Source organism: Enhydra lutris, unplaced genomic scaffold (genome assembly GCF_002288905.1).
Source record: "Enhydra lutris kenyoni isolate GAN:26980312 unplaced genomic scaffold, ASM228890v2 scaffoldscaffold25, whole genome shotgun sequence".
Lineage (NCBI taxonomy): Eukaryota > Metazoa > Chordata > Mammalia > Carnivora > Mustelidae > Enhydra > Enhydra lutris.
In genome coordinates, this window is record NW_019154109.1 from 7,886,852 (window position 1) to 8,027,794 (window position 140,943).

At 53.7% G+C, this 140,943-nt stretch overlaps 2 protein-coding genes across 2 annotated transcripts in view; both read left to right on the plus strand.

The window, feature by feature from the left end:
• The first annotated feature begins 12,824 nt into the window (after nucleotides 1-12,824).
• On the plus strand, nucleotides 12,825-106,734 carry LOC111150999 (neurofascin). The gene is made up of 31 exons (XM_022508686.1): nucleotides 12,825-12,864; nucleotides 35,408-35,588; nucleotides 41,556-41,573; nucleotides 42,341-42,446; nucleotides 44,399-44,595; nucleotides 45,076-45,198; nucleotides 47,780-47,950; nucleotides 58,115-58,226; nucleotides 58,652-58,836; nucleotides 60,155-60,286; nucleotides 62,618-62,761; nucleotides 63,439-63,550; nucleotides 63,815-63,981; nucleotides 64,667-64,814; nucleotides 66,034-66,158; nucleotides 67,077-67,121; nucleotides 68,365-68,466; nucleotides 68,777-68,974; nucleotides 69,790-69,860; nucleotides 71,122-71,344; nucleotides 73,280-73,395; nucleotides 74,940-75,144; nucleotides 76,360-76,482; nucleotides 77,517-77,690; nucleotides 80,061-80,075; nucleotides 85,390-85,614; nucleotides 88,990-89,106; nucleotides 90,366-90,518; nucleotides 97,225-97,356; nucleotides 99,265-99,334; nucleotides 102,387-106,734. The coding sequence occupies exons 2-31, from the start codon at nucleotides 35,498-35,500 to the stop codon at nucleotides 102,616-102,618; spliced, it is 4,032 nt and encodes a 1,343-aa protein (XP_022364394.1). The 5' UTR covers nucleotides 12,825-12,864; nucleotides 35,408-35,497; the 3' UTR covers nucleotides 102,619-106,734.
• Nucleotides 106,735-136,213: 29,479 nt separating this feature from the next.
• Nucleotides 136,214-140,943, plus strand: part of LOC111151123 (contactin 2) — a 19,572-nt gene continuing 14,842 nt past the window's right edge. The window contains exons 1-3 of the mRNA XM_022508908.1: nucleotides 136,214-136,283; nucleotides 140,395-140,539; nucleotides 140,668-140,843. Coding sequence (XP_022364616.1) covers nucleotides 136,214-136,283; nucleotides 140,395-140,539; nucleotides 140,668-140,843 — 391 coding nt within the window. The remainder of the gene's footprint in view (nucleotides 136,284-140,394; nucleotides 140,540-140,667; nucleotides 140,844-140,943) is intronic.

Below are 140,943 nucleotides of genomic sequence, written 5' to 3' on the forward strand. Positions count from 1 at the left end.
TACAAATTCATGGTATATTTTAAAACCAAGATATATTGAATATAAAAACCAAGTATAGCTACTCTTCTTGTTTTCCCTTGGGAATAACAACAATTTTCTGAGATAATCAGAGAGGACTTTTTCAAGAAACCCCTTGTGTAGTTTGCATGTCTCTGTGTCTTCCACAGGACCGTTCACAAAGTAGTGGTTGACGTTTTGTTGCATTGCTATAAAGTGGATTTTGGCATAGCATCAAAAAGTGGAGGCTTTGGGGCCACCAACATGGGTTGGAGTTTGGCTCTGCCACTCACCAGCTGAGAACCCCTAGATGAGATGTTTCAACACATCGCTGGGCTTTGGGTTTCTAATGTATAAAGTCAGGGTAATAATGCCTTCCTTAGAGGAATGTTGTTAAGGACTAAAAGAGATGGTTGCTCTAGGAATGAATGTTCTTAACTTTCCCTCATTGCTGCTGCCTTTTTTGGCAAACATGACTGTGAAAGGATTAGGATGTCCATGTTTGTGTGACCTTAGAGAGATCACCAAACATCTTTGCGCTTCATTCATGTTTCTCATGTATCTCTGTATCACTTTTCTCATCACATCAAATGATGGACTTCAATTAGAGATTTCTGAGATCCCTTTCATTGCAGATGATCTAAGATTCCTTTGACCCATTGGAACAAACTTTTGTTTATTTTTGGACCTCAGGTGCACAGCTTTGAGTTAGCCTTTGGTTCATGATTCAGCCTTATCATCGGTCTTACATGCCCTTGCTATTTTTCTTTCTCTTTTATTCCTGTTCTTTTCCTCTCTTCCATCTCCATAACTTCTCTGGTTACTTCTTTCCCATTTCCATTTATCCATCCACCCATTTACTTATTTATATAGTAAGTACCTGCAAACCTACACGCACAACCAAAGATAGAACTTTGATAATTAGAAAATATCTTGTCTTAGGATTTCACTACCACCGCCACCAAGCCATCCTCTCTAGCTCCCTACTACCAGAAGTAATCATTAATTCAAAAATTTTTTTAAATTTTTAATTGCAATAAAATATGCATGACATAACACCATCTTAACCATTTTCAAGTGTACAGATCAGGAGGGTTGAGTACATTCACATCGTTACGAAACTGATCTCCAGAACTCCGTTCACTGAGTTCACTGAAACTCAGTGCCCATTAAACAACTACACCCCATTCCCTACTCCCCTCAGTCTCTAACCACCACACTTTCCCTTTCCATCTCTATGAATCTTACTACACGAGGCACCCAAATGAGTGGGAGCATACAGTAGCTGTCTTTTGGTGACTGGCTTATTTCACTTAGCATAATGTCCTCGAAGTTCATGCATGTTGTAGCACATGTTAGAATTTCCTTCCTTTCTGTGGCTGAGTAATATTCCCTTGTGTGTGTACCACACTTTGTTGATCCGTTTACCCATCCACGGACACTTGGATTACTTCCACCTTTTGGCTGCTGTGAATAATGCTGAGATGAACATGAACATACAAATACCTCTTTGAAGACTCTGCTTCTGATTCTTTTGGATATACACCCAGACGTGGGATTGCTGAATCATATGGTAATTCTATTTTTAATTTTTTGAGGAACTGCGTACTGTTTTTGGTAGAGGCTGCCCCATTTTACGTTCCCACCAGCAATGTAGGAGGGTTCCAATTTTCCACATCCTCACCAACTTGTTATTTTCTGGTTTTCTCAGTAATAGCTATCCTAATGTGTGTGAGGTAGTAACTCGTAGTTTTGATTTATATTTCCCTAATGATTAGTGATGTTGAACATCTTTTCATATGCTTGTTGGCCATTTGGATATCTTTGGTGAAATATCTACCCAAGCCCTTTGCCCATTTTTGAATCAGGTGTTTCATTTTGTTGTTGAGTTGTAGTAATCATTATCTTGGATCCTAGTTTCTCTTATTCCCTTCCTTTTCATATAGTTTTCTTGCATAGCACTCTAACGCACTTATCTCACTTGCTGTGTAATGTTTCATTGTTTGACTCTACCAGGGTTTAATTATCCGTTTCTCCCTTGATGAGCTTTTGGGCTCTTTCTAGGTTTCTGCTATGGTGAAGAGGGTTGCAAGGAACATTTTTGGGCAGGTACAAGAGTGTCTCATGGGTACATATCTAGGAGTAGATTTACTAAATCATAGTTTGTGATTGTTCAATTTTAGGAAGTAATGTAAACCCTTTTTCCAGAGTGCTTGTACCCTTAGCAATGTATAAGAAATCTTCAACCTCTTTATACACTTGATATGGTTAGACTTAGTAATTTTTGCTGGTTGAGTGAGTATAAATTGGTATCTCATTATAGTGATATATATATATGTGTGTGTGTATATATATAGATTATATATATATAGATTAGATAGATAATCTATTATATATTGATTATATATATATTGAATATATATATATAGATTGGCATTTCCCAGTCACCATTATGTTTATTAGCCACATATATTCCTGTGTGTCTCCTGCCTTTATTCAGTTGGTTTGTTATCTTCTTATTTGCTTATAGAAGCTCTTTGTATATTTCTTGACTGTGATCTTTTGTTAGGTGTGTGCATACCCAGTATCTTCTCCTAAGTCTTAACTGGTGTTTTCATGTACCATAAGATTTCTTTTCTCCAAGTCAGATTTATTAAGGTATAGCTTACATAGAATAAAATTCACCTGTGTCAGGTGTAGAGCCCTATGAATTTTACAAGCATATATAATTATGTAACCACTGCTATAACCAAGATACAGAACCTCTCCATCATTCCAAGAAGCTCTCATGTACCTCTTTTTGGTTAATCCTCTCCCCACTGACCCTAGCTCTTTTTGGTGTCTCGAGTTTCCATTTTCCAGAATGTCATATAAATCAAACCATACAGTATATAGCCTTTTGGGGACTGGCTTCTTTTACTTAACACAATGCCTTCACGATGCCTCTAACTTGCTACATGTATCAGTAGATCACTTCTTTTTATTGATAAGTACTATTCTATTATGGACCACAGTTCATTTGCCCACTCACTTGTTAACAGACATTTGGCTTGTGTCTAATTTTTGGCAATTATGAATAAACTTACTAAAAATCTCCACTGGACTTACTAAAAAAAATCCAGAATAGGATTACTAGGTCATATATTACTGCCAAACTGTTTTCCAAAGAGTTGTGCCGTTTTTTATTCCCATCAGCAATGTATACAAGTTCCATTTGCTTCACATGCTCACCAGGACCTGGTATCATGAGCTTTTCTGTTGTTGAGCTCTTCTAACAGGTATATAATCCCATCTCATTGTAGTTTTAGTTTGCATTCACCTGTTGACTAAAGATGATGAGTATCTCTTTGTGTGTTATTCGCCAAAAATATATCTTCTTTGGGAAAGAAGTGTCTGTTTACATCCTTTGCTTGTCTTTTATTAGGTTATTTGTTTTCTCCCATCCAAGTACTAACCCAGGCCAGATCCTGCTTCGCTTCCAAGATCAGATGAGATCAGGCACGTTCAGGCTGGTATGGCCATAGACTGGGTTATTTGTTTTCTTATTACCAGTTGAGAATTCTTGCTATATTTTCTGACTGGCCTTTTATCAGATTTGTATTTTTCAAACATTTCCCCCCAGTCTGTGGCTTGTCCTTTATTCTCTTAGCAGTGTCTTTCAAATGGCCATGCAGGGCCCCCTGGCCCATCCTGGTCATTCTCGCCACTGCCTAGGGAAGGCATAGCTGCAGAGGGGTGCTTGATGCTGGATTCCCCACTATCACCAGCAATCACCTGGGGCACCCTCTGAAGATACGATTCTTCTCCACATCGTTTGCTGTTCTGTTTGGACTGATCTAGTTTTGCTGGATCTGTGGGCGAGAGTACTCACACCCATCTTAAACTTTCCAGAGCAAATGCCTTTCTTCCTTATAGTTAGAGAATCTCTTTTGGCGTCACAACACAGTCCAGCTGTACTGAAATAACAGTGTCCGATTTTAGCTGGATTTTTTGCACCTTTGGAATGTGAGATCCCCTCAGTGAAGCAAGTTATCAAGGAAAGTTAATGAATCTCTTTCCTTAGAAATGTCATTATTGAACACTCTTGATGCTCAGCACTGGGCAATTTATTTTGAGGAGAAGTAGCTTTTTAATACATCTGAGAAAGTGTTTTTGTTTTTTGAAAATTTTGAAAATACTGTCAAAATTTTGTAATCCATGCTAGCCCATAATGAAAATATGTTTAAAAAAATATTTCCATCTAGTTTGTATTACTTTCTGTAGTAGCAGATTTTTCTTCCTAATTTGTTTTGCATTTGTTTTTGCATTTTAAGTTTAATCTGCTGAGAGAAAGAAATGAGGTATAAAGATTGGAAAGGAAGAGATGTTATATTTACATAGAATGCAAAGAGAAGCAACTGAAAACTATTTTTTTAAAGATTTTATTTATTTATTTATTTGACAGACAGAGATCACAAGTAGGCAGAGATGCAGGCAGAGAGAGAGAGAAGGAAGCAGGCCCCCCACTGAGCAGAGAGCCAGATGCAGGGCTCGATCCCAGAACCCTGGGATCATGACCTGAGCCAAAGGCAGAGGCTTTAACCCACTGAGCCACCCAGGTGCCCCATGAAAACTATTTTTAACCAAACTTTTTTATTTTGAAACAATTATAGATTCACTGGCAATTGTAGCAAATAATACAGATAGATCCCTTGTATACTTTGCCCAGCTTCCTCCAATAGTAGCTTGCAAAAGTATAGCACAACCTGGGGCCCCTGGATGGCTTGGTTGGTTAAGCATCTGACTTTTGATTATAGCTCAGGTTGTGGTCTCAGGTCATGAGCTCCAGACCCCCATCAGTCTCCACACTGGGCATGGAGCCTGCTTAAGATGCTCTCTCTCCGTCTTCCCCTCTAAACAAACAAACAAACAAATAATAGTACAATAGCCAAGATATTGACAATAGACTGTCAAGATGGAAACTATTTCCATCACAGCCAGGATCCCTCTTGTTGACATTTTTTTTCAAAAATTTTATTTATCATTCATTTGAGAGAGAGAGAGCAGGAGAGGGAGAGAGAATCAGAAGCAGACTACACACTGAGAGCAGAGCCTGACACAGGGCTGGGTCCTACCACCACGAGACCATGACCCCGAGCCTTAACTAGGAGTCAGATGCTTAACCTTCTGAGCCACCCAGATGCCCCTCCTCTTGTGGACATCTTAAAGCTGCACCCATCTTCTCCCAGCACAACCCACCTTCCTTTATCTATGGCAACCACTAATCTGTTCTCCATTTCTATAATTTTGTCATTTCCAGAATGTTATATAAATAGAATTACAATATATTAAGTTTAGAGGATTGGCTTCTTTCATTCACCATAAATCTCTGGAGATGTATTTAAATTGCCACATGTATCAGTAATTCTTCCCTTTTTATTGCTGCTGTAATGTTCCACTATACTATACCACAGTGTAACCATGCCCCCATGGAAGGATCCTTGGGTTGTTTGCATTTGGGGCTATTATGAATAAAACTGCTATAAACATTCCTGTGTAGGTTTTTGTGTGGACATAAGTCCTTGTTTTATTGGGATAAATGTACAGAAGTGCACTTGCTGGGTTATTTTATAGTTTATATGTTTAATTTCTTAAGAAACTGCCAAAGTGTATTGTAACCTGGCTGTACCAGTTTATGTTTCCACCAGCAATGTATGAGTGATTTAGTGTTTTCGCATCTTACCCGTGTTTGGTGTGGTCATTATTTTTTATTTTAGCCATTCTGATAGGTGTGTAATGATAGCTCATTATTGTCCTGTCTCTTTCCTTTTCATTGCACTTTTAATTTGCATTCCGCTAATGGCTGGTGACGTTGAACTGCTTTTCAAGTGCTTATTTGCCATCTGAATGTCTTCTTCAGTGAAATGTCTTTTGGCCGTGTTCCAGTTGGATCGTTTGTGTCTTTGGTGCTGAGTTTTGGAAATTCTTTATATATTCCAGAACTAGTTCTTTGTCATATGTGTGATTTCTCCCACTCGTCAACCTCTTTTGCAGAAGAGTGTTTTTAATTTTGATGAAATCCAGCTTATCAGTTTTTTTCTTTTATGCAGTGGTGCTTTTGGCATCAAACTAAAGAACTGTTTGCCTGCCCCTAGATCTCAAAGATTTTCTGTTTTAATTCTACAAGTTTTAAAAGTTTACATTTTACATTTAAGTCTTCCCTCCATTTCAATGGAGACTTATTTCTGTCTAGTCTGTATTACTTTTGTATTTCTGTATAAGGACTTAGGATGAATTTTGTGGTTTTGGGTTTTTATGGGTTTTTTGTTGTTGTTGTTGTTTTTATGGCTCATTAATGTCCAGTTGCGCCAGCACCATTTGCGGAAAAGGCTCTCTTTTCCTCCATTGCACCATCGCCTTTGCATCTTGGACAAAAATTAGTTCAGTATATTTGTGTGGATCTACTTCTGGATTCCCTGTTCTGTTGCATTGAAATATGTGGCTGTTCCTTTACCAGTACCATACATTCTTTTATTACTGGAGCTATCTAATGAGTCTTTCAGTTGGACAGACTGCTTCCTCCCGTGTTCTTCTTCTTTTTCAAGATCTTGTTAGCTATTCTAGTTCCTTTGTGTTTCCATTTAAATTTTAGAATAATCTGTCTGTGTCTACCGAAAGTCTTGCTGGGATTTTGATACAGATTGCACTGAGCAATTGTATCAGTTTGGGGAGACTTCACACCTTTGCTGTGTTGAGTCTTCCAATCCATGAACACGATGTGTCTCTCTGTCCATTTAGAGCTTTGATTTTTTTCCATAGGCACTGCATCATTTTCTACATATGAATCCTGTACACGTTTTGTTCATTTTATACCTAAGTATTTTGTTTTTTGGAGGGATTGTAAATGGCATTGTATTTTTAATTTTTCCATGTGTTCATTGCTTGTATATAGAAATACAGTTGGTTTTCAAATGCTTATCTTATATGCTAAAATCATGATGATTCCATTTATTATTTCTGAACAGGTTTTTTGTTTCTTATTTTATAGATTCCTTGAGATTTTCTACATAGACCATCATGTTATCTGCAAATAGAAACAGTTTTATTTCTTCTTCTCTGTCCTGTACACCCTTGACTTCCTTTCCTTGTTTTATTCCACTGGCTATAACTTCAAGCACTATGTTGAGTAAGATCAGTGAAAATGCACATCTTTGCCTTGTCTTCAATTTTAAGGGGAAAAATTTCAGTCTTTCACCGTTAAGTATAATGTTAGCTGGAGATGTTTTGTAGATTTTTAAAAATTGAACTGAGGAAGTTTCTCTTAAATTTTTTCCTGAAAGTTTTTTTTTTTTAAATCATGAATGGGTGTTGAATTTTATCAAATGCTTTTTCTGCCTTGATTGATAGGATCATGTGATTTTTCTTCCTTAGCTTGTGAATATGGTAGATTTCTTTGATGATTTTAGAATATTAAGCCAGCCTTTCTTCTGTGGAATGAACCTACTTGGTCATAGTGTACAATTCTTTTCATATATTGCTGAATTTTATTTGCTAATTTTTTAAAAAGATATTTGTATTTATGGTCATGAGAGGTATTATCGATCTTTAGTTTTCTTTTTCTTTTTTTTCTGTCTGTGTCTGATTTTGCTCTCAGAGTCACCTAGCTTCATAAAATAAATTGGCAAGTGTTCTCTTCTATAGTATGGAAGAGATTTTCTAAAATTGGTGTTGATTCTTCTTTAAAAGTTGCTAGAATTCTTCAGTGAAACAGTCTAGACCTGGAGATTTCTCCTTTGGGAGTTTTTAAATTATGAATTCAGCTTCTTTAACAATTACAAACCCATTTGAATTATCTATTTCATATTAGGAGTTGTTCCATTTTTGAGGAATTTGTCCATTCTGAGTAAGTTTTTAAATATATGTATATAGAGTTGTTTGTAGTGTCTTCTTATATCCTTTTGATGTCTGGAGGGTCTTTAATGACATCTCCTTTTTCATTCCTGATATTGGCAATTTTTTCCTTTTTCAGTTTTGCTAGAGATTTGTTGATTCTATTGATCTTTTCAAAGAACTAGCTCATGTTAGGAAAAAAAGAAAGAAAAAAGAACCAGCTCATTTCATTGATTTTCTATATTGGTTTTCCTTCCTAGTTCATTTATTTCTGCTGTTTCTTGTTTTCTTCCTTCTGCTTGCTTTGAGTTTATTTCATCCTCTTTACTTTCTTGAAGTGGGACCTCATATTATTGATTTGAGACTTTCTTCTTTTCTAATGTATGTATTTAGTGCACAAATAAAGTCAGGATAAAAATAATGATGTGGATAATTTTAAGCTCCTCTTATAGATAAAGAGGTAATTTTCCTAGTAAGTAACGAGTTTCTTCAAACTGATAAGAATAAGCCAACTAATAGAGAAATGAACAAAGAATAGGAACAATTTAAAGAAAGGAAATACTCAAATTCATTCATAATAGATGAACCACAAAAGGCAATTAGATTGTCAAAGACCAAAAAGAAACCAAACCAAACCAAAACAAAACAAAACAAAACCCAAACCAAACCAAACCAAAACAAAACTATTAATACAGCGTATTGGGGAAGTGGGAATCAGAAACTCAAATATGGCTGGTGGGAGTATAAACTGTCACAGCCTTCATGGAGAGCAATTTGGCCACATTCCCTTTGACCCAGAAATTCTGTATCCAAGAATTTATCCTATAAATAGTCTTGCAAGCGTGAGAGATTATATATATATCCAAGAATATGTATTGGAGCAATTTTCCACATCCAATGATTACAAACATCCTACATGTCTACGAGTAGAGGATTGAGCACATAAATATGATATGTTCATACAATGAAATACTATGCAGCTGCTAAAAGCAGCTTTACATAAGCTAATATAGAAAGATATCTAAGATGTTTGTTAACCAAGAACAGCAAGGTAGGTGAAAAATATGTATAGTATGTTGTCGTTTTCAAAAAATGTGTATCTATGTAGACACAGCCAGCCTCTGAAAGGATACACAACACACTGCTAACAGTGGCTGGCCAGGGAGAGGGGCTAAGTGGAACTGGGAAGGGGGGTACAGGATTGGGAGGGGAATTTACTCATATATACGTATACATATTATTCATATAAACTTCTTAATATATACTCTTGTTATACACTCCTTTGCATCTTTTGAATTTCATATTATGTGAAGGGACTACCTATCCAAAAAAAGTAAAATAAAAATTTTAAATGCTTAGCTTAAGTAAGAACCTCCAGAAAGAAATAGAGACAGAGACTAAAAAGTCTTCGTTCCCACTGCACAGATTAAATATCTGGGGGGAGGAGGGACATGAGCCAGGACTCAGGAGTACTTTGATTTTTTCTGTCTTCAGAAAATGCACTTATGGACTCATAGAATTCCAAGGCAAGAAAGTGTTGGAGATTCCCCAGTCCCACTTTTATTCTGTGGCCAGAGGCAGGACAATCTGAGAATAAGCATTTGCTGAGAAGAAATCTGTAAACACTCCCCACGCAGACACTGAGATAGGAAGGCCAAGAGATAGCATTTTGGGAGCCAATGAGCAACCCCAAACATTCCTTCTGGTCATCAGTATGACATGCTCTGCCTGCCCCTTATTACTGGGAAGCACATTCCATTGCCCACTGTTCCCCCTGTAACTTACGCCTCGTTCAGAGGTACCAGCAGGTGTCTGGCCTCTAGAAGTTGGAGGTAGTACCTCGGATGCCCAGCAACCTGGGAGTGGCCCCATCCATCTGTTACCGAGAGCCACTCTTCTTGCAGCCTGTGGGATATCAGGTATCGCTTGATCATGGTTCCTCCCCAGAGCACCAGGTGTCCTTCCTGAAACCATCTTACCCCTGGGTCAGGTGGAGAGTCTTTACCATGGATTCTAAGTCTCCCTTCTCACTTAACACTGAAGTGCTGTGAGCAATGATGATAAAAACATTGGGGGTAGTTATAACCTCCTCATCTTTAAGGTTCTCTGTCTGTCTTTATATTTGTTCATCTCTCTTTAAATCACAGCTCTCATTTGATATGGCAACCTGATAGGGCAGATATGATCCCCAGTTTTCAAATGACAGTAAAATATTTGTACAAGGATTTGTTTTCCAAGTGCTTTCCCACACGTTATCTCATTGTAGCCCTCCAATGCCCTCATATAGGCAAGGAAAGTTTTATTAACCCAGATATACAAATGGGGATATTAAAGAAGCAGCTGTGGAACAGTGGGTCTTGGGGATAAGAACATGTGGGTTTGAATACTTCGGGATAAGAACATGGGTTTATTCTACCTGTTTCCTCCAGTGTGAAAATGGGGATGATGATATCTGCATCCTTCATTATTAGACTGGATTACTGTTAAGATTAAATAACTGGTTTGAAAGGGTTTCAAGAATTAGCATTCTAATGATTTCTTGTCTCTCAGTCTGTTCTAGCATTCAAAATTTATTTGTATTTGGAAAATGTTTTGCAAAGGAGAGAATTATGTAACGAACCTGACATGCCCATCGTTGTCTGCAACAGTCATCAGTACAAGACCAGTCCTGTCTCAGCTATCCCCCCACCCACCTTTTCTTCTTTTGCTTTATTGACCTGTTTTCAAAATAATGAAGTATTTCCCTAATATCCTCAAAATGGGTTGTTTGGAGTTTTAAGAGATATTCTTAGGGGTTTGTAACATATTTGTTGTGTTTCAATCTATTGCAGTTATGATCCCTGTAGATGTCCAGGTTGACCAAGGAAACCTTATTCTGGATGGCTTTTGAGACCTTTTGGCATGACTCTTAGAAGATGTCTTTGATGCTGCATTTGATCTTTTGGTTTGATGAGGTGTTCTAGGCTTATCTTGTACAACTGCTGCCTCAGACATTTCCCCAAAGAATCCTGTTCCTTTGTGGGGGGTGGTTAGGTTTTAGAGTTCCTAAACTGATTGCCAGGGGTGCTCAGTCCTCCTGGGATGATCCTTGTTTCTTGGTTTTACAGTGGACAGGGCTAGGGAGTACGCTTTGTGTGTGCACGTGTGTGCATGCATGCAAGAATGTGTGCAAGATAAAACATAGGAAGTTCATACTGAGACTCCAGTTAACAATCAGGGCTACAGACTTTTTACCTGATCTCATCCATCTTGCATCTGTATCACCTTTCAAGAAGAAACTTTTTTTCAGCAACATTAGTAGTATTATTCCTTTGACTTATCTCATAATACATTACAAAAGTCCCAGAATAACAATAAGAAGAACAGAATAGTACCATCAATAATATGATTATTGAAAACAGTTTAGGGTTGGAGGGGCTCAGGGAATGGGGTAGTTCCTTTCATTCTTAGGTATATTCTTCCAAGGATATTCAAATTACTGTGTTTTAATTTTTCTATGTGTAGTGCCAGCCAACTGGACACATGAACTCACTTGTTGCATTTTATTTTTTGACATTTCTTTTAAAAAATATTAATTGTGCTTTTATAATTTTGTCAGATACTTACATAATCCAAAGCAAATTCACACAACAAGGTCTATTTAAAACCCAACTTTTATTCCTATCCCATCCACGTCATTCCTCCCCCTCTCTGTAGGTCTTTTAAATTGTAAATTTTTTAAAAGATTTATTTATTTGTGTGTGAGAGAGAGCGCATGTGAGGTGGAAGGACAGAGGGCAAGGGAGTCTCAGGCAGACTCCTCATTGAGTATGGAGCCTGATGTGGGGCTCGATCTCATGACCCTGAGCCAAAACCAAGAGTCTGATGCTTAACTGACAGTGCCACACAGGTGCCCCTTAAATTATATTTTATGCTTTATCCTCTTATTGTCTTTTAAAAAAAAATAAGCAGGTACATATTTATCTTCATGTCTCTCTCCCTTTCTTAAATAAATAATAGCACATTAAACACACTTTTCTCTATCATGTTTTTTCCACTTAACAGTAGAGATCACGACATAGGCATATAGGATATATTTCAAACAGATTCCTAGAACTGGGATTGCCAGTCAAAGAGTGAGTGCATGCGTATTTTGATACATGTTGCCACATTCCCTTTCACAAAGGTGGATTTTACCATTTCCTGCAGACACATTTTAATGTTAAAGCAAATGATTAAGTGAGATATGTTATCTGCACCAAGAAAGGTTAAATGGTTGCCCAGAAGGACTGACTGGCACTGGGCTTGAACCTATAAGTTCTAACTAGTAGTAACTTCTCCCCATTTTACAGATAAAGAAACTGTGAGACACATGCAGGGACGTGATCCACCCTAAATGACGTAACAAATTAGAACTTCAAATCCATGTGCCCTGACCCTAAATTTAGATCTCCTTTCAATGTTGTAGATGGATTTATGGTGAACTCAGTTTGATTATCTGTAGGTGGGGAAGAAAACCCCAATCTCTCTCCTAAGTTAAGACAATTAATGAGATAATTATGGGTTAATTCCCCCATGGGTATAGGAGAAATGCTCGAAGATAGGACTTAACTCCTTTAGGTGAACAGGGAATCAGCAGTTAGTTTATGATGTCAGGGCACTAATAATGATCTTATGGATGAGAGAGACCACCAAAGTCTGGCATGATTAGGCACCTTGCAGAATTGCTCTCCTCTCTTGCCCAGTGCCTTGAATTTCTTTAAACAAAGATGTCATTATGCTAAGCAAAACTTTCCAAATGGGTGTGGACAACGATGTAATTTCCCAGTGAATGAACAGACTGCAAACCACAAAGCCTTTTCTTTTCCTTTCCAAGAGTGACCCTGGGGCTCTTTGTGCTTGCTTTGTGACAGGTTGATTGACTTATGTGCAATTTGGGACCCTGGAGCTTTCCTTCCCGCTGCAAGCTGGAAGAGCGCCTCTGGTATCGCAAGAAGGAGGCTGAATGAGGCAGAGACGGTGAGTGGGGTGAGTGGGGTGAGGGGGGCTTGGCCCGGTGCATGCGGCTCAGAGACGGGGGTGGGGGGAGATTCTTGCCTCTCCTCTTCTCTTTGATGAGCCAAGGTTCTTTGGCTTCCCGAGTCCCATAAAAGGACATCTCCTTCCTTCTCCCGGGAGCTGGCTGGCCACAGAGCCAGACCTCCAGGCTCCGCTTTGCAAGGAGACTGGCACCGGGCAGCTTTCGCTCCTTTTCTCCAGCGATGCAGTCAGTGGCATTAGACTTGTCATTGTCCAACTGTCCACCGGAATTGAAAAATTGGGAAACAGATTGGTGATCCGTAGCCCCCTGCCCCGCCCCACATAGCCTGGCCTCCACAACCTGGGAGCCTCCTGAGTGACAGCCTCAGCATATGGGGGGCAGTCTGGAGAACCCCTCCTCTGGGCGGGGCATTGGGCCCCGGCAGATGGACCGCTGTCCATGGCCCAGTGAGCAACCCGAGGCCGCATCACTGAAGCAGACCCTGTGTGCACGTTGCATTGTTCCATTCTCAACTAGAATTGCCCTGCCCGCGGCTGCTGTTTGAATCTCAGGCTGGGGGGAGGCAGGGGAGGAAATGTGTGAAGTGAAGGTTGCAGTTTTCACGGAGGAGTCACTGGTGACAGATCACAAGCTAGTGGCCTGGAGGCCTGAACAGAGAAAGATTTCCTTATTCTTGACTCTTGGCACCTCTGCCTCATGGCATTTTGTCTTTCTCTCTCCAGCCCCCTTTCCAAATGTCTTCATTCTCCCAGGAGTTGGGAGATGGGGCTCGGGGTGGGGTGGGCAGGGCTGCAGGGAGGGGGTTGAAAGGTGGGAGCAGAGCTTGCTGATGACATGGATTTTGGATCTGGACAAAATCCAGCTTTACTTGCTTGGTGACTTTAGGAGTGTTTCTAACTGCTGTAGGCCTGAATTTCCTCGTTTATGCAATGGGGATAATAACGGACATCTTGTAAAGATCAAAGATGAAATGTACAAAGAGCGCTGCACAGTGCCTGACATGTAGCAGGTGTTTAGTAAAGGAAAGTTATTATTATCTAGCCTATCAACAGAGCTCAGATGTACTTGTCTTATCAAGGTGGTTTCTCTATGGACCCTTTTAGGGCTATGACTTGCCTTTAAAACACTGCCAGGTTTTCAGGGACTGCTCGGGAAATCCATCAGACCACAGGGCTTTTCACTGAATCATTGTTACTAAATACTGAACTTGAACATACCACCTGACCTTGGGGGTGGGAGGCACCATTCTTTTGTTCTGCTGTTTTTGGAGGACCCTGATTGTAAAAGTGGTATTCCTGCTGTTTTCATGGGCATATAGGGCTCTGAAAAACAGCATGGGAACAGACCTCTGGAGCTGGGGTGGAATCGGGAGGTAGGCAGTGTTGTGTGGCCATGCCCCCTCTCTGGGCGCTTTTTCAGATACCCTCCCTCCTGTCTGTCCCTGTGCCCGCCGGAGCCCCTCACTGCCCTCTCTGGACACCAGCACTGTAGGTTGCCTCCCGAGACCCCCACCTTGTCAGGTGATAGCAGCGCAAACTTGTGCTGGCTTGCCCCTCCGAACACTTCCAACCTAACCAGCAATCGCTAATATGGGTTCCGAGCTTAATTTTGATAGTGCATCCATTTAATTACATCATTTGACCTTCATGACCATTCTGTGGTGCGAGCAAGGCTGGGGTCTTTATCCCATTTGAGGAATACACTGCGGCTCAAGAAGTTATTTCTCCCAGGTCCACAAAATTCCTTAGTGGCGGAGCCCATCCTAGAAGTGAGGTGCCCTCAATGACCGCTGTTTTTCTTGCCGTGACCCCACACTGCCGGCTCCAGCCTCAGGCACCGGCACACCCTGAGGGGTCAGTAGGTCCAGGGACTTTCAGATGCACAGAGAACCCTTTAAAAAGAAAAGAAGAGTGCAGAGAGTACATGCAAACAGGCCCATATGGCTGTTGAGGGAACAGGAAGTTCTGAGAGAAGGGGAGCTGATCCAGGTTTCTTTCGAGGGCGATCACCGTCATCCTTACAGTAATCAACATCCTGAGTGCTCCCCGTATGCACCGGGCACTGTGCTCTGTGCTGACGTCGCTCTTCTGTGTCATCCTCGCAACAAACCTGTGAATTAGGGCCCGTTAATTGCTCACATGCTACTGGTGACACAGATGCAGCACGATTAAGGCTGGTGCCCAAAGCTGCACATCTGCGTAAGGGCCAGGCCATGAGTGTGAATCCCAGCAGTCCTGCCCTGGGACCCGCACAGTCGGGTTCGGGGTGGCCGCTTCCGAATCTTCTTGGAAATTCTGGGTCACCTTCGCTTGGCCCGCCTCCAGCCAGGTTCCAGGTGGGAATCTGATTTCAGAAGCCTGCAGGGGCCAGTCCTCTGTTTCTGGGTCCTTCTTCCCTCTGGCTCTTCCCCTTTTGTTCTGAGGCCACTGCCATCTGGAGCTACCCCAGGCATCTGCTCTCAGCACACTCCTCCCTCCCTGCGTGATGTCCCCACGCAGCCTAATCTCTCCCCCACCCCCGCTCTCCCCCACCCCAGTGCTACGGCTCTGGGTCCTCACTGGCTCTGGGTCCTCACTGGGCACTTGGAGCGGACACCCGCCCTCTGAAGCAAGGCAGAGAAACCTCCCAGTTCCCCAGGCTTTCCGCTTCCATTCGGTTAATCGCACTCACACTCCTAAGCTCTTCTGCCCGTTGCGGAGAAGCTGGGCCTCCTCCATGCAGCAGCATTCTAACAGGACAACGCAGGCTCAGGACGCAGGGCTGCAGGTTGATGGAAGAGCGGGGGATCTTTATTAGGAGCTGTTTTGTGTCTCCATCCCCTGCCCCAAGACTGATTCCCGGGCCCTGAGGTAGTACCTGTGCTTAGCCACCCTCTCCTGGGGCGCTGAGGTCTGTAGCCTGGGTGTGGGGACGTGACAACTATTCCCCAAACAGCTGTCTCCCTCGTTTCTCCTGAAGTGATGCCATCTCTTCTCCACCCCTTGGCCTTTGCTGCCACCCTGCTAAGCCCACCTTTTTAGCAGAGGCGGGACTGTTGAGTTTGAGACAGCAAGTCACCTCTGGGTTTTTATTTCTAATAAGAGGACCTCATCTCCAGCCAAGAGAGAGGCCGTTCTGCTTGCTGACAGATGCGCTTCTCAGGGCATAAGACTCAAAGCTTTCCCCAGCGCCGCCGGAGCCAGTCTTCAGCGTAAGCGCGTCGCCGCCTGCGCTTCGCACCAGACTCCCAGACACATGGCGCACCTTCTCACACAGGCCGCCACCTTCCCCGCCTGTGCCACATCCCCTCCTCCAGGCTCCCGTATCTTCACACACCCCAGCCTGCAGAAGCCTGCCGGGATGGCAGGGGATCGGGACTGATGCCTGTCTAGGATGTAAATGGAGGGGGCCGGAGAGAGGGAGGGGGGACAGAGGCCACTCCCTCCTGCTGTCTTAGTCTTCTCCTCCATGTGTCACTTTATCGGTCCAACAGGAATTTTTTTTAAATATTTTATTTATTTATTTAACACAGAGAGAGATCACAAGGCAGAGAGGCAGGCACTGAGACGGGGCTTGATCCCAGGACCCTGAGATCATGACCTGAGCTGAAGGCAGAGGTTTAACCCACTGAGCCACCAGGTGCCCCCAACAGGAATTTTTAAAAAAATGCAACTGGGGATGTGTTATCCTTGGAATATCAGTGGCTCCACCAGTAAGGAGAGCAGGATGGGAGTTACCTCCGAAGCACTGACGCGGCTCTCCCTCCCGGGTCTGAAGTGGTCAGTGCCTGGGCAGGTGACCTATGTTGGTTTTAATACTTGGCCACAGAGCCAGTATTTGGTTATTTGCACAGGCATTGGGCATTCTGAAGTTGTACAAAGCAGACTTGTAGATTCGAAAGCCCAGCTCATCCAAAGCCACGGAAGGATACCATACACCAGCTGTAACTTGGGGAATAGGAGGAAGGACCAGTGGTTTTTGAACGCCAAGTTTGTGCCAGGCCTTGGGTTAGATGCTATACATAGACATTACCCCACTAATTGATGAAATATGAATTGACTCAAAGCAGTCCATTTAATTCATAATCATCGCAACAACCTTTTAATAAGTGTCTTCATCCCACTCTTAAAGACAAGAAAACTGAGGCTCCAGGAGACAGTAAACACATTGTTGACCACGCAGCAGGTTGGTGGCTGAGGGGGCATTGAAGCCACGTCTCTGTGTCCATGTCTGGTGTGTTTCTCCTGGTCTGCGTGATGTCCTAGTGAGTTCATTGTTCACCTTTATTGATTACACCCAGACCTATTTGGCTTTGAACCGACAAGCCCTTATTCCCACGAAGGACACAGGAACAAGGTAGGAGCTACTGCCCCCACCCTCAGGAAGCTCACCTTCTGATTAAGGGGCTCAAGGTCCTCTCTCCTGCACCCCAAACAAGCTTCCCCTTTAATCTTGTCCCTCTTTTTTTTCCTGGCTTGAGCTCAGTCTGTGGTTTTTAAATGGCTTCAGAACCTCGGTCTGTGAAAGCAGGCTTAGAATCCCACAAAGAGAGGACAGAGTAAGCAGCTTAACCCAAGTGATGTGAGCAGACGGATCCAGATGGTAGGTCCTCGGATGGACAGTGACCAGGAATCCAGATGGGGCACCCCACTCAGGGAACCTGGGAGGCCACTGGTCAGTGCCTGGGGGAGGAAGCTGGATTTGAAAGAAAGATGGTTAGGGCTTTAGATGCACAGCAGTCTTCCTTTAGGAAAGCTTCTGAGAGGGTCTGAGTTTGCTACCTGTTCTCTCTACCGATGCCCTCCATATAGCATTTTGCAATTCACTGGGGGGTGGGGGACAGAACTGTGGCTTGCCCAAGGTGGCAGACAAACACTTAGCCCTCCGTCTTTTGTTTTAAATCAATATCCAATATATTACATTTCCAAGTCCCCAAACTGAATTCTTCCTTAAACTTTTCAACTGACAAATTTTATAGTTGTCTTCATAAATCTCGTAAATTTTAACAAGCGTTTGTTAGATCCCATTAAGAAACTTAGTTCAAAAATAAGTAAATAAATCTTTTAAAGGAAGGAAGGAGGGAGAAAGAAAAGAAAAGAAAAGGGAAGAGAAGAAAGGAAACGAAAGGAAAGGAAGAAACTTAATTCAGAGGGTTGCTTGGATGGCTCCAGGATTCTCTCCCTTTGCCCCTCTCCCCACTTGGAGGGGGCATGCACGCTCTCTCTCTTTCTCTCTCTTGAAAATGAATAACTCTTAAAAAAAAAAAAAAGAAACTTAGTTCATTAAGTTCCTTTCAACATTTGAAACCACGTTTGTAAATTTTACCATTCACTTTCCTTTTTGAAATACCACAGTTTTCTAACAAAACCTTCTTCCTATTCCTTATGCAATTCTTTTTTCTTATTGATATTTCAAATAACAGCTTTATTGAGATATAATTCCCATACCATCACCACAATTAATTTTAGAACATTTTCATAGAATTTGCCCTCCAGCCCCGTAAAACTCCATACCCATTAGGGGTCCCCTCCCCCCCGCTGTCATCTTCCTCTAGCCATAGACAACGCTGATCTACTTTCTACCTCTATAGATATACCTACTCTGTGCATTTTATATTAGTGGGACGATGCAATACGTGATCTTTGCGACTGGCTTCTCTCACTTCTCGTGAGGTTTTCATAGTGCGGCCGTGTTTTAGCGTGATTCCACACCTCGCTCCCCTTCGTGGCCTAGCAGGATGGCGTCAGGTGGACGTACCACATTTTATTTATCTATCCATCGGGTGATGGACATTTGAGTCATTCCACTTTCTGGCGATTGTCAGTTATGCTGCCGTGAGCATTCCTGTGCGGATTTTCGTGTGGACATGTCTTCCGTTCTTTTTGGTACCTACCCAGAAGTGGCGTTTTTGGGTCATGGGATCACTGTGTGTCACCTTCTTTCTTTTTTTTTTTTTTTTAAAGATTTTATTTATTTATTTGACAGACAGATCACAAGTAGGCAAGAGGCAGGCGGAAGAGAGAGGAGGAAGCAGGCTCTCCGCGGAGCAGAGAGCCCGATGCGGGGCTCGATCCCAGGGTCCCGGGATCGTGACCTGAGCCGAAGGCAGAGGCTTTAACCCACTGAGCCACCCAGGTGCCCCACTGTGTGTCACCTTCTGAAGGACCCTAGGTCTTTTCATATTAAAGGCAAGCCTTTCTTTCTGGCCCTCTATCCTCAATGTCCATCTTTTTTCCCTCCCAGATCCCTCCTTCTTACCCAAATCTTGGACCCCACCCTTGGAGACCTGTTGTGTAGGATTATGATCACTTCCCCTCCAGCCTTCCGCTCAGCCACTTCCCTGTAATAACAGGCCCCAGGGAGACAGCTGCTGCTACCCTGGATGTCTTCCCCACCCCCTTGGCAAGGGGGTGGGGGACTCACAACCCTCTCTCTCCAGCTGTGAAGAAAGATGTGCGCCTAATTGCTGTGAAACTTTCTCCCTGAGGGTAGAAGATGGGGAGCCAAACAGTGAGAAGCTAGGTCGCTGAATTGTAGAGAGAGGGGAGTTCCTTTCTCCTTCCTGGAGGTGCTAGAATTCCTGCCCAAGGGGGTTGTTCCGTGTTCATCCTCCCAAGCCACCTTTCCTGGAATCAGTTTGGTTTATCCTGATGGCTCTGAGGTGGGGGCAGTCCACACCTGTTAACGTCTGTTTCCTTTACCGTCTGCTTTACCTGCTAATCTGTATATGGAAGGAGACTGGCCAGAGCTCAGTTAACCACAAGCAGGGCCAGTGAGTGGAGCCTGAGACACGGAAAGTCACAGAGAGCCCCCAAACCTTGTTTAAGCCAGCCCCTGCACAGCCTGTTAACCCAGCGAGTCCTCAGCTACGCTCACATTGGAGAGCCTCTCCCGTTCCACGTTATGTCCTCTAGTCTTGCCTCCTAGAGGATGAACGAGTAAACAATAATAATAGGGGGAGAAAATGCGCAGCCCCAAAGAACTTCAGAAAGCCGGCCGGATTCTAGCATAAGCCATGTCCTTCCCCATGTGGCCAGCAAACCGCTGGCCCGTGTGGGAGCTGTCGGCAGGACCAGGCTATGGACCAGGCCACCTGTACATTTTGGCCTTCCCTGCCAGGCCAGGCTAAGAGGTGCCAGGCTCCAGCTGGCCTGGATGAGATGATGGAGAGGTGAGATGGTACAGCAACCCCACTTCCTCCACGTATCAGGCTGTATGTATAAGGGTGTTCATTGTGGCATTGCTGTAATGGAGGAAAAATAAGGAAGGACAACCTAAAAAGGCCTTCGACAAGGACATGGCTAAAAGCTGTGTGGTAGACCCTGACAGTGCAGTTAGGGAAGAGAATCACTGCAGGCCTCCGTGTCCAAGCTCCATTGCCTTGGTGACCCAACCACTTACGCCATGGCAGTCCCACGGGAGCACCACCCTGCCCCCTTGGAGTGGCTACACTCTCTTGGTCGGTGCAGCCTTCTTCTGGGGCCCCAGCCTGCCTGGTGCCTTATGAACACCAGGGTGCCCTGTAAGTACTTTGTGCCCCTATAGAACCTGGTGCGAAAACTGGATATTCACTAGATATTCATGGTGGTCACCTTGAGGGAAGGCCCTCTTCCCCCTTTCTTCTCTCCCATTCTCTCGCTCCCTCGCCCCCAGCTTAATAAATAGCCAAGTGGTTCAGGTTTCAACCTATAGATTAGTTCTGGGTGTTGAGCAGGAAGCAGCTGTTTTCAGCCAAATCCCTAATCTGAAAGCCAGGTGTTCCTCCTTGGCTCCCTCCCCAGGTGGGAATCAAGGTCCACCTGATACTGTTGTTCCCCCATCCCCCACTCCTGCTGAGTCCCGTGGCCTCTGTGAACTTAGCTGAGGCAAGAAGAGGAGGGGTTGGGTCTGCTAGGTTCCCCTGCCTGCCACTACCACCAAGTGGATCACTGTCAACGGTTAAACAGCCCTTTACTCCTCCCAGTTCTCTCCCTGTGACAATGAAAGGGAGCCAAGGCTGTAACAGCCACTGAACAGATGGAGACCACCCCCCTCCAACCCTGAGAAGGGAGGTGGGGGAAGAGGGGGAGTCAATCCCATATACTGGGTTTCCTTGTCTATTGGAGAAATCCTACAAGACAACTGGTTCAACCCCCACGCAGACAAGGAAATTGGGTCTCTCTCCTCCTGGGCATGGGGAGAGGCCAGCGTCTAGAAGCAGGCTGGTGAGTGATTTCTTCGGCTGTCAAGCCCCGGTGACCCAGAGGGTTTGGTGTAGTTACAGACAGCCCTTTAGAGTGGGACGTGGGTGCATTGTGTGGGCAGACACTTTCTTAAAGATGCTGAGACATGCGGTCATTCCATGCGGGTGAGGAGGGGGATGTGGGGAGATGTAATCTTTTGGCAAGTGCTCCCAGAAGAGAAAGCCAAGGACTCCTCCCTGCTGCTCTCCCTTCTACGCTTGTCTTTTTCAGAGATCCTTCTGTCTTTCTCCTCCTTGCTTGGCGCTCTGTCTCCTTGGGAGAGGCTGATGATCCTCAGTAGGGGGCATTTCCAGTTTCCTAGGAAACCCACCCCCTGGCCTTCAAATGCCTGTGAGCAGAGGGAGTGGAGCAGGCTCGGGTCACCATCTGTTGCATCGTTTATTCCTTGGCATGAGAGAGATGGAAGGGAGGTGGTCGGGGGTGGGGAGGATTAGAGTGCAGGAGGGGGATGGGGTGGACAGTTCGCTGTAGGACCCAGGGCCGTCCCCGTGTGGCAGGTGGACTTCAGAACTCAGGACAGCTATACCGAGCCGCAGGTGGACTTCAGAACCCAGGACAGCTACACCGAAGCCCCTGGATCCGGGAGTCGGCAGGCTGGGAATGGAGGAGATAGCAGTTCTAGGACTACTGCCTGGTGCAGCTGAGTCCCTGCATACTGAGACCCGTCTGTGGGACAGAGAAAACAGTACCCCGACAGATCAGACAGAAAGCTCTGAGAAAGGCACTGGGGTGAGGATTTCAGAAAAAGAGAGATGAGAGTGTCTGCTGAGAAGATGCTCGATAGGTGTTCCTTTTTGGTTATTGCTTTTGTTTTCAGGACTCAGGCTTATACTGTAACACTGGCTTTGTCGTACGTGATATTAACCAAGGATTTATAGTATACTGACTTGTTGGTGGGTAAATATCTCCCAGTAAGAGGAAGTATCTGATCAGATGGCTGTTCACTCATCCCACATATATGATTTGTACCTTCTCTCGACAGAGGGAGGCAAGACATGGACTCTGAGCTCAAGAAGTTCAGAGTTTGATGCAGGAGATGGACATGGGAATCCCATGGGCAGGAAATGACTGCTGGAACAGAGTTGGGTGGCGTGATGGGGAATACGAGGGAAAGGCAGCCTACTCTTAGTGGGAAAGTAGGGTCAGTGTTGGGGTGGGGGACGGGGGTCACCGCTCAGGGCCTTAGTGAAGAAGGGAATCTGCACCAGAGAGAAGTAAGGGAATAGCATTTCTGGCCTAGGCAAAGCAGGAGCAAAGGTGGCTGAAGGTACAGAAGGCACTTTGGCCTGTTTGGGGAGCGGCGGGGGGCCTAGCACTGGACGGGGTCCTGCTGGAGGAGAGGCTGCACGGGGCAGGAGCCGGATCACCAGGGCTTGAGCGCTGCCCACAGAGTGTACGCCAGCTCTGCCACCACTTCCTCTGCCCGGACAGATATGAGAGAGGATGACCACAGGCAGAACATACCCTGGCTCTTTGTCCTTCTTCAAGAAAGAAAACAGAGAGCGAGAGTATGGTTATTATGGTGGGAACCCAAGCCACTGAATTTCTTTTTAGATTTATTTACTTTAGAGAAAGAGAGAGCACAGCAAATTCGCCGAGAAATACCTTAGCTCTGAGTCCTGGGTTCCAGCTAAGAGGGGCGCTTGCCTGTCTGCGAGAGCCCTCCGGCCCAGGGTGGGACCCATCAGAGCTCTTCAGCTCCCACACACCGGGCCCTGCCCCACTGCTTATTTTGAAGTGCCTTTATTTTCTCTTGTCTTTCAGCTGTCCTCTGATTTCTGAGCAGGTTGCTTCAGATGGTTATAGTAATAAGCCTTACTGATTCTGTTTTGTTTTGTTTTGTTTCATCTAATGCAGAACGATGGAGTTTTATGTGGGCTCTGTTGGGCTTTTATTATCTCTCTGTTCTCTCACAATATCCTGTGGCAGTGATGTGTGAATGTATTCCTTAGTTGGTTTATGTAGTACTATTCTAGTCCTTTCGCTATTTATTCTGAGAACTAATTGCTGGCACGTGGCCTCCCGGTACTAACGTGTTGGCATATCCCTAGGCATTGTTCATTCAGGAGCACGGCCTCCACGTACCTGCAGAACTGCTCTGTTCAGGGCTCTGAGGCATCACACTAGACATACTCACGTAACAGCTCATGCCCTCCCTCTGCCCCAACCCTAATGGATTCATTTCCTTTCTATATTTTTGATACCAATCATTAGCATCACCCAAATCCAGTTTTCCAACCTAGAAACCTTGACGCTGTCCTTCTCACTGCCTGCTACCAATCGGTCATCACCTTCTGGTGATTCTAACTCAGAAAATATCCTCCCATGTCAGGGGTCCTTGGATACTGGGAAGCCATCTATCTGTTGCATACATGCTCTCTGACACTCTGTGTGGCATCTGGAATCAGGGGAAAGATGAGCACAGTGACAGGGAGGGGAGGTGTGGTATGAGGACCCTCAGCCTGGGGGTTTCCTGCTGGAGCAGGAGGGGGCTGTAGGGCAGAGAGTGGCCTGCAGCTAAGCCCACACCAGCCACATGATGGGCAGAATGATGGGCAGAATGATGGGCAGGTCACAGGCCCTCTCTTGAACTTAGGTTTACCCAAGGTTCAAAGAAAAGTCTTGGAGCACCTGGATGGCACAGTAAGTTAGGCGTTCGACTCTTCATTTCAGCTCAGGTCATGATCTCAGGGTGATGAGATCGAGCCCTGCACCGGGCTCCAGGCTCCATGCTCAGAGCAGAGTCTGCTTGAGAATCTCTCTCCTTCTGCCCGTCCTGCTAGTGTTTTCTCTAAATCAATCAATCAATCAATCAATCAATCTTTGAAAAGAAAAGTTGTGCAGAGCAGAGTCATTTGAGGTCGCCAGGAAAGAACACAGTAAGAATATAAAAGCAGCTTAATTGGTGCTGTGGCTCACTTTGTTATGCTTCATCCATTTGATTCTCCAGCAAAAACCACAAGAAACAGGAGTATTTACTTCCCTTTTTGAAATTTTTTAAAAGGCTTGGGAAACAAGTAAACAAGTAAACAAGTAAACAAAAAAATAAGTGGCAGGATTGAGGCTTTTACTTGGATCTTCCATTCCATAAATACTCCCTACTAGGCAGGATGCCAGGCACTAGGACACAAGAATGACCCAGGCATGGTCTCAGCCTCAAGAATTCCAGAGGCGCCTGGGCGGCTCAGTTTGTTAAGTATCCAACTCTTATTTCAGCTCAAGCATGATCTTGGGGTTGTGAGATCGAGCCCCGTGCTGAGCGTGGAGCCTGCTTAAGATTCTCTCTCCCTGCCCCTCTGCCCCTCCCACCCCTCTCATGTGTGTGCACATACACTCTCTCTCTCTTTCAGAATAAAAAAAAAAAAGAAGAAGAAGAAGAAGTTGGGGAGAAAGATTAAGCCAGTGGCAAGCAGATTGTGGCCCTCAGGCCAATTCCTACAAAAACCGCCTATTGCCTGTTTTTGTAAATAAAGTTTTATTGGGACAGAGCTATGCCCATTCGCTCACTTATTGTCCACGGTGCTCTTTCACTAAAGTAGTAAAGTCCGGTAATTGTGACAGAGACTGTATGTCTTGCAAAGCTCTCACAAAGCCTAAAACACTTACCATCTAGACCTTCACAGAAAAGGTCTCCAACCCTTATTTTAACTTACAGTTTTACCAGTGTGCTACGTGCCCCAGAGAAGCAGGTGTAAGGGAGAAGAGAGACAGGCACTCTCGGCTTTGCTGGGGGCGGCAAGTGCGTTGAGGGCAGGAGGCACAATAAATTCGCCACAAAGCAAAAGATGCCTGAGCAGCAGGATGTTGCAGACGGAGTAGGAATTAATCACGTGACAGGAAGAGAAGGCCTTCCTGGGAACGGAGGATGGCACAGGTAGAGTGTGGGGGCTGTAAATGTGTGGCATGCTTGGAAAATAGCACGGCGCTTAGTTAGGGAAACTTCAGCATTGGGGCAGGGTCTGAGAGCCCTGCAGGAGCCTGACATCCCAGAGCCTTGCTGCACTCGGGAATTTGGACCTGATCGTATGGACCGATGGGGGTGACATGGAAACAGCACTGAGAGGATCAGGCAGGGGTTTAGAAAAATCACTGTGCTAGCGACATGGGGTCTGGACTGGACAGAGACCAGCTGGGCGGTTATTGCGATAGTCCATGAGACATGACGTGTATCAAAGGTACACATGTGGGGAAGCGAGACACAGGAGGGTCTCGGTGCTTGGTGTGAGGTATGAGAAGAGCTGGGGCTTCAGGGTGATTCCCAGGTGTTTGGCTTGGGTGACTCAGCTGGGTGCCACCAACAAAAACAGAGAATAGAGATAGAGGGACAGAACCCCAGTGGAGACACAGAGAACATCAGGCAGAAGGAAAGGATCTAGCAGTGTGATCAGTGCCGCCTTGGAGGCTGGCAGGGCCAAAGAGAAGAGGACTCTGGAATGGTGTTTCAGAGGCCAAGGAGGAAGAAGGTGAGGCGGGGTGGACGGACCAGTGAACAGTTGCCGATGCCTCCAGGAGGTCTCGCAAGATAAAGACTGAGCACTCTGGAGTCGGCCATCGGGAGGCCAATGGGAGGCCTGGAGAGAGAGTTCCAGAGTCTGGCTGGAGGAGTGAAAGAGAACCCAGTAAGTAAAGGCAGAAGCCATAGCCCACTCTTTAAACAGAGAAACGTGCATGAAACGAGACGGAGGTGGAGAAAATTCAGGTGTATAGGGGGAAGCTGTGGGATCCAGAGAAGATTCTTTTGGTTTTGTTATGAGGAAAACTTGAAGGTGTTTCTCTGCTGAGGCCCGGAGCCAGCTGAGAAGAATTCAGAAATTGAGGAGAATGCTAAGTGGATATTTGGTCGTCAAGAGCAGGTTTCTGTGGAAGGGTGGGGCTGGGTCCAGCAGAGGCAGGCAGCAGGAAGGAAGGACACTTTTTACACAGAAAGTGGAGGCCATGGGAAGCTTATGCTTTCGACCAACATTCCAGGGGCGTTTCTGATCGGCAGTACAGTCAGTTGCTAGTGATAGAAAACTTGCTTCCAAGCGGCTGGTAAAGGGAATATTTAATGTAAACATATGCAATTTTAAAAACCCACAGTTAGGGCTTGCTTCAGGACACGCTCCGTCAGCGACACAAGCAGTGGCATGAAGAATCACGTCTTCCAGGCACCTGGGTGGCTCAGTGGGTTAAGCTTCTGCCTTCAGCTCAGGTCATGATCACGGGGTCCTGGGATCGAGCCCCGCATCTGGCTCTCTGCTCAGCAGGGAGCCTGCTTCCCCCTCTCTCTCTGCCTGCCTCTCTGCCTACTTGTGATCTCTCTGCTTCTGTCAAGTAAATAAATAAAATCTTAAAAAAAAAAAAAAGAAAAGGTACTCTTAAAAAAGAAAAAAAAGAAAAAAAAGAATCATGTCTTCCCACATCTTCCCTCTGCCTTCTGCAGGATTCGATTAGCCTCCCATGATACTTGGAGACACTCACCCATTGCTGCCCACCTGGGGTACTAGGGATCAGGGATCATGAAACAGTCCTGAGAAGTCCTCTGGGCCTGGAGGGCGTCCCAGTCGTCAAGGTATAACTGCTAGCGCTGGGAAGCCAGTCTCCAAGTCCAGCACTGCAGCCCCAGCCGGGCGCGCTCTTCCTGGCCGGCGCGCTGGCTCTGGTGCCGTGCGCTCCTGCTGTGGGGCGCGCCTTCTGCATTTGGAGAGTCAGACAGTCGTACCAGGATTTTCAGTGCTTTCTTGTACTAAGAGAATCCTTTCTTCGAATAAAACCTTAGGCAAAACCCAGAGCAAACTCCTCCCCCCTCGGAGAAGGTACCCAGAGGCTCCAGAGCCTTCTAGAGGGTCTTTCTGCCTCCACCATTGCCTGTCTACCTGCCACCCTCCACAGAGCAACCAGGGTGGGTTTTGTGAACAAATCTCATCAGACACCCCACCATGCAGAACTCTGCAGTAACCTCCTAAAGTGCTTGGAACAGAATTTAAATCCCTGCTTCAGCCTTCAGAGCACTCTGTGAGTATGCGCTTGTGAGACTTGACTCCATTCTTCCCCAGGTGCCCTCCAGGCTCTGGCCATGCCGGTTTCTTTCAGGTCCTTGCACCTACCCCTCTGCTTCCTGCCACAGGGTCTTTGCACAAGTGGTTCCCCTGGCCTGGGATGTCTTTCTGACCTGTCTTTACGAAGTTGGCTCCTGCTTGCCATTTAGATCTTGGTCAAATGTCAACTTCTCACAGAGGCCTTGACCATTCACTTCCTTTTCCCTCATCACCCTATTGTGGTTTCTTTTCTTTTCCTTTATATTAATAGACCTTATTTTTTAGAAAGCACTTATAGATTCATAGCAAAATTAAGTGGAAAGTACAGAGATTTCCTGTATACCCCCAGCCCCACACACGCATGGCTTCCCCCATCATTCCTGCCCCACCCCCACCGGAGAGGTGCATTTGTTACAGCTGACGACCCTACACAGACACATCATCATCGTCCGCAGTCTGTGGTTGACACGAGTGCTCACTCCCGGTGTTGTCCATTCTGTGGCTTTGGACACACATGTAATGACATGGGTCCACCACTGTGGTCTCATATGGAGTTTCCCTGCCCTAAAAGTCCTCTGTGCTATACCTGTTCTACCCCCCGACCCCCTGGCCACCACTGATATTTTTACCATCCCCAGAGTTTTGCCTTTTCCAGGATGTCCCTGGACTGGAATCATCAGTACGTAGCCTCTTCAGACCGGCTTCCTTAACTCTGCGATAGGCATTTACGTTTCCTCCATGTCTTTCCACGGCTTGGTGGTTCATTTCTTCATAGTGCTGAACAATAATCCGCTGTGTGGACGGACCCCATGTTGTGTATCCGTTCACCTGCTAGGGACGGAGGACATCTCTGTCACTCCCACGTTGCGGCGATCATGGGTAAGGCTGCTCTCAGCACCCGTGTCAGGCCAGATCATAATTTTCTTCATTGTGCTTATTGCTACCGAGTTGTTATTTTTTTTTTAAGATTTTATTTATTTATTTGACAGAGAGAGAGAGAGAACACAAGTAGGTAGAGAGGCAGGCAGGGGTGGGAGGGAAGCAGGCTCCCTGCTGAGCAGAGAGCCCAATGCGGGGCTCGATCCCGGGACCATGAGATCATGACCTGAGCCAAAGGTAGAGGCTTAACCCACTGAGCCACCCAGGTGCCCCCCGAGTTTGTTTTTGTTCAGCATTTATGTCCCATCTTCCCCACTGGAAAGAAGGCTCCACGACAGCAGAGAAACCTGGCCTCCTGAACTTGGGTCCCTGCTGCCAGTTCTGTGAAACGAGTGAGCGGCCCACTGCCTGCCGCCCACAAGTCCCTGGCGGGCTCTGCCCGCTCAGCCATGTTCCAGCACTGCCGGTCTTTCCTCCCATCATCACAGATGTGTTGTGACCACTGGCACAGTCCCCCCAGAGCGGGGCTGTGGGAGTGTGGGGGGCTCCCCACGAGGACAGCTTGCTGGAGCCCGTGGGCCTCTCCTCCGTCTGCCAGGGACAGCTTGTGGTACCAACACCAGGGGTCTCCCAGTCTGGGGAAAGAAAGCAAACCAGAATGCAGAGAGAAGGAAAAATAGGAACGCAGACTGATGCGGAGTGACTATTACCAATAACCTCTGGGTGTGACCAGGATGCTTCCTTCATCCCTGTGAGCTCGAACCCCACTCAGCGGCAGCAGCTAGCATCTGCCGAGGTTTACTTTGTGCCCCACCCTTTGCCACGTGCTCTGTGTAGGAGCTGTGTGTTAAGTCATCCCAGAAGCCCTCTGGAATATGACTGTGCATTTTTCAGACGAGATGTACAGAGCTCCGAGGGTTCAGTGCTTGCCCATGATCCCCACCTTGTAAGTGGGGGGCAGCTTCAGACCCACACAGTCCACGCTCTTGAACTTGACCGAGGGAGGCTGGCATGTCCAGCGGTCCCCACCGATGGCTGACCATCACCCAACTCACATACCTGTCTCGGTCCCCATCCTAGACATTTTGAGTCCGAATCTCCCACAAGACTTGCAAATTTAGAGTTTAGGAAACTTGAAAGCTTCCATTCAGGGGGGTTGCATATGTGAATGGAGCGTCTCTGGGTACAATAATAGAGGTTCTAAAGGGCATTCAAATTCAAAAAAGTTTTTTGTTTTTTTTTTTGACTCTGCAGGCCTGGTTTGGCCGCTGCCTAGAAGTCTGAGGCACCAGGAATCTGTGTGTTTAAGTAGCACCCAGGAAATTCTGATAAGCATCCAGTTTCCTTCCTGTGCGTACATTGTCATCACAGCCCCTGATCAATTGCTATCTGGATTCTTTATGGAACAGTGAGCTCAGTATTTCACACAGCTGAACATTTCGTGTACATGTGACTCTATTCTCTCTTTTTTCTTCTGTTTTCACACGGGGTCTACGGGGTCAGGGGAGGACTTCAGATATACAAGACTCAAGTCTATCCTCTTCCCCAGTTTTTAGTAAACCATCAGTCCACACAAAATTTTTCTTCTGGTTTTATTTATTTTTGTTCTTTTCCCCACTCTCCTCCCTGCAATAGCCCCCCGTTTAATGTACATCCTTACAATCTACCACTTAACCTGTTTGATTTGCTAGAAAAGGATCTTTCACGCACATCATACTGGTAAGTGTGCGGGTAGAGTCCTTATCTGTCCCCATCAGGGACAGTATTATAAAGTGACTATATTTATTAGATCATTCTTCCATACATCTCAGAGAAGCAGCTACCTCTCTGGAACTGTCTCCCATTGGTTCTCGTTTTGCCCTTGTGGAGCTGAACAGGAAAATTCTACACCCTCTCCCACCATTCCAAGACAGTCACCATGGTCCCTCTTCGGCAGCCCCCATCTGCCCTCTCATAGGATATGGGATTTTCCTTAATCCTCCCCAGGATGCTCTGTAGTCAGATGGCATTCCCCTTGAAGGGTCCATCCACCCACTCCCCACACCCTATCTGGATGATGTACTTCTCTACTCCTAGCAGGAGAGGAACCTGAGATGTTATGTGACTGGGCCATATGGCAAGATACTGTAAGAAGAAAGATTTGATTAGAAGTATGCATTTAGGGGTACCTGGGTGGCTCAGTGGGTAAAGCCACTGCCTTCGGCTCAGGTCGTGATCCTGGGGTCCTGGGATCGAGCCCCACATCCGGCTCTCTGCTCAGCAGGGAGCCTGCTTCCCTTTCTCTCTCTGCCTGCCTCTCTGCCTACTTGAGATATCTCTCTCTCTGTCAAATAAATAAAATCTTAAAAAAAAAAAAAAGAAGTATGCATTTAACTGCTTTTGGTTAGACATCCCTGCCCTTGGCCTTTTCCATCCGGTTATCAGGGTAGGAGAACTGTAAGCCTGGTGATATAGGGGTATCTTCAGGCGGGGCATCTCCTTCCTCACTCTGCTTGGGTTCTTTGAGGTCAGGACTAGAACCCCCATGCCCTGACACCGGTTGACACTCCCCTTCCTCAGATGTGTGTGGAAGGCCCTACAGAATGTACTGGAAGGATTGCCAGCCACGTGCCTGTCTTCCAGGCTGAGTGGACTGGGCTTGGGGGGAGCTGAGGGTGCCTATATCCCTATGCGGAATAACCTGCCTTCCTCATCCTCTGCTGTTTTATCTTCAAGAGCACATTCCAGACACCAGTGCTTACCTCTCTTTGGTATGGAGGTGAAATCGACGTATCATACAGCCAGCCAATGTGTAGTGAATAATTCACTCTCATTCAGCCCTTTCACAGTGTGTGCGACCTCACCTCAGTCAACTATTGCTTATGATCCCCGTGCAGTCCCTCTCTCACCCCAACATTATCAACACCCCAAAAGGAAACCCCATACCCATTAAGCCATCGCTCCCCATTCCCCCTCCCCCTCTGCCTCTGGTAAGCACCAATCTGTGTTCTGTCCATATGGATTTACCTGTTTTGGACCTTGAATATAAGAGATCATTCTATATGTGACCCTTTGTGTCTTGCCGCTCTCATCGAGCATAACCTTCTCAGGCTTCATCCCCATCACAACACGTGTGTACGTCGTTATCTTCCATGGCCAGATAATATTTCACGGAGCATACAAACTGCCATATTGCTTATTTATTCATCTTTTGATGGACATTTGGGCTGTTTCCACCTTCTGGCTGTTGTGAATGTTGCTGCAGTGAACATGTGTGCTCATGTACTTGAGTCCTGGTGTTTAATTCTTTGGGGGCATATATCTAAAAGTAGAAATATGGGGTCATATGATAATTCTGCTTAATTTTTTAAGGAAGGTATATACATTTCTTTTTTAAATAGCAATTCTACTCTGGTACTTACCCGCATATGGAAAGACAGGGGAAGTGGATGAGGAGTCAGGAGATCTGGGTTCTTTTCCTGGCTTTGCCACTAACCAGCTGGGTGACCTTGAACAAATCACTTCCCCTTTCTGGGCTCTTGTTTCCTCATTTGAAAAGCAAGGGGATTGCATAAAGCTAAATGGTCTTTCAATTCTCTTTGTCTTTTAAGATTTTATCCTGGGATCGTGCCCCACATCAGGCTCCTTGCCCCGCACAGAGCCTGCTTCTCCCTCTTCCTCCACTGCTCCCCCTGCTTGTGCTTTCTCTCTCTGTTCAAATAAATAAATAAAATCCTTAAAAAAAAGATTTTATTGGAAAAATTGGGTTCTAGAGAGAAGAGAGAGAGAGAATTGTCAAACAGCTAGACCTGATTATCTCTATGTGCATTCTCTACCGTGTTTTTAAATTGTGAGTTGAAAGCATCCCAAGTAATGGGGCTTTTTCCCCCTGCCTGTGTGTTTCTAGTTAATGAATAGCTTCGGGCTTCCTATTCCCATGAGGATTCCCAGAACAAGATTCCTTCTTTTGCCCATCGCTTCCTACTGCTTGGCAGCTCCTGAACAAAACATGGCGGCCACGAAGCCAAGACTGGTGCCATCCCATCCCCACTGTCCTCTCTGCAGGAATGCTGAGCCTCACCCCATGCTAGTTCTCACAGCGCTCAGGTGGTCAGCTGGATCACCCAAGTCTGGTCTTGGGAGCTGTCGGGTCCAAGGAGAGGAGTCAGCAGACTCTTGCTCAATCCATGTCAAGACCATCTTAGAAGGTTAGGAAGAACAACCAAAGGCCTCCTTTGATACTGTCCAGCCAGGAGCTTTTCCTCCTTGGGCTATTTCTACTCTCCTGAGCCTCTTCCATCTGATTGATTCGCTGGCCCGAGTGCACTGCCTAGGGAGGGAGGGAGTTTTTCCTCCACTAATTGGCAGCCTCCACAGGATGCCATCCAGGTCCAAAGTATGCGTTCTCCTGAGCTGCCTGCTGGCTTTCTGGGGGGAGCACAAGGTTTCAAAAAAAAAAAAAAAAAAAACAAAACAAAAACAAAAACAAAAAAAATGTGATCCCAGTGGTTTATTTCATTCGGTCAGCCGTTTATTTGCTCATTTCCCATCCATCCATCCCATATTTTTGAGTGCCTGCTGTGTTTTTGGCACCATGTTAGAGTCTAGGAATAAACAAGATGAGGTGCCTTCCCTATGGAGCCTTCCTTTTTTAATAGAAGATACAGATGTGTGGCTTTTGAAATGAATACAATGAGTACAAAGTGACAAGTGCTCGGGCGTCTGGGTGGCTCAGTCAGTTAGGCATCGGACTCTTGATCTCAGCTCAGGTCATGATCTCAGGGTCATGAAGTTGAGCCCCTCTTCAAGCTCCATGTTCAGCAGGAGTCTGCTTGAGATTCTTTCTCCCTCCTTCCTCTGCCCCTCTCATCCCCGCTCACGAAATCTCTCTCTCCCTCCCCAAAATAAATAAATCCTTAAAACATAAGTGACAAGTGGCAAGTGCTATATAATGGGGAGGGGGGCGTAAATGGCGTTCAGAAGTACAGACAGGAGACACACAAAGTCATCCTTGGCAAGTCCTCACAAGAAGGCAGATTCAAAGCGTGTTCTAGACAGAAGCTAATCTGCGCAGAAGCCACAGAGCAGGACGCATGAAGGGACCTGACAGGTGACCAGTATTGGCTAGAACGCAGAACACAGAGGGAGGGTGATGAGAGGCAAGATTGCAGAAGGGGCTGTGCTTGGAGGACCACTGAGCCACGTCGAAGGATTCAGCTCTGGTGATGGTGGAGAGTGAGTCAGACGGGTGAGAGCAGCAGTGGGGTGAGCACTCAGGAAGCTGTTGTGGTCCCTGTCATGAAACAGCGGTGACCAGAACCAAGGTGGAAGCAGTGGGAAGGCAAGTGGATGGACAGTGGGGCTTGAGGCTGTCGGGCCCAGCTTCCAGGAAAGAACCTGCTGCTGTGGGAATCGAATCCCTTAGCTGGCCTCATGTCCCGGCCCAGGGGAGGTCCCTCATCCTCCAGGTCTCCAGAAGGATAACTTTGTCTCCCAGGATCCAGCCCAGGAGCCCTGCTCCTTTTGCTGACAGCCTCAGGCAGGAGAGGTCGGAGATGGTGGTGGGGTACAGGGAAGAGAAGAATTCTGCGGGAACCTCCTCCCTCCTTCTTCTTGGACTCGGCCCCAGGACAGAACAGCACACTGCACCCAGGTTGAAGACCCCACGTTTCAAACCCCATGGCAGTTTCAAAGCACTGCATCTCAGTGCCTTCCCTGGGCCACTCTCTTCTGTATTCAAGAATAGTTAACACACAGGGTTGTATTAGTTTCAGGTGTGCAATATAGCGATTCAACAGTTCTATACATTCCTCAGTGCTCGTCAGAATAAGTGTACTCTTAACCCCTTAATGTGTTTCATTCATCCCCCACCCACCTCCCACAGGCCATTCTCTCTCAGGAGCTAGGGAAAAGGGTTTCTCTCTTAAAGACTCATTCTAGGGCCCTTGGACAGTTGGGGTTTTGTTTGTTTTTTAATGAACATATAATGAGTATTTGTTTCAGGGGTACAGGTCTGTGATTCATCAGTCTCACACGATTCACTGCACTCACCATAGCACATACCTTCACCAATGTCCACCCCCCAGCCACCCATCCCTCCCACCTCCCTCCCCTCCAACAACCCTCAGTTTGTTTCCTGAGATTAGGACTCTCTTACGGTTTGTCTCCCTCTCTGGTTTCCTCTTGTTTCATTTTTTCCCTCCCTTCCCCTATGATCCTCTATCTTGTTTCTCAAATTCCTCATATCAGTGAGATCACATGATAATTGCCTTTCTCTGACTGACTTATTTCACTCAGTATAATACCCTCTAGTTCCAGCCACTTCCTTGCAAATGGCAAGATTTCAGGGTTTTTGATGGCTGCATAGTATTCCATCGTGTGTGTGTGTGTGTGTGTGTGTGTGTGTGTGTGTGTGTGTGTATACATACTACATCTTTATCCATTCATCTGCTGATGGACATCTAGGCTCTTTCCATAGTTGGGCTATTGTGGACATTGCTGCTGTAAACATTCTGGTGCACGTGCCCTTTCAGATCACCACATTTGTATGTTTAGGATAAATGCCCAGTAATGGGATTGCTGGGTTGTAAGGTAGCTCTATTCTCAACTTCTTGAGGAACCTCCATACTGTTTTCCAGAGTGGCTGTACCATCTTGCATTCCCACCAACAGTGTAGGAGGGTGCCCCTTCCTCAGGTGTTGGCGAGGATGTGGACAATTGTTCTAATCAGACATGATTTGTTGTGCTTGAGAATGTGGACATTGGGCCGTCGTAATATTGCTCATCCTACCAACCCACTGGAATCCCCTTTTCCTGGGTCGTAGTCTCAGCATTGCCGTTATCTCTAAAGGGACAGCATCGGGACTGCCATACCTTTGCTGCACAAAATGTCTACAGAAATCCATTTTTTATTAAAAAAAAAAAAAGCCCTTTGAGCAACGAGCTTTCACCTAACTCCACACAGCACATAGGGTTCAGAGAAGCTATGAGACTGGTGTGTTTCTTACTGGCCCAGCGCATGGCTGCCTCTAGGTGCTGGACCAGTGGGACCATGTTTGTTTTCATGACTTTTCCATGAAGAGTTGCCCTTCCTTCTAGAACAGTGATTCTCCACTGGGAGTGGTTTTGTCCTCTAGGGGACAGTTGGCAGTGTCTAGAGACGTTCTGATTAGGGGCAGGAAAGAGCTGTGCTGGCATCTAGAGGGTAAAAGCCAGGGAGCCTACTAAGCACCCAGCAATACCCAGCATCCTTCCCTACACAAAGAACTGTGGATCCGCAATGTCAATTGCACAAGTTTATAAGAAACCCTATTTAAGAACATCAGTCTGTGACCAAACCCTTGAGTTCTTCAGGCCCTATAGGATTGCTAGAACCAACTGCAAGTTCAGGAAAAACTCACTTGGCATTGTATTTCTTTCCACAGCTGAGCTCTGTCCGGCAGGCCCAGTTAGAGCGGCTGGAGGCGGCAAGACCCCGCAGGCCGGGGAGCAGGGAGCGGGGCCCCGTGCTGAGGATGGCCAGGCAGCAGCCGCCGCCCTGGGTCCACGCAGCCGTCCTGCTCTGCCTCCTCTGCCTCAGTGGGGCCATCGAGATTCCTATGGATCGTGAGTCCCACTCCATCCTCTCCTTTGATTCTCCTGATTTGGGGCAGAGGGTTGGATGGGAGGAATAGGTCAGGGGGGCGTTAAGCCCAGCTTTCGGAAAGGCTGGAGAGAGGGGAAGTGGTAGCTTCTGGAGGCAGAGCTGGGTTTCCCTCCAAAGCATGGAGGCAGGCAGGCTCGTGTTCGGGAATGTGAAATGAATTTTATAGCACAATCTCCAAAAACTGTGTCTGAGCTGATGCTTGGGCTGTCTGGAGCCTGCTAAGCGGGACCAGAGGTGGTGGAGTCTGCAAGTCTGTGTGTCTCTTGGGAGTCCTTCCCTCCACTCCCCTCCCACGGCCCTCTGCAGTCCTGACTTGCCCGTCAACAGGGAGTTTCCAAGGACCAAGTGTAGTGGACACTTATCTGCCTTTCTATATCTGAGCTAGACCCTTGGGCTATCTTGGCAGGTCTAAATCAGGATGGATGGCATGGGGACAGTAGGGAAAGGAATTATTTTGCACAAGACAGGGGCTAAGTGAAACTTTAAATCAGAGCTCCGTTATAATACCATTGTGGGAAAACCAGGTGCTGATTTTAGCTCTCCCATGGCAAAGTTGGGAAGTAAAACCCGTGTCCTTCTGTGTCCCAGGGTGGGGGCATTATTTGGCCACCAGAATCATCAGACAAGGGGCTCGGGATGGTGCTCGAATAGCCCCGTCTCTAGCTGCTGTGTCTGTTGTTACATTCAGAAGGGGCCCGGGGACTGGCAGCCCCGGTCCCTGGCCCCGCTTTTAGATGTGTACTACCTTTGCTGTAATTCCGGCTCTTCCATCAGAATGTCTTGGCATTCCAGTGCTCTGATGTGGGCACACCACCTCTGTTGCCTGTTCCCTGCTTCCAGAAATAAATGGGGCCCACATGATGCCAGCCCTGACTTGGGCTCTGTCCAGGTGACAGATGTCTGGGGAGGGTAGGGAGAGCAATGCAGCCTCCAAGGAGTGCCCACTGAGCTCTCCAAAGCCAGGCCCTGGGGCCTGGACTTAGCACAGCTTGGAGAAGAATTGCACGTACTTCAGCCCCCTCCCACCCAAACTTACCGATAAGAGCCGCTAGAGGAATGGGCACTTCCGGGTAAGAGAAGACCAACAGAAACTGTAAGCTGGACCCAGAACCAAGATGGGCAAGGCCCCTGCTGCTCTCTCAGTAGCCCCAAGTGTGTGTGTGTGTGTGTGTGTGTGTGTGTGTGTGTGTATGTGTGTGTATGCATGTTTGTGTGTGTGTGTGTGTGTGTATTCAGTGTGGGGGGGAGGGTGTCGTGAAAAGAACGGTTCCCATGGAGACCATCTGCCCTGCTAACTCAAGGAAGAGTGTCTCATTAACAATCCCAGGCAGGCAATCTAATAAGGAGAACGATAAGGCCATGTCCCTGGAGAGGAGAGGGGTGCTGAGGAAATTGGGTTATCAAGGAGGTGCTGAAGGCTCATTTCTCTTCTGCTGCTTCTCCTCATTCATTCACCTGCCACTGTGACCCCTGGGGCTAGTGGGTGAGGAGTTCCTCCAAGATGAACTTACAAAGAGACAGCTTTGACGTCTGTGTTAGGAATCTGGATTTCTAAAGCTCTGCTCGAGCTGTGGGCAGGTGACCCAGCTACAAGTGTCTCCAAGGGACCCTATGGGGGGCAGAGACCCCCCTCGTGCCATCTCCCCATCTCCTCAGTGTCTGTGAGGAGGGAGGGCCCGGGGAGTTCTGGAATTATCTTCTGGGAAATGGAGACCCTTCCTTGCTCTGGGTCACACAACGAAGGGGTACTAGATTCACGAATACAACCCAGGTCTTTGGGCATCCCACCTGGTTGGCACTCGACACACCTCACCCTGACCTCTGGTAATCCCACCTTCTTTTAGTTCTTGGAGCTCACCAGAGTAGCAGCTGCTGTGCACCCGCCCGAGAGCTAAGGGCTTCTACAAGTGCATCTCCTGTGACTCTCACAGCGAGTCCTTTGCTGACATTAGGAAGCTGGGGTGCCATTCTCTCCAGCCCCTAAGTGGCAGGCCCAGCGCATGACCACGGCCCCTATCTGAATGAAGAGGGGAAGCCTTTTGTGACACGATGTCTGGTCCCCGGGAGTGTCACAGCAGGAAACCCATGAGGCCTTCCCAGAGCAAGTCTATCTTGCAGGCACGGTGTCCATAACAACTTCTCCAGAACAGGTCTGCCAAAGCCTAAGGCAAGACGAGAGAAGGCCAGCCCTTCAGAGGAGACCCAGTGGCCCCGGGAAGAGGTCCTTTTCAGCCAGCTTTTCCCCTCCTGCTGGGTCAAGCATGACAGGCACCCCCACACACACACACCAAGTTACCTGAGCCCATCCTTCCCTCTTACCCTGTGCTGAGGCCCCAGGGGCTGGGTGGGGAAAGATCACACATTCGTTTTCCTCCCCATCCCCCACCACCTCCCAGGGTTACTCAGGTCTTCACTGATAGACAACCTATGTAAGTTGAAGGTGTACAGCCTGATGATTTGCTACACGTATATTATGAAATGACTGCCACATGGGTTAGTTTACCCCCCAACCTCTCGCACAAGTACCTTGTGTGTGTGTGTAGCCATAACTCGGAAGATCGACTCTTGAAACAACACTCGTGTGTGATACAGTCTGCTAATTATAGTTGCATGTGCATTCGGCCCCGAGAACATTTCCATCTCATAGCTGAACATTTGGACCCCTCACCGGCATCTCCCCGGCCCCTGACAACCATTCCACTCCATTTCTTTGAGTTTGACTTCTTTAGATTCTACATGGAGTGAGAACATACCAGAGCTTTCTCTGACTTAATTTCACTTAGCATAAGATCCTCAAGGCCTATCCATGTTGTCACAAAAGGCCACAGAGAGACCTACATGCTATGTTCCCTGAAGGGGTTATCCGCGCTCGCCCAGGTGTGGGGCACGTGAAGATCAGGCTGTCGTAATTTCTCTGCGTGTTGCCTGGGAGTGGCTGAGGGGGCTCAGGCCGGAGGCTGCCATTCCGCCCACCTGCCCCTTTCAAGAGGCCATATTTGTGCCTTGAGGACCAGGGCATTGGTTCTGCTCTGGGGAGTTGGGGCCCAGCGAGCTTCCTGGAACAGCCCTGGACTGCGACACAATCCCTCATTGAAACACTGGCCTCCAGCCCCTGACGTTCTGCCAACAGAGTCACACGCACCCGCCTCCCCCACCTCACCCACCCCAAGGAGAACATCGTGACCTTTGAAGAAAGCAAAGGGTCACCTCATCAACAAGAGTGGGTTTGCCAAAAAGTGAGTCTGCTGGAAGCTTGCCCCTCCATCCCTCTCCCCACGTTGAGGGACTTGGCATTTTTCTCCTAGGAACCCATAGAGGAGACAGTGGGGTGGGAGACATTTCGTCCTCACTGTCATCCCAAAGGCTGCTGCAGGATGACCTCAACACGCGCACACGCGCACACACACGCACATTCACACACTCTCCATCCTCCAGGGACAGGTGCCAGGGGCTGGTGCCAGGGAGAGAGAAGAAGTGCGGGGATAAAGAAACCTTGCAGACTGGGCAGGCCCCTGCCTTACACCCTACAGAGCTCATTGGAAGATTTTTCCCTCCCCCTTGGAAGTCAAAAGAGCAGACCCATTTTCCACTTGACATGACCACTTCGTAGGTGGAGAGAAGGGCAGGTGGCATGACATGGAATTTGGGGGGTGTTGCAGGACTAGGTAGGTTGCCCTTATCCCCAGGTGGGCAGGCCTCACTGTCATCTCCCTGTGCTGGCTTGTCTTCTGGGTTGGTTTTGTCTCTGTAATAAATTCCTTGGTGACACAATGGTGGTTCCAGATGTCATGACCTCTTTAGGGAAGTAGACTCTCAAGAGGCCCCTGGCCTGGTTTCATTGTGGGGCTGGGGACAGCGTCCATCCAGCTCCGGGAGTCCTCACTCCCCCATGGTCTCCCCCTTATTTACCTTATTCACGTCCGGAATGTTAAGGAGAGTGTGCTGGGCACCCACCTAGCCAACTGACCTCTCTGGCCAAGGATAGATTTGTAAGAAGAGCTCTGGACCAGACTAAGGTGGGCTGGTTCTCATTCCATTTCTGCAGGAAATGTCCTATTGACCTTTAACTGAGTGACTTCCCATCTGAGAATCTGAGATTCCCTGGATAATATCTAGGGCTCTTTCCATTGAGCCAGCCCTTGATTTTATAAAAGAGAGGCTTGAGGGTCATGTGGGCAAAGCAGAGCTTTTGCCAGGGTCAAGACAGAGCCCCCCACTGTGTGTGGGGACCCGAGAGCCATCCGCTGTATCTTCACATGAAGAAACCGCAGGCCTGGGCTAGTGGTCCCAGGCAGTAGGTCAAGTGTCAGCCCTGCTTCTCCTAAAAATGGCCCCTTCTCCCCACCTGTCCTCCATGCTCCAATACACTAGCTTTCCAGAAGTAGCCATTCTTGGGCCACTGGCAGGAAAACCTTATAAGGGTGAGGATGCCACTGTGGGGAACTCCAGGGAGCATGTGTTCAGAAACCCCAGATTTCCCCTTTACCCCGGGACTTTTCATTTCTTTTCATTTCCTGCCAAGGCTGCACCCAGGCAAATGGTACAGATAAAATTACTTTTCAGTGCCCCAGCAGACCACGCAACCCTGACCCACTTGAAAGGATTATTCTGGACCTTTTAGTGTGTCTTACTCAAGACTTTCACTTACCGACAGTGCACATAGCAGGGGACCCCTTCCTGCCACACTCCGCCTCTCCTCCCTGATGTCTGTCTTCTCCCTCGGGACCCTTCTGACACCTCTTGGTCCTGCCTTAACTCTGCCTTCTCCACACCGCCCCTCTCTGGGCCCCTAACACTTCTCTTCCACATCTCACTGTGGCTGAGTCAGGAAGCTTCGAGGTCACCTGGGCTCACCCACAGCCTCTGCTTTCCCCTGGAAAAGTCTGCCCGCGACACCAGCGCGTCCCAGACCTCAGCACTGGCGTGGAAGAAGCTTTGCATATGACTTCATGCTAGAGCCATTAAGAAAAGGCCTCTTACAAAGTGACAGAAACACAGTCTCTTTTCTGCACATTTTACACTGAGGCCTTCTCCCCCAGAAAGTTACCATCAGAAGTCTTGCTCTTGGGGGTGCTTGGGTGGCTCAGTGTGTTAAGCCTCTGCCTTCGGCTCAGGTCATGATCTCAGGGTCCTGGGATCGAGTCCCGCATCAGGCTCTCTGCTCAGTGAGAAGCCTGCTTCCCTTCCTCTCTCTGTGCCTGCCTCTCTGCCTACTTGTGATCTCTCTCTCTGTCAAATAAATAAATAAAATCTTTAAAAAAAAAAAAAAAGAAAGTCTTGCTGTTGGAAGCATGGTGCCCTGACCCCCAGCATTGGCACCACCTGGTTGCTGGTCAGAAACACAGTGTCTGCTCAGTCAGAACCTGCATTCTATCCAGACCCGCCCCCCAGGTGGTTCACGTACCTGGCAGAGTCTGAGAAGCCCGACCTCAAATATGCACTGACTTGTACACAGGCCCATGCATGCCACAGGTGAGGGCTGGGCGAGACTTGTGCTACCTACCTCCTGATCCCTTCCGTAAAAGTGCCGGAAGGAGTGGCAGGCTCCACTTCATCCCTGCACTCGTTTGGAAGAGGGATTTCCGTATGGCCATGTACTTCTGCTGTGAGCAGAGCCACAGCGATTCATCGGTCCCTAGAATTTTCCAAAGCGTAGGCAAGGAGGTGCTTTCGTGTGTGACAGAGAGGAAGGCGCGGTGGGAGGAGTGAGGCCTGTGGACCATGTGGGGCCTTTGGGGCTTTGCTCTGGAGCCCTGGTTCCGATCTGCTGCTGCCCGGGCTTCTCATCCCCACCCCGCTGGCCCGGGAGCCCCCTTCCCTCAGCGGCGTCTAGAGCCCGGCCTCTTTCAAGCAGTAGTCATTTGTGATAACCTATAACCGATGTCTTCTTTTCTCCCCTCGCAATGCTAACCCACCGGAACTAACAGCAAGCATTCAGAATGAGCGTAAGTCCCCGCGCGCCTCTCTGCACTCGTGCCTCTGGGAGGTAGGAGGGCAGCAAGGAGGGGCGGGAGAAGGCCAAGTGAGGAGATACAGGGGGATTAACCACCTTTCCACCCTGCCTTTGGGGGCTTCTTGACACCAGAGCCCCTGCAGTGCGGGCCCGGGAAGGGGAGCGGCCAGCCGGAGCCCCCCATTGCTGGGAATGGCAGAGGAGCAGGGGGATAAGAAGGGCCGCTGCTCCCCCTGCTCCGGTGGCCGGCACAGGAGCTCCACGGAGAACACTGGAGGCAGGGCCGAGAGTGAGATGCGCTGGCTCTTTGGCGGGCAGACAAGTCCCTGGGGACTGGGCCTGGGAGCTCCAGCCTCCCCACGCTTTGGCCATCTGTGGACCCTCCAGGGCTCAGAACCATCCCGGCCACCGGGCTCTGGAACGCTGGCTGCTTTGTGGTCTTAATTCATTCAGTAAATGTATTTCAAGAAGTCTCATAGACTAAGCGATGCACCAAGTGTTGGAACACAAGAGTGGGTAAAACAGAACTTTCTCATAGAGATTCCATGAGATCTGAAGAGATTCTTCTTAGGCTCAGTCCTTGACATAACCCCCTTTCCCCTGGCCCCGTTTAAGGAGCTGGGCCCCTGGCACAGTGTACTGACCGCCCCCCCCCCCCCCGCTTGCCGGCTTGTGCTGTGGCTCCAGAAGCTCTTCGGTTCAGCCGCTCCCCAAGCCAGGCCCCCGAAGCCCTGAGCGCCCCTGTTTGTGCTGTTGCAGTATCCCAGCCCCCAACCATCACCAAGCAGTCTGTGAAGGACCACATCGTGGATCCCCGCGACAACATCCTGATCGAGTGTGAAGCCAAGGGGAACCCTGCCCCCAGGTGAGCGCACTGGCAGGTAAATCCACGCCCCCCCCAAGAGGTATTGAAACCATACCCTGGCCCTGAGAGTAGCTGAAGCAGTGGATAAATTAAAATTATCCAGAAGACACCTGGAAGATACCTACCTGGTGGAAAGTACAATTCAGAGAACTAAGAAATGTAGCTGATGAGGAGGCTGGGATCCAGAAATCCTCAGTGGCTTAAAGTCACACCCGGAAGTCAGGACGAGATACCAAGTTTTCTGACTGTCGGTGTCACACATTCCTTCCACTGCCTTACCTCCCCAACTTTCCCCCACCCAGTGCACCACTACCGTGCGTAGCTTATAGGAAGTTCCTCCTGCTGGCTAACCAGAGTCTTTCATGCTGAGCACATCTCGGCTTGTGAGCACATCAGCATTAAATAAGGCGTCAGCAGACCATAGCTGAAGGCCTGCGGGTGTGCGGACCAAGTTAAATGATGTTCCTCCCACCATCTCCTTAGAGCCCCTCTCCCTCCTTCAGAGAGGGACCCATGTCCTCAGGAAGAGGAAGTGAAATGGAAGCACAGAGGTATTACATGCCTTTGCCAAGGTCGCCCAGCTTGAAATGGGGCGGAGCCTGGAGTTAAACCCAAGCCTCTGATAGCACCCCACCCGTCCCCTCCCCCACCCCAGACCAGGTGTGTTTCTACCAAACAGAAGACACGGGAGATCGGGAGATCGAGAGCTGTTCTGCTATTTGTCCCCCTCCTTCAAAGGAGCGGCAGCCACAGGCTGCGCCATGCAAACCAGACATGACCGGACTCTGTGCTGGGCGTCTGTCTGGAGAAATGAGGCAGGGCGGAACTTCGGGTGTATGGCAGCCTCCTTCTGCCTTCCCCCTAGCACCCCCCCACCCCCCCACCCCCAATTTGCGTGAGCCCGAGAACAAGGAGCACCGCTCTCATCCAGGCTGGAAGAAGCAGGGTCACCCGGAAGGGTCAGGCGGGGCACAGATGGCCTTCTGAAGTTTGGTCTGTCCACCATGGTTCCTTTGCAGGGACAACGATTATGACAAGGAGCAGCCCCTATTGCCCCTGCTTCTTTTATGTCCTGAGCGGCTGCAGACGTAGCCCCCACCCCCAGAAGCAAAGGGAGATTCTAGTCTCTTCTCCCCTGGGGTCTTTTGAAGGCTGCCGTTCTTTCAAATTCCCCTCCTGGGCTATAATGTGTGGCCCCTGCTTTATACTCTGTACCCACTGAGCAAGGCACGGATAATCTGAGCCATTGCCCTTTGGCTTTTTTTTTTTTTTTTAAGATTTTTATTTACTTATGACAGAGAGAGATAGCAAGAGAGGGAACACAAGCAGGGAGAGCTGGAGAGGGAGAAGCAGGCTTCCCACTGAGCAGGGAGCCCGAAGCGGGGCTTGATCCCAGGACCCCAGGATCATGACCTGAGCCAAAGGCAGACACTTCATGACTGAGCCCACCAGGCGCCCCACCTTTTGGCTTTAGAGTTGGTTCTCAAACAGGGAGACAGGAGGAGCAGAACTAGCTCCCTGATGGGTTTGGCTCGGGTGAAATAGGAATTTGGGCTTGCCTTCATAGTCAGAGGCTGGGACGCCCTAGGGTAGAAGCTGCAGCTGACTCGATTTTAAAGCAATCCGAGTCCCCACAGGCTGCTGCAGAGGACAGAATCTCCCAGTGGCTGCTTGGGTACGTGTCACTTACAGCCATGACTCTCAGCCTTGGTTGGCTAAAAGTACTAATGTCAGGAGCCTGCCCCCCTCCAGCTTCACCTATGGCTCTGGCCTGGGACTCTGCATTTTATCCGACTTCCCAGCCAGTTCTGCCACCTAGCCAGGGGGACATGGAGGTGTGGTTATGGGACTGGGCCAGGGACCAGGGCCCTGAGGTTCTCGCCTGGAGCCCGGAGTCCACTGTGTTCCTCCTTGTTGCCTCTGCTTCTGCCCCCACCCCATACTGCCCACAGCTTCCACTGGACTCGAAACAGCAGGTACTTCAACATCGCCAAGGACCCTCGAGTGTCAATGAGGAGGCGGTCTGGGACCCTGGTGATCGACTTCCGCAGTGGGGGCCGGCCCGAGGAATATGAGGGGGAATACCAGTGCTTCGCCCGCAACAAATATGGCACGGCCCTGTCCAACAGGATCCGCCTGCAGGTGTCCAGTGAGTAGCTAGTGCACTTGCTAGCGTGCCTTGCTCCTCGGCGCATGGACGGGGGGGTGGGGGGGGTGGGCATGGAGGGTCATTCCGGAAGGGCCATCCCTGCCCTTGGCCGATGGGTGCCTTGGTGCTCTGCTCATCCTGCCTCCTGTTCTGCCTCCGAGCAGGAGCACACCTTGCCCTCCTCAAAAAGATTGCTTGGAAATGAGGCTTCTGAGCCAGAGTCTTGAACAACTTCACGAACATTCTGGGCACGGGAGGCGAGGAAGGAGAGGAGCCTTTGGAGAAGTGTATCTATTTAGACTGAAGTCCTCTCTTCTCTCGCTGCACCTGGCCTAGACTCACAGGCCCTCTCCACCCACTCCCTTGTTCTCCCGTTTGCCCTTCTGCTTTTCCTCTTTGTACCCCTGCCCCTAGCCGAGCTCCTTGTCCTGGCTCCCGCCATAACCCTCACTTCATGCTCCTTTGTCTGATTCCCCCCAGAGTCTCCCCTGTGGCCCAAGGAAAACCTAGACCCTGTCGTGGTTCAAGAAGGCGCTCCCTTGACGCTCCAGTGCAACCCCCCGCCCGGACTTCCTTCCCCAGTCATCTTCTGGATGAGCAGCTGTAAGTTTTGGAGGCCTTTGATTTTTTTTTTGGAGGCATTTGATTTCTACTTTTATCTTAGGAAGTGGGGTGGGTGTCTTACATGGGAGGGGCTTGCCCAAGGTTGGGAGACCTTGACTTATGAGAAGCAGGTGTAAAGGGACCACATGGCGGAAAACACATCAAGAGGCTGCTCAGGCCCATTTCCTAGCCCAGATACTATCGGCTGTGTGATCTTGAGCAAGTTGCTTAACAACCCTGGGCCTCAGTTTGCTCTTCTGGGGAAAAAAAAAATAGGGCTAGAACCTGTACTTATGTGGTCCATCATTTTAAGGATAAATGAGTTAATACATCCAAAGAACTTATAACACAACCAGACACACACTAAGTGCTGAGTAGTATTTGTGAAGATGAAGGAGAACAAGAACAAAGGAAAGAGGAGGAAGAGGAGAAACTGTCAATAAGCCAACTCAGGCGGGTTGGCCCCAAGCCTCCTTTCAGTCTTTAGTCAGTCTGGATTTACTGAGGACAGGGAGGCCACAGGAATGAAACCTTTGATAAAGGAGTGACAGGGAGACAGGACATTTGTAGCAGGGGCAGTGTATCATCCCTGAGAGCTTGTCCCATTTCATTTTGCACTGAGATTCATTTAACCACTGTGGACCTCAGTTTCTTCCCATGCTTTGAATCACAGTAAGTGGGGGCATGCTATAAAGGTGTTTAGAGCATTGCTGGCTATCTGTCTTCCTGGCTTCCCCTCCCCATCCTCCATACCTGCCCACCCACCCACCCCCAATGCCTTCTATCCATCCATCCATTGGTCAGTCTATAGATCTGCCTGCCTGCTTAGCATCCATCATCCATCCATCCATCCCCGAGTTTTTACCAGCTTGCTTCTGGAAAAAGCAGGGTAGTGAGCCGTTTGGCAGAGAGAGTATGGATTCGTGCTCACCCGTTGTCTCACTCTGTGTCATCTCAGTGCATGTGCGTGGGGAACGCTGCCTGGCCACAGGCTGGAGGGCCGGTTGGTTTGCTAACTGGTTCAGAGTCTCTCGTTCCCTGCATCACACCTGTCACCAGCTTATGTCCATAAGTAGATCCTGAGTGGATCTCATGACCCTCATCTTCCCATCATCACTGGCATCTGCCCAATGCAGGCCACCATCAGCTTTTCCCTGGGTGCCAGTAACCAGGAACTATAACTGGCCTCCCTGGTCTTTCTAAAAACATAAATCTGATCGTTTCATTCATATGCTCCCGCCCTTTACTGGCTCCTCCATCACCTTGGACCAAGTCCAAACTTATCTCCCTTCCTGATCTAGTTCCCTCTGCCTCTCGAGCCTTTCTCCTACCCCCTTTCCCTGCTGTGTGCTCTTAATTTTTAGCACACACTGTTCTTACTGCTTGGAAACCTCTTTGGGCCCCTGTCTCTTCTGCCCGGTGTCACGGAGCCTCCAAGGTGGAGCTCAGGGCCCCCTGGCAGGGACTCAGGGCTCCTCTGCTCAGCCCATCCCCTTTCTTATCCGGGCTCCCCACTCGCCACACTGCACAGCAGTGATTTCTTTATCTCCTCCCTCTTCTAGGCTGCAAGCTCCCTGAGGGCAGGAGCTATCTACCTACAGTCTCTTTCACCAATCGTGGGCACAGTGCCTGGCACACAGTAGGCCTGCAGTCAATTTTGGATAATAAGTCATTTAAAGAACTGACCATCCCATTGTTGGAAAGTTGACATCATTAACCTTGCGCTTTCAGAAATGATGACTTACATGATCCCAGGGTCCTGGGATCGAGCCCCACATCGGGCTCTCTGCTTGGCGGGGAGCCTGCTTCCACCTCTCTCTCTGCCTACTTGTGATCTCTGCCTGTCAAATAAGTAATAAATAAAATCTTTAAAAAAAAGAAAGAAAAGAAACGATGACTTAATAAAAGGTCGTGGGAGGCTGAGAAGGCATTAGCTGTGAATCATCAGCCTGACAAATATGCTTTCACAAACTGAGTAACCGGCAGACCCAGTCATTTGAATTGACACCTATTGCTTCAACAGTCATGGACAATGTAGTCCACTTCCTCAGCCACTCCTGTGACATCATTGATTCTAAAAAGCACCATTTTCATCTTTTAACATCTCCAAAATTAGAAAGCATCCTAGAATCATTGATTAGTAGTAGGTATCTTGCAATTGTAATTGGCAGTGATTTTCTCTTTCCTGGTGGGAGTGAGAGCTTTAAAAAAAAGAAAACAAGTGAACTTGACTCCTGATTTGGGAAGCACCTGAAAGATAGCATTTCCTCCCTCTGGTTCGGGGCCAGTCAGAGCTTTTGCGGCGTGGACGGGAGCTAGAAAAGTCTGGTCGTGGACCATGAGTGTGGCAGGCAGACGTCTTCCCTCACTGCTTTCACAACCCAGGAGGTGTGAAATCCACTGCTTTCTTATCTGTGAACTGGAAAGAAGCCCCCCTCAGAGTTGAGAGGACGAGAGGGAATCACGTTGAACTCCCAGCACCACCCGACACTCTGTCGGCGCTCCATCGCCAGACCGATCGCGACGGTCACTCCTGTTACCATGACCACTCACCTCTGTCCGTACCTCTGCTCCCTTCCAGCCATGGAGCCCATCACCCAAGACAAGCGTGTCTCCCAGGGCCACAACGGCGACCTGTATTTCTCTAACGTGATGCTCCAGGACATGCAGACGGACTACAGCTGCAACGCACGTTTCCACTTCACCCACACCATCCAGCAGAAGAACGCCTTCACCCTCAAGGTCCTCACCAGTAAGTGCAGGTCCCTGCCCGGGGCCGGGAGCCGGGGCGGAAACCCTCGGACCCCGAAGAGCCCCGGGTACCTGGGTCTGGGGGCAGCCTTGTCCCCAAGGCTGACCCAGAAACCCCTCCAGCATGGGGTGCCTGAGTTGTGTCCGTGACTCTGAAACCAACTTGCTTGATTCTGAAGCCTTGAGTTAAACTTGGTCCTGCTCTGAGTCAGTGCTTCTCAAGCTGCAGGCTCAGTCCGAATCACCAGGCCAACGGGGCAGCCGTCCCCGGCCCGGCCTGAGCCTGCCTCCACAGTCCCGGCCTCCGTGTCCTCCATTAGCTCTCCAGGTGCTCGGGACCCACAGCAGCTTCCAAGGAGCCCTGTTTTCAGTGGCCGTCCAACATCTCTCCCATGCCTCAGCTTGAGGATTTCTTTTCTAGCTAGTCCCCGTTTGGTGGTCTGGACTTCTAGAAACAGAGCCACAATACAGAATTTCCGCATTGGCTGGGACCCCAGCATGAAATGTGTTCGATGCCGGACCCCATGGGACGACTCCATTTGCAAGCTGCAGATTAATGTTCTAGTTTTACTTGTTTTCATTTTTATTTCTGGATTCTGTTTGGCTGGTACCGAAGCGGGTCAGCCATGCCTGACCCGGGATAGCTTGGGGGTCGGTGGCCCCCCGCAGAGGAGAGAACCGAGTAGTCAGCTCCCAGACGCGCATCTTGCCAGGGACCCGCTGGCCTGGCTCTCCGGCTGCCCATCCTCCGCCTTCCAGGACGTTGCATTCCAAGTGGCTGTGTTCGTTTGCACCGCGGATGTGTAACAGGCCTTCTCTTGAGGAGCCCCCTCACCCCCCAAAGACCTTGGTCTGTGTGACTCAGCTGTGGAGGCTGTTTTCCATACTGGGGACAGTGGTACTTGTGGGGGAAGCCAAGCAAAGGGCACCATGTGGGCGCTGACAGCTGCCCCAGGTCGCAGAAGAGAACCTGAACCTCAGGTTCTCCGCGCCCACACGCCTCTCGGGGAAAGGTGGGGAGAGTCTAGGGGACCTTGCTCCTTGCTCAGGACGGCCGGGGGCCTGGTCTTCTTTCCTCAGCTGCCCCCGCCAGTAATGGAAGCAGGTGCCTAGAACCCCAGCTCCACACCCCGTCTCTACCCGGCACGGAGGTGGGCCCCCAAGAAGCAGCTTCCTTCTTGTTCCCCTTATCCTGTGTGGGAGTTCTTTCTCTCCTTCTCATTGTCTTCTCTTTGTTTTCTCACTTCCTTCCTCTCTGTTTCCCTCCTGCCTTCTTCCTTTCTTCTTTCCACCCCTCGTTTTCTCCCTCTCAGAACCCCGTCCACCCCCCTCTAGCACCCCCACTCCTGCAGCTCCCCACACACTGTTCTGTGTTGGAGTCGGGCTGCCCACAATTTGCTAACCGACAGGATGGCCGGAAACCTGGGGACGAGCCCCCACGTGCTCCCAGCAGCAGAGCCCGGCCCAGTCTACTTGGCTGCCCCCTCGCTGGCCCTCTTATTCCAGACCAAGACCTAGAGGGGACCCCTGGGGAAGAAAGTTGGGTTGCCTGAAGCGTCTCAGTGCACGTCAGGAGCAATTGCTGGCCAGTTGGCTGGGTCGTGGAGGACAGTGCGGTGCGCCTGGGACCTCTGAGTGGGCTCCGGGGCCAGGACAGGGCTGGCAGCATGGGGAGGGGAAGGCGGCAGGAGCATTGAGCAAGATGCTGGATGCTGGACGGTCCTTGGTGCCGTCCCCTGGCTTCCTCTCTGCCTGCCCAGTGTGAGGCTTATAGTCAGACTCCTTTCTGGGGACTGAGCCAGGTGACCTTCTGCGGTCCTGGGCAGAGGCCCTCAAGGTCACCCAGGATAGAGGCGGGGGAGTTGAAGGTGGTAAAGAGCCTTCCTCTGTGGAATTAGGCAGATTTTCAGCATTTAGAAGTCGGGTTTTCCAGAAACATCCTTATCTCTACCTGCAGAGGTAAGGGCTGTTTATTTCTGCTTCATTTCTGGGTGCCCTACTCCACTGAAAACTCTTTCCTACAAATGCCAAGACACCCCCCCACCCCGCCCCAGGTGATGGGAATAGAGCCCTGTCTGCTTCCTGGAGTTCTCGCAGGGGTAGCTTTGGCCGGGAGCAAGTTCTGGGCATCTGAGCCAGCCCAGAATTGGGTACAGTTGCTTAAAATAGCACAGTTGTGCTCTGTCTGCTTTCCCGCCTGGAGAGGACACAGGCTCTTTCTTATACCTTCAGAACCGGGTCTGGGGGTGGGAGGCAGAATAGCCAAGCTTGGCAGGCTTCAATGTCCCTCCTCACCTCGGGTTTCCATCACGGTCTGGCCCTTGGGGGAAGATGCCAGTCTCAGCGTGGCTGATGGTGCCTTACCTACATATAAGGAATGGCAGAGGGGAAGGTATCTAACACAAAACATTGGACGGTCTGAAACCATTTTTAAAATTTGTTTTGGGTGCAATCAAAGACAGTGGAGGTGATGTGCCCGCCCCGCTTTGCCCGCCCCAGAGCAGGTCTCTTTGGTGACCGTGGTGAGGGAGAAGGGGTCTCCTGAGGCAGACCGTGGAGCACTAATCCTGCTTCCTCCTAATGTCTGCTGTCTAAGTAGCACTCTCAGGAGTCAGAAAATCTCCCTGGATTGCCCAGATGAGCTGCAGAATCCACAGACCGTGAGATCAGTTACAAGCTTGGGTCACTTCTCTGGAAAGAGAGGAGTTCTGTTTCCCTCGGTGGCATGGGAGCTTAGGAGCATGAAGCCAGGGTCTTTTTAGCTGTGTGCCCCTATCCTGCCCCCAGAGAAGAATGTCCCTTCTTGAGTACATCCTCAGCCCCTCTTCTCTTCTGCGCCCCCTGCCTCTCCACGCCACTGCCCCGAACAAACCCAAGCTGACTTCCCACACAGGCTCCGTCTTGCAAGACACGCCATCTTAAGGGATGGTTTTCAATAACGCAAGTCTCCCTAGCGGGCTTTAAGCACATTTGGGAAGCCCTGCGATATGGGTCCCAGCAAAGAGGGCGCACAGCCTCGGCAATCAGTTATAAGGGGAGCTGATCTGTCTTCAAATATGCAAATACTCTGGCACAGTGCCTCGCCTCCCTCAGGCACTTGCTTGGACTGGGTCCGGCTTCTCAGGGCCGTCTGCTTGGCTTCCAGTCCACTGTACCGCCCCCCACCCCCTGTGGGTACCGTCAAAACTTGAACTCAGTAGCTGGATGGGGATGACGGTAGAAGAATGAAAAGCTGAGCTTGGCAGGCTTAAGTGCCCTATTCCAAAACCTCTTTCACTGAAGATTAAACGCCCAGCAGTCTTAATTACCTGATATTGGCACCAAAGGCACCGGTCTGCTCCCTAAGGAATGACTTCAGCCCAAGCCAGTCTAGGAGCTCTGCATCTCCAGCTTCGTCCGTGGTCCCTTCCCATCCAAGTGTAGAATGCTGAGCCCATACATTCTCTCTCTCCCGTCCCAGGCAGGGTCCCCTTCTGTTCTGAAAATCTGACCCACAGTCTGGCCCTGTCTGCCTCCCTAGAACATTCCAGGACTCCTTGGGAGGAGGGCTTTCTGCCACCAGAGACATCTCAGAGACCAGGGTGGTGCCCAGTGCTCAGGTGGGGAGGGGTGCTTGCTGCTGGTCAGCGCACGATTGCTGGGCGCTGCCAAGGGTCCGTCTGTCCCTGTGTCTCAGCTGCTGAACTGTATCTCTTTGTCTGCCTGCTCTCACTGACCTCCCACCTTTGCACCTTAGCTTCCGCCCAGGGAGGGCTTTGCTCTTTCCCTCAGGGCTCACTCACACTCCTTTCTCTTTAGCTGCCCCGGGAGCTGGCCCGATCCAGAGTCCTGGGAACTGAGGATTCTGATGGGAAGTTGTTCAAAAGACGGCTACGGGATACCATTAATCCTTACCTCATTTGTTTGAAATACAGTAGGATCAAGCCATTACAGGTCAAGCCTAATTTCTTTCATTAAAAAGAAGATTTTTTTTTTATTATTGCCTTCTTTTGCAGGATTTAACCTTTTCTTCTCTTTTTTGGGGCTGTTTTATGTTGCTTGTTTTTCACCAAGCATATTTCCTTTCCAAATACGCCGTGTCTTTCCTTTGCAAAATCCCCAGTTGTTTTCTGCAGCTTCGCGTTTCTGTTGTTCTCTCCCTGTTTATGCCTCCGTGAGCTCTCCGTGGCCTGTTTGCTCACCCTCTTCTGTTTATTTCAGACAACCCCTATAATGACTCGTCCTTAAGAAACCACCCTGACATGTATAGTGGTGAGTCGCCGCGGTAACCTTGGGAGTAACCTTGCCTGTCCTAACCCCAGTTTGCCTAACTCGACTGATCCCGTGTCATTAACCCACGCTGGGTGGAGGGGCTGACAGTCCGCCACGCCAGGGTGCCAAGGGGCCCCCTTCCGGACACCACTCTCCGGGAGGACGGTGGCCAGTGTGGGAGTCTGAGGTAGCTCACGAAGGGCTGTGGCTTCTGGGAATGCGTAAGCTGCCCAGGGCTGAAATCTGGATCAGGTTGGCCGGACCAGGGTAGGACTCCACAAGAGCTTCTTGGAAGGTTCTGTGTTGGGTGGAGGGAGCATGTCGGAGGAGAGGGGAGTCTGCACAGTGAGGAGGGAACAGGGAATTTGGTGCCTGTTAGCGGCTTAAAGGATGCAGAAAGCTTTGTGATACAGTGTCTGGATGTGATTTGCCTGCCTTGCAATCTAGCCTTAGTTACTGGGGGCACCATTTCACCCCATGTCTCTTTAAAAATCCCTCTGGGAAAAATGAGCGAGAGTCCAGCTCTGAGTTCTCTTTGAAGGTAAGTATAAAAGGAGGTGGGCCATGCCTGGCCTCTGTTCCCTGGGCTGCTTCTGTCCTCCGGCAGCGTGTGCAACTCCAGGGCCCACCAGTCCGCACACTTGCATGTCCCGGAAGAGTTTCCGTGAGGCGTATTTCTAACTCATCCCACAACTGGTTGCTCAAGCTGATTAGTAGAGTAATTGGCTATTTCCACACCTGAGCCCTCCCCCCGCCAACGGCTCAAGAATGTCTTGTTTTCCTTGCACAGCCAGAGGGAACAGTCGTTTGCTGGCTTTGGCAAGGCAGCTGGCCCCCCTCATCAGTTATGCCTCGGAAGCTGAGGCTGCAGGTCCCCAGGGCGGTCATTGTGGCCTCCGATGGGTAGGAAGTGTCTGCATTGTGATGTGCTAATATAAACAATGATCGGTGGGGGAGGGGAAGAAGGAAGGAGAGCCCCGGAGCGAGGCAAAGGCTCTAACTTGGCATCAAGCAGCTAGAGCCACACTGAGATTCTGCCAAGGAGATTTACTGCCCAAGGAAGCAGGAGATCTTTGTTGGATTCAGGACACTGTTTGTTTTCAAAACAATGGGGCCAACCAGCATTGTGTCTAGAGCCCCAGAGCACTGGTGTGGAATGTGCCTGTCTCTAAATTGGATTTCAGGTGATCTGTTACGGAAGTACTCTTGAAGCTAGAGTATGTCAGAGCCAGAAGGTTCCTTAGAGACCATCTGGTCCAAGCACCTCGCTTTGTGTTGGATAAACCGTGCAGGGGAACACGCATGCAGAATTATTTTCTCAGCGGGATAAATTTGAGTGATTCCAGCCACTTAAACTTTGTGGCCAGTGGTAGATGTGATTATGAGTGAATAGGTGGGAGTTCTAAGAGCCATCCAGGGCTAGGACACCCAGCGAAGCTCGTAAGAACGCACATGGAGATCAACCCCTTCTCCTCAATCCAGGGTAGAATGAATGGGGCTGACCCAAGCATGAAGCCAGCTGGAAGGGACATAAAGTCAAAGTGAGACACATGCTGAACAAAGGAGAGCTAGGTCGAATGCTTCTAGAAAGAAACACAAAGTGAAAAGGAAGAAAGATAAGGTCCTTCCTAAGTACAGGGCGGGACATAGAGACACAAGACAGTGACAAGTGCCCAGTGCATCTGTCTGCTTAGCTTTGAAACATGGCACATCTCTTAAAGGGGTAGGGCCACCCTACGAACTACATTTTGTTCTAGTGATTTCTACAGTGGTTTGGTATCCTTCGAACCTATGCCAGATGGCCCCCGACCCACTGAGTGGCGAGGGAAGCTGGTCTGAGATGGCAGCTTGCCACGTAGAATTCACCCAGTGAGGAGACAAGGAAGAGAAGAGTGGGCACTCTGAGGTAGACAGCCTCGAATTAAATGCAGGCTCCTGAGTGACCTTGGTCACCTTGGGTGAGTCATTTAGTGTGTGAAAACCTTAATGTCCTCATCTATAAAGTAGGTATACAACGTGCCTCCCAAGACTGCTGTGAACAGTGACCAGGGTGATGCGCGTCTGGTCGCTAGCATGGCGTCAGACACGTCAGTGATGAGTACGTGTCCCCCCAGTATTGGTATTGAAGGATTGAATGTGTTAGTGCTGACTGAGGTCAAGATGGGCACAGAGAAGTTGAAGAGAAGCCAAGGGCAAGAAGCCAATCAGCAAGGAGGATTATGGGAAGAAAGTACTGCAGAGGGAGGGACTTGAGGGCAGACTAGAAAAGTGAAAGTTATTCAGATCCTCAGCCCTGCTTGAGACCTCGATCAGAAAAAAGCCCCAACTCTCAAGTGAGGGGTTGAGGTCAGACTTATGGAAGAGATTTCCTGACAGTGGAAGGTATCAAATGTTACTAGACAGAGAGTTTTTCTTGTCTTCTGGGATTGTTTCATGAACCATTCCTGGAGCCAGAGCTGGATGAAATGCCACAGAGCCAACCCCACGAGCTCTTAATCCTGGGAATCAAAAGCAGCAAATGTGGGATCCAGTTGCCCCTAAAAGCTGTTTTTGCCAAAAGTTCTCAGCTACATCTGATGCATTGGGCTCTCTTCTGCTAACCCACAGCACTTAACAGAAGGGAGCAACTCAGGTTTTCAGCAATCTTGACCCTTCCTCTTGTAGGAATCGATGAAGACATCTTTTCATTGGCCCTTTAAAGCTAAGGTGGGTGAGGCAGTGTCATCTCTTGATGTCTCCCTGGTGACCAGATCCCCCTGAAAACCCATGCTCCCACTCCTGAGCCAGGGAGAACAGGAAAGGACAGACTGTCCTTAGGCTAGAGGTCAGAAGGGCCCTTGTGGGAAGATCTTCCTGAACCCACCAATGTGAGTTTTGGCATCTGGATTCTGAGTTTTATCTGATATTAACCCAGCCCTGAAGATCAGGGAGAATAAGAGAAGCTTTACCAAGCTCATCAGGCTGAATTTCCACCCCTAAGAGGGTAGGTGACATCCTGTGACCCTGGGAGACTGTCATCCTCCACCGTGTAGAGGCCTAGAGAGTAATCACCTTTGTCTTGGAGAGTCTTTCTGGGTCTCCTTCCCCAGGGAAAGAAACTAGCCACCTTCCCTTGGGAGCAGTGGCCCCGAAAGCCACCAGCTGGATTGTCCTCCAACAGTTTTCATGTAATTCCCTCCAGCTGCTGCTGACCACATTTTCCATAACCCCCACTTCGGGTCCAGCTTCTCATCCCGTAATGACACCACGTGTCACCCTGACTCCTCTTCAAGCTTTCCATGGCCTTAAGAATACACTTGAGAATACTCTGGGGCCTCTTAATTCCTAGCCCAGCTTCTTTCTCCAGCTTGGGCCTGAATTTATCTGATGGCCACCAAGGAGGGACGGAGTCTTACCAAGCAGAAGAGGTTCACCAGAGCGGCTCACCAAGACACTAAGTCTTTTCCCCTTCACCTCTTTTGCCCTTGGGTTTGGGTTTTCTTTGGTTTGATACTCCCAAAGCTGGCTGTCCGAAGGAGGGACAGATGGGCTAACCATCTCTAAGGAGGCAAGCTCGGAGAGCTCTCAGGACATGCTTTGGTGCCAAATGGTCCAGAATCCAAAACATAAGTGGCTTGTGACCTTGCCAAGTCTATGGATTTCCTTGAGCCTCAGTTCCCTCTGCTGAAAATGGTGGTGGTACCCCCACACACCTCCCCCCCAGATTGTTGTGAGGAGTAAGCGTGACTCTGACGCCTAGAGAGAGCTATTAGTGCAGGCTTGGCCCCTCGGGCTTATACCAAACGCTGGCCCTGATTAGTGCCTTTGACTTTTAGGATGTTCTTCCCTCTATTTTTGAACTTTGGCTTGTTTCCCAATAGCTTCTCTTCCTTTGGGATAATTCTATGGTTGCTAGCCCACACCCTACCAGTGCAGCATGGCTGTAACCTTTTCATAGTCATGGCTATAGCACGTCAAGGCCCCCACAGCGAGACTCGGCTCGTTTCTCTGCCTGCTCTGCTGGCTGAGTGTGCTCGTGCTATGGTGTGAATTAAATGTCCACGGGGTCGCAGGCTGGCTTCTGCCAAGTTTGTCCCTGTGTGGAAGGAGTATGCCAACCAAGCCGGGGCCCCCTCCACGTCGTCCCAGCTTCCCAGCAACGGACAGCCTCATCAGAGCCTCCTGCCCTGAAATAGCGTTCTCCTCACAGTTCCCTTGACCTTGTGTTATCTGGACTTTTTGAGGGAATTCCATGATAACGGGTGGGAGGAAGCTGCTGCTTTGGTATCCGGCTTCCTTGGTCCTGAGAGCTGGCTGCTACGAGGGTCATAGACGGTAACCAATTAACCTCATAATGGATTAACCTGGTCAGTAGCCACTGTTGTATATGTGTGTGCTGGTGGGACATGTGAGGACATCTGCACGAGTAATAACACGTGGGGTACACGGTTGCCTTCTTTTTTGTTCCCTTCTCCCTTTGCATTCATTCATCCCACCAACACCTACTGAACGCTTGCTCTATGTGCCATGCATTGTGCCAGCCGCCTCACTAACTGCACACGTCTCATCAATTCTTCCCCCGACAAAAGCATAAAGTAGACCCCAGCTCTTTGAAGTGCACTCTGCAATGGCTAGTGGAGAGAAGCTGAGTGCCTCTAAGACAGGAGCCTTGCGGATCCAGCCAGGCACCAGCCTGTCCAACGAGCTCCTGTAGGGGACATCAGTTTCCCTGCCACTCTGTCTTCATGGCCGGGACACCTTAACAGCCCCCAGCCGGGAAGATGGCTTTGTCCCCACTCCAGGCGTCTCTGATGGCTTCCAGCTCCTGGCAGCTCTGCCTGTCTTCCTCCTCTCGCTTCTCCAACTGAGCGTAAGACCCACTGCACCACTGGGTGGGCTCAGCTTCTAGAGTTAACTCTTCGTGTTTATAACCCTACACCTTTGGGCAGGGGTGTGTCCTCCAGCTTCCCCTTGCTTTGGGGTTCCTGGCTGGAAAACCTTTGTTCTCCTCCCTTCCGTCTTACCCATGTCCACTGAACTGTGCAAAAAGCTCCCCAGGAGAGGTGGGGTGCAGGTAAGGTGGGGTCCAGACTCGCATGTCCCCGTCCACAGCCAAACAGCCATCCTGGCCGTGTCGATCTCTGGGAGCCACCCGGCCTCCAAACCCCACGTGCACGTCACTGTCGGCGGACGTGGCTGTTCCAGCCTAGTTGAATTGTAGATCCCCTCCTCCATCTTGGCTGCCACTTTCCACTCCCCCTCCCCCAGTCTCTCACATCCAATTAACCCCCTCCCCCCCCCCCCTCCCAGAGTCATTAATGAAGAAGCAGAATGGTCTTGGCCCCAGAGTGATTTCCTGTCATCTCTGCTCATTCATTCTCTCCACGTCTCTGCTAAACCAGACTGTTCATCCGGGTCTCTGTGGGCTCATCCCAGCTCCTTGTCTCCAGGGTCCCAGAGAGCAGGTTGTCTGTCCTGTGGCCCCAGTATGTGCCTTCTCATTCATCCCCTGCTGCTAAGAAGGCCTCCCGGGGGGCCGCCACATTGGTCTCTGGGGTCCTAATGCAAGATGCTCGGGGGGTAGACGGCTCACTGCTCGGGCAACCCCCTCCTCCTTGCCCAGGAAGGCAGGGTTTACTGAACTGGGGAGGAAGCTGGACTCCTCTTGGCAGATCCTTTCAGAACTTGAGATGCTCACACACATGTGCCAGTGGGGCCGGGGAGCCCCGCGCTTCCTAACACACCTCTCTTAATGATGCAATGCCCTGGCCCTTGTGGGGGTGGGGTTCAGCTGGGAGGGTCTGGGGCTTGGTGCCTCTGAGGGTAACAGGGTAAGTAGGGGGCGTGATGACACTTCTTCCTAGCCTGACCGCTTGGGCCTCGTGGGTCTGCTCTGGGCAAGAGGCTCATGACAGCATCTTCTATCCTATTTCAGCGCGAGGAGTTGCAGAAAGGACACCCAGCTTCATGTACCCCCAGGGCACGGCGAGCAGTCAGATGGTGCTGCGTGGCATGGATCTCCTGCTGGAGTGCATCGCCTCCGGGGTGTACGTACAGCCCACACCCCCACTCTGGTCCCTCTCCAGGAGGACGGGGCACAGGAATTTGCGCAGGGGCTCTTCTTGCCGAGTCTGAGGGGGCGAAAAGAGGCCCAGACAGCCCCTAGCCAGGCTTTTGCAAAGCATCATCATTCCCATCCCTTTCTGGCTGTCTTCTTTATGGGTAATGGATGAGGAAAGGAGACGGGGTAATGTCCTGCACGTGTGTTCACACCTGTATGACTTCCCAGCAGTGCCTCGGTGCTCTGTGGCCAAGCACCCGCTCTGTACAGGAGAGGTCTGCTCTCAGGGGACCGACCATCCTCCTGAGTGCCTGTACACTTCAAGGATGCCTGGGTGTCCCGGGCTCGGTGGAAGAGCAGCAGGCCCACGGCTGGGGGTAACCCCTGTGTCCTGCTCGCTCCCTCTCCCAGCCCAACACCAGACATCGCATGGTACAAGAAGGGTGGGGACCTCCCCTCTGACAAGGCCAAGTTTGAGAACTTTAACAAGGCTCTGCGCATCACCAACGTCTCCGAGGAAGACTCCGGGGAGTATTTCTGCCTGGCCTCCAACAAGATGGGCAGCACCCGGCACACGATCTCGGTGAGAGTAAAGGGTACGTTGTGTGTATTTCTCATTATGATGATTTGCCAGCCCTATACGCCACAGCCCACCTTTCCCTCCGTGGGGAGGAGGGGGCGGGGGGAGTAGGAGAGACCTGATGACACACTGGCTAGTGGCAATAGTGATCTGCCAGGGACAGCGTCAACCCCCGGATGTGAGAGTGTGTGTGTGTACATAGTGGGTATATGTGGTGTGTGTGTGTGTGTGTGTGTGTGTGTACACAGTGGGTATGAGGGGAAGGAGCTGCACCCTGACCATCCCCCACCTCTCTGTGTTGCCTGGGGCTCCCCCCACAGGTGAATGTACCCCCATGGGCCATTTGGATTTCACATAGCCCCATTTCTTTCTTACATTTTGCATTCCCGTTCATGGTGTGTCGTCTTAGCCCTGTGCTGTCTGTGTACTTGTGCATGGTTTTTTTCTTAAAAATGGGGAGTTATCAGAACACAAATTATTTTTTAAAAAAATCACTTCCCTCCCTCCATGGTGCCGATGGCCCATCTGACCTGTGGTGGGCAATACAGCACGTGCCTTTATGGGTCCCTGCCGTGGGTGATGGGGTACACCAGTCCCTGTCAGCCTGGCACTGACCTGATGATGGGGACGATGAGGTCTGATACTGAGAGTGCAAGAACTTGGGACGCCCTCGCTCAGTTGACCTGATGACTTTGGTTTCAGCGCTATGCTTAGACCAGGGGTTCTTAACCTTTTGGGGGTTATCAAGATCTTTGAGAATTTGATCAATCCACAGGAACTTCTCAGGAAAAAAAATCCCCATCTCCACGTATTCCCAGTTGGAAGGGACAGCCAGCCTGCTCTAACCAAAGCCTGATGCCTGAGGTCTTTTCTAAATGGTCTGATGTCATAGCAATAGCCCCAGGATCCCAAGGGGCCAGTCCCGGGCTTGCTTTACTAACTGCCCCGCTGTCGCCCTCGGGTGCTCATCGTGAACACCTGTGGGGCTCTAAAAGCATCCACTGCCCCAGCCTCCCCTGAGAATTCAGACTTAGTAGGTCTAAGCTGGGCCCCAGTGCCCATGTTTGTTCAGAGCTCTTCAGAGGAGTCTAACGGGCGGCCCCAGTTTAGAACTATTGTCCTGTGAACCCGAAATAGAGTGGGAAGCATCCGCGGTGCCAAGCCCACCAAAGGCAGGCTGGACTGAGGATGCCTCGAGGATGAGCCCCCGGGCAGGTGGTGAGGGCCTGGAGCTGGCTCTTGGAGGCTCCTGCCTTCTCAACAGGAGCCGGTCGGTGTCTCCCGCCTGACCCCAGTCATCTAACGCCGCGGCCTGCGCTCCGCTTGTCTTCCAGCTGCTCCCTACTGGCTGGACGAACCCAAGAACCTTATCCTGGCTCCTGGCGAGGATGGGAGGCTGGTGTGTCGAGCCAATGGGAACCCCAAGCCCACTGTCCAGTGGATGATAAATGGGGAGCCTCTGCAGTGTAAGTAACAAGACGTTGTCCCACCTGACTCCGCTGGGCCTCCCGTCAGAGCCTCCAGGGCCCCATCCCTATGTGCCGGCCCTGGGTGCCCAGAAGGAAGTTAATGACTAGCCCCTTGGCCACTGCTTGGGGAGCATCCCAGCTCTCTGGGCATCTCAAGAGGCAGGAAACCTATGCTTATGTTCCCATATTTAGGGAGCATGCAACTCCCTTGGGTTTTTCTTGATCTTGTTTTCGGCCCTAAACCACCACCCAGCCCAGTTTCCAGGTCTGCAGAGAGCCAGCCTCTGAGTTGGGGAGGGGCATGGAAGGTAGAGCAGAGCTCAGTAAGCTGCTGTGTTTAGTTACCCAAGCCCCACTCTCTGCTGAGGGCAAACCGAGAGCCAGGCTGAATAGGAGGAAGAACTGCCCCCTGAGAGCAGAGAAGCACTGATGCATTTCCTGGGTGTGCCCAGATTTGGGGAAACTGAGTCCTGCCTGCTGGCTGGAGTAGGTGACTGCAGGGCCCCTTCCGGCCAGGGCTCTCAGTCAGGTTTTCCCATCATAGTCTCCCCGGTTGCATTTACTTTATAAAATGTCCTTGTGGGTCTCTGAGACTGCCGGACGCCTGCACCATCTACTGCTGGGGGCAGAGCTCCCTCCCAGCCCATGGCCTTGCCCTGCACAGGAGCAGAGACGCAGAGGTTGCCCGCCCTCTGCTGTTCTCCCTGTCCTGACATCACTCTGGGAACAAGGCAGACAAAGGCAGCAGACTCCACAGCGCCACAGAATAAATGCAGAGCCCAGGACTTGCCGCTGAGCCCTGGCCCTGGAAAGGTCACCTGTCACTTACAGGGAGCGGCTGAGAAGAAAGTTGGCTCCACGAGAATTGCCAGGGAAGGAGGTGTTGAAGTTGCTGGCGTGGACTTCATGCCTTTGTGCTGAGTGGGGACTTGGGGGCAGGTGATAAGGATGCTGACCTGTCTTTATTTGCCTCCTGCTGATTCCCCAGTTCCGGGCTCAGACTTGCTGTCTGTGGAGGGGCGCCTCGGGGGCCAGACCCTGGGTGGTCCTCTCCCCACTGTGGCTATCGGTCTGAGCTATCCTGGATTCATTCACAGACTGTCCAAACCAAGTCACCTTGGCTCAGTCCAGAAACCCTACAGAGGAAAGTCACCTTCCCATGAAAGATGAGAAAAGTGGCGATTCCTTACATTTCTAGAAAACTTAATTTATACCGCTCATTATCATTTTTTTAGTAAAGCTCCTCGGAGTGGGAGAAGGATGGGAGGAATTCTCCAAAACTTGACAGATGAGGGAAATGAGGCCCACATTTACTGATCTGCCCCAGTCCCAGATGGATGTGTGAACAGGACTGAGAGCCCGCGGCCACTCCCCAGCCTCTGCTCTCTGTATCCCAGGCCAGCCGTGCTGGAAAAGCTGCGGGAGGAAATAGCTTCTCTCAGTTTAGGACACATTTCTTGGGACGATCAGGTAGCTTTGGCAAATTTAAGGACTCATTCAGTCTCGACAGCATCGGCTTATGGGTCTATGTGAACGTTTGAGGAACGCTCTGCTCCGAGGACAAGAAGGTAGTAGGTCTCATCCGGTTGTATATTCCTTTGTCCTTTTCAAAACCTTTAAGTATATGCAAAGTGTATTAAAATAATAACAACAATAGTAGTCAGTGTGTGCTGGGCCTCTGCTGATGAGGTTTTTTTTTAAAGATTTTATTTATTTACTTGAGAGAGAGCAGGACAGAGAGGGAGCAGGGGGGAGGAGCAAAGGGAGAAGGAGAAGCAGGCTCCTTGCTCAGCAAGGAGCCCGATGCAGGGCTTGATCCCAGGGCCCAGGGATCATGACCCAAGCCAAAGGCAGATGCTCAACTGACCGAGCCATCCAGGCGCCCCTGCTGATGACTTTAGACATGTAATAAAATCTCAGGTTATCCTCATAAGAACCCCGCAAGGTGGTACGTCATCCCCATTCTGCACACAAGGATGCTGGAGCTCAGAGGAGCTGATGACGCTGGAGGTGATGTGGCTGGAATGCAAACCCCTTTCTGTTTCTACGGCTTATGCTCTCAACCGCACCTGCCCAACTCTCACGCAGGTCCAGCAGGGACTCACAGTCCCATCGGACAGGCTGAGAAGGCAGCCCCGGTGGGTTCGACGATGGGCCCGAGGTCACACAGCCAGGCAGCAGTGGAGCCAGAAGCCGCATCTCCTGGAGGCCACCCAGGGCTGCTGCTTCCACAGCACCCCAGTCATCTTAGGGAGCCCTGGCCAGAGCCCCAAGGGCCCTCTACCCGCCCTTCCCGTTTCTCACGAGGCGCGTCTTTCCTGTCCGCAGCGGCACCACCCAACCCAAACCGTGAGGTGGCTGGGGACACCATCATCTTCCGGGACACCCAGATCAGCAGCAGGGCGGTGTACCAGTGCAACACATCCAACGAGCACGGCTACCTGCTGGCCAACGCCTTCGTCAGCGTGCTGGGTGAGCGCACCCCACCCCTTCCTCGCCCTTGGGGCAGCCTCCCTGGGGAAGCCTCCCTGGGGCTTGCCCCTGTCGTGGGCCCACCTTCTGCTCCGAAGTTCAGCCCAGCTGGGTGGGATAGGAGGGCCTGGGATGGAGGGAGCATGGAGACGGAAAATGAATTTGCCAGGGAGGATGGGGAACTTCAGATCCATGGAACTGGGCATGCAGACGGTCAATTCCTTGCTAGGATCATGTCTCCAGATGAGAGGGAGGGGCCTGTCTCACTCCCTCTGCATATCCAGGCCAACTCTGCCTGCATTCTCAGTGCCCCAGGGCAGGATTTGGTTCTGAGTACTGGGGTCACTCCTAGATCAGGGAGAGGGCAAGGGCAACTAGGAGATGTGCTAGGGTGGGGAGGGGCTATGTCAGTAGCTGCTGTATAATCTGGGGGAGACCCTTTGCAAAAGCTGGATTGCACACAGGGTAGGTAGAGGGCAGAGGGAAGAGCTTCCTCTTCCCTCCCCTAACCCTGGGAGGCTTCTTGAAGGAGGGAGGTTGATGGGGGAAGGATTGGGGGGTGGTAGGGAGGGCTCCTGGAATGCTGCTGCGCTGCTGGGGCACATGGAAGACCTGGGGGGGTGGGGACCAGAGGAGGTAGTTCCCCCTAGCCAAGGTCCATTCTCCGGGAATTGCAGATGTGCCACCCCGGATGCTGTCACCCCGGAACCAGCTCATTAGGGTGATCCTGTACAACCGGACACGGCTGGACTGTCCGTTCTTTGGGTCCCCCATCCCCACACTCCGATGGTAAGTTCCAGGAGACCAGGCCACGCCCCCGGGGGTCCTCAGCCCAAAATTGGTATTCAGTGAGACCAGGCAACCTTATGGGGTCCGAATGGGGAGGAAGTTGACCGATCATTGAGGTCAGCCCCCCTTAACGTACAGAGATGGAAACTGAAGCTCAGAGAAGGCCAGAGACTTGCCAGGGCCACCCAGCAGTGGGAGGCAGACCCCTGCCCACGGGGCCGGCCCTCTCTCAGTGTGCTGTGTGTTCCGCTGCTCTGTCGTGAGGTTTAAGAACGGGCAGGGGAGTAACCTGGATGGTGGGAACTACCATGTCTATGAGAACGGCAGTCTGGAAATCAAGATGATCCGCAAAGAGGACCAAGGCATCTACACCTGTGTTGCCACCAACATCCTGGGCAAAGCTGAAAACCAGGTCCGCCTGGAGGTCAAAGGTAAAGGAGAGGTTGGTAGGGAGAGGGCAGGTTAGGGCAGCCAAGGAAGCCATTTCTTCAAAGTGATTCCCACACGCCATTCCCTTTGACAACTCACTGCTTGTCCTGTTGACTCCCTAATGGGGCCCTCCCTGTGGACCTCTGTGTCCTCACAGGGCTTCCAGCTGGCCTGGGTGCTGGAAGGGCAGGGTCCTGTTCAGCCCAGTCCACGTGGGATTAGAAAGGGAAGCCTGGGGCACCTGGGTGGCTCAGGCATTAAGCATCTACCTTTGGCTCAGGTCATGATCCCAAGGTCCTGGGATCGAGCCCCATGTTGGGCACCCTGCTCGGTGGGGAGCCTCCTTCTCCCTCTCCCACTCCCTCTACTTGGGTTCCCTTTCTGGCTAGCTTTCTCTGTCAAATAAATAAATAAAATCTTTAAAAAAAAAGAGTGGGGAGAAGAGTGAGACCCCCACCAACACCCCACTACCACCCCAGGAAATCATCACAGGTTTCCAAAGCAGAGAGAAAGGACTTGTTTCCTCCTTGGAATCGTGCCCACCCCCCCACACTGTTCATATAACTGAACATTATCTCTGCCATCTTCCGTGGTCCATCTAACCTTTCATGCATGTCACGACGTGTGGCCACGTGGGGTTGGGGGCAGAGGCCACGCCAGTGATGAGCTCCCTTGGCTTCCCCACAGACCCCACCAGGATCTTCCGGATGCCTGAGGACCAGGTGGCCAAACGGGGCACCACAGTGCAGCTGGAATGTCGGGTGAAGCACGACCCCTCCCTGAAGCTCACGGTCTCCTGGCTAAAGGATGATGAGCCTCTCTACATCGGAAACAGGTTTCTCCTCCTTCCTTCTCTCTTTCTGGTGCGAGTCTGGGCCCATTTTCTTCCTCCTTGCCCTCGACACACTGAGGGAACTCGGGCATAAGGAGCTGCATCCTGCGTGTCCCCCAGGAACTGCTGCTGGGGGTGGGGTGGCTGTGCCAGTGGCTCCCCCATCCCACGTGCTCTCTGCCTCTCTCCTCCTCTTCTATCTCACTCTCCTTTTCCCCACTCCTTTCTCTCATCCCTCCTTCTTCCCTCTCTCCCCTCCTACGCACTCCTCCTCCCTTCCTCTTCTGCTTTGAGGTCCCCTTGGCGCTGGGTCCTCAGCCCCGCTTGCAGTACCCCTGTTGTCCAGCAGAGGGCAGGGCTGGCCCGAGCTGCCGGCCACTAGGGTGTTAGCGGGGTGTCTCAGCCCATAGGCATCTGGGACGCTTTTACTAGACCACACCAGCCTCCGGGGTCCAGAGTCAAGTGGTGTGGGGGGAGCGGAGGCATTGACAGTGTCTAAAAGTCCCGACGGGTGTCTGTAATGTGCAGTCTGTGATGGCGAGGACTGGTCCGAGCCGCTCCCTCCGCGAGACTCTTTGTCGCAGCCCCTAACATCTCAGGGGGGGATGGCGGTGCAGGGTCAGGCCTAGGGAGCAGCGCGATCATCTGGCTTTTGCAGGGGCATACCTGACAGGCAGGCACAGGCATCCTCACTCCGTGGGCGCCCACAGCTTTCACAGCCCACCCTGCTCTGTGGTGCTCACCTCCCTCTGCAGGAGACAGTGCAGAGGAGCCCGGACACCCGGCCTGAGCCTGGGTGCACAGACCAGCCTGGGCTGAAGGGACAGCTGGAAGTAGGGGAAGGGGAGGGATGCCAGCCTGCCTTTTGCGGGGGTGGACCTAACTGTACCCTCATTTGGGAGGGGGGCACAGCATAAGAAAGGCACAGAGAGTAGACACTGGAGAGTTTGAGGACATGAACATGGGTCAGAGCCACTTCTGCTTCACCCACTTGCCTTTTCTTCTCCGTCAAGCACTGAAGAGCTCCAGGTAATGGTGAAGACCATGGGAGAGAGCCTCCTGTCCCCTGCCAGCGGCTGTGGCTGCCCAGCCCAGCCTGTGATTGCTCCCCTCTCACCCTCCATCCCCACTCCAGGGAGACAGCAGGCAGGGTGCAGAGCTCCCCACTCCCCCGCTATCAGCCCACTCACCCTCCTCCCTACCCCTCCTGGGGCCCTTGCAGGATGAAGAAGGAAGACGACTCCCTGACCATCTTCGGTGTGGCTGAGAGGGACCAGGGCAGTTACACCTGTGTTGCCAGCACTGAGCTGGACCAGGACCTGGCCAAGGCCTACCTCACTGTGCTAGGTAACAGCCATGCTCACACGTGCTCTGACCCTCCCCCACCCCACCCCTTCCCGATCCCAGAGAAGCGGTGGGGCCTGGGCAGGTCTTAGGCCATTGCCTGCGGTCAGCAGGCTGGGCAGACACAGTGATCTCTTCCCTCTGATCTAAGGGTTAGGAAGGCGCTCCTTTCCGAGCAAGCTGCGCCAGGCACCTTACCTCCGAGGGGAATCATTAACTCACCCAAATCCTCAGCAGATGGATGCCTGAACGAGAGAGGGAAGGTGGACAGAGGACAAATTTTTTTAGACACTGTCAAGAAATGTCACTGTTACAAAATGATCTTGTGATCATTTTGACCTCTGTACCCACTTAAAACAATCCATTGTTGAAGCCAGATTGCATTTTGAGTTGGTCCCACCCACACTTTCGGCCAGCCTCCTTCCCACTCCCGCCCTGCGCCTGTCTCCTGATGGGATTCTGTAGGGCGCTCTGCATTTAGCAAACCGATTCCATCATGTCCTGCCTTGTGTCTAGGCCAGACTATAAATATGGAGCCAACCTCAACCCCAGGGGAAGGTCGCCTTTCCCATCCAGGGAAGCACATGCCCGGGTGTCCCCTCCTCACCTCTGTCCTCTCTCGGGCATCGTATTGCCATTACTATTGGTGCGCTCCCTCCCTTTGGTGGTGGTGACTCACAGTCTTGGGGGATGGCGGACCCAGGCCCACGGGGGCATTGGGATGGGAAGGAGACAAGCGCCAGCCGCAAAGGAAGCATGGGGGGTGGGGGTGGGGTTCTCCATGGAAGCAAAGGTGAAGTTGTGCCCAGAACACCTCTGCCCAGGACAGCTGTTCAACCCTTGGCCACCTACTCCCATCCTTCTAGAACACCTGTAACCCTGGATAACTTGCTAACCTGGATAACCTATCTTACCTTGCAGCTGATCAGGCCACTCCAACTAACCATTTGGCGGCCCTGCCCAAAGGTAATTCGTACTAATCACAAGACCCCAGCCAGAGCCCCGTCCAGGTAGCAGGGAGGGTGGGGTCTGAGGAGGAAGGTGCTACAGCATAGGACGTGCCAGGGGAGGCCGCTCATTGCCAATCCCGAAGCCTTTCAAGGGCCCCGCCCCTCTCCTCGCAGCCCAGCCACCACCCGACTCCGGGCTTCCTGCGCCTTTCCTAGGTGGGGCTCCAAAGTCCTCAGCTGCTCTTCCTCCCCGTGCCTTCCTTCTGGCCACACTCAGCACTTCCTGGTGGGGGCCTGTTCTCTCCCCCAGCTTCGGCCTCAGAAGCACGGAGGGGGCAGCTGGGAAAGTCCTCTCTTCAGATTACCTGAGGCCCGGCTTGTTTGCGGCTCCGTCTGTGGCGGCACACCCCTTCACAGCCGGCATCCACACGCGTGCACGCGTACACAAACGTGGGCTCCCGTGACCCGCCTTCCCGATGCTCCCAGTAACGAGCCAGAGCACTGAGCTAACTGGCCCGAGCAGCCAGGATGGGGAAACATCCCGCGTACCCCACCAGCAGCGCTGAGGTGGCCTCATCCCCGGGCCAGGGTGGCCCTGGCAGCCACTGAGGAAGTCCAGTGAGACTGGATCCCCCAAAAGCGCTGTCCCCAGCCCCATTTGGAGGCTTGATGGGGCTTCTCTGTCCTGCTGTCTGTCACCGAAGCTCTGGACTGAGTCCCTACTTCCACCCTCGTCCGGTCCTCTGCCCTTGTCCCTCCCACGCTCCTAACCAGTCCGCCTCGCTCAGCTCCCCCAACACCCCACTGAGCCCCTGCCCCCTCCAAGCCTTGGCACACAGAGTAGAAGGTAATTATCCTGAGAAAATGAGACCGGATCCCACACTTCCTCCCCAGTTTCCCTACAGGTGGCCAGCATGGGTCTTATGGAAAGGACAGCATTTTCCAAACGCTCACCCCCTAAGAATAGCCACAGACATGGGATGGGTTGGTCCCAGTTCTCTCTGTGCCCTACATCCTTTGATGATTTTTTGAGGTGGTGGAATTTGAAGTCTCCTCTTTGTTCTTCCTCGGCCCAGGAAGAGGAACTGGGGTGGGCCCTGGGCTGACCATTCCAGGAAGGCCAGGGCTGGTTCCTGCAGGTGCTGACCTCTGCCCATCCGGGACCTGTCGTAGGACAGTGTCCAAGGCCGGGGCCAGTGCAGGGACGGGCCGGCTCTAACTGGGGAGTCCCGTGTGGTGTCTTCTTCCTCTGCTGCCAGGACGGCCAGACCGACCCCGGGACCTGGAGCTCACAGACCTGGCCGAGAGGAGCGTGAGGCTGACCTGGATCCCAGGGGATGACAACAACAGCCCCATCACAGGTCAGCCCAGGGCCCTGCGCTCCAATCCAGAAAAGAGGGATGGATGGCAGCCTGGTTACTGGTAGCAGCTGGAGGCCTTGCCCTGGTTTCTGGTCCTGCTTCCCCCTTACCTGACGTGTGCCCTTGGCTATTCGCACGCGGAGCACATGGAGGCCTTGGCTCCCCTCTCAGTGTCTGGGGTGGGGGGATTCTCCCTGTGCCTTTATCTCCCCAACGGAGAGTGTAAAGACTAGTGGGAACCGCACAGGAGAACGTCACAGAAGTCCGCTACTTCAGCTCCCAAACAGCGCTATCTTCCTTGCCTACTCAGACTACGTCGTCCAGTTCGAAGAGGACCAGTTCCAGCCTGGGGTCTGGCACGACCATTCCAAGTTCCCGGGCAGTGTCAACTCTGCCGTCCTCCAGCTGTCCCCATATGTCAATTACCAGTTCCGGGTCATTGCCATCAACGAGGTGGGCAGCAGCCACCCCAGCCTCCCCTCCGAGCGCTACCGGACCAGCGGGGCGCGTGAGTACCCGAGGGCTGATGGCCAAATGCACTGAACCCAGCTGCCCTGAGTCTCCACTGAGTCCCCCCAGTTCCTGGCCACGTGAACGTGGCAGGCCATTTAACCTCTCCAAGGCTGGACTTCCTGAGCTTTGAGACAGGGAATGACAGCAACACTGCCTCCATCCTGGGCATTTGGGAGCCTTGGGTCTGGAGATACGGTCTGGGTACCTACCGCGACGTCTGGCGTATCGTAAGCACCCAGTAAATGCTCACTGCAGTTATTATTACTAATATCCTTAATAATTCTGGATCGTCTGCTGTAAAGGGAAGCGCTAGGCAAAGATTTGCCTTAGAAATACATAGTCTGGTGTTATCTCAGATTTCTTTCCCTATCACACTTGGGTAATTTAGATTTCTGAAAATACACCAGCTCATTGTGAGTGGTGCTGCTCCCCCAAAATGCTGAATGCCAAGGATAAGCCAGCCTGGCATTAAACTTACTTAGTGGCTAATCCGGGAAGGGGATAATCCACATTGCGTTGGCTGTTGGGACCATCCAAAGTGCGGAAAGCCTTGTGATAAATGCTGTCTAGTGAGGGATTAAAACTCAAAAGAAATTATCCCTGCTTGGTGGGGGTGGGGGATGTTCAGTCTCAGCTAGGAAGGCACGTCCTCCTCAGGAGAAAACCACGGAGTAAGTTCAGTTGCCTGTGGGTCGGTGTGCAGAGAGATGCTGAGGAAGGATGGCCGTGGAAGGGGCTGGTCGGCTGGGAGGGAGAGAGGCCCTGGTAATGCACATTGGACTTGAACTTTGCACCCCCTTTGGGTTGCAGCCCCTGAGTCCAATCCTGCCGACGTGAAGGGAGAAGGCACCAGGAAGAACAACATGGAGATCACGTGGACGGTGAGGGTCCCTCCCAGCCCATCTCCCGATGGGTGCGCTGTCTTGACCTTGAGCGCTGGTAGCCCTTTTGCTCCATATATGCCTGAGGCCCCAAGGCTGCTCTCTGCCCTGGACATGCAGGGCCCAGACAGGAGCATTATCTAAGAGCAAGATTTCAGACTGGAGATAGGAGCAGAGGTGACCGAGGAACATAGGCAGCTAGTTGGGCAAAATCAGAGAGAGTAACCAGCAACGAAAATGGACTTCTCTAGGAGAAGGAGAGTGTAGAAAAGATTTAGCCTAAACATCGGTGCCTAGTGTTGCTGTGTCCTGGGGTCCTCCCACTGGAGATGGTTGGGGTGCAGGGGAGACCAGCCCCCAAGCTGCTTTGAGTGCAGGCTTTCTTTTAGTCCAGGAAGGAACGAGAGGACGTAAAATCATCTCTCCGGGCCAGGATTGAAAAAAAATCCCATCTTCATCTTGGCTCTCTGACTGTTTTCCAAACCAGAATTGGGATTTGTGGTCTCAAAATGACTTTTTTCCAAAACCAATTCCAAGTCTGAGAGATGCACTTTCAGCCATGGAAATATTAACATTTCTGTGCTGTCGCCAGGAGTGACAGAAGCGGAGAGATACAATGTGTAAGATCATGGCTGTCCCCATCTTCTGGGGACCCAATCTCACAGCAGCCTAGGCAGCTGGGCTGAGCCCAGATCCAAAACACTGGGGCTCATCTTCAGGGCCTTGTAAGGACCGGCTCCTGGTCTACAGCTCTGGAGGGGACTGCTTCCTGGGCCAGGCCCTTAGGGAACGAAGAGCAGAGTTGTACCCACCCTTAGCTGCTGGGCAGGACAACATAGTCACACATGGGTTCAGTAGAGCCCAAGCCAGTTCTGTAATTTTGAGTTCATTGGCAGCCGGCATGCTGTGGCTAAACCAAAACTCATCCCTCTCCAACGTCAAAGAACATTCTGTGATTTTCTTGTTTTGTTCTGCTTACCGATTGGTCACAGGAGAGTCCTGTTGAAAATAAATCTTTGGCTTCCTATGCACTTGCAAACGTGGGTGGCTCTGGGACTCAGAGAGACTAGGTCTTGGGTGAAGACTGTCACAGAAAATCTACATGCTGCTGAATTCATAAGACTTTGGGCTTTGGAGGACTCAGCGTGAGGTGGCCTGGTCTCCCACTGCCGCAAGGGGGCGGTGCTGGGCAGATCGGGGCAGGGTGCAGGCTGTGGGTAGGTCTGGGCTCCACCCCTGCCCTCGATCTCTCCCTGCTCAGCCCATGAACGCCACCTCCGCCTTTGGCCCCAACCTGCGCTACATCGTCAAGTGGCGGAGGAGAGAAACTCGAGAGTCGTGGAACAACGTCACAGTCTGGGGTTCCCGCTACGTGGTGGGGCAGACCCCTGTCTACGTGCCCTATGAGATCCGAGTCCAGGCCGAAAATGACTTTGGAAAGGGCCCTGAGCCAGATACTGTCATCGGTTACTCCGGGGAAGATTGTGAGTACCCTCCCCCATCCCCCAGCCAGGTCCTCCCAGCCGGGCTGCGCACAGCCAGCCTCACAGCCCAGGAAGCTCGGGGTGGGTCCTGGGACTGCCAAGAACATCCCGGGAGGACTGCTGGTTCCCAGGAAAGAGAAATTCCCTATGGTGACCTCAGGCAGACAGGCCCCCGGTAATGTCGGGAGCCAAAATGTCATCACCACCCAAACGATAGTTAGAATTACCAAACATCATCAGCTAGTCCAATACTGCCATTTCACGGATGTGAAAACTGAGGCCCTGCAAGGGAAAGCCGTTGTCAATATTACCCAATAGCAAATGTCAGGCTTGAAAACGGAAGCCAGGCCTTCTAGTCTACCTGAATGTCAGCCCTTACTAGTGCCAAGACTCCAGGACTCTCCCTCCCAAAGAGCCACAATCAGACTCCTCCAAAGGAAGCAGGGCCACAGGCCAGACTCCTCCCTGGCTCCCCAGGGGAAACCTCGAGAAATAGAGGTCTCCAGAGCCCCAGATTGGAATAACCCAGACCAGCTACCTGCTGGCATCCCAGTGTTGCTCTTAACCCTTGGAACTGAGCGTGCAAAGAGTTCTTTGGAGGCTAGCCTTGGTAAATCAACAAGATTCCAGGCATGTATGTAAAAGTGTATCCCTGGCTTTGAAGATGGCAGTGGCTTTCCTGTATCCCGCACAGTAATTCAGTAGGCTGCTGAGCAGAGCAGGAGGGCCAGGGGAGCCCCTCCCGATCAGGGTGATCCAAGAAAAGATCACGTAGGTAGGTGGAGAGGAGGACAGAAGGAAGGGAGGAGAGAGTCTTGGGGACCCCACTGCTGGGGTCAAGAGTAGGGCCCATGTTGTGCCTGACAGTCAGGTGGGAAGAAGTGAGGCTGGGGGCCTGTGCACCACTTCCCTGGAGGTGATTATGGACTGGACCCACTGGGGATAAGTGGATATATCAGCAGACTCTGTCCACCCTGCTCCTTGTCTCGTGGTGGCAGACACGTCCAGACAGGAGACTGGCAGGAACTACTGGCTGGTGAGTATGGAACGAGTAGTGCTAGTCGTGGATTTCGTGGGCCCGCCCACAGTTCCCACGGCACCCCCCAGCCCCCCTCCGCCTGTGCTCTGCTGGACCAGAGGGGCGGGGCAGAGCTGTACCTGCGGCAGAGTGCAGCGAACAGGGCGCGTGCGGGTCTCCCTCTTCAGGGGGTCAACCATCAGAATCCCCTCCTGAACGAGGTTAGGGCTTCTTCAGCCTGTGGCTGACATTTCCAGCAGGGTCCTAGTGGGAAACGAGTGTCACTCAGAGGGGACTATCTCTAATGTGAGGATGGGGTTCGAGGGAAAACAGCAGGGTATCAGGAGCCACCCAGAGGACTAGCAACAGCAGGACCCCAGTATAACACTCTATCTGAGCCTTGAAGGGGCAGCGGACGGGGGCGTCCCCATGAGCAAGAGGTAAAACCTTGTGTAGAAAAGTGTAGCAGCCCTGCAGCCCACAGAGAGGCGGCCAGAGGACCTGGTACCTCCCTGTCCTCCTGCCCTGGGGTCTCCCATTGGCCTTGCCTATTAAGCAAACCCCTCCAGGGGCCTGTGAACAGGGGGAGGAGGGCAGCTGTCACGGTCCGGAGAGGGCAGCCTGCTGGGACGCAGAGCAGGTGGAGAAGGGTAGTGCATGGGATGGGGGAGCAAACGGAGGCTGCTCAGCTGGGAGGATAGCAGATAATCTCCCTCTAAACTTGTGGGCAGATCTCTCCCAGCCTTGGCCTGGCCTTCCCCCGACTCCCCAAGGGCAATCTCCTGGGACACTGCTGGCCTCATGGAGTACCCCGTGACCAGAGTGGGGTGGAGGCACCGGCCAGCTGAGAACACGTCCCTCGAGTCCAGGGGCCAGCCCTCCTTGCTTAACCGGCTCTCTGTCCCAACACATTGCAGATCCCAGGGCTGCACCCACTGACGTTAAAATCCGAGTCCTGAACAGCACGGCCATCAGCCTGCAGTGGAACCGCGTCTACCCCGACACGGTGCAGGGCCAACTCAGGGAGTACCGAGTGAGGAAACAGCTCCCAGCCCGGCCTAACCACCCGGCTTGCTAACCAGGGCAAGGGGCCAGCAGACGCGGGAGGGGTTCTAGGGCTCGCTGTGGGATCCAGAGTTGATTCAAGATGATGTCCGGGTTAGCTGTTTAAAAATAGCCCCAGAGAATGATGATGCGGGTATCCGCAGGTGTGTCCTGCGACAGCAGGGCTGAAAGACTGCTCAGCGGACAGTCACACAGAGGGCGGCAGGTTCGGGTAGACGCCGTGCGTGGCCCGTTGTGCCCCTACACCAGCGAGCACACACACCTGTGTCTTAGGAGAAGCGTTGAGGCCCCACTGAGCTGCACCCCTCCCCTCTCCTAGTGGTCCCCGCCGGGCTGCTTGTCTCACCTGGTCCGGTTTCATGACACCCAGGCAGAGCCTCCAAAAGGTGTAAACACCTTCCCCGTGTCGCAGCCAACTCCGGATTACCGGGCCTGCGGGTTACCCAGGTCCTTGGCTGTGCCGGGTCTCCCTTACACGGAGCTTTATTCAAAACGAGTCTGGGAGGTGATGGCGGCTGTAAGCATGGGTTAGTGCAGGTCCTGTGACTGGGACGTCACTGAGAGTTGGCTGATGGGCAGTCGGAGGCAGAACGGCGGGGATCCGTCTCTCTGGGGCCGTGGATTCGGTAGGCAGGGGAAGGCAGGCAAGAAGATGTGTGCGCTTGAATGAGCTCCTCCCCAGCACTCGTACCCTTAACCGACTTGCCCGGAGATTTTTCTGGCTAAAGTTCCTACTGGGTCCCCTTCTAAAGTGTGGGCTTCCGCCTTCCTTGGCCATTGGAGGCCCAGGTGACGCTGGTGTGGCAGCCTGACCTGGGCCTTCTTCCCTACCGCTAACTGTACCTCGTGTCCCAAACTCTCTCAACTCTGCCCATAACCCTGCTGCCTTCCGGAGGCCATCCCATCCACGCTCTTGCCACCAGGCAGCCTGGTGTCCACTGACCTGGACATGTGTCTAGCTCATTCTAAAGGGCTCCAAACAATTTTAAAAGAAAGCGTTTGACTTCAAAGGATTAAATCAACTCTCCTATTCAGACTTCCGGGGGTAACCTGTCCTTTTCAACTCCTGCCTGCTTCCAAGCTAAACCGTACTAATCCAACTCCAGGCGACGTGGCCTTTGAGCCCAGAAGAGAGCTTTCCATGCCCGGACCCTTGGCCCATGTTTGTGGTTCCGGCATGGACTCCATGAGCAACTCGTTCCCTGGCTTGGAAATCAGGGGCCTTTCTACCAGAAACTTTGGCCAACTTGCCTATTTCCCAGAGAGCCCATGCGGCTCAGGAAGTGACTGAGCCCCAAACCCCTGTTTCCTGTTTGACAGCAGCTCGTACTTGCTAGGGGTCGAGGAGTGGGGCCTCTCGGGCCGCTCCCCCAGCCCTAGGTGGGGCTGCTCAGGGCACTCGGGACTCGGAGCCTGTGACAAGCAAAGGGAAGACCAGTCACTCCCAGCGCCACTAACAACTAACCCAGCTCTGCCTGACCGTCCCCTCACCGGCCCGCCTCTGTCCCGAAGGCCTACTACTGGAGGGAGAGCAGCTTGCTGAAGAACCTGTGGGTGTCTCAGAAGAGGCAGCAAGCCAGCTTCCCTGGTGACCGCCCCCGTGGCGTGGTGTCCCGCCTCTTCCCCTACAGTAACTACAAGCTGGAGATGGTCGTGGTCAATGGGAGAGGCGATGGGCCTCGCAGTGAGACCAAGAAGTTCACCACCCCGGAAGGAGGTAGGTCTGGCCTGCAGCTCTTCGGGGTGGGGCAGGACAAGGGCAGCGCAGCCAGCTGGGCCCGGAGCAGCCCCGGCGGGCCTGGGCCGGACAGCACAAGGTGACCTCTGCGTGAGCCCAAGGCGCCGGCATCCTGCGAGCCGAGGAGCTCCTGCCATTCCCGGAGTGCTCCATCCCTGGGCCGGCCTGCCCTGACAAGATGCTATGTCTCAAGAGAAGACCTGTGCCGCCTGCTGACAGAATTGCAGACGGGCCAGAGGACCGACCCTCACGGCCAAGGGCGCTACGGGAGCCTGGGCCATCCCCACCTCCGGAGGCCGAAGCACCATCACTCTGACCACCAGAAGCACCGGCTTGTTCCCCAGCACCCCGGACCTTCAGAGTTCTCTCAGCGCTGTGCTCTGGAAGCTTCTGTCGGGACAGCTGGCCCATGTGTGCGGTGGCCCTGCAGGGGGCGCCCTGCCTGCTGCTGGTTCCGGGTCCCCCTGGGCCTGGGAGGCAGACACCTGTGAAGTTCACCATGTCCTCCTGTACCGGCTCAGCATTTGCTTTGCCCTCTTCTGTTTCTCTTCCCTCCCTTCTTAACCGCCTTTCCGCCCCATTTTTCTTCTCTTCCTCCTTCTTTGTTCTTCCCTCTTATTTTCTTTATTCCTATCTTTCCAGCCCCCTCATTTTGCGTTTCATCTCCAGCCTCTCTCCATCGCTCCCGTTCCTGGTGCCCTGTCCATGAGGCCCACCTTGGGCTTCTTTCTACTGACCCCTGAACCCAGCATTCTCAGCTCGGAGGCCTGGGCCTGCTGCTGGGCCCCAGGGTGAGGAACCTTGTCTGAGACTGGGAACCGCAGCTTCTGTGCCCACAGCTCTGGTTGGTTCCCTGCTGGCTCGAAGGCATCTTTGCAGGGACAGAGCCTAACGTGTGCTGAATCCACAGTAGTTGCTAAAGGAAAACCTGACTGACTTCTTCCGCATTTAAAGAGAGTCTAAGCCATGCTTGTCCTAAACGGGGAGGGGATATAGGGGTAGGGAGCAGCATCCTGGATGGGGCGAAGGGCTCTCGTCCCCCCTCTGGTTCCCCTGGGTTCTGGCTTAGCAGCTGTCCAGCATGGGGGTTGCCCCAAGTCAATGCCTTCATACTTGTGCTCTGTTTTTTTTGTGTTTCCTCATCCTGCCTCTGCCCTCCCCTTCTTTTCCCCTGCCCTCTCCTCCTTCCCCAAGTACCCAGTGCCCCCAGGCGTTTCCGAGTCCGGCAGCCCAACCTGGAGACAATCAACCTGGAGTGGGATCACCCGGAACACCCCAATGGGATCCTGATCGGATACACGCTCAAATACGTGGCCTGTACGTTCCACGCTTCCTTCTCTTAATCTGGGATTCACAAGCCCCGTTCTTGCCATTTCACTAAGGAGTCGAGGTAGAAAAGCTCGAGGTAGCTCAGCTCGCCCTGCAGAGGGTTAGCAGTGCCAAGGAGAAAGTTCCCCTAGAGGATTAGGGGAGGCAGAGACCCAGCCCACGCCCCCAGCCCATCCCCATCATCCCCCTGCCCCCCAGCTGGCACAGCTTCTCCTGCCAGGAGCTCCCAGTCTAATGAGGGATTTAGCCCTATCCTTCGGGGATCTTAGAGTTTCCAACACCTACAAGTGAGTCTAGGAAAGACCGTATTTGTGCCTCATCAGACGGGATACATTACACACAGGGGAATCCACACAGCACTCGGGGAAGCTAAACCAGGTACCGTTTATGTCAGGAGCCCAGGTAGGGAAGACCTCACTGAAAGAGCTTAGTGTCACCCTGTCTGGACAGCAGTGTCCTTATATTTGAGAAGCCTCCACAGTGGCTGATCTTGTACCTCATTGGGAAGCTCAAAGGGCCAGGTGTTGTGCTGTGGACGATTTTAATAGCCAGCTGCGTGCTTGTGTGCTGTTCTAAATGATCTCTGGCCTGACCGTCCCCCTTTGAGGTATACTGAATAGGCCTTTTACAAAGGAGGCATTAATGATCAAAAACTCTAGTGATTCTGCCCTAGTTGTGTTTGAAAGGAAGAAAGGACCTCAAAAGTTTTGTCCTTATTGAAAAGGCCTGGGGATTATAAACCAAATCTTTCAGAACCATAACTTTACAGTGAGCTGGAGATAATGAGATCAGTGAAAAAGCCTGAGCCCTGGGGTGTCATTGAAGAGCCGGAAAGTTTCTGCCCAGGTCTCTGCCCTTGAACCCCAATCTCCCAACCCCCGGGTCATTAAGGTCCTGGGGCGAGCTCCCCGTGTTCTCTTTGCAGCAGAGTCCGGAAGGCTTTCTCCTTCTAGCTGCAGATTATATAACCTACCATGGTCACGGCTGCTCGAGTTCAATTCCACTTACCTATCTCTCCCCAGTTAATGGAACCAAATTAGGAAAGCAGATAGTGGAAAACTTCTCTCCCAATCAGACCAAGTTCACGATGCAAAGAGCAGACCCCGTGTCGCGCTACCGCTTTACCCTCAGTGCCAGGACGCAGGTGGGCTCTGGGGAAGCTGTCACCGAGGAGTCACCAGCACCCCCAAATGAAGGTAGGTGCATTGCCGCAGCCTCGGGGGTGGAAGGTCCCGGCTAATTCCGATGCCTAGAGAAACACCCTCACCTGGCCTTCTGGCCACCAGCCTTCTGGGCTGGAGAGAAAATAAGGCTGCAGGTCCTCTAGCGCCCCCCGCCCCAGGATACAAGAGAACCCATCCCCTATGCTGAGAGGTAGGTGTATCTGGAAAACTCAGATCTTCTTAGACAATGGCACTCAGACCTGACCCGCACTTTGCCTTGACTTGCTCAGCTACTTAACATCTTCACCTGTCCTCCTTGGGGGTGGGGAGGGGGGGATAGGAAAGAGAGCCTGGGTCGTGGGAAGTAAAGGTGCTAATGAACTTCAGAGAGCTGCAGCAGTGTTGGCCCATGGTGGGGGAGGGGGGCTGCAGTGCTACTAAGGATACCTGGGGACAACTCTGGGATACCTCTTCTCCGGAGGGCACACGGAGCCAAGGAGGGAGGGAAGCAGCCTCGATCGACGCTACTCGCCAGGAGCGTGAGCACAGCAGGTGTCGGCCCTGCTCGGAGCCTGAGCTGGGTTGGGTGTCAGGCGGTGCGCAGGGAGGGCGTTGGGAAACAGCCCCTGGCCAAGCCAGCTTTCCTGAGAGCAGCTCTTGGCTCAGCTCTTAGCTCCTGGTATCTTCCTAGCCCCGGAGCACCCCCACTTGGCTGTGCCTGCCTGAGAAGGCCACTAGAGGGGACTCCAGGCCCACTCGTACCCGTGCTGGCTCCCAGAACCTCCAGGATGCCAGGCTGTAGGAGGAGACCCCTGTTTTCCAGAGGTGCAGTGGTGTGTTCAACAGCCGTTTCCTGAGCATCTGCCACGTGAGGTCCAAACACGGTGCCAAAAACAAGGGACATGGTCCAGCAGGGGTGAGCCGCAAGAATATCTCCTTGCTGTCCCACGTGAGGAATGTTAGGTTTAGCTGAGGCAGGTGCAGTGGCCATGCAGAGGCTGGGCAGAGAAGAGGTCCACTCTGCAAGGGAAGAGGCAGTGTGAATGGGGATTCTAGAAGCAGACAACAGGTTACTCTGTGCAGTGCTTGTCCCAGAAGCTGAGGTCCGACAGCCTGACCCTGACCCACATTGGACCTCCCAAGCACCTCTTCCCCACCCCAGCAGAGCCTCAGGGCTTCTTCCTCTGGGCCTACCAGGCCTGTTGCAGGGACTCCCAGCTCAGCTTCACAGCCACCCTGCATCCCTCCCCAGCCCTGCCCATCGTCCCCCTCCCCCTGGGCCAGCAGGCCAGGCTAAGCAGGCAGGAGCGGGGATGGGCAGGACCTGGAGAAAGGCTGACAGTCCTTCTCTGGTCTTATAAACCGGGCATGAGCCACACAATAAACTCCTCTCCTAGTGTGCTTGTCAACCCCCCTGGGCACTAGGGCAGTTTATTAGGGCAGGGGGACTTTGGGTAAGTAGCTAATAATACGCCACTTAGCAAAAGCCTGGCCAGAAAAGGGATAACGCACTTTCTTGATTCCTTAATTCTATAAGGAGAGACATAAAAAGAGCCTCTTGTCCTTCCCCATTCCTGGCCCAAAACAGAACATCAGATCAACAAATACCCCATTGTCAAGCCCTAGTGACCACCACAGGGTACATTCTGGGGCCCCAGGGGACAAGAGGACAAAGGGAGACTTTCTTCTCCATTTAGGGGTTTGCAATAAATTCAGGAATTCCTTTTTAGGACTCCCAATCCACAGTTGGGTTTCTTCTTTCATAAAGTTCTGCTGGTGGGAAAGAACAGGGGGCAGCAGACCCTCTGAGCAGGGGCCTCAGGGCTGCCATCTGTGAGAGCTCCTGGGCCTTCCAAGGCCAAGGTGGTGTGGGGGAGGGTTCACAAAACAAGCTCGCCCCTCCTCCATCCGTCCCAATGCTACTCACCATCTTCCCCCAAAGATACGGGATTTGGGGTTTGACGTCCTCCTTATGCCCACAATTCTTGGCATCCCGGAAGGTCACCCAGCCTGCCTCATAGAGATCAGCCTGGCCAGGGAAGACACACCCTTGGGGAAAGACCTGGAAACAAAGCACTCGAGATTCGCCGTCCCTACGACCACCCCTTAGTTGGTAGTCCTTGAGTGGAGGTAGAATCAGAGTGTATTAGAGAGGTCTCCAAGATCCAGGTGGAAAGTTTTCTGTAGAAACATACCAGACTGCCCATGGAATTGACCATGAACCCTGGACACCAATTGGCATCCTCAGGGCAGTAGCCAGCCCCTGGTCACACTGTCTGGGTCACGTTTGAGCCAGACGCTTCTCTGCTCGCTTGTCCTGTGGTTTCACCTGTGCTCTGTTTTGTCTTCCCTCTCTCATCCTTTCTCCCTCTCTCTGGCCATCTTGGGCGCTGTGTTCTGAAGCCACTCCAACCGCAGGTACCGTACCAGCAGCAGAGGTAATGGGCATGGCATGGGACAGTACAGGCGGAGCCCGCCCAGCTAGGGTGGAGAAGGAGGGAGCCCAGGATGAAAGCATGTTCCAGACTGTCTCTTTCAGGGGTTGGGAAGCCAGACTGTCAAGAAGGCTGTGTGCGGAGGATGGGACCAGAGGAGGTCAAAGCTTCCCCCTCTTCCTCTTCACTTACTCTTGGTCCCCCTCGGATGGCTTAAGAGGGCCCCCCGCCAACGGGCTCCAGACCTAGTCTCTGCAGCTGCAGCTTTCTTGGAAGCTGCGTGATTCCTTCCCCTGACTGACATGGGCCCTGGCCTAGTTTTGACATCTCGGGGTGCAGAGAGAGGGTCTGCCGTCCTTGGGTGGCCGGCCGTGCCCCCGAAAGGAATGCTGGCCTGTGAGTGGAGGCAGCTGGCTCCTGTCTTCCGGTCCGGCTGCCATCCCCTGAAAGGGTGCCTCGGGGCGAGCGCTCTGTGCATGCAGCCCGCGCGCGTGGCATGGGGGCCCGGCACCAGCTCTGCCGTCTGCCGTGGGTTCTGAGCAGTGACCGGGACTGAGCTTGTCCTTGGATAGGGCCAGGTGCTCCAGGACCTGGAGTCTCAGTGGGCACCGTAGGCTGGTTGTTCCCTCGCCCCTTAGAAACCCAGCTTCTCAGAGTCTCCAGCATGAAGAACAGCCGCCACTCTTGGGGTCTGGGAGCTAAAAGCACAGCAGAAGGGAGGAGTGGGTGGGCAGGTCCCGACTTAGGACATGGTCCGCTGACCGCAGCCCTCCTGTTAAGCCCTCATGCTGGGCATGTCATTATTGAAGGCCTATCCTCAGGCTGGGGATGCTAGGCAGGGGACCCCACGGCTCCTTCCCCGTCCTCCTCTGCAGCTGAGGGCAAGGCTCACCCTGGCAAAGCAAAGGCTAGGGGCCCAGGGATCACTAGAGCCTCCTGAAGCTCTAGGCAGCAGGGTGGACTGAGAAGCAGGTGAGGAACCGGAGGGTTAGCTTATGAAGACGACTGCCAGATCTGGTTTCCTCCCATCCCCATTTTAGGTTGGTTCTATTTCTGTTGCACACCCCGCTTCCTTCCATTTGTGTTTCCTTTGCCAGATCTGTGGGTGGTGCGCAGCCATCATCCCTCCCTCTCCACCCTCCCAGCTCCCCATCCCCCCTCCACATCATTGCCCAGGCTGGTGGATCCCAGTGCCTCCCCACAGGGCCCAAACAGCCTCCACTGGGATATGAGATAGGCAGATGTCCTGGGTGTGGGGACCATGGAGAAAGCCATCCTTGTACTCCACAGGCTGCCCTGACTTTCTGGCGCAACTTGGCCCAGGGGTTTCTTCTGGAACTCTTCTAGCAGGTGCTCAGGGTAGCCTAAGCAGGCTCAGTGAACATAAGAGGGGGAGACACAGGACACCAAGAGAATCCACTGGAAGCTCATTGGTCAACCAGCTCCCAGCCCACCTCCCCCTTTCTGACACCCCGGGACCCGAGGCAGGTGGGTCGGGTAGCAGGGGGTCCGCTGTGCCAGCAAGCGTCTGTGCCAGCCTGGGCTGCCGCTCTCATGAGTGGCACCTGTGAGGGAGAGGTGATCATTCTGAACCCCCCACCTTCTGCTCCCCATTTAGAAAAGATCTAAGCCCATTGTGGTATGCACAGTGACGGCAGGGTCTCCGACCCTCGATCACACGTGCTTCCTGGGTGCCAGCTTCCCCGGGACATGGCAGTAGAGGCTCAGTGCACGTCTTTGTAAATGAGATGTGCTCATGGCATCGGCTGTCCTCAGCTGTAATGCTTGAGAACCTTCTGCGCACACTGCAGGTGCCCCGCAGTGGAGCCCAGGTCTGACAAATCCGACGCAGGTCCCTTCCAGCTCATCGTTCCTGAACCTGGGTGTTTTATCCCCACACTTACCTGTTCATGTCTCACCCACTAAAAATAAACCCTCTTGCACACCTGGTCTGTAGTCTCTCAGGATGGCTGCCCATCTGGCCTGGCCATCTGTGGCTTGGCCACGGTCGTCCGTGCGCCATGTGGCCATTTTTGGACTGAACCTTCCACCTTGGAATGTCTGGAAACTCCTGTCCTCCTCTGTGACTCAGATCTGCAAGTGTCTGCAGGGCAGCTCCGTGGCGGGTTCTGGGGTCAGGAAGATGAATAAGACAAGCTCTCTCCCCAGTTTTCCCCATCTCTTCTGTGGTGTTCCCCGAAACTCTGGTGGCAAAGCCTCAGCCGTGGCTAGGGTACCTTCCAGTGTGCGTGAGGTAACCCAGTAGGCTGCCATGGCCTTTGGGGAGGGGTGCTATGCTTCTAGCTCTAGCCGCCCACCCCCCGCCACTGTCCTGAGACACCGCCCCCACGGCCTTCCTCTCCATTGTCAGGCTGATACTGTCCACTGCTCATTGGCTACTGTGGTTCTCCAGCCCGTAATTCCTGCTTTAACTGGAGAGGACATCCAAGCTCAGCAACGCGCCTCCCCAGCCTGTGGGCCTCTCCGTCTCTAAGCCCCTTATCTCCTCTGTGCAAACCCACCCCAGGGGATGAACTCCTCTGGGTTACCTTTGACCTGAGCACTGGACAGTTTCTCCATGAAAACCTGCCTCCCCCTCTCACCTGTGGGAGCTGACCCAGAGCCTTTCCGTCTTGCCTCTGCCCCCCCCCCGACTCCCTCTCCCTATCTCCCTGTCTCTCTGCCCCTGTCCAGCTATGGCACAACAGACACAGCTAATGAGTGGGTCAGAGAGAACAGTGATTTGCCAGCTGTGACCTCAGCCTAGCTGAGTCTGCCACCTCCACAGTGACTGTAATGGGAGGACACTTGGGAGGCCACTCCTTGCCTTTTGTTCCCCTCTTACCGATACTGAGACTGTTGATGCTGACCTGGAGGGAAAGTGGTTAGGTGGCCGTCATCAGAAATGCTTCCTCCTTGTCACACTTGGCAGAAGGGACCATTGGTGGGGAGGGGCAAGATGACGCAGCATCTACAGATTCATTTCCCATTCTTGTCTCTGACCAGCAGCACCAGGGAAAAAGTCGCCCTAACTTCGCCTCTCGTAGCCTGTCTGTTTCTAGGGCTTCTTGCTGGAATGCCCAGGGAAGCATGTGCGAGCCTCACTGTGGGCCTGTGGGAGTGTAGTGTGTGTGTCTCTGCTTTACGAGAGCCGAGGGGCATGTGAGAGTGTGTAGAGCTCTGGGGGCAAGTGCCACTGAGTCTGGGGGCACAGGAAATGTAACACCACCACCCATGTGTGCATTACCCAGAACGGGATGATTTTAACTCAGAGTTGTCCCCTCAAAGCTTTTTGGCGATGCCTTTTAAATAGTCATGGAAAAGGAAGGCGCTGTGAACATCCTATTGCCAGAAGTGATTAGAAACTACGCCGCTGGTACGGAGCCAAGTCAGAGCCGGTCCTGCCCAGACGGGCAAGCTAGCCTCTCCAGGGTCCTTCCTGCAGCACAGAGCAGCGGGAAAAGCCCATGTGTGTGTGTGGCCACGGGAGCTGCAAGGGACCAGGTCTGGAAGGGAGCTGACCTCTGCCTTGGGGTCTCTCTGGCTTTTCCGTGTGTTTGTCTGTCTGTCTGTCTTGGTGAGTGGGGTAGGTGGACTCCCTCACCCTGAGCATTTATAGCACTGAGCTTTCCAGGCCTGGGGCCACCTTGCACTAATGCATCCTCGAAGGGTGACTTTGACAGGGAGTCTAGCCACGCCCCACGCCTTCCTGATGTCCACGTTGGCTTTGACCCCACCCAGGAATGTTTGGAATGCGTGGGACACAGCTGGCTACCCAGTGTGACTTCTGTGGTCAGCACACCCTCAGGGTCCAGTACCGCCTCTGATCTTGCAAATAGGGAAGTGGCTGGGATCCCAGAACACTCCCTCCTCCTCCGTGGGGACGGGTAATATTGGAGAATTGGGAATGAAAGGGCCTTTGTTGCTCAGGCTCTTACTGCCAAGTCCTTGGGTCTCCTCATTCTCCCCTGAGAAGAGCTCTCTGGCCATTGTCTCTTTGTCTCCCTCCCTGCCCTGGCCCCCCTTCTGGGCAGTGGGGATCTTATCTTCCTAAACTTCTGGAGCTTTGAGATAGGGCTGGCGTGTGGCTATTTCTCGGGGGTTTACAAGGATCTCCTTCATCTTAACATCCCTGCCTTCTGCCCCAGAAAGCAGACCGTGATCAGATGACAGGAGATGGCACGGGGAGAGGAGGTCTGTCTCTCTCTGGTTTGCCCCCATCATTCTCATCCTCATGGCTTTCGGTAATACTGGACCTAGAGAGTAGTAGGGCCGCCCTCGGTTAGCTTCCCCGACCCTTCTGTAGAAGGAAAGTGGGCATATGGAGACAATGTCACACAGATGGACTTAGCCACCCAGGGGTGGCTGACATCCAGGGTGGCTTTGGGTGGGAGACGAGAGTATGAGAGTGAGCACAGATTTGAACCAATCTCCCTGAAGATTTATGCAACAAAGAGGCCCACAAACATATCTTGTTTATGTCCCGGGGTTTCTCCATCCACAGAGCACAGGTGACACTGCGACTCCATTAGTGCCCATCCCACGTCCTAATGTGAAGGGAAGGGACCTGGGGTTCCTGGAGCCCTAATGTCCTCGGAAGAGAGGAGTTAGGGCAGAGTAATTACAGAAAGGAGCATCACTGGGCAGGGAAGAAGGGAGGAGAGGCAGGGCCACAGATCAGAGCTGAGAGCCTGGGGACAGGCGGACGGTGAGACAGGAGATGCAGACCCTACTGGGAGGCTGACCCCCAGAGTGGGGGCTATTTGCTCTCAGTCGTTGGGTTTGGGGGTGTTAGGACTCAAGCAGCTGTGAGAAAGGGTACTTTGGGAGTGAATGGCTGGGAATGGGAGTCTTCTCAGTGCTCCTGCAGGACACGGCCGCCACCTGCCCCCCTCCAAGGCAGGAGCTCTGGGGCCAGACCCAGGTGCTGCTAACTGGCCTGTGTCTGGGTGGTGCTGGCTGGGGACCCCATGCCGTCCCTGGCACCTGAGCGATTCGGTGTCCGTCCTTTCCCATCCTCATTCTCACTCTTGGCGGGGTGCATGCTGGGTGCTTCGAGCCACACAGACCATGAGAAGAAAATGAAACACGCACAAGGCTTCATTCTCTTCCTGGCCCATGGCTGTGTCCTCTCACTGTGTTCCGTCCGACCCGGTCCGTCACGCGGGGCGGGGAGGCTTCTGGTCACTGAGCCCCATCTCCTCCCTGGGGCTGCCTGCCTTGCACGCGGGGCCGCGAGTCCAGGCCGAGGGCCGCCCAGACCAACCGGACGGGCTGTTCTACATTTCCCCCCCCAGCTCCTCCCCCGTGGCCCCCGACCACGGTGGGTGCGACAGGCGCTGTGAGCAGTACTGACGCTACTGCCCCCGCTGCCACCACCGAAGCCACAACAGTCCCCACCATCCCAAGTGTCGCACCTACCACCGTGGCCACCACCACCGCTGCCACCACTACAACCACTGCCGCCACCACCGCAGAGAGGCCTCCCACCACCGCCTCCGGGACTAAGATGCCCGAATCTGGTACTGCCACTGCCCCTGTGCCCCGTCCCTCCGCCAGAGCCCCCCACGTAGGAGGGCGGGTCTGGGGGTGCCATTGGCCGACGCCTCCCGTTGTTTCTACCTGGAGAGCGCACTGGGTTGCTAGTTCCTGGAGCCCGGGGGCACAGAGCACCACCTAGCACGCTCCACTTTAGGCGGCCCTCCTCGGCTCCGCACGCCTGTTCTAGCCTCATATCCTGTTAACAGAGGCCCACACTCCGCAGGCAGTACCCTGGGGTCCTGGATGGGAGGGCTGCCTCCACCTCCATGCGGAGCAGCAGCTTAGGGCTGAGCATTCTGGAAAGGAGAGAGTATGGGCAAGCGCAGGGGCCTGACCCCAGATAGTCGGCCCGAGAGGGCTTCCTGCCCAGGGCCATGTCACTTCCAGCCCCGCAACCTAGAGGAGTGGGGAGTGGCCAGCCCTGCCAGGCAGCTCTTCCCTCGCCCCTCTCCCAGCAAAGCATATCTACAGCCTCCCCACCCCCGCAGCCTTTTTTTAAGAAGGGCTTCCAGGAAAGCATTGCTACGGAGCCCCGTAATGCCCAAGGGTGCTCTGTTCTTCCCACTCGCATCCCCCACACCCCCAGATACACACCCCCATTTATTTCTAAGAACCAAGGATCAAACACCCTTTCATTACCGGCCCGGGGAGGGCCTCTAGCTTGCAGAGTGCACAGACCGGCTGTAGAGTCAGCCTGATGCAGCTGACGGGGCGGGCAGGAAGCATCCAGAACCCTCCACCGGCAGCTGTAGGGTGGTAGCCGCCCGCCCTACCCCCCCGGTCCTGGGCAGGTCCCTTTACCTTCTGGGGCCTCACTTCTCAGCACCTGAATGAGGATGGAGGCTTGACGCACGTGTGAGTATCGTCTTTAATTCCATTACACGGAGTTATGTGAGCCCTAAGGGGACAAGGGACACGTAACTGACAGTATGTTCTCCGGACCTTGAAAACGCCAATTTGCCATGAGGGTACAATATCTAGAATTTAAACAGCACGGACTGAAGGAAGATGTCGGCTGGGGAGAAGCCTGGCAGGCTACTAGAAGCTGCCACCAGTAGTTTGGTGATGGGCGTTCTTTGGGACCACAGGGAGGCATCTTTGCCTTATAACAGGGCCCCGTGTCCCCACGAGTGCTGTGAGGTCACTGAGTAGATGCGCGGAGGCTGAAGAAGGACAGATCTTACCCGCCCCCACAGAGTTCCTTGCCCTCCGGAGGGGTCAGCCTTGCTGCCGTAGGACTAACCCATGGACTCTCACGTGCGACTCCTAACTGCCCGAGACACCGCGGGGGACATACCCGTGCCCCTGAACTTATCCTTAGAGCCTGGGGACACCCCTCAAACATCCTCATTTCCCTTAACGCAGCAGACTGGTACTGCCATCCATGAATTTTAAAATGACCATTCATCTTTATCATGTCTTAGGACCAGATGTTTCCAAAGTTTACTTTTTTCAGAGTGAAATGGCACTTTTTCTTTGTCCTTAACTTGTCTCTTTCAGACTTCAAGGGATGCGCCCTAACTCTCCCATTGCAGGACTCAGCAGAACCATCCATACTTCCCGTCACGCTTTCTGTTTTTCATAGCAATCGGTAGTCCTCCTTCCTGGTCTTTCTCTTCGAACATTTTCTTTAGCGGTCGGCGTCCCGCTCTCTCTCCGTAGCACGGCCTTCCCCCAGCTCCTCTAAGTCGTTTTGCTTCCCCACGGTTTCACCTTTTCCAGCAGTCCCCCAATCTCTACTACCTGTGAGACCGTCAGATTTGGGTCGATATTGTATTGGCAGCCAAGCTGTTTAAACACAAAATCTCTGGCTAATTCCAGGCCCCAGAGCTGAGGAGGAAGAAGCTCGAGTTCCCACATCATGAGTTCTCGTAGTTCGTTCCCACTAGCAAGAACCATGAGATACCAAGGAGCTGGGATTCGGGGTGGCGTAAAACCGCCAGGACAATGGGATCCCCGGGCAGATAAGTAAAGAATCCCGCGTTCTGCCCTCCCCACGGAGAATGCCCCACGGCGCTGTCAGTGGAGCCTCCGTCTTGGCCCCTCACCTAACAGGAATCATACTCACCTGGGGCAACCGGCATCCAACAAGGGTGTCATAGAGAAGGCATCTCTTTGAAGCGAAGACCAGATCTTTTATCACTTTCCCAGCCCTGCAGACTCGGTCACGTGTCAAGTAGATAATGAATAAATGCATCACCGTACTCTATTCATTTATTTTTGACAAGTGAGCCGGTGACCGTGCCCCCTTGCATGCTAATAAAATATACAGGAGCCACACTTGTAAAGTCTTTGAAATACACGGCTTCACGCTAGTGCTCCGCTATGAATCTTTGCTGGGCAGTGGAGTAATCAGACTGCTGGGACTGGTGAAAAATGATTACATTTGAAGATTAGTGCCACTCTCCTGTCCACAGGCTATGGTTTCAGAGAGTACCGTGGCTTTGATAAAGCACCTCCCAGCTCGTAGGCTCCAGATAATTAATGCTTCCCGTATTGCGTGGAGATCAAGCCTCGGAGACAATTTAGTGCTGAGAAGCCAAAAGAACTGGGTTCTTCCGGTGTCTGAACCTCTGAGGCTTGGCGGTCAAGAAGGAGTTACCTTCTTTGGGTCCCACCTAGCCCAGGAGAGGGAGAGGAGGGCTTCATAGCTCTCCTCCCTACTTAGGACCCTGCGGTTGTAGATCCCAAGTCTCCTTAGGTCATCTGAGGCCCTGTTCCACATAATCCAAGAGTTTGCTGACCAAGAGGGACCTCAGGGACTCCAGAGCCACCCCTCTGGGTTACTGTTCTCTAGTCTCAGGAGTGCGGTAAGGCTTTCCCACCTTTGGTCCTGCCCTTCCTACACATCATGTCTCTCCAGGGCCTTCAAGAGATCCCACTCTCCTTCCTGTAGAATGTCTGTTGTTGAAGGGAACGAGGCTGGCCCATCTCTCGGCTTCCGTCTGTACGCTGGTCAACAGGGCTTTCTCCGGTTTCTTCCACTGCCCCATTCCAATCCATGACAGGGGATCTAGAAAGGGAAAGAACCCAGGTTCGAGCCTCCAGTGGCATGGGTCGAAACCGACTTTTCATTCCGGCCCCTACCTGTGCAGACCCACAGACTGTCTCCAGCTCTCCCTCCCACACAGGTGCTCCTGACTGCACCCGTTCTGACCTGGATGTCGACCTCTGGCCTGGCCACCGAGGCTGCAGCTTGGAGCTCTGGCGGGCCCCGTGCACAGCCTCCTCTGAGTCCTCCCTTTCCGAGCCGCGCACGCGTGTGTATGTGTGTGTAAATGTGTGCGTGCACATGTGTGTGTCTCCGGAGCTGCCTCCCTCCTCACCACTAACCCCTCTTCTAACCTGCCCACCAGCCCCCGACAGGCAGTCCATATGGAACGTCACGGTGCTCCCCAACAGTAAATGGGCCAACATCACCTGGAAGCACAATTTCGGGCCCGGAACTGACTTTGTGGTTGAGTACATCGACAGTAAGCATTGCTGAGCGGAGGGGGGAGGGCGGCGGCGGCTGCTGCGGCGGGTTGCGCAGATGCCATTAGAGAGACCCCGCGGACTCCCCCAGGCTCTGAGGGCCTGCTAGCCCGGCTTAATTATGACTTAATGAAATCGATACGTGCTCTGGCGGCAGTGGGGTGGGAAGAGCAACCAAAGGAGAAGGAAGAGGGCTTCTGAAACCATTAGTGGAGGTCTAGGGTTGCATGTGCTGGGGAGGACCTGGGTAATGGGGCTCTGCGTCTGCTTCCTGCCCAGGATGCGGGTTCTGAATAGCATCCCCCACCCCGTCACGAGCCAAACCTGACTTCTGCGTGGATTTCCGTAACTCACAACCCATGGGGTCTCCACTGGAGAGGCGAGGCCAGTTCAGACTTTTGGGTTCAGCTGTGCTTTGCACACAGAGGAATGCCAGTGGCCCCCCGTCCAAGGCACTGACCGGGACCACTTTGTCTCAGAGAGCGGGTGACTGGAGCTGAGCTATTCACTCTTTATGGGATCTCAGGATCAAGGGTACATATTGATTAGACTGTAGAGTGTGGTCAAATATCTGCCTTCTGTGAAGGAAGATCCCTGCCCCTAGAGACTCAGACACACCATGGTGTTCTCCTTAGCCGTGAATGAAACCAGCTCACCCCGCCGGGAGATCCACCTGGGCGAGCTCCCCGAAGATCTGTAAAAAAAGAGCAAAGCCGACTCTCAGTCCTCTGTGGCCAGAGGCGTTCCCATCCATAGAATCGGCGCCCCATCCATAGAATCGGTCCTTGCCATCGCAGCTCCCAATAGCCACCATTCACCCCGCACCTCAGAGGCCAGGGCACTTGCTTCTCCTGATGTGTGAACTGTCCACACAGCGAGACAGGAGAGGGGAAGCCAGGAGGGAGAGCCAAGAAGTAGAGTCCTGCCTCACCTCCGTGTCCCACGAGGGGGGCTGACTGGCTCTCTGACCCTCCCCAGGAAAGCTCGCACCCAGGAAGTAGGTCGTAATTGTTTAGTGCTAAGACCATAGTGAGGAGAAAAAGCTTGAGGAGAAGGAAGAGCGCCCTTGGCAGAAGGGCTGATTGATGGGAGAGTCAGCATCGCGTAGAAGGTTTGGTAGAGTGGCCCGGTGACCTCCTGGTCTGCACGGTGCCCCCCCCCCAACGCTTCTGCCCTTGACCGGTGACCAGGAACCCAAGCACTGCCTCTCCAGCTCCTCGTGCCTGGTCCTAGGCTGACTGAGGTTTCTGTTCCCCAGGCAACCATACGAAAAAAACTGTCCCTGTTAAGGCCCAGGCCCAGCCTATACAGCTGACAGACCTCTATCCCGGGATGACTTACACCTTGCGCGTTTATTCCCGGGACAACGAGGGCATCAGCAGTACCATCATCACCTTTATGACCAGTACAGGTGAGAGGGGAGCTGGCCTGGCCATCCCCGACAAGCATGGGGCATTTCATCCCATTCTCAGCTTCCTGCTTGTCTCTTCTCCTTGGAAAGAAGAATCATCCCACCCATTCCCCACCTTGCATGGCACGTCTCGGCTCTTACTATACGTCTGCCTACAGCTCCCAGGAACCCAAGAGGAGCCAGAGTGCATGCACAGTGGAAAGGAAGCGCCCTTCCAACCCCGAGGCGTGAGCGGGGAGTCTGAAGGAAATAGGATTGTAGCATGAGGATGGAGGAGGCCACCTGGCCCCCCTCGCTGGGCTTGAAACAAAAGCGCTTGGTGTAGGTGCAAACCCGGGCCCTGGGTGTGGGGCCGGGGGCCGGAGGAGCACGGAGCAACCCGCCCCATGCACACAGGACCTTGCTTCCTGCGCGTGGTGTTAAGAGACAGGGCCATCCAAGGGCCTCGACCCCCCAGATCTTCCCAGGATCAGCACATATGTCACTACCTTGCCACTATCATCTGTTAGAAAAATTCCCAAATGCGTGACATGAGTTGTTGGGGGCTTTATTTTGGCTTAATTTTTTATCCCAAGTTTGCCGTGGCTTCAGAGTAGTTAATCTGTCGTGTTCGGCAAGAGGAGGAAGCTCTCGGGTTGGAGCAGAGTTCTGGCTCTAAAGGGACTTCAGCTGTCGCTAGAGAAGCAGCCTCAGTGCACCAGGGGGATAGGCTGGCAGCGGCTCAGGACACGGGAGCAGGTCAGGATGGGCAGGCAGTTTGGAGACCGGAGGGCACGGCTGATGTGTTCGTGTGTGTCTTCACAGTCGGCCAGGCAGGTGGCCGTGCTAAGCCCTGGGGCCAAGGGCGAGGGTTGGGGAAACAGCCAGAGAGAGAAAAGGACCAGTCCCTGCCCCCAGGATATCCTAATCAGATGCAGGTTAGTAGATACATGCATAGAAGGAAAAGAAATACCACACAATGATTTCTCTGACCTTCTGAATGTTGACTGAAATACTCATTACCCCCCTGTGCCTGGCCAGACTCATCCTGGTATCCTGTATCTTGAGAGTCACCCCCCCCCCCTTCTGTATAAATGTCTCCCTCCACCCCTTCTGGCCTGGTCCCTCCTGGTCTGGACGTCCTGTCCTCCGCCCCGTGCCTCCACCTGTCCTGCCTATGTCCAGGCCATCGAGACTCAGGGAGTCTGAGTCCAGCTGCCTGCTTGAGGCCGGCCCAGCCACGACGTCTGAGCAAGTGGCCAGGCCAGCTTGGCAGCCAGCCAAAGGGACTGGGCAGCTGAGCGAGCAGAGCAGGTGGCTGGACTCTGTCGGACCCAGTCAGGATCCCAAGCTTGCGCTCGTCAGTACATGCGTTTGATTTTGCTTCATTATGAACCTGAGTTCAGCACAGAGGCAGGGAGCCCAGATAAGATCCCTGGCTGGAGCGCCCTGGTAGGGAACCCTGCCAAAGCCGGGCGCCCTCTGCTTCCAGAGTTTGACTTCTACCAGCACCAAGTCCTGGGGCTGTGAGTGAGGGGTGCGGAGAAAGAGCCAGAGAAAAAAGGACCAGTGCCTGCCCTCGGGGACATCCCAGTCTGCTTCCCCATATCGAACATGTGGTACGGGGTGGGGGGGGAAGAAAAGAAAAACAAGAAGATTGATAATACACTTCCAAACATTGGTTCAGTGTCCTTTTCTCTTTTCCTGTGGTGGTTCTGGAGAGACGCTTCCTGATAGATCACTTTCAGAGTGAGTGAGTTTTCCCAGATTCCGCTCCATGCAAGCTGGGGTGAGCAGGTTTGTGACCCCAGCCCTGAGTACGTATTGCTCACTGATGTCACTGGCTGGCTAGAAATTACCATGTGCAAACCACAGAGGAAATATTTTCACTTTCTGAAGTTTGTGTGTTTCTGGATTCTTCAAAAATGCACGCTGTGTATCCTTGGGCGGACTCCCGAGCCAAGTTCCCACGATCGCCTCGGTCCCAGGGTCTCATCAAAGCAAGAGTTTATGAGCATCTCTGGGTCACTTAGGTGACCACAGGCCATCACTTTAGCCCACAGACTCAAACATGCAGCAGTGGTTCAGGAGGGGATATGGAAGAAAACCCCTAGGAATGCTAACCAGCTCCCTGGCCCTCACCAGGAAGATCCCACATGGAAAGTTAATCACCTCCTTGATGCTTTTGAAGCCAAAGAGACCCAAGGGGCCACAGACACATAACTCTGGACTCCGGGGGACTCCTCAGCTCTTCTGTCCTGGGGGTGGGCAGTATGGAGGAAGGAGGCAGGGGGCAGGTGGGGACAGCGGGCCAGCGGAACAAACCGCGGACTGCCTCAGACCGCAGGGAAGCAGGAGGAGGGACATCAGGGGACCTCCCTGTAGTCAGTCTCAGTTATGTTTGGAAGAAACCCAGGATGGGGTATGGTGCAAATGCGGACGTGTCAGCTGCGGCTTAAGTGAGAGCAGCTAAGCCCCAGTGCATCTGAAAGAAGTCCCGTTCTGCGTATTTCTCTGTTCCTATTTCTGAAATGTAATTCTCCTGTGGACTTTGAGTGACTGGCCTTTGACTCATGAGAACCGCCGAATAGCCCATTTCTGAGCAGTGGTGCAGGAGTGCGGTGTGCAGAAGGCACACAAAATATGGCCTCTGGTCTAGAGTGAGAGGCATTGGGACTCTGAGTTTGCCAGGCCTTGTGGGCTGGAAGAGCAGGTGCTGTCTGGCACCCCCGTTCCAGGAGGAGGTGGTGAGCGTCAGCACAGTCCGGTCTTCGAACGTTGTCATTACCGTGTCCATTAGGAATCTTGAAACACGTTGAACAGATCGATTAAGAATGATGTTGGCAGCCAAGTGTAATGCCCTGAGCCTCCCTACAGCGCCTTCCGCATCACAGAGTCCGTTCTGTCGGGTCACGTTGTGAATGAGATCATCTTGTCCTAAATTGCTTTTTGTTCTTGAGAAGCTAAGTCACTTTGATGGGGTCTGGTGGAGCCCACCTCACCCCAGATCCCACCTGGTTTGGGTTTTGTTGACCAATCATTGACTAGAGCCTCGTCTTAGTTTCAGGTGTACAACATAATGACCTGATGTGTGTAGGTATTACAAAGCGGGGGCCACGAGAAGTTTAGTGAGTGGCCAGCACACCGCGTAGTTACAAAACCCACTTGGATTTGAACAGCCTTCTGGGTCCAGAACGTTCTTTGACCTCTTTGGCAAGGACTGAAGGTAACGTTTGAACTTCAGGTCTGTCAGGAATGGACAGCTACATTCGCTTCCCAGATGGCCCATATGGCCGCTGTCCCTGGGATTGTGACTTCCTCTCACAAGACAAAGGGAGTCTCCGAGAGATGGCTTGTCAGGACATACAGAACAAGCATCAGGAAGAATGTAGTGGAGCAAACAGGGCCCTACAGACCTACAAACCAACTGTTGCGTGGAAGGTGGGAACCACCATCCAAACTCAAGGCTCATGGTCAAGCCAGTCTCCCTCTGACGCCAGCAAGTCTCCCAAATTAACCGTATTAAATTAGGATTAAACTGATATTTTATAAGTAGTCACTGCCGGCTTGCTACGTGACCAGCATCATGCAAAGCCTTGGGGGGCCCAACGACTCCCCTGTTCTCGAGCCTTTAATAGGATCATTAAAAATCCGGACCCAGGAAACAGAGCAATTGAATGTTATGTTTGGTGGAGTAAACGGGTAAAATTGGACTTCTGAGATTGGTGTGAGCGGGAGGGGGGGGAAATTCAGGAAGGAGAGGTGGAGTGTGGCGAGCTGGAGGGCAAGAAGGGCAACAGGCCAGTCTATCTCGGGCACGGTGGGAGAGCTGTCGGGAGGGGACGAGTGGAGCCCCTGGAAGGCCGGGCATGATGGGAGGTGTCCTGAGAGCATAATAACACAGTGTGCCATTGTATCCTTGGGACCTGATAGACCCAGGGTGAGGAGGGGACGCCCCTAGCCTGGAGCAGTGAGGCAAGTATGAGGGACACTGGAAGGACAAAGGATAAGCCTTAGGGATGGCAGGAATGGGGAAGCCACTGGCAGGAGGGGGCACAGGAAGACATGGGTCGAATTTCAAGCAGACAGACCATCCAAGGAGATGTTAGGGTGTTAGCTGGGAACAATGGGCTTGGTGCTGTGGAACTGGCTGGAGGGACAAAGAGAGAGGAGTTAAGGGATTACTGGTTGGAAAGTCAGGCCTGGAGGACGGGGGAAGGTAGTAGATGAGGAGGTAGAGGGAGGTTTGGGAAAGACCCACTCCACCTTGGTAGTTGAAGCAGTGAGTAGAGAGGGGCTTGAGGTTGGCCTGGCGGGGTTGGAGGAAGAAGAAGTAGACGAGACCCGGAGCCCATGGAAGGTGGAGTTCACTCAGAGAAGGAGTGTGCCTGAGCTCGAGCTGAAAAGTGTGGCAGGTTCCTCCAGGGTCTTTGTTTTATGATCCAGGAAGCTTCAGGGTGTTTAACAGCAGAAGGGAGGAGAAAGCAACGAGGAAGGTGCTGGAGGGTTTGCCATCCTTCTAAGACTGAGCCCCCTGTGAGGGACGAGCTACTGCCGCGGCTGTGGAGGCAAGGACAGTTGTGGAGGCAGTGAGGCTTCAGTGGTCACATTAATGTCACCGACACAGGGATATGATGGTGTGGAGTGGCGTGGGAGGGAGCAGTAGTTTGGGGGGACAGGGAGAGGGGAATGGAGGGATTGCCAGGCAGCCCCAAAGGTCCGGTTGAAGTGCACATAGCTTACCAGCTCTGCGACCTTGAGCAAATCACATAAACTCGCTGTGCCTCAGTCGTCTCATCTGTAAGATGGGGACAATAAAGCCTGCTGGATGAGGTGGTGAGGACTGAATCAGATGAGGCGTGGAGAAGTACTCGGAGCGTGAACTGTGATTAGTGCCGACCCAGATGGGGACGAGTGCCAGGAGAAAGGGGAATGAGAGCCGTCTGGGAGTGGCTGGTTGGGGAGAGGGCTTTGCCTTTAGCTGGGAAGGCCTTTCTAGGAGAAGAGGATGGCAGGTGAGGCGGCCATCTGAAGGAAGAGCAGCACATGGAAAGGCCCGAGGTAGGGAGGTGAGCGGCCAGTGTGGCTGGAGGAGAGAGGGTGGGAGACGGGCCTGGAGAAGGGTCCAGGGTCAGCCCGGGTGGGGCCTGCTGGGACAGGACAGGAGGCATATGTTTCCCCGGTAGCAGTGGGACGCATTGGAGGGTTGGACTGAGGAAGTGATTTGCTCAGACGTGGGGTTCTAGGAAGATCTCTGTGACACTGTCCAAGGAGCAGCCTGCAGGAGTGTGAGGGAGGGGACGTCCCCCACGACAACATCCACAGACCAGGTGAGCACAAGGGCAGAGAGCACAAAAGTGCTTGCTCCTGTCTTCCCCATCTGTCCAGACCCTTCCTGGTGCCATGACCTTACCTAGGCACAGGGAAGGCAATAAAGACTGTTTCTCTGTCCAAGAAGAGCAAAGGGTAAGATTGCACCCCGATGCTTGCCCCACAAAAAGGCATGGGATAAAGACTCTGGGCACAAGGGCTCCGGGTCACCCCCTGTTCCTTGTGCCCCCCACCCCCACCCGGGAGGAAGCCCCGTGCTTGGCTTAGGCTCTGTGGGCTCTCTGGGACCCTGCTGTCGACTGGCGCTCTGAGGCAACCCCTCAGCTCCCTTGGCGGGCTCCGGGCTTACTTTGGGTCTGCTCGGGTGGCTTGGATCCTGCCTCTCCTCCCAAGTCTTGGTTCCCATGGCAGGCTGGGTTTCAAGAGGGGGCGCTTGTGCTCTCTAGTCCATAGAAAGAAGAGTCGGTGGGGGGGGGGGGTCCTGCCCACTCCACACCCCCTCCCAAACCCTAATGCCGACAGTTGTGTCATTCGGGATACCGTGAGATGGCAGCTGAGCTCCTGTGCTCTGGGCCCACTCACGTGCTCCTTGAACTATGAAGGGGTCTGCTCAGGTCGAGACATGTCTTCACACACTCCAGGAGGGGCTAGGGAGGGACTCACGGTCATGGGGGGGCGGGGTCTCCATGCATGGACGTGCTCTGAAACGGCATGGGGTGCGCAGAAGGCATGGCCTCGGCCCATCTGGGGGTACCCGCACAGGGACTGTCTGCCGCAGGGGAGCACACAGTCCAGCTGGGGGAACGTGAGAAAGCACACAGCATTCTGGAACGACACTCCAGCCAGGACCCCTGGCAAGGAGACCTGGTCGGCTTCGGGAACATATCGGTGGGAAAGGTTGCTGTGCGGGGCCTGTGCGGGCCTGTGAAGGTGTTCTTGGAACAGGTGTTTGCAATGTAGCCACGGCCTCCGTTCCCTGATGGGTAGCAGAGTCCCGTTTCCTCATCCGAGGCTCATTGATGGGGACTCAACTTCCAGGGCCAATCCCTGGCCTTCTCTCCACCCCCATCAGGCAGTCACCAGCCATCTGGTTTGCAAGAATGCCATGCCCCATCCTTAGGAAACTTCCCCTTCCCAGAGGACCTGTTCAGCCTTCTGCTGCTTATTCTGCTCCCTATATCCCTTTCCTGTGCCTCTTTTCGGACCTCTGGACCTTGGCTCTTTAATTATTTTCTCTCCGTCCCTGTAGCAGGGTGGTTCGGGCCAGAGGGCTGCTAGGTAGTAGCTTAAGGCTCGAGGAGGAACATCGACATGCAACAGCCATTCTTCCCCCACGTTTCCCTGCTCATCTCCACCCACGGGAAAGCACTCACGTCTTTGCTCCTGCCCTCCCCAGCTTACACCAACAACCAAGCAGACATCGCCACCCAGGGCTGGTTCATTGGGCTCATGTGTGCCATCGCCCTCCTGGTGCTGATCTTGCTCATCGTCTGTTTCATCAAGAGGAGTCGGGGCGGCAAGTACCCAGGTAGGATGTACCAGAGGAACGGGCTTGGGGACATGGGGCCAGCATTCCCAGGAGCTCCCAGGTCCCCGGCCATATCCAGGGGGCTCAGGTTCTCCCGGCAAGCCTAACCCTTGCCAAGCTTGGACAGACAGTCCTCTCCCCTGGTCTGTGCACCTCAGAGCTGCCAGAAAGCACTTGAGTTAATCAAGTTCGCCTGAGGTGGGTGGATGGAATGGTCCAGGCAGCTCCAGAGAGGGGACGGAAGGAACCGTGACTCCCATTAAGAATGACCTTCCCTCCCCTTGACTCACCAGCTGTCTGCTCAGTAAATTGGCTTTTTTCAGCCTGAATCTCATTAGGATCCCATGTCCCAAGGAAGGAAGAAGGAAGAAAGGCATTTCCTCTAACCATGAGAAGGAGAGAACAGAGAAGGGAGGGTCTGGATGGAAGCAGCACGCTCATGAGAGAGGCTCTTGGGGACTGGGCTGTAATGACAGACCCCTGGCAGAGGGTCAGGAGCTCCTGCTCGAAGAGCCCCCAGAGACTCAGGGGTGGCCTGCATTGGTACAGACCCCATCAGTAAAGAGCTCTGGGCTTCCCTAGCATCCCAAAGAGCCATTGCTCTTCTGGGTGCCTCAAGATCCACCAGCCCAGACAAACCAAGGTCAAGGACAAGGACCTCTGGCATTCCTGCTTCTGGAAATATTGTTTTTTCAAATAGGGGCAACAAAACTATCTGTCTGGGACACGGTGGGTAGAAGACAGGAGACAGGATAATGGATGACCCAGTGAGCAAAAATCCTGCCAGACTGCATAATGAAATTTCTCCCTCCCCCCCAAAAGCCCCATTGCCAAGCACAGGCCATGCTTGCCTCTCCCTCCCTCTAAATGAGTCCTCCTCCAGGGTCCCCCTAAAACTCAACTCAGAGAGAAGATTCTCTTTTATTTCCTTCCCCTGTCCGCGTACCCTCAGACCCTAGGATTCTAAAGGGTTTTGCCTGTGATTTAAGTGAGGCAGGTGTCTGTGAGGGAGGGCAGGAAATTATAATTCTTTATTGGCAAATACTGTTTCCTTTCACCTTATTGTGCTGTGTTGGGATTGTTTTTCTCCTGAAAAAGTGAAAGCCAGAGTCAGGGAGAAGAGTAGCCTTACTGAGCTCACCCCCCAACTCATCAGATCAACTTTGAGGCTTCCTTTGCCTATTAGACAGTGTTGCTTTCCAGAAAGTTCTTCTCACAGCTTACCTCCTTCCCTCCAGCTGCAAGGTAAGGCCCTAGTCCACTAGAAAAATGAGCAAACCATGAGGCCCGGGCTCCAGCCTTCGTGCTAGACTTCATGGTAGACTCTGTGCTGGGTGCCAAGGACCCTGAAAAGAAAGGTGATCTCTCCCTCAAGACACAGCAGGGGCCTGGCAGGAAGATCACAGCCCAGCAAGACAGGGCGTGGGATGGGTGTGTGCAAACCACAGAGGAAGCGTGGGAGAAGAGGGTCCCACACACTAGTGAGGTCACAGCCGGGAGAGCATTTTCCATCCCAGAGGTGCCTACGGAAAATCTCCTCGGCCCAGGGGTGCCTGTTGGGGGCTTTTACAAACTGAGCACAAATACTTATCCTACAGAACAGAATAAGAGAGGGGCCAAAGAAAAAAATCACATCCATTTGGTGGTGCTCGGGGGCAACCCCGTGGAGAGGTGGGGGTCAGGGGAGGGACAGGCTGGAGGAGGTTTCAGTTGTCAACAGAGAAACCCTGGGGATGAGGAGGAGGTGGGGCGTCAACCTGACAGCTGGTTAAATGCAGGAATCCAGAACAAGGGAGGCACTGATGGTGCCTTGTTGAGAGAGAGAGTGTCACCGACTCTACAGTTGGGGTCCCGGGGAACAGGGGCATTATCACCATGTCTGTATCTTTGCTTCTCTTATCGGCCAAGTGCGAGAGAAGAAGGATGTTCCCCTGGGCCCCGAAGACCCCAAGGAAGAGGACGGCTCCTTTGACTACAGGTGGGTGACCTGTTTGGCTCCTGGTTCCCAACCCCCACCCATCCGGCTGTAAGTTCTGCCTCCCTGACAGCCCCTGCTTGTAATGAGGGGGCTGGACGAGGCTGCCTCCCCGCAGGGGGGACTCTGCCTGGCACAGTCTCATGGATTTGAGGGACACTGTTCCATTCACTCAACTACAGCTCCAAGCTGTCGAGATCCTCAGACGGGTGCTTTCAGCCACCTCTTTCCTCTGAAAGCAGACGCTGGGAAGGCCATGGTCATGAAATGAGCTGTCAGTTTCCTCTCTGCCCACCGCCCCCTCCCTCCCACACCCCGAAGACAGGGACCCAGGGAAGCTGTATTTTCTTGAAACCTCAACTCAGTGAGGAATTGGGGAGGCGGTTCTAGACCTTTTCCTCATGAACTTGAATGAAATCTCCGGGCCCTAGCCAAGAACAGCCCTTGGAGAGGCATCTAGTCGTGGCCTGTCCCAAATCAGAGCACTGAGGCCCAGACAGGGATGTGACCTGCCGAGGAATCCCACCCACGCTCGACACCCAGGGAGCTGGTGGCAGAGCTGGAGAAGCCGGGGCCTGACTTCCGGCTGGGCAACATCATGATCCATCCCTCTCAGATCTGGATGGGCCTTTGTGGCTGGCATGATGATGTTGTAATGTCCCATTTTGATGGCAAATGTATCCTGAGTTAAGGAATGATGCAGGGCGGGTCATGGAAGCCTCATTCCCAGACCAAGGCGGGCGGGAGGAAATGCTCTGATCAGAGCCCTGCTTCCCCACCCCCACCCTGTTACTGTCTGGGGCAAGATCACCCTGTCTTCCCTGACCTCTCCTTTTCCGGCCCTTGGCCTCCACCACTCTGCTCACCAGCAGCCCAGCAGGTGAACACTACCCAGAGCCACTGCCTGGCCAGGAGCCCAGCGGAAGACTATGTACCAAATCTATCCACCCAGCCCCCACGTCTCCAAAGGCCTCCTAAAAGGGCGAGTAGCAGAGGCCCCTCCCCTGCCTATCCTCAGCACCCCTGGGAGGGCCCATCTTCCCCAGGGGCTGAGCCCTATTTCTTGACCACCAGTTTCCAAAGGACACAGGGCTTTCCCTCCCCCAGGCCCTCAGTGCAACCCCAGAGAGGGGTGAGGACTTCCTGGGCTCGGAGAAGCCGCTTCCTCAGCCACCTCTCCTCCCTGAGACACCAAAGGTGTCTGCCTTGTCCCCACCCACTCCCCTGTCCCACCCACAGGGAGGCTGGGTAGACACACACAGGAGCCTGCACAGGCCCGCACCCACACACGCGTGCGCACACACACACACACACACACACACACACACACACACACCTGCCTCGGGTTTGGCTTGACGGAGAAACACCTTTCTGCTGGGTCTCTCTGCTTCTCTCTCCCTCATCCGTCCCCCTGTTTCCGGGTCGCTCGGAAGATGGGCTGACAGGTGACTAGACCAGAGACCCCCTAGTCCTTCTGGTTCCTTTCAAGCTTCCCTTAGAAGAAGTCTGCTCTTTCCAGATCTAGATCCTCTTTCTCTGTGAGAACCTGACACACTGAAGACGCTCCCTCCAACCTGGGCCGTTTCTGTCCAGTGGCTGCATTTGGCTTAGGTGCCCGGAGTCCCCTAGGATCACACAGACACAATCCTCTTGCTCCTGGGAGTTGTAAAAAAGACCCAGAAGTAGGAGCAGGACCAGCAAGAAGCTATTGGTTTTCAAAACGTGAGCCCCACTGTCCGCACAGACTCAGTGCAGCCCTGTAGACCCACTGCCTCCCCGTAGCCCCAACACAGGCCCAGGGAACAGGGCACAGGGTGCATGAGGGAGGGGCTGATAGCGTTCCAAGTACCGACGCCGGGCTCGGGCCCGGGCCCCAGGTCCTCCCCTGCCGGCTGTCTCTGCCCAGCGCTGCAGTGAGAGGCTATCACACACTGCCCACTCTAAAGGCAACTCAACTGGTTGTTCCCCCTGCGCACAGACACCCAGGAAGGACTGCGTGTGGCCCCGGGGGCCAGGGAGGGGACATTATGTGTTTGCCCATGCTGCCTGGCACCCCTGAGATGCGGCCATCAGCACCCAGCCCCCCTCGGAGCCTAAAGGGCAGAGCTTTCAGCAGGCTGGGGAAGGGAGGTGGTGCCTGAGCAGATCCCAGTTATGGGAGGCGGGGGAGGGGGGGGTGTCTCACTTTCCTGGGGGCACTGCAGACATCCCAGCAGGTAGACCCCGCTCTGCCCCGCAGCCTGCCAGCTCTCCTTGCGGGGGGCTGGGGGGTGTCTGAAGGGCAGGACCTGGGGGCCTCGGAGGAACCCAGGCAGAATCGACAGAGCTTTTCAGGGCTTTGTCTCCAGTTACTGGCCTCACACGCTCCCGTGTGTGCCCCTCCACTTGTCCCACCCTCTTTCAGCCAAGGCCCCAAGCAACAGCGTCTGCCACTCGGTAGACCAGAGAGCGGACGGAAAGCACAGCATGGTGGGGAAGGGGGAGCCCGGGGAGAGGCTTCTCTCTCCATGGCCCAGACCCATTGCTTTTTGCCAAGGGCAGAGCCTTTCCAGACAGGGGCTACCCAGATCACAGAGAGTCAAAGCAAGTCCCACCCCTCTTGATGGAGAAACTAAGGCCCGGTGAGAAGAAAGGCATTCCCGAGGCCACAGGACCACACAGTGACGCGTGCAGGACCCACACCCCAGCTCTTTGACCCACCCCATCCTGCCTTGTCTCCCAGTAGCTGGCTGTCCTCACCGTGGGGCGGCCGACCCCAGACTGGAGTCAGAAGACTGGGCTCCAGGCCCAGCCTGGCACCACCTTGCCACCTCACCTGGGAGAAGACGCCAGGGAGAAACCTGGTCCTCTCCAGACCTTGGGTTCCTGCCATAATCCAGCCAGGCAGGGGAGGGCTCGGGGGTGGGAAAGGCTGACCGGTGACCTCTGAGGTCCTCCCCTCTCGGAGCTGCGTAGCCCATGTGCTCGGCGAGAGGACAACGGCCCGGTGCTACCCCACCTTGGTTTAAGTGACACTGGGCCAGGCCAGGCTCTGATTCTGTCTCTCTCTGGCCAGTGACGAGGACAACAAGCCCCTGCAGGGCAGCCAGACGTCCCTGGATGGCACCATCAAGCAGCAGGAGAGTGACGACAGCCTGGTGGACTATGGCGAGGGTGGAGAGGGGCAGTTCAACGAGGACGGGTCCTTCATCGGCCAGTACACTGTCAAAAAGGACAAGGAGGAGACAGAGGGCAATGAAAGCTCAGAGGCCACGTCGCCTGTCAACGCCATCTATTCTCTGGCCTAACGGAGCCCCCTCGCCCAGGACACAGCCACTACTTTGCAAGTGGGAGGAGGGGAGAGGGGGAGATGAAGCCACCGCAGACCTACCACACAGCCACCACCTCCTTCAGGGACAAGGGTACAACAAGGGGGTCTGCCAAGCTGTGAGGACCAGTGACGGCCCAGCCAACCCCAAGCCCCCTCCCAATGACCGCCCCTGCACCCCCGGGGTGCCACCGTGTGGAGGAGTCCTGGCTAAGCTCAGCCTCACGGCCACCTGGAGCCTCCCCCACCCCCGGCCCGCCCTTGCCCTCCGCACGCGCACTCACCGGTTTCTGTTGGTCACAGCCCTTCGCGTTATCCTTATTTTTCTTTTGTGCATCTTCCCCGTCCAGACCCAGCGTCTCCGTTTTCTTTTCCTTTCGAAGAAATGTCCCTGGACAAAGAAAGAATGGGTGGATTCTCCCCCAGATGGGCAAAAGGATTGACCTGTAAAAGATGTTGTAGAAAAGCTGTCGTATTCACACCGCCCCCGGGCCAACGTATTTCCGAAGGATGCCTTTCTCGCCAGATGCCTCCCCGGGCCCCCAACCCATGCGCCTTGGCCTTGTCAGTTGCTGAGCTGGGCTTGGCTGCTTTCTGGAAAATGACAGTATTTTTGGCAGGGAGAGAGTGGGCAGGCCTCCTTGCCCCGCTCTGGTTCAGTCGGGAGGTGGGCTTACCTCTTGCTCCTGGCTCTCACCCTGCCCCTTCCCCCAGCGTGTCCCAGACAAGAGCTGCGCCAGCTCTGAAGGAGTCTGAGGAACGGGAGCGGCCACAGATGGGAAGAGCTTCGAAGCCAGTGGCCGAGTACCTCAAGCAGTGGGAAACTGGACGTCTGGTCCCTGGGGAGCTGTGCTCACCTCAGGAGAGAAGGAAAGGGCTGGGTTTGGACTTCCTTCCTCCCCATCGGTGAAATCCGGGATGTGGGAGAGAGGACTGTGCCCCCTGCCTCGAGGGATGAGGGCACCCCCCGACCAGGTCAGGGATCCCCGCTGCGACCCTCCTGGGGATGGAACCAGGCGATGCAGAAGCTTTGCTGATGTGTTTGGGGGTACAAGGTGCTGCTCCCCCTCTCGCCTCTAGCAAGTAGCATCTCCTCCGTCAATTCTGTAAGACATCGAAAGTGGTGTTTCACACCGTGCCGCCCCCCGAGACCGAACCAGTGTGTCCTGTCCTCGGGGTATTTACATATCAGGAGAGTGCGCGGGAACACCACGCTGACCGCACTGGAGAACCTGGCCTGGGGACCCCGTGCCCTCCGGATGCCTTACGCAGCTCTGATGTGGCCCTGCAGCTCCCAGGTCCCCAGCCCCTGCCCGTAAACCTCGAAGCCTCCAGCGATGTCTCTCAAGAATGGGGCGGCCCCAGCAAACATCACCACAGACCCAGAGCAGCCGCTCGCCGCGCGCCCTGCACCCCGTTGCCCAGCCCGAGACCCACACAGCCTGCAGTGCTCAGAGACCCAAGGCGCGGCCTTCAGCCTCCCCACCTAATCCGTTTCTGAAACCAAAGGTACCTAGCCTCAGAGAGCTTGAGCCTGAGAGCAACCTGGTAGCGGTCGCTGCAGCTAGAGCTGGTTTCGGGAGGGGGAAGCTGACCCCCCATCTGGACTGCCTGCCACGGGCACAGCCTCTGGTCCGAGCCTCCAGCTGCTCGCCGGCAGCCTGGGCAGCAACGGAGCTGTATCCTTCAGAGGCTCGATCAAAGCATCGTTTGCCACACGTTTACACCACAAAGGTATTAGCAATGTTTGCATCCCTTCCTAATCAGTCAGCTGAAGGTCAGGCACATAGACACACGTATTCTGTCTGCAGGTAAGAAACCATAGCCCAGAGCTGAGCCAGTTGTGCTGTTTGAACCTGAGAGCAGGTGCCTGGCCTTTGGCCCCAGCCGTGGCCAGCCTTTGCAGCCCAGAAGCCCCAGGGGCAGCTCCCTCGTGCTGAAAGGGGACAGGGTGAATCACGGGGGGCTAGGAGTGAGCTTAGGGGCCCCCTCCTCTGGCTTTCCTCTACAGCTGGGCAGTCCTGCACCCAAGCCCAGCCTCTCTCTAGGGAATGTCAGGGAAGTGTGCCTATAAACTGAATTAAAGGACCAGACTTTCCAGAATATGCTCTGAATCTGAGCAGAGTAGACAGTGTTTTGGGCCCCCCCCTCCATGTGACACCCCCACACCAGTGAGCTCAGTGCACCACAGGCCGGCTCAGTGGGTAAGGGGACCATGCACTGTCACGGTGCCCATCCCCCCGGCCGTGCAGCTGAGGACCGCAGAAGGCCTCCTGCCGCCAGGGGTCTGGGGGAAAGATGATTGCTCAGCCTGTCTGCTCTTCGTGTGTGTCGTGCCCGCTCTGCACCAGCTCCCTCTGTGTTGGAAGGCCGTGCGGGCAGCCCCATGGAGAGACGCCGCCCGCACCGCCACACCACCCAGCCCTCCTGGCAGGCAGGAGCTAACCTGAGCCCGGAGAAGCCGTCTCCCCTGAGCAGAGATGCTTAGAGAGGTGTGTGTAGGGCAGGGTTAGGGAGCAGCCCTTCCAGGAAGAGATTGTCCATTTCCCGTGAGCCCATGCCAGAGCCCAGCCCGCTCAGCCGGAAAGCAGTATTGTCCCGCATGCCCTGCCCACTGGGGCTCTCAAGCAACCGCCCAAAAACATACCAACCATGGGGCCAGGAGACGGTGACACTATCGGTGCTTCTGCCTGCCTGGCTGTAGGGGGTGGGGGAGTCTCTCAGTGATCCCAGAAGCCCTGTTGCCTGTGCAGCGGTCCCACCTGCCTGTGCCGAGCCACCAAAGCTGTGGGCTCAGGAAACAGCCTTGAACTTCTAGTCTGAGCCATAGTCACATGCGAGCCCTGCCCTCCCGGGCCTGGAGCTGAGATGCAGGACACAGTGGGCATTGGTTGGGGGCACCTTGAGTTCTCAAGCCTCCGGTTGCTCCAGGGTCCAAGGGAGAAGCTCCGGCAAGAGCATGTAGTCCACGAGGCTGAGGAAGATTGGGGGGAGGGGCGGTCAGAGCCTGTGGGGTGGGGTCGAGGACCAGTCCTGCCTCCTGAGTCTCTTTGCTCTGCCCCTTGGGGCAAGTTGCTTGACTTGTCTGTATGTTGGTGCCTCCAGTTCCCCTGTGTCATCCCTCCTTTGAATACCTGTGCCCACGGAGGGACAGGAACCCAGCTGAAGGAGCAGGAAGGCCAGCGACTAAGGGGTACAGCGCTGCAGGGCCAGGGACAGCTGCCTCCCACCCTGCCTGGCTTTTGTGAAGGGGACCCATCTTGCCTTATCTTAGTTTTGAGGAGATAGTTGAGGCTCGGCTAAAGGGAAAACCAGACCAGCTCTTTCCCTTGTCCATTGTCTTTGCCCTGGGGTGGGGGCATCTGGTCTATCCCTTCCTGGCAAGTCCCAAGGTCTGGAGGAGGGTCCACCTGTCCCAGAAGCAGCCAGTGCCAACACTGCACACCCTGGCCGGGGGGTCTCTGCAACCTGGGCCAGATACGGCTTTCATGGCTTCCCCGGACACAGCCTGAGGAAAGGGCTGTGGACAGGTGTGGGTTTTCCCCCTGCCCACACCCAGCACCCGTGCATGGGCACAGCCACACAGTAGGGCTGCGCTTGCAGGGGGAACAGTACAGATTATGACATTGTCTTAGGGTGGGTTCACACCCTGGCCCACTTGAGAGGTTGGACCCCTCTTGAAGGATTCCTGCAGACAGAACCGAGAGAGTCTGATCCGAAGGAGAGGGAAGCTTCTCTGGGAGAACCCGGGGCAGAGGATCTTTAAGGGTCCTGGGGCCCTTTGCAGGATCCAAGCCAAGCCACAGAGAGTCCCAAACAGCCCATGGGACAGAAGCAGCGGGGATTGAACACACTTTGCCTCAGTCTTAGCAAGGCTGCTTCACCAATACTGAGGAGGGGAGGCTCCCCCGGCTCTCAGGGAGAGGGCAGCCGGTTCCTTGGGTGCGGGCACAGGCGTGCTCCCCATTCGTGACACCTGGGTCAGCACTCCAGCAGCCCCTGCCGCTAGGAAGAAATCACCCAGTGGATCTTGGCTGAGCTTCACGCAGTGGCTTAGAAGTAGCATGTAGGAGTTCCCTGATTGAAAAAAAAAAAAAAAAAAAAAAATTGGAGGAGACACATGAATGAAACAGAAAGCTTGAAATGCCCGGAGGAGACCGGGCTCTAGGCAGAACCCAGCTCCTGGCAGCCCATCCCCTAAACCAGGCAGGGGCAGCCCATGGGAAGTCAAACCAACCTTGCTGCTCTCACCAGCCCGCTCCGCCCAAGCCCGGGCAGCGCCCTTCCTTCCCTCCCCTGTTGAGAACAGTCTTCCCGAGATAGGTTCAGAGAAGGATCAGAGGGACAGGACCACCACCCAGGGAAGCCACGAGTCTCCACCGAGCAGTGTCCCACGCCACACCCCCAACCAGTGCACCTCCATCGACACAGTAGTATTAAACAGAAGTTCTCTGACGCTAAGGGTAGAAACAAGCTCAGTCCCAGAGCGCGTTGCTTTGGAGAGCTTCAAACCTCAGCACGCGGGGGAATCACAGAGCTGATCTCATGGACAGGACTCTTCGGACAGACGAGGACACTAAAATCCATGGAGGGGAAGGGACTGGCCCGAGGTCACTCGGCTGGCAAATCAGGGTGAGGGAGAGCCTGAACCCGGGCCTTCGGAGTCCTTGTCTAGGTGCCTCCTTGGAAATAGAGCTGTCACTTCACATCTGTCTGTACCTCATATCACTTCTCCCCATGCCCCGTACGCCTCCCAAAATGAAAGACACGAAGGATTTTTCTGAGATTGAGACCAGTCTGTCTGTGACAGCCCGCGGGGAAGCCAGCGGTGCAGGGCAGACCCCGGCCAGGAGAGTGACGAGCCACTGGTCTGTCACTGTGAAGTCTGGACTGTAGTCTGGAGTGGCGTCTCTTGTTCTGTGACACTTGGGGCCCCCAGCAGGCTGCGTCCCTTGGGCCCTCGGCCGTGGGGTGCTGAGGGGCGGCCGGGCCACAGAGGCTCTGCCACTCTGGGGTTCACTGGGCTGGAGTTCAGCACACAGAAAGAGTTCAGTGAAGCAATAAACACAAAAATCTGGGAGAAGAAATCCAGAATTTTGTGCCCTACTCTGTTTCTTTTTCAAAAACGATGCCGATCAGTTGACCCTGCCCCTGTTGTTGTTGGTTTTTTGGTTTTTTTTCTTGATCCCCCCAGTTGGACATCCTCAGTCAGTGTTGTCCCTCTGCCCGGCTCCCAGCTCTTTGCCAACCTCACACTCCTCCTGGGCTGAGCATCAGTCGCCTGTGACGTGGTCACCTTCTGTCCCGGTCCCACCCCCAGCCCACGCTGGCCCCAGAGGACCTCTCGCCCTGCCTCCCCCCTCCCCCGGCACCCGCTTCCCCCCAACACCGTGCCGCATTGTTCCTTCCAGGGGGGAGATTTTTTCCCTGACATCCCCATGCCCTCCCGCACACCTGCAGAGTGGTCTGATCTTTTTTCCATTGGTTAAAAATTTAACTCCATGGCAGACCTTGTTTTAACCCCTCTCACATCACGTTCTTTCCTCTCTGAGAGTTCTTTTGCATTAACCAACGTTGTCAGCGACAGACGCGGATCTGAGGGTGTCACGTGCGACCTTCAGCAGGGAAGACTTCCGGGCCGCAGAGGACCATCTAATATGTGGACTTATAAACTGACTGCATGAGCAATGAAAAGGCCAAATTATTCAGAATTCTTTTTTTTTTTTTTGAATCACTGTAAAAAAAAAAAACAAACAACAAACAACAACTGATTTCTTTTGTATAGAGAACACTAAACGTATAATAAAAGTTGTTCAAAATGGACTCTGGCCAGGTGATTTGTTCATTTTCTTTAGTTCATGGAAAGGGGTACAGGGTTGTCGGGATCGACAACAGAGAGAATCAAAAAGGATTTCTCGGGGACTCCAGACAGCCCGCACTTCGAGGATTCTGCAAGACCAGCCCCCTTTTTTTTTTTAACAGATTTTTATTTATTTATTTGACAGATCACAAGTAGGCGGAGCGGCAGGCAGAGCAGCAGACAGAGAGGAGGAAGCAGGCTCCCCGCTGAGCAGAGAGCCTGATGCGGGACTTGATCCCAGGACCCTGAGATTATGACCTGGGCCAGAGGCAGAGGCTTAACCCACTGAGCCATCCAGGCATCCAAGCAGTCCCCTCTTGAAGTTGGTCTTATCCTGGGGGCCTCACAGACACAATCTGTGTTTTGACTGTACAGCGACAGACACGTGCGCAGCCGCGGAGAGAGTCCAATTCAGCTGACCTGTATGTGTGCCTGTGCGCCACTGAGGACGTGCCATGATGGGGATGCTGGGAGGAGGGGAGACGTGTGCGATGAAGCTCTGTGTCCTGCCCTCCCGCCTTCAGCACCCCTGCCCTGAGGTGGGAGAATGCCAGCACAGTTCATATTATTGAAGGAATGAATAATACAGCTTACAACAAACCCAGAACCTGTCTCAGTTGACTCAAAGGAATCTCAACCAACAAGCAAATAGGGGAGGGAAATAGGAAATAGGGAAAAGGAATAGGAAATAGGAAATAGGGAAAGAGGCAGAGAAGGCTGTGTTGGTGGAGGGGGACCGAGCACAGTTACGCCTCCTTTCTTGATTCTCCGGCCCGGAGTTGGGCTAATTCCCACTAAGGAGCGCCCCTTCGGCTGTCATCCCAGGCAGAATGAATGGCGAGGGACCGTCAAACGTTGTAACCCCCCACCCTGTCCTCAGACAGTGGGCAGGGCTGGGAGGCGGTTCCACTCGGGGAGAAACAACTGCTTTAGTTCCGTTAGGCAGGAACGGGAAATAAGGGCAAAGAGTTGCCCTGAAAATACAGGCCCTGCTTTCCTGGGTCAGGGAGTACCAGGTAACAATCTAACGTGCCTGTGTTTCCTCTCCGTTCAAAAGTCGTTCAAAAGTCCTTCAAAAGTCCTCAGAAAGGGGCGCCTGGGTGTCTCAGTGGGTTAAAGCCTCTGCCTTCGGCTCAGGTCATGATCCCAGGGTCCTGGGATCGAGCCCTGCATCTGGGCTCTCTGCTCAACGGGGAGTCTGCTCCCGCCCCCCCGGCCTACTTGTGATCTCTCTCTGTCAAATAAATAAATAATATCTTTTTTTAAAAAAAGTCCTCAGAAAAGAGCGGGACATAAGGCCTTATTTCTGGGCGTGGCTCCTCCTGAATTTGGGGGCATCTCGTAGTCTCTGCCACGTCTGAACCTCCCTGTTCGCTCCTTGCGATACGTGAAAGATCTTTTCCTCATCCTCAAGTTCACAAGCTGTCTGTGAAGTCTGCCCTTCATGTCCATGGGCACCACCCCACCAGCAGCCCAAGCCCTCATTCTGAATTGACAGTGTCCTTGCCTCTCCTGCCACCTACTACCTCCTCGAAACTGCGGCTGGAAGGATCTTCTAACACACAAATGTGATCCTGTCCCTTCTCAAGACCTTCAAGTTCACTACAGTACCTTCAGTCAGCTACAGTAGGATAAAATCTTAACCCCTTGGCTTGGCATGTTAGACCTTTTGTGATTCGACCCCTCCTTCAGCAGCCTTGTTTTTCACTTCACGTACACCCTAAATTCTAGCCATTCCGATCTCTGTCCTGTGCCCCCTGACATGCAATGATTTCTCACGCTTCTTATCTTTGGCGATTCAGTTCTACTCAGAATACCTATTAACTACTCTGTGCTAATCAATGCTGTAAGGTAGCTAGCATAGAGCTCCAGTCCTCAGGAAGCTCAGAATGTCATGAGAAACAGGTAAGCAAAAGCAATGCTGGAGGGACACCTGCCTGGCTCAGTCTGTAGAGCCTATGAGTCTTAATCTCAGGGTCATGAGTTCGAGCCCCATGTTGGGACTAGTTTACTTTAAAAAAAGAATCAATGTTATAGTATCCAGGACAAAGGGCTCAATAAATGTGGTTCAGCAAATGAATGAAGGCCCAAAGGTGTGTCTGCTTGGCACACCCTCCTCCTGCCCTTTCATATGCCCCTTCTAGATAATTCGTAATCACTGGAGTTGATGTCCAAAACCAGCCCTGATTCCCAGCAACACCTGATTCCAGGCTCTTTCCTCTCTCCCATTCCAAACCCCTCCAATATCTTTCTCCTTATAGATCATCTCTCCTAGACTCCTTGGCAGCAAACAGCGGCCTGGAGCTGGGTCACAGAGGGCTGATCTTTAACAATCAGCTCAGGTGAAGTCTTCCCCACTACCTGACATAGGCTGTGTAAGTACGTGTGTGTTCTGCACACACACGTGTACGCACGCGCGCACACACACATACGGCTGCATGGTCTGATTCGGATGCCCTCACTCTGCCCCCAGAACAGCTATGATTTTTTGTCTTTCCCAGAGAGTCCCCATCATATATTGCCTATTTCTTTCACAAAATTGTGAACATCTTGAGTATGAGAAATTTTTGTCCCCTGTGGGTCCACGGCCCAGTGGCCCGCACACAGCACCCACAAAATGAATGAAAACGAATGAATGGGTGACCAGGCATTCCTTTGATGTGGTGGCTGGGTGAATTCAAGACTTCTGTGTCATCCTCTTTGGATACTGACTATTTGGATATTGGACTTGGATGTGACTTTCGGGGGGCCGTGGGCAGTCCACTGGCCCACTTTTGGAGCAGGAGGCCCCCCCCAACACACACACGCAAAGGGACAGAAATGGAGGGATGAAGAAAGCATCTTATTTGAAGAAAGCCAACCTCCATTCAACTGAGGCCAAACAAAGCGGCTGCCTCCCTTCTGGGCCCAAGGGATTCCCAGAATATGTCATCCCTCATCCCTGTCTCCTGAAGGCTGTGCCTCCCAGCCCATTAGAAATGCTAATCTCCAGCATGGGTTGGATTAACTGACCCAGTGGGAGGTGACAAGTCATCTTCCAATCTTCATTAAGAGTGAAGGCTCTACCCCATCTTGCCCAGCTGCCCCCAAAGAGATGGGATCTGGGAATTCATTACAGCCCCTTTCATCAAGGCAGCCACTACTGCTCAAAACCGTATTAGGTGGCGGAAGATAGGGGAGGGCCACTTTAGCCTCCCCTCCCCACTTAATGCATCAGAGCCCATTTGTTTGATGTCAGTTCCTGCTGGAGCGAGGACCAGGCAGTGGGCCTCAGAGCAATTTGGAGCCACAGCTGCGGCCCAACAGCCCACTCCCAAGCTCCACTCCCACCCCCGCCCCTGAACTTGCTGCTGATTAGCCCCAGAGCCCACTGTGGGGAAGCAGGGCTTTGTGTAGACAGGGGAAACAGCCACTCTGAAGCAAACAAATGAAATTACTTAGTGAATATTTAACATCACACTTGCCCTCTAACAAGGCTGAATCCTATTCAGGGAAGGGTCTGGGACTGATGGGGTCGGGAGTTTGCAGACAGGCCAAGGGACAGTCCTGCATTATTGGGGGGAGCTTTTGGAACCCCAGGGCAAGAGTGGGGGGCAGATGAGGAGCAGAGACAGGAAGCAGGAAGATTCGTACTTCTGTTAGTGCGGTCCCTAGACCAGCAGCAGCCCGATGGACCGGGAACTTAGAGAGATGGACATTCTCGGTGATTCTGATGCGGGCTAATGTGTGAGGAGCGCTAGATGACAGGGACAGTGACAAGACCGGGTACTCTAGGATGCGTCCCCTCCCAGCGCCCCCACTCCGAAGTGTCACTCGCATCTACCCAATGGATGAATTTGCTTCACGTGAGCAGATCTTTTAGAAAAACTAGCAAAGTTGGTGAATTCTACATCCAAAGTAACGCAGGGCGAAGCAGAGACGGCAGGAGAATGTCAGCGTCAGAACACGCCCCCCAGGCATTAGCAGACACCGCGCAAGAGCCTTCGACGTTCACCGAGCGTGGGATTGGCAGGGGAACTGATCTGTTTCCATCCATGTCAGAGGCACGAGGGCACCAGATGGTATTTGGGTCACAATACATTTACATTAAGCGACTTCAGAGGAGAGCCACTAATGACGTTGGCGCCTGCCGTCTGTGCAGGGAGAGCGATGGGCACTTTATGGAAATTCTCTCCTATGACCTCCACACCAGCCCCCTGAGGCAGGTTATGTCCCACCACGCGGGGAAGCTGGGCGGCTGAGGGCTGGATACTATCCCCACTAAAGCAACAAAGTCAGAGCCCACTGCCAGGCCCGTGGGACTCGAATACCTCCCCATGGGCCAGGACCCTGGGGTATAAACGGGCATCGCCGTGACGAATCAGGCCTGGCGCTCGGTGCCCCCGCTGGCTCGTGCCTGTGCAGCCCCTGCTGGCTCGTCAACGCGGCCAGCCGGGATTTACCCCTCACTGCTCTGCTCTGCTGGGGTGGGGGTGGGGGGACATGCAGGCTCCAGACCCTGGCCCCGGGGAGCCCAGGGGAGAGGGTCGTGGGTGCCAGGCTGCTCAGGGTCCTGCAATGAGGGGGCCAGGCAAGCTGCCAGCGCTCACCCGGCTCCAAGTCGGCCTTGGGTACCAGAAAAAGAACAGCCAAGACTCAGAAGATAAGGGAGGCACTGGCTGGGTGACTGACCTTCGCTTTCCTCAGTAGGACCGGGATTGTGACCGCAGCTTTCTCATATGTTGGTGTAAGCATGAAATCAGTTAAAATGTGGGAAGTTCTAAGAAGAGTGTCTGATGCATAGTAAATATTATATAATAATGCATTAAACATACAGAAATGAATGAATCCCCTTAGGCTTTCCCCTTCTTCTGCATTCTGGAATGTTCTCCCTAACCTCTATTTCGTCCTTCAGAAGCCCTCCCCATCCTTCCAGGAAGGCTCAAATCCCACCTTTCATGAACAGCCTGGCCCCCAGGCCTGTTTCTCTTCAAGGAGATGCTCCTGACCTTCCCTCCCCCTGTCCCCCACCCCACCCGCCAACCCTCAACCACCTTGACCTCCAGCATTGGTTCACTGCCACTGCAAGGACTTGTCTCTTCTGGCCTGCCCAGTCTACAAACTCTGCAAGGCAGGACCAGTACTCAGGCCTGCTTATACCTCTGTGGCGCCCTGCCCTGCCCCTCCCACGCAGGTGGGCCTCGTTTGTCTGCGTTACTGTATTACTGCGAGCCAGTGGCTCAGTCTGTGCTGTATTGACATGGGGGCATGGGGTGTGTGTGTATGGGGGGGGGTGCTGTGTGTCAGGCAGTATCTGTCTTCCTGAAAGCTCGTTTCTACCAGGTTCGGAGTGGCTGGATGTAAGGGCCAGTGATCGGTATTGAGAGCTAAAGGTTCATGCTACAGCCCCATTAATTAACTTTCCCAAAGTCCCCTAAGTGCTCTTGTCTCTCTTTAAAGCCTAGGAACCCACTCTTGCTTATCGGAAAGGACTGTCCATCTTCCACCTCCCTCCCTCCCGCTCCTTCTCGCTCCAGGCTGGTGGTTAAGACACAGCGCCAACCTCCGCCCACCAGGCAGTCCGTGGGGCAGAAGAGAATGAGGCCAGCCATCCAGAAGGCCCAGGTTTGTCCTAAGAGAGAACGACAGGATTCTGACAGCCTGCGTAGCTCTGATCCCCATGGGAGTGGGACAGGGAGGAAGTCACCTGGTGGGGAGGACCATTTACCCCCCAGATTCCAGAGCCTAACTGCCAAGCTTAGGGTAGGAGAAAGCCCCTCTTCCAGGCCACACGGCTCCTTCCTTCTCAACACCAGCAGCATTCCTCTCCAGGGACCGGGAGTTTGGCAGAGATCATCATCCACGCCATCCTATTGGAGGTCCAGAACGGCTAAAATCTGCCATCCTTCTCCACCACCAGGCCCTGCAGCCACCTCCCTGAAAAACAAAGCACAAAACAGAAAGTCCTTCCTTCCAGCCACCTGGGCCTCCTTCCCACGTTTTCCACCGCGCTGAGCCCTGGTACAACCGAGCTCTCGTCAAGGCTGCAGGCTCGCTGCCGGTGGGGGGGGGGGGGCACTGAACACGCTCTGGAGCCCCCAGGCAGGGGGACGGGGCCATAGGTTCAGTGGTCAGTCAGCAGGCTTCCCCGGAGAAGGCCCAGCCCCTCCTCAGTTATGAGCACCCGCCTCAGACCTGCAAACCGGCAGGTGTGAGCCCTGGTCCATCCCCCCATTCCATAGATCCCCCACATCAAATGCTAAATCCCAGACTGGCTCCCATCCCGGCCCCAGTGACCCAGCAATGCACTAGCTAAGCTCCTTGGGGAGAGCAGGTGTCCTGTTCAGACTGTGGCCTCCCAGCGTCTGCAAGGGCTGTGAGGTTTCCCCGGGCGGGGAGGGGGACGAAATACACAAACCTACAAATACACTCATTCCAAAGCCAACAGAAATCGTCTGAGAGCTTCAGCCTCTGAAGCTGGCTGAACCTGGCCCTCTAGCCTCCCCCATCCCAACACACCCCAACACAGACAGCTGGGCGCCGTGCTGCTCTGGGAGAGTTGGGGGCCAGAAGAGCAATACGATCATTCTCCAGAACCTCATCCTATCCTAAACTGAGGACCATGAACGTGCATGGTACCCAGACATAGGCAGGCCCTAGACCAGGGGGGAGCCTCTGCACCCCCTTTCCTCCCTGCCCCCAGCCCTGACATTCATTTCCGATCTCCCAGCCCCGCTTCAGGGCTGTCAGGCACCCTCTTGTGAGTCCATCAGTGGCTTTTAACGGAGCCCCCCACCCCCGCTTTCATCCTATTAGTGAGCTGGGAGTAATTACGACTTCATTAGCCAAATAGGTTCTTGGTTCAGAGATTCCCCCCACCCCCCAAAACAAAACACACACCCGCTTCCCTCCATCTGAGGTCTGGCCCCCCGGGGCACCAGCTAACAATGTAGCAGGCTCTGGGGAAACCAGCAAGGAAGGGGGAAGAAGCCAGGGATGGCTGGCCAATGGGGAGGGGGCCCGCAGCTGCCCCCCCTCCGCCGCCACGCATCTGTTGGTGGGCTACCCCCACCCCAGATCTTTGACAGGGAGAAGGATGGCCCTCCAGCAAATGAGGGGCGTGACCCTTTGCATCTGTCTGCTGTCCTTCGCCCTCCAGCCCCCAGCTCGAACATCCAGCTACTTCCCGGATGGACAGGCCCGGCTTTTCCTGTAGTGGGGGTCTCAGAACCAATTCCCAGGGGCCTGTAGAATGTCAGGAGTCCCCAGCTTCCCTGCCCCCAGTCTCCCATCTAGACTGCAACTGCGGCAGATCCAGAAACGAGGAAGAAGACGGGTCTGCCAAGCAAGGACAAAGCTGCTCCCAGGACCGGCTGCTTCGGGGGGAAGCTCAGCCAGCCCCGGCCTCCGGGCCACGCAGGCAGATCCGTGACACCTCGGAAAGCTTCCACAGCTTTCCCGTCTCCAATCTGGCTCCCTGTATCTCAGCCTTAGAAAGTGTTTTCTTTGGGTCTAAATTAGCTCCACCTTGCAATTAAAACCATCCCCGCTAGGGAAATGGCTTATTGTGCTTCTCTTTTACTGAGCTTTTAATAGCTTTTAGGAGCATGGAGTCCAAGCCTCCTGCCTCTCCTCCGCCCTACCTCAAAACTTCCTCAGTTACCTCGAGCCACACAGTGCTACTCGCACAGCCTCCTGCCTCTCAGCGCAGGCCAGGAGGCATCCCAGCTAAGGCCACGCCAGCTCCGGCCTCTCCCACTGCCCACCCTCCAGCCGGGAAGGCACAGGCTTCCTGCAGACCCTCAGACACATGCTTCTTTGTCCATGCAGTTTCCGAGAGAGCTGGCTGCTTCTTCTGGGGGCTGCGCAAGTAACAGCTGGTGGATTCTCATTCCTGCTGAGGGCCCCTCCGCCTGGATCCTCAGCTGGCAAGATGCCATCTGCTGGGGCTGGACCTAGAGGCAGGAGGCTAGATGAAATGACCTCCAGACAGCCCTGCCGCTTACCCGACTCCAGGCTACGTGCAGCCTGGCCCTGGCCTTGGCTCTCACCTGACCCTGCCCTGCCCCCAGGCCCGACAGCTCTGCCTCTGCCCACCCTTTCCCAACCCCCAAGCAGCCCAGAGGCCAGGCAGGAGGACCCCTGCTCCCTGCCCTTCAAGCAAAGGGAGTCCCCAGAGGCCAGCCCAGCTGTACCCACCGCGCCCTGCTTGTGTTCCTTGAAAGCAACCCTCCTTTTGTTAATTCTGCAATTTCCCCAAGTGCCAGGAGCGTCTCATTTGACAGTCACCGCATCTGTTCCTGTCACTCTCCAGAAGGTCGGGCGGGAGCTGTGCCAGCCCCTTCCCTGAGGCTCCCACACCTCACGCTCCTTCCGTCAGCACGAGCGCCCTGCTCACCTGGTCCCCTGGGAACACCTCCAGGTCCCCTCTCTATGTCCCCATCCCCCAGCACCCCTCCTTGTGGCCTTGTCCGGCAGCCTCAATAACCATTCCCCTTCCAGGACCAAGCTCACCTGTCTAAGTAGAGGAGCACCTATCCCGTGCCTCAGGGAACTTCAGGGAACATTAGTCCTTCCTGTGAGGGCCCCAACGGGTGTAGGAACTTCAAGGGGCCACGGAAAGGGAAGTCCCTTGTTTGGTCCTTCTCACTGTCCTCCCGCCCCAACACACACACGCGCCCTGTACACGCAGTCTTTGGGCCGCTCACTAGCAGAGCAGTGGACGTTCTGGCTGATTCCTCTGCCTAGAAGGCCTACCAGGAATCTGCCATGCCCGCGTCCCGAGCTTCTGCATAGAGGTCCCAACCTCGTTATCACCGACATTCGGGGCTGGGTGATGCTTAGGGGGAGGGAGGGCTGCCGTGTACATTATAGGATGTTCAGCGACATCCCTGACCTCACCCCCAGACGTTACGAGCACACATTCCGCCCCACACGCACCCTTGAGAACCAAAAATGTCCCAGACGCTGCTGGAGGTCCTCTGGTTGAGAGCCACCAAGCTAAGGCAAGAAGGAAACCAGAAACCTGAGTGTCAGTGACTGACACCTCCGCCTGGCTCCCGGCGACCGAGGGACAAGGGACGGCTTTGCTAGGGTTTGGCAAGCCTCTTCTGCAAAGGTCCAGGTAGTAAATACTTTCGGCTTTGGAAGCCACACGGCCTCTATTGCCACAGCGCAGCCCCCGGCGTGGCACGAAGGCGGCCGGACCATAAATTAGCAAGCGGGGCTGTGTGTCAATGCACCTTGATGAACGTTGACATTTGAATCTCATCTTACTTTCACGTGTCATGGAATAGTCTTCTTTGTAGTTTTTCAACCATCTAAAAACGTCAAATGCATTCATTCTCAGCACACGCACCGTGCTCCTGGCTTCAAGGACCTCAGAGGAATGGTCAAGGTTTCCAGCTGACCTGTCCCTACACAATGAACAAAGTCAGGCCCAGAGGCTGACGCTGTGAATGGGGGTCCTGGTCCTGCAAGGGGGTGGAGGGAGCCAGTCACGCCCAGTCCCTTGGTCCTAATAACTCCGGGGACCATTTTTTGGTGGGGTAGCCCCACTAAGCCCAGCAGGACTGACTACGTAATTTGCAGCGCCTGATGCAAAATGAGAGCGCGAGGCTCTTCTTCAAAAATTATTCATAATTCCGGGGCGCCTGGGTGGCTCTGTCCTTAAGTGTCTGCCTTCGGCTCAGGTCATGATCCAAGAGTCCTGGGATCAAGCCCCGCGTCGGGCTCCCTGCTCGGTGGGAAGCCTGCTTCTCGCACTCCCACTCCCCTTGCTTGTGTTCCCTCTCTCGATGTCTCTCTCTCTTTCTGTCAAATAAATAAATAAATAAAATCATTAAAAAATTATTAATAATTCCAAGACAGCCGCAGAAGAGCATGAAATAGGCAGGGGCGTTCTGAGCACAGAGCCCATGTGATCTCACGGGCTGCACATCACCAAGCTGGCCCTGGACCTCAGTCTCCTCCCAGGAAGGTCTGCACCCACCTCACAGCCTCTGCCCGGTGGAGGACCGGCCCATCAGGCTGGTTCTCTGGCCCCGGGGGCAGCTTCTCCCACAGGCCCTCAGGCTGGGCCAGCACGTAGGGACTGTGCCCTGCACAGTGACATCTGGCTGAGGTGGTGACTGGAGGCTTCCCCCTAGCCCAAGCTCCCCTTGCTGGATCCATTTGAAGGAGCTTGCACTAAATGGGCTGGTACTTGCCCTGCCTCCGGGACACCCGAGATTGGGGGAGGAGGAGTCAGTTGCACCCTGACATGGTCTCCGCCACCCCCATCCTGAACTGCAGAGGAAAGGATGCCCCACTCGTCAGCTCATTTAACAAGTATATATTGCACACTGGACGCTCTGCCGAGAGCGCAAAGTCAGGGCATCCCGGGTGGAGACACCGAGCCCGGACAGATCCCTGAGGGACTTGCCCACGAAGGAACAGGCCTGAGAGAGAGAGTCAGTGACCACTGGGCCAATTTCTGAGAGCACGGAGGACTTAAGCAGGTGTAACCAAGGGAGAAAGATGACTGTTCCAAATCAGGAACAGCACAAAGAGGGTGAAATGAGAGAGTCTAGCCCCTTCCAGAAAGGGCAGGCAGGTCAACATGGCAGGAGAGAGCTGGGTGGGGCAAGGCAACAGGAAAGGGCAGAGCTAAAGATGGGGCAGATCTGATGATCTCCTGTGTCACAGGACGAAGCCCAGCACCAACCCGGAGGCAGGAGATGTTGAAGAATTTTTAGCAGGAGAGTGACAGGCTCTGATTTGCATTTTAGGGAGCTCACTCTGACTGCAGTCTGGAGGGGGGATAGGAGGGGCTGAGACCGGAGATGAAGGCTGGAGAGGACGAGACGGTCAGAATTCAGATGCAGCCCGTGAGGGTCAGAGCCAAGACTGTGGGACACGCACAGGCGAGGCCTCTGAGGGCTGAGTGGTTAGTAGGATACCAGGGGACGGGGGGTGGAGGGGAGGATGTAAAGGTCTGGAGGGTGTCATTCATGGGGGCACGGAACCCAGGGGGGGCAGCAGGAGAACAATGGGAGGTGTATCAGTCAGGGTTCTCCTGAGAAACAGAATGGGTAGGACATGTGTGTATGTGTGTGTGTGTATGTGTGTCTGTACACATGTGTCCTATATATGTGTGTGTACACATAGACGCATAGATATGATTCATTTCAAGGAACTGACTTATCCAACTGTGGGGGCTGGTTCTGTCTTCCGTAGACGAGCAGAAAGGCTGGAAACCAGGCAAGTGCTGAAGCTGCAGTTTGAAAGCAGAATTTCTTCTTCCTCAGGAAAACCTCAGTTGAGCTTTTAAGACCCTTCAACTGATTGGATGAGGCCCACCTACTTTATGGGGGGTAATCTCCTTATTTTTTCTTTTTAAAAAAAGATTTTATTTATTTATGTGAGAGAGAGTGAGTGTGCGCACAAGCAGGGGAAGGGGCAGAGGGAGAGGGAGAAGCAGACTTCCCGTTGAGCAGGGAGCCCGATGCAGGGCTCGATCCCAGGACACTGAGATCATGACCTGAGGTGAAGGCGGACGCTTAACCAACTGAGCCACCCAGGCGCCCCAAGGTAATCTCTTTGAAGTCAACTGATTGTAGATGTTAACCACAGCTACCAAATACCTTCATGGCCATCCCTAGATCAGTATTTGATTAAATTACTATAGCCTAACCAAGCTGACACGTGAATCTGATGGTCAGGGGAATGGGGTAAGGGGTTGGGATGTGAGACACCCACAGGCATTCAAGTGAAGACTTCTGGTTGTCCAGGGCAGGTTGAAGCCCCAGCGATCTTTCTAGGTCCTCATCACCTCTCCTCTGCCCATGCCTGACTAGCTGGCCTCCCTGCCTCCCAGCCTGTGTCTGCTCTGTGCATTCAACCCTCCCCGCCACCCCAAAGTGGGCTTCCAAAGGACATGTCTCAGCCTGCCTCTTGCTTGCTCAGACCCCTCCAGTAGCTTCCGATTGTCTTCGATGAAGCCTCCGCAGGGTTCATAAGGCTCTTCATGGACGGGACTGGCCAATCGCTCCAGCCTCCTTCCTTCTTTGAAACTTCAAGTGCAGACGTTTGGCTCTCTCCCTCCCCAAGCTCTTTAGGCTCTGCAGCTGCCTTTGCACACGCTCTTAGAACTTCCTGGAGCCACAGCCGCCCTACTTCCTTCCAGCCCGTGCCACCGCTACCTGGTGAATTCAGACATTCCTTCAGGACTCAGGTAAAATATTTTCTCTGTTTCTGATCCGCAGTAGGCCAAGGCAGGTGCCCCTCCAGGATAGTTTGTGCAAACTTGGGTGACAGCTCTTATATATTTTGATGATTTGTGCATATCACCCCACCATTATACTGTGAGCATCTCAAGAGGGTCTATTGTGTCTTATTGTCTTCAGTATCCCCAGAATTTGGCATCGTGCTTAGTGCAAAGGTACTCAATGTTTGCTTGGTAAGTGGGTGGATGATGGATGGAAAGACAGATGATGGATGGATGGGTGGATGGATGGATGGCTATAATTTTCTAACAATTTCTGGCTATCATTTGTGGAACACTTCTTTCATTCCAGGCACTGTACTAGGATTTTTAATTTCTGAATCAATCCAGGTTTTCGGTTGCAGGCAGAGAATGCAGCCTTTGACCATCATAAGCAAAAAGGAACTTTAGCTATCCCGTGATCACAGAATCAATGGCTAAAGCAGACAACTCAGAAATGGGCAGAAACTGAGGGAGGCTAGCCAGCACAGGCGAGGCCTCTGAGGGCTGAGTGGTTAGTCACATCTCAGGAATGGCCTGATCAAGACACCATCTTTGGGATCGCCCACATTGGACACTGCCTGCGAGGGTGCTGGAACCTTCCTGCTGCCCCCTCTCTTGCTGTTCAACACATGTATATGTCACTTCCTCTGATCCATACAACCCTTTAAGGCAGATGGTCTCGCCTCCATTTTACAGATGAGAAAATTGAGGCTTAGAGAAGCCTAAGGTCACACAACAAATCAGTAGAGTAGGTGGAACCGAAATCAATATTTGTCTGACTCCAAAGCCTGTTGGCTTCTGCTCTGCTGTGTGCTATCTCCTTCCAGGGGGCACAAGTCACTGGTCTTATGTAAATACAGCCCCCCTGGGTAGTGCACCAGAACACCACAGCCTCAAAATTCTAATGTACCATCTTTTGCATAACTATAGATTTGGGTTACGTTTTTGGCCCTAACAAATTATGGTGAGGAACATAAAGATAGCCAAGTCAGCACAAGTAGGCTGAGCAATCAGAGAAAGGGTCAGTGCCCTGACCTGGGTTGATTTAAGCTGCTTCTAAGAAATTAGGCATCAGATATCCAGGGATCCTGGAAAAAACGAGTCTGGCTGAGACTCTGGGAGGCCTGCAGAGCCTGGCCGAGAAGCCCCCTGTGTCCTCACCTTCCCCAGCTTTCATGTCCCATGGCTGCCCGTTAGCCACCCTAGGCAGTCGTCGTAAACCAGTCAGCGGCCACTTCTCCGCGGCCCAGCGCACATCCAGAGTCACAGCTGCTCCCAACCAGGGACAGTTTGGTCTTGCCGGGACCAAAAGATGCCCCCACCAGGTATGTCCTTCTCAGACCCTGATGCCCCTGTGGAGTTGAGGGCAGAGCTCCAGGCGGGGAGCCCAAGCACCCATTCCTAGTCCTGGTTCCACCTCCCCTGCTCTGTGACCTTGGCTCAACGATCTGACCTTTCTGTGCTTCACCCTCCCCATGACTCAGTCTTTCTCCACTGTCCCTGCCTCCCCCCACATTAGCCATATTGTTCCATTAAAATAAAGAACTCAGGGTTCCTTGAGCTCTTTGGAGAGACCACATAAATGCATGGCATTATTAGCATCATTACTATTAAATATTAATAAGGACATTAGCATTGTCTATTATAAGCCTGAAAAAGAAGCTCCAAGAGCCCTGGGTCGAAATGGCTAGAAGAATAATTAGGCCCCTCCAGGCCACAGACCCCTTCTGGCCCTCAAGCAAAATGAGGAAGGCAAGCGTAGGCAGACTGGAGATTACCCTTCCAGCTCCCTCTGCTCAGTTCTGCTGCGCTCCTGGCCCCACACAAAGCATGTTCTTCCCAGTCCCCAACACCCCCCTGCCAGGAATGCACTCCTCACGACTTCTGCCTACCCAGGCCTCATCCCAGAGCCACACAAGCCCACCTTCCCGAGCCCTTCACCCCCCTGGTGTGGGTCGCAAATGGAGACACTCAGGTGATTCCACACAATCAGGAAACAATTATTGGTATTTTGCATGGCTCTTGGTGACACAAAAAGCACTTTGGGGACACATGGGTGGCTCAGCCGGTTAAGCGACCAACTCTTGATTTCGGCCCAGGTCAGGATCTCGGGGTCCTGGGACTGAGCCCAGCATCAGGCTCCAAGTTCAGCTAGGAATAGGCTGAAGGATTTCTCTGCCCCTCCCCTCTGCCCCACCCCCAATAATAAATAAATAAATAAATCTTTTTAAAAAATCCTTGTGGGGGTGCCTGGGTGGCTCAGTTGGTTAAAGCCTCTGCCTTCGGCTCAGGCCATGATCCAGGGGGCCTGGGATCGAGCCCCGCATCGGGCTCTCTGCTCTGCGGGGCGTGTGCTTCTCCCTCTCTCTCTGCTCCTCCCCTCTGCTTGTGCTCTCTCTCTCTCTCTCTCAAAATAAAAAACATATTTAAAAATAAATAAATGAATGAATCACTGTGTTTAATCTGCATGTCTTCACAACCACCCTAGGTCGGGACAAGATTGTTCCCATTTTACTGATAAAGAAGTGGATTCTCAGAGCTGTTATCATCCTTCAGTGATCTGCCCAAGGTCACCCGGCTAAGGGTGACCGCCGAGACAGAGCCCAGCTGTCATGAGGACAAACCCAGAGCCACCCCAACCACTGCAGTAGAGAAGGACTCAGCCTGCTCGGTGCACACCCTCGTGACACAGATGGGGAGACTGAGGCCCTGAGAGGCCCACAGGGAAGCGCTGGCATTGTCCCAGCCTATGTGCTTGGCCCAATGCTAGATGCTTCCTGCCTGATTCAATGCTCACGTCAGCTCAGGGAGATCTGAGCCTTGATCCCCATTTTCCAGGTGAGAAACCCAGGGCTCTGAGGTGGGAAGTGACCTGCCTGTGACCACAGAGCTCACACATCGCCAGACTGTCAAGCCAGTCTGGTTGCCGAGCTTTGTCCGGACTGCCTTGTCCCCCTCCCCCAAAGCATGATATGGTCAAGTACACTACCACTATCTGACTGCTTCCTGGAAAGTTCCAGACCCATTGAGGACAGACCACAGCCTGTGGCTCTTGAACCCCGACTCCTGTAGGCAGAGATGCTGCTCCATAAACACACGATCTCCTAAGAGCTCTAGGAAAGGGTCTGAAGTCTGGAACCAGAGGGAAAGATTCCAGGGGGCTGCTGAGGCCAAGCTGACCTAAGTGGGGTTTGGACCGATGAAGAAAGAGATCTGAGCGCCATCAGAGCCCTGGGGCCCTGGCAGGGTCCCCGCTCCCTCCCTGCTTGTCCTCTGGGGCTGGGCCCCCTGAACTCTGCCTTCCTTGACCATTTGAAGAAGCTGGACTCCACTATTGATCTTCTGGAGGTCTAAAAGGAAAGAGCAGATGGTCTAGGAAGAGTTGGGTGGCCCTTGAGATGCCTTCTGGGGGCACCCCCGCCAGGGGCCACCACATGTTCACAGGCAAATTAGCCACTCATTCAATGAGCCACCCGATCGTCCTTGGCGGGCCCTGCGTTGCCCCGTCTGGGGGTCTGTGGGAACTCGACTCGGGGATACAGTGTCCCGCTCTGGGCTACACGGAGACATACTGATTAGCCACAGAGGGGAGAGGTGCCCCCCAAGTCAGCTGTAGTGAGGATTCTGGGATCTGGCCGATGCTAAAAAAGAGGAAATTGTCCTGTCCCCAACTCTGATAAGGGGAAGGGGAGGGGAGTCACTGATGGCTGGAGCACATGGTGTAGTGATGGGACCACGGATGCTGGAAGCGGACTGGCAGCCTGGGCTTCTCCATTTGTTCTGTTCACTTTGATCAAGTTCCTCAACCTCTCTGAGCATCGTGTGCGAAATGAGAACGATGATAATAACACATACCCATTGTGGGGGGTCAGATAAAACACTCAGCACAGCTCCTGGCACATTGGAGACACTGGAATTATTGTTCATAATGTATATAATAATTAGTAATAATATTATGAAGTACTTTAGTTATTACCAGATTGAACCCACAGGCAAAATGCAGCCTGGACCCCCAAATGTCTACCCCACTCTTTCCTCAGCAGCAGGAGCACCTTAGAAGCCGGCAGTGAGGAGCCCCGGGAGCCCCCCAAATCCATCAATACCAGGTGCAGCTGATGAAACAGGCAAGAAGATGAAACTCTGGGAATTGTCTCCCCACTCTCCTCTCGGCTTAGTAAGTACTCTCGCTTGTAAATACTTAGTAAGTGCTCTCACTGTGGCTGTCAGAGCCCCCCTGGGGTGGGGTAGCCGGATGGCAGAGGAATCAGAGAACTAGACACCCAAGTCACCCAGGCTGATCTGATCGGGAGGAACCGTGTCCTTTCCAAGCACCCAGCCCCCACGACAAGGGCAGCAGCTGTCCTAAAATAGAGTCACAAAGACAGCTGTCTCCATCTAAAGCAATCCTTGTAAGCATTTCCAGATCCTCTGTCCCTGAGTCAGCCCGTGCCCTGGCCCATCTCCTGGTCCGTCCCCTGGCCCGTCAGCCCGCGGCCACAGATGGACCATGTCCTCTCTTGACAGCCAGTTTCTGCCTGGAGAGAACCTGAAGCGCTCCCTTCCGAGCCCGAGTTGACCGGCACGTCATCAGAGGGCAAGGCTGACATGCCAGCCCTAGGGAGACAGACAGACAGACAGTCAAGGACCATGCAGGCAGGGGCAGAAAAGGGAAGGACGTCCTGGAAGGGATGCCCAGCAGCTTCCCAATTTCCCCAAGAAGCATCATCAGCACCATCAGATGTGTCTCCGTCAGGAACAAAGAAGACCCTGAGCTGGGAGAGCCCCTCTGAGTGGAGCAGAAGGGCGGGAGGGGAGAGCAGATGGGACCTGGGCAAGCATTCTGGCCTCCGAGTCCAGGCAGCAGAGCCTCCCCGCCCTTCCCTGTCCTCTCCTTCTCCAGGACCTCTACTCAGCCCGGGCGTATCCCGAGGCCCGGTGTCCGCCCACCCCCTCCACCCCCCACTCCAGAAGACCCAGAGCCGCACTCCAGGCTCGACAGGTCTGGCCATCGCAAACTCCGAGGCCGGCCTGGCACTGCCAGCTGTTTCAACATCTGGACCACTACCTAGTCTTGTCCATGTGAGCTGGACAGCAGGTGGAGCAGAGTGGGGAGCGAGACAACAGTGACAGACTGACGGGGCGACTGCTGCTGCTGCAGATGGCTGTCCCCCCACGTCCAGGGCCCAGCCATCCCGGGCACACCCCGCCCCCCCGCCCCAGGTGATAGGAACAGAGCAGAGGAGGTGAGCCTGGATGAGCACCAGCATCTCAGAGCGGGCGGGAAACTTGGCCGTCTTTAACCCCTTCACATTACCAGCGAGGCTCAGAGAGGGCAGGAGGCTCAGCCGAGCACACACAGCCAGTCAGTAGCTGAGCCCAGACTCTCCTTCGGACCTTCCGACCCTCAGTCTAGTGAGCTTTTCATGACCTCACACTGCTGGTTGATGAAAAATGGGCTTGGATCCATAAGCACTGATGTGGAAAGCTGTCCGAGATCTATTACACAATTTAAAGATATTGTGCAAATCATCCTAGAGCGTGAGATCCCATTTTCATGAAATAATACTAGTAACCCACATAATTATATACAGGAAAATAATAAATCTGGGGGCACAAAAGTCAGGTTTGTTAAGGGACTTTGACTGTCTATTTTTAAATTTCCTCCATAAGCTGGGGGGCAACAATAAAGATGAACGTGTGGGGCGGGCAAAGGAGGCCCCCCTCCACCCCACTTGCCCCGTACAGCAAGAGATTTCTGAACTGGATGCCTCCCTGTAGTAGGGGGACGTCTGGAGGAGGCGGAGAGTTTGCCTCCGCGGGTGTCCAGGGTCTGAGGAGCGAGAGCCGCTTTCTTTGCCCTCCCCGCCGCACCCCTCTCGGGTCCCTTCGGCTCTGGGCTGGGCGGCGATGGGGGGCTGGGGCGGGCAGGCCAGCCAGCGCCCCGCGGCCGAGCCGCCCATGCATTATGGAAGACGCGGGCGCCCCGGCTTGCTCCCTGGTCCTTAAATGACAGCAAATGAGGTAAAGCCAGAAGGGTGGGGACGGGAAGGGGGCGGGAGGGGGGCAGAAGGAAGCCATCTCCGGGGCCCCCGAGCGTCGGCTGAGGACCGGAGCCAGCCAGTGAGCGGAGCCTGGAAGAGGGAGGAGCACATCTTGATGCAGAGATGCTGCAGTGGCTCCGGGCGGGCGCGCACACACACAGGCGCCCTCGCCCGCCACCGCCGCCACCGCCACCGCGGCCGCCACCGCCGCACCGGGACCGCGGCGAGAGGCCGAGGCGAGCAGGGGCGGAGAGGAGGGCGGCCCCGGGGGCTGGCGGCCGGGCTGGCTCCGGCTCACCGCCTCGGGCAGCGTCCACCTGCCCCAGCCAACACCCTTCTTTCACCCCAGGTATGTGCCAACTGCTTTTGTCTCCTCCGGCCCCGGGGAGGGGGTGGGGGTTCCGGGCGCTGCTGCGGCCAGGCTCAGGGGCTCCGGCTCAGTTTCCTTGCAACTTGGGAGGGGGCAGGGACAGAGCAGGAGCTCCCGCAGGCTGAGGCCAGGCTGACTTCTCACCCAGCCCCTGGGTGGGGGGGGTGAACCGGAGGTCCCCTCCACCTTGTCTATGTGGGTGGCATCCTGCAGGGGCCTGGCAGGCGGATACTGGCCAGGAGGCTGGACCCCAGTGGTGTCTAGGAATTCCAGCCGGCACCAGCACCTGCCCAGAGAGAGGGCAGTGGCTCCGGGGCCTGCCCAGCGCCGGGGTCCAGGGCGAGACCGTCCATGAGGCCAAGCCGCAGACTCTGGCCGGCCGCCCCCCGAGGAGTGCCTGGGTAGAATGGAACCTGACCATCCAGACTTGAGGTGGTCCTGAGTGTGCCTCTGCCGGGTGACCTCTTTGCGAAGTCTTGCTTCAGTTCGAGGGGGAGGCTGTGGAAGAGAGAGGGGGGAGAGTGGAACTCAAGTTTGGGCAAAGGCCTGTCCAGGAGTGGGGACTGAGGGGGGAGAAACTGAGGCAAGTCACATCTCCAAGGGTGAGAAGCAGGGCCACCGGGGCTGAAATTCTTTTTCTTCCCTTCCCCCCTCCACAAACTTATCTTCTCCCCACATCCCTCCCCTCCTCCTCACGGGTGGGAGGAAAGGCTTGGCATTAAGTTTGGCTTTTCCTGGAGGAAGGGGGCCCGGGGAGAAAGGAGGAGGACTCAGTTTAGAGGGTCCAGAAAGAGGGAGAGTACCATGGGGCTTACATCACCCACCAGAGAGATGGGGGAAGCAGCCTCAGCCGGTGGCCAGAGCTGAATCCTGTTGCCTTCTCCAGGAGGGATTCCCAGGGATGGGAAGCAAGAAAGAGGGGGTGAGATGACACAGTGCCTGTGGAAGGGGACAGTCCTGGTGCTACATGGGGACAAAGTTAGGGCCCTTCAGCCACACAACACTGGGGCTGAGCTTGTGCCCAGGGAGAAAAAGCTGTTAGTCAAGGTTGTCTGGAGGTTTGGGAATCCAGGCAGACCAGGAGGGGTGGCCTATGAGAAGGGCAGGTTCTCTGGCCCCCAAAGTACCTGCCCTTAACGTTCCCCCTCTCCACAACCAGCCTGTGATCATGAGACCCTACCGCCCTTCCTTTCAGCCTGACTCTCCGAGACCCATGAGCCCCCTTCCCAGCCCTGGCAGCTTCCTTGGCCCTCTGTTCAGAGGGGGGCGGAGGAGGAGGAGAGCCCGAATAACCCAGTCCCTCAGGGGGCTCCTAATCTCCTGGGCCGAAGCCTGGGGCTCATCTCCCGACCTTTTGGCCAGAGAGATGCTCTGTCCCCGTAGCTTCCCATTCACCCTCAGAGGGACCAGATGAGCCACTGGAGGTCAAACGGTGGGCCACCTGTGGGAGAGGCTGCTGGGACCCTGGCTTCTAGGGGGAGAGCACGGAAATGGTGCCCTGACTCCTGGCCTTAGGAGGAAGGACTTCTGCCCCCAGGCAGCATCCAAGCCCCTCTCCAGGGTGCCTCACCAGTTAACCCCTTTCTAGCCAGGCTGCAAAACTACTCAGGCAAGGCTTCTGCCACCTGGTCAAAGTTATTCCTAATTTCCTATGGGATCTATCGGGAGTCCTCAGCCAGCAAGAGGGAGGCAGGAGACAGATGGGAAGGGAGCATCAAAGTTGCATATGGCTCACCTGTCCTTCTGGTGCTCCCCAGCGGGAAGGGAAGCAGAGACACCCAGACGGACAGGTTCCTGGAGATGGTCTCCTGCTCCTTCGACTCTCTTACCACCCTCCCCCCTACCACTCCGTTCATCTTCCACTCCCCCCCTGGCCAAGCTCTTCCCTCATACTCCCTTCCCTGGCCGAGTGCACCCCTCCAGCCTCAGCCCTCAGCCTACCTCCCCACCACTGCCCCTGCCAGATTTCTCTCCTTATGCAACTCTCTTCCAGCACCTTCCCTGCCGGCAATTGTTCAAATAGACACACATGTAGGCTGGGCCTCTCTTCCACGGGACGGTTGTGCAGATTGTCTCTGACCGAATTTAGTCCTCAGGAGCAAGTACGCAGAAGGGGGTCTCCCCATGGCACCCTCTCTGACCCTGAGGCCATGAAGGAAACAATACACTTGGGGTGCGTGGGAGGATGTGGGCCCCCCCACACCCCCCACATGTCCTCAAGCCAAATGTTTGTGAGAAAGCACATCTCAGAGATGATCTCTAAACTTGAGTGTGGGTGGTATTGGTGATCTAGGGGAGAGTCCCAGGGCAGAACCAGGGGCCCGCGCAAGACGTGGGCCATACACAGGGAAAGAAGGACCAGATCAAAGAAAATGCCAGCACAGCAGGAAGGCTTGAAGTCAGACTGCTAGAGACACCTCCTAGCCAGGAAGATGAGCCATGAGGGGGCGGGGCAGTCCTCCCCAGGGACTGTTTGGGGTCTGGGCCACAGCTGGACAGCCCTGACAGCAGGCAGAGGTGGGATGGACAGCCTTCTAAACTCCTTCCAGCCTCAAGTTATGCTTTTTCAAAAGGTAACAGGGAGTGACTCATAAGAAGACAGACATCCTTCTCAGCCCCTCCCGCAGGCCGGCCACCTCTCATTCTTCTGAACCCCCCTAACCTAGACCAACCTCCCCCACCCACCTCACAGGGGGTTTTGGGAACCTGAACATTCATGGGAGTTTCCATGGGCTGTGTGCCCTGGTGGTAAGCCCTTTCTTTGGTTTAATGAGCTCTCTTGGTATGAAGTGAGCCCATGTTTCTGTGTTTACCCAAAGATGATGCAGAGGTGTGACGCTCTCACCCCAAACTGAGCGCTCTCTGCCCCAGGACACATGCAGGCCCAAGCATACCCTAGCACCCATCTCATCTAACAAGCACCCCCCACCCCACTCAACCTCACAAACATCCAGAAGAACCTGCTGGATCTCCTACGCCCTAGCCCATATCCTCTCCATGTCTGCCGGCCTCCTAGACCAAGAGGCCCCCCATTCTGCGTTTGGCTGGAGGGCGGCCTTCCTGTATTGCGGCCCCAAGAGACTCAGTTAATCTGGGCCCCAGAGCAGAAACTAATCAGAGGGGAGGAGCGGGTCCAAAGACGCCCCCACCAGGCTTGGCTCTGAACCAGCCTGCAGGAAATTGTCCAGGAACTGGGGGGGAGTCTCCCCTCTGCAGAGATCTGGGCACATAGGGAAATTGGTCCACTGATTTCTTCCTGATGTGGTTTTTTCGAACGGAGTTGAAACAATCATCCTTACTCCTGGCCTCTCAAACAGGGATGGTCCTTCCAAACCCTTGCTCGATCTGTCCCACTCCATATTGGCAGGTGAGCTGGGGACGCCTTGTCCCTTATCCCGAGCTCCTCCCAGGAGGATGTAAGTCTCTCCCTTCTCCCACTCCGCACTCTGAGGAATCTCTCCAGGGGAGCGGGCCAGACCACGAGAGTCTGAGCCTCCAGGCTGCAGAGGAAGGGCCAGACTCCCCTGGTGCTGACAGCTCTGACAGATGTGTGAGCCTGGGTCACAGCTCTCCCCAGAGGGGCTAGGGACTCCGAACCAGCTGCTAGTACAAAGAAACTGTAGAGAAAACTGGGGGGTGAGAAGGGAGGGGGCATATAGAAGGGGCTGGGGAGAAACCCAGCTGTACATCTCACCTGTCCCCACCCAGTCCCTATCCCCCGCTGGGGACTGAGGAGGTCCCCATTCCTCCCCAAATCCATCCTAAGGACCTCCTCCAGCTCAGGGCACCTTCCTTTCTCACCAAGACCTTCCAGCACTGCCCTCTTCCCCCAGCAGCTCTGGCCCTGCCTGGCCGTGGCCCCACCAGGCCACTGCAGACCCCTGTCCTTCCAGATAGGTGTGGAGTGGTTCAGACCTTCCTGCAGGACCACGACCCTATCCCAGGTGGTACTTCCCTCTCTAGGCAGAGTGCCCCCCCCCCTTCCTGGACCTGCAGGTGGGAGGTGGGAGTGGTCGAGGAGCAGGGCCTGCTGGGAGCACCCGTGTGCCTGTCCCCACCAGGTGCCCTCCCGAACACACGCCATCTGGGTGTGGGTCTATGAGCTTGTGCCCTCGTCTTGAGTAGGCTGCTCGCTGCTACTTGCCCGGGCCTACAGCACCTGTGGGGCAGAGGGGAGGAAGGCACCTGCCCAGGGAGACCGTGGTCGCCTGTCTGTGTCCCACACATTTGTGAGTGCCACCCGAATGTCATGACCGTGTGGGAGTGAGTCTGACTCAGGGGGCGTCTTTCTGTGCCCCTCAGAGTGCTGGGGCCCATCCTGGAGGTCCCGTGAGGGTTTTCGGTGTAAGATCTGATCTTTTCTGAGCACCCACTATGGCCAGGCTGGCTGCTGACCTCCCCAGAGTCCCTTCTCATCCCCATTTTGCAGGTGAGAAACTGCGGCTTGGAGAGGGTAAGTAATGAATGGAAGAGCTAGGGTTATGCTGGTTAGTTGTATAGTAGCATTACACTAGTTATTAAGGGCCAGGCCAGCTGGCACGAGAGCCCACCCTGCTGGCCACTGTGCTGTGGGATGGAGGATGGTGGGCAGCTGAACGGCCGGGCCCCCGCAGTACTTCCCGGCTTATAATAAGTCACTTAGTCTCTGCCCTCAACCGAGCTCCAAACTGCCCCTTATCCGACCAGCACCATTTGAACGTCACCAAACCCCTCCATACTCAAATCTCCATTATCCAGGGGAAGGAGAGACAGAGTTAGGGCCAGGAGCTGGAGGTCTAGCATCCAGGCAGAGTGCATCTGTCATTTTCTAGTTAGTTCTGCACAGGGGTCCTCAGCCCAGAAAACTCCGTCCTGCGTTGGGAGTCTGGCTCGTAGCTTTCCATCCCACAGCTGTCCCCCAGGCCCTTTGTTTCCCACACCACAGCAATTCAGCCCACTCCCCCTGGTGCCCCTGAACCCCCAAGCAGCCCATTCCCCCGTGTGCCGCCGCCGCAAAGAACCAGCCCCTAATGGTGCCAGCCGTGCCCGCCTGTGCCAGCCTGTGCCAGCCTGCACCCCTGCACTGGGGCAGCTGGCCTGGGCCAGGCTTGGCTGGCTCCGGGCTCAGAGGGCCAGCTCTGGGCCTGGCATAGCTCCACTCCTGCCTTGCTCCCAACAAAAAGGCCTCCTCCCTTCTGGGCATTCTAGAATGTGTCATAGGGCAGATGGCACAGGGCTTGACTGGGCCACGCTTAGTGGGTCAGGAAGCTCTGCAAAGGCAGTGTTTTCATGACTCCCTCCCCAGTGCTTAGCACTATGCCTGGCACCTGTAATAAACACTGGAAGGGAAAGGGAAAACTTGATGCCAGTTGCCTCCTCTTCAGGGAGGCAGTGAGCTCAAATCTTGACCCAGGCTCTGTGCATGTGTGTGCGTATGTGCGTGTGTGTGTGTGTGTGCGCGCGCGCGTGTGTGTGTGTGTGTGCATGTATTCACACAAGTCCTTGGCACCAGTGGAGGCAATGTACATCTGATTGGCCTGACTGGTCCCTAGTGCTCCCCAAAGACAACTCCCGCAGGTCCTCAATCCCAGCCCCTCCCCAAGGAGGAGGGCTGTCCCTTCTGAGGCAGGTCTTAGTCCCCAGAGGCTGCCCAGGGCCCATCCGCCCAAGGTGACTGATGAAAGTCCGCATTAAACTGAACTCTGAATGAGCAGTGGGATTGTGTTACTCATGACGGACGCCCATGGCAGGCACTAACAGGTAATTCTGACCGCTGTGGGTGAAAAGTGCTCCCGGGTGAGTGATCCTCCTGGCGGCTCACAAAGAAACAAGGCAGGAACTGGGTCGTCACGCCCTGTGCTGGGTGGGGACACACACACACGCGCACACACATATACATTCACACACACACACACCAGACATACCCATGAGCAGACACAGACACATGCACACACAGAGACCAGCCCACACATATATACGGGGACACAGAGACACAGCACAGAGATGCAAATAAACATCACATACCTGCGTGTGCGCACACGTGCACGCACACGAGCACACACGCGCACTCCCCACCACTGCTGGTGGGCAGCAGCAGACTCCTGCCCCCCCGAGTCTCCAGCCCCAGCTCCCTCTGTCATCTGTCTCTGCTTTGCTCGGCACACTCAGGACGAGTGCCTGGAGCCCAGCTCCTCCCCAAGCACACACCCCACCCCCTCCCCTGAGCTCCCAGGACTGGCAGGCAGACAAAGGGCAGGAAGCAAATGATGATGGAGCACCTTCTCCATGCCAGACTCCAGGACGTGCTGCACCAGCGCCAAGAGGTGTTTTCAAACTTTTTGGAACCGTGGAACCCTTTGTTTAAAGGGAACTTCCAGTAGCTAAAGCAGACACAAGTAGACCTGCTCGGGCTGAAATGGGGAACGAATCTGGAGCCCCAACCTCTCTCCATTCCCCCATCTGAAACGTGACCTCAAAGCAAGTCCAAACGGCCCCAGACTCCTGGAGGGCGCTCCCTTACCTCATTTCCCATTCAGAACAGCCCTGGAGCGTAAGTGCTACAACGTCCACTTGGTAGGTGAGCAAAACCGAGCTTCCACCAGGAGCAATAAGATGGCCAAGCTCTCAAAGCTGTGAGGGCAGGAGGGCAGATCTCTGACTCCCGTCTGTGGATTCCAAAGCCTTGGCTGGCTCGCAGTGCCCCGGGGGCTCCCTATCAGGAGGAGAGCTTCCAAGGCCATACTTCTAGATTCTTCCATGACTAAACACCCTGCTGACCTTAGAGACCTGAGAGTATGTGTGTGTGTGTGTGTAAAGGTGGGTGTGTGAGTGTCTATGTGAAGGTGTGTGGGGAAGAGTGGGAGTAAGTGTGAAAGTGTGTAAAAGTGAGAGAGTATATGATACAAAGAGGCAGAGTGTGCGTGTGTACATGCGAGAGTATCCGAGAGAGAGTTTGAGTGTGTCATGAGTGTGTGAGTCTACGAGGAAGAGAGAGTGTGTGAGTGTGTGTGCCCTGGGGCGTTGGCCCTCAGGCAGCCCCTGGGGAGCACTGAAGCCCAACGCCCCCGAATCAGCTATGCGGAGAATGGGAGTGTGTGACCAAGTGTGTCGCTGGCTGCTCGAGGATCTGGCCACAGCTGCCCGCCATCAGTCAAAGGCGACCCACAGTCACACCCACTGTTCGCGGGGCACTTTGCTAGGCTCTGGCGGGACCAAGATGAAGGAGATCCCAGGCTTGGAATGGAGGCACCTCCACCGGTGCGCGCTAAGGGTCTAGTCAGGAGCCCAGCTGAAGTCTAACTGTGTGCCTGTGGGGTCTCTGAGGGGCTTCCTGGCAAGGGCAGAATTTCTGGGCTCAATTCTGGAACTGAAAGTGGCAAGAACAGAAGGGGGGTGTCGGGTCATGGAGAGACGGCACCTGGGCCCCTTCCTTACAAAGGGAAGTGGATATGAGGCTGGGGTTGGGGCAGAGGAGAAAGAGCCACATATTTAAACATCCTTCCCCCCCCCCCCCCGACCCCCCCCCCCACCCCCCCCCCCCCCCCACTGACACCAGCCCCCAGCCTCCCTGACGCCCCAGGGCCAGTTCTCCCCCTCCCTCCTCCAGCTTCTCAGGAGGCAGAGAAAGCTTGCCAGGGGCCAGATGTTGAGGTTTAAAGGGGTTTGGGAGCCCTTTCTTTCTGAAGGACTAGAGCATGAAGTAAGGCTGGGAGATCCTGGGCTTGTGTTGGGTCCTCAGACCCCGCGCTGACTCTGGGGGCAGACTCTGGGGTCATCTGCAGCCTCCCCTGCCCCCCCGCCGCCCCCCCCCCCACCCCCCCCCCCCCACCCCCCCCCCCCCCCCCCCCCCCCCGCCCCATCCCGGGGACAGCATCCCCAGTCCCTCAGCTACGCTACACTCTCTGGGGGCGTCGCAGACTCAGAGCTGGAGGGGACCTTGCAGCACCCGCTTTACAGTGGAAAAGACACTCAGACCCAGAGATCATCTTGCCCCAGTCTCAGCCCCCTCCCCCTTCTCAGGCTTCTGGAAAGGCGCAGGGCAGAGAAGCAGAATCTGCATCTGGGTTATCTACTTTCCTCCGTGGCTCTGACAGGGAGCCCTGGGAGCCCAGGGACCCAGGCTCCCTCTAAAACCGGAAAGCAGACCCCTGAGAGGCACACACTACCCCCAGAACAACGTCAGCCTGGAGACGCGGAGTCAGCGGAAGGGCTGGCCCCTCGCGCCCCTCTCAGAATGAGGCCCCCTCTGGCCTCCTGGCGGAGGGGAGCTCTGACTAGCTCTGGGTGCCCCCGCTCGGGGAACGGGTGTTCCAGAGCTCCAGGATTTAACCAGTCTCCGTAGAAGAGGAAGGCTCCTTTGGGAGCCACATTAACTCCTGGATCCTAGAAGGCCTGTGGAGGCCCATCAGCCCTTCCAGCTGGGGGCACTGCTGGTGTGGCCAAGGCTAGGGACCTGGGGCCCAGGGGAGAGGGTGTGAATAAACCAGTGAAGCTCCTCACTGCTAGAAAAACAAGGAAGACCCCAGAGACTTAATGCCGCTCCTGGAGGGGCTTCTCACGGCCCCCAACCCAGGCAGCTGTGGGGGAGGGGCAGGGGAAATTGGGCCCCAAACGCTGGAGGAGGGAGATGTTCCCCACACCCAGGCATGGCCCTGTTCTCATCGGGACCCTACATCAAGCAAGGGGCAGGTGGGTTCTTGCCTCCCAATTAGCCATTGATTTCACTTCCTGAGCAAACCCCCGCTGGCTGTGGGGTGGGGGGGCAGGTACAGGGCAGAGCCAGACTCCCCCGGGGCCCCTAGGAGGCACTCAGCCGGGAAGAGCTTCCCCTCCCCGGAACAGCCAAGCCCCTTCCCCTGGGGGCCTGGGGCGGGTGAGTGCGGAGCAATTCCAGCAATAATTCCGGCCCCTCCCCAGGTGAGGGGAAAAGCTCTGCCCACTTACCAGGGAGCAAGGAGGGAGCCAGGAGGGGCGCTCTGAGGCTCAGAGTCCTCCCCATCCTCTGCCTCCCCAGGTCCTTCTCAGCCTCCAGCTGGACTCTCCCCGGGCTGGGCTGAGCCTCCTCTTCTCAGCTCCCGATCTCCGCCCAGAACGTCCACCATGGGGACATCCACCAGGAGGAAGTCACACCTGCTACTGCTGGTCGCTGTGGCCCTCGTCTCCTCTCCAGGTAGGAGGGCTTATCTGGGCTCCGGGGCCCAGCACGATGATTATACTGCTCTGTCATTGCTATTATTTTAGTGATGACTTCAGAAATCATTGACTCTCCCTTGCTGTGGCACTTAGATTTTTAAGGCCGTTTCCTTGCTAAAATTTTCCCATTTGCGGCTCTTTCTTTCCCTTCGAGGGGAGAAGGAACATGTCTCCACCATAACAGAGATGAAAGCAGCACGATCCACAGAGGGCGAGGCGTGCCTTGGGCCACACAGCGAGACTGTGGCGCTCTCAGATCTCCGTGGTCTTGTCTTCGAGCTGAGCCCCCTAAGGAGCTGTGCTGTCCTGTAATGGGGTAGCCACAGCCACGTGGAATGATTCAAACCGAGATGAAATTAAATTCTACAATTAGTCTTTCAGTTGTACAAGCCACGTTTCAAGGGCTAATAACCATGTTGGATAGCACAGATGACAGACATTTCCATCGCCACAGAAAGTTCTATTGGATCGTACCGCTCTAGCATCCTGTCACATGAGGAGACAGGGATCGATACCACAAAACGCTAGGAGGGCTCCCCAGGGCCCCGCTGCAGCCTGACGGACGGACTGAGGGTAGGACCTGAGAAGACATGAGACAAAGCGGGGGTGGCTGAGGCAGAAGGCCGGTGGGGGGAGCCAAGCAAGAGTTCTCATGCCAGGGCTGCCGTGGGGTAGGAGGTAGGGAGAGCATGGGAGGGAGGCCGGCAGAAGAGGGCACCGCAGGCCCAGACCCGGGCTGGCCGGCCCCTGGGGAGCCTGTGGGGAAGGAGGTGCTGGAGACCCAGCCCTTCCGGGAGCTGGAGGGAGGTCCCCCGCTGCTCGGAGGGGCCTGTTGGGACCACCACTTGCCCTTTCTGTCCTGACCCCCGGCCCAAATCCATAGATGCTTTTTTTTCTCTATAAAGATGTGCACGGGAGAAAGAGCCCTCATCCTCCTTCCTTCCTTCCTCCCTCCCTCCTCCCCCCACCCCGTTCCAGAGCACATTTTAGGTTCTCTCTCCCTCTCACCCGGGGAGGATTCCACTGGCACACTTTCAGATGCTCTCATTACCTCCTAACTGCCTCCCAGGCCTGCACCCATATCCCTGAGGCTGCAGGGAAACGGGATTGACCCAGAGGCCCCACGGAGCCTCCCAGCACCCTCGCCCCCCGGGCAGGGACAGAGCAGCCGCTGGGGCGGGGAACCAGCTGCACAGAGCAGCAGACGGCCACCCCGGAGACAGCAGAGGAGAGGCATGGGGGGCGGTGGGCGTCAGCACTGCCCTTCCCCATCGGGGACCGCTCAGGCCGGGACCACAACACCTGAGGCAGAGGTGTGGGCAGCGGCCAGACTTTTAGACCTAGAGATGCAGGAAGGCCCAGGGAAGGGGGGGACCCTCATTCCCGCATGGAACATCCATCACTGGCTCTCCCCCCTCCCGGAAAGCTGCCTCCACTCACTAGCCTGCTCTGGAGAAGCGGCCGTGGGTTCCAGGCACCCAGGCCAGGAAAGGCGGCCAGGAGGCCCCTCCACGTTCTCGGTGCTCCTGCCCCTTCCTCTGGGCTTCCAGATGCCCATGTTTGGGGGCGCAGAGTTGCCAGGACAGGGAATCTGCATCAGAGAGGGTATGAAACACGGGCAGCAAGGGAGGGTGTGTGTGTGTGTGTGTGTGTGTGCGCGCACGCGCGTGTGTGCGTGAGTGCAGCCTCAGAGGAAGGTGTGGGATGAAGGAGAGTGTGTTTGTGGATGTTTAAGAGGGTGCCAATGCCAGCGAGTTGTTGCCTGGACCGGGTGCTGCATTTGGGGGGATGACGGATGCGTGTGGAAAGCCTTCCAGCAAGAGTGATGGCTCCCGGCCCCACTGCCCTCCAGAGGGAGCCCCCACGAGGCACCTCCAGGTGAGGCGGGGGAGGACAGGGCCTCGGAAGGCTCTGATGGGAACCCAGGGAAAGAATCACGGCTGCTGTGGCTGAGGACACGGGCCACAGGTACAGCTGGCCGGGCTCCCAATCCCCGATCCGCTCCTCCTCGCTGTGCGATGTGGGGCAAGTCCCTGAACTTTCCTACATCTCAGTTTCCACATGAGGGAAGTAAGGAAATGTCAGTGCCTGTCTCGTAAAGCGGTTAGGCGAGGAAATACAGAGCGTGGCATCCGATCCAGAGCAAGCACTCAGTAAAAAGCCCCTGTTTTTATCAGTATGAATGCGCGCGCGCGTGTGTGTGTGTGTGTGTAAATAAGCACACGCAGACGTTAGTAGCTGGGCGTGCGTGGGCACAGATGTGTGCATGAATGTGTTTCTGACTATGGGAGTTGCTCAGAGAGGTAAGTGTGTGTGTGTGTGTGTGTGCATGTGCACGCGTGTGTGCATGTAAGGAAGTGTGTGTGGGCGAGACACGTGGGTGGACACTGGGCCGAGGGTGCGTATGTGGCTGAGTGCAAAGGACAAAGCTTTTTCTGGAAGAAAGCCAGTCTCAAAGCCTCAGTGCACCCCAGGCCCCCTCACCACCCCCCCGCCATCCCCAGAGTTACTGGAAGTGCTTATAACAGGAGGTGGCTCCTAGCAGCCCGGCCGCCCCCGCCAGCCCTCCTTCCCCACCGTTGGGGCCGTCCCAGCTGGAGCAGGGGTCCCTACCCTCCACCACCATCATTAACTTGGGATTAAGCGGGGCTCTCCAACCGAGATGATGCCGGCACCCCGGCTGCCGCCTCTGAGGCCTGGGGCAGCAGGGAGCGCGATGGGGGATGCCATTTCAGGGAGCCCTGCCTCCTTCCTCATTCAGACAGCTGCCCTCTGCCCCTGGGGTCCAGGGCTGGGCCTCAGCTGTGGCGTGGGAGGGTGCATCCCCCACCCCTGGAACCGGCCAGCAGCTGGATGTGCTGGGAGAGGAGGCACTAATTGGTTAATGGGGATCCCCCCACCCACCAAGGGGGGCCTGAAACCAGCTGCATTGAGGGGTAGGAGCCAATTAGGGGTGGCCTGGCTCCTGCCCGACACCCCAGAGGCAAAGCATGACGGGCCCCACAAGTGAGCAAGCAGAGCCCCCGTGGGAAGGCAGGTGTGAAACACCACCCTCTGTGCCTCGGCGTCCCCCGCCCTGCTGGCGTGGAACAATGGGGGCTGGAGAAAGAGGCATCCGCCCTGGCAGGGGGCCGGGCACGAGAACTCCAGTTGCACCAGCGACACCCATGTGCTCAGCAAACTCGGGAGACCGGGATCTAGACCTACATGTGCCACAGACTTGCCTTGTGACCACAAGCGAGTCACGCTGTCTCCAGGGCCTCTCTTTCAACTGCCACAGTGGAATGGTATAAAAATGCCCCCCAAAGCTACCTGCATGCTCATCCCATAAACCTTTCCTTCTCCGCGCACCCTCCACCCTGCCCCATGCTTGGGTCCCGCAGACATTTCCAGAGCACACAGCCTGGGCCAGACTGAGCCCTCTTCCAGACCCTGGGCGGCGAGTTTGTATTCGCTCCATTTCATAGGTGGAGATGTTGAGGTTCAGAAGGGCTCTGTCACGGCCACTAAGAGGCCAAGAGCCGGAGCATGTGCCATGGGCCCAGAAGGACCATCAGGCCCCAGGGACACACATCCTCTCCCCGTCTCTTTGGCCCATGACTTCCCAGGCCTCTCACACCTACGGATCAGCTCCCTCTGCCCCGAGGGCCCCTGCACCCAGCTGCCTCCACAGCTCTCAGCACCTTGTCCTGTCCTCCTCTGTCTCCCTCCTTGGACTGCAGGCCCCTCGAGGAAGAGGGACTATGTCTTATTCATTTTTGCAACACGGTCTAGTCTGGTGTTAGGTACACAGCAGGTACTCAATACCTGAGTGTGGGAGGGGTGATTTACTCAACTAACTTGGCCAACGGGGGCCTGCCCAGCCTGCTGAAATTCAAGTTTCAATTAATTAAAATGAAAGAAAAATTAAAACTGGGTTCCTCGGCTGCAGTGGCCATGTTTGGAGGCTTGAAGGCTGGGGCTCGTGGCTACGATATTGGGCAGTGCAGAAAATGGCATCTTGCCATCCTCGCAGAATGTCCTATGGGACAGCACTGCTCCCTTGGGCCCTAGGCCCTGAGGCCTCTGGTGGTGTCCCCCATCTACAGCTGGGAGTTCAGCTCGGGGATCCCCAGCCACCTTTGGGCCAGTCTTTGAAGATCAACCTCTCGGCCTGCTATTCCCAGAGGAGTCCACGGAGGAGAAGGTGACACTGGCGTGCCGTGCCCGGGCCAGCCCTCCAGCCACCTACAGGTGAGCCCCCTACGGCGGGCGCTGGAGGCCCCGGGGGGGCCGTGCAGCTCTTCCTCACCCAGCCCTGCCCCCAGGCTGGGTGCGGCCAAGCGGGACTCAGGAGGCGCCCCATCTGCCCCCCGCTGCAGGTGGAAGATGAACGGCACAGAGATGAAGCTGGAGCCCGGCTCCCGCCACCAGCTGGTGGGGGGCAACCTGGTCATCATGAACCCCACCAAGGCCCAGGACGCCGGCGTCTACCAATGCCTGGCCTCCAACCCAGTGGGCACCGTCGTCAGCAGGGAGGCTGTCCTCCGCTTCGGCTGTGAGACCCATGGAGGGCTGCACTTTGGGGGAGGGCCATAGGGGGCCGGGAAGGGTGTCCAGAAAGGGCAGGGACTATGTCCCATGGAGGCCGGGCTGAG

Excerpts from the sequence above, each read along its gene's own strand:
- LOC111150999 (XM_022508686.1), top strand. The coding sequence starts at position 35,498 with ATGGCCAGGCAGCAGCCGCCGCCCTGGGTCCACGCAGCCGTCCTGCTC. Across the intron at positions 60,287-62,617 it reads AAATGGGGAGCCTCTGCAGT|CGGCACCACCCAACCCAAAC; the intron begins GTAAGTAACAAG and ends TCCTGTCCGCAG. Across the intron at positions 85,615-88,989 it reads GACTAAGATGCCCGAATCTG|CCCCCGACAGGCAGTCCATA; the intron begins GTACTGCCACTG and ends CCTGCCCACCAG.